Source organism: Paramacrobiotus metropolitanus, unplaced genomic scaffold (assembly GCF_019649055.1).
Source record: "Paramacrobiotus metropolitanus isolate TYO unplaced genomic scaffold, Prichtersi_v1.0 Parri_scaffold0000019, whole genome shotgun sequence".
NCBI classification, from domain to species: Eukaryota; Metazoa; Tardigrada; class Eutardigrada; order Parachela; family Macrobiotidae; genus Paramacrobiotus; species Paramacrobiotus metropolitanus.
In genome coordinates, this window is record NW_026570239.1 from 355317 (window position 1) to 496156 (window position 140840).

Consider the following 140840-nt stretch of genomic DNA (forward strand, 5'->3'; position numbering starts at 1 on the left):
AGATCGTGGTGGCATCATGTTGCCCTTTGCTCTGTTTATCATAATGTGTGTACTAACGTTTTTTTTGTCTGGATGTATCGTAATGCATACTTTCGGGGCATTTCTGCAAATTCTGTAAACATTTTTTTAGGGTAAGACTTTGCCGGGAAGTGTTATTTGCACGTGGTGACATTTACACGGATGGTTTTGTGGATAGCGCTGTTCGGAATTTATCTGATTATATATATGTTCGTTCCTTCTACATTATATGCAACGGAGAATACCGGCGAATTCTAACAATGATCTTTACTGTAGCCGCGCACGATAGATAATGAATCGCTCAATCACAACTTCAGAATAGCGCTGAGAAATCAGCAAAGAAAACAGATGTCTTTAGACACGCACAACTACGTGAACATAAATCACAACAGTTGCATAAACACCGGTTTACGACAACGAGCATCACTGTAGACATCACAGGTAAGGCTTCGTCGTCAGCTTATATGCTGCACTAGCATTGGATAATCGGAGCTCCAGGCCATCGAGTCTGCGGTAGATGCTGGCGGCGTAAGGAAGTCTGGCATCCACGCCGAGCGATAAATCTGTTGCCGGTATCTTTGCGTGGCGCAACACCACGAAAAAGTTGACAATCCAACCATTCGAATCAAAGTCCCACAGACGCACTTCCGCTCGCCCATCAGGATCTGGAAAAACTTACGTTTGGCTAGCGGTCAGGGTACGCAGTAAAAATCAAAATTAGTGCATTTTGAAAATGTCACCTATGTCAGTATTTAAACGGGTCATCATCAGAGCCTCCAGTAACGGTAGCCCCTGCACATTCAAAGGTCGATTCAGGTACATCCGGAACGAGAAGTCCGGATTTACTGGCGGCAGTTCGACTAGACGAACTCCGGGGATTTTTAGTTCCGTGGCGTTTACGTCTTCCAGGCGGTAGTACCGATCGGAATGGTTTGCCAGTGCCATTAAGTCGGTACCGTAATGGACGAATGTCTTCTGCTGCACGGTTACGAGAAAAGGCATGGGCATTACCGTCACACTGCGAAAAAAAATCCAGTGTTTCAGCACCACATCTTGCAAACGTGGCGTGCAAAGTGAATGAACTTCTTGACTCTTATTTCATAAAGTCAAACAAAAAGAAATGTGAAGTTCTTCAATTAAGGTAAGAAGATCTTTCTCCAGTCTTACCCAGCTACTGGAAAAGGTTAGTATAGCAACTGCACTGAAAAACCATCCTTACTCAGTAAACGTGCCGTTTATCCTCATTGGCAGGATGTGCGGCTTGAACAGGCCAAAATGAACGTCCACATCGCTCATGCCCGCTTCGCAACAGCCTTCTTTTACGCGCATCTGTCGAGCGACTCCCATCAAATCTGTCTTCAACTGGTCAGTATCAAAATAGCCGTTGGCACCCGTAGAATTTGCCCGCAAGTAGAGAGTTTCCAGTACGCTTGTGGTAGGAAAAAGCGGGCCTTCATATACAGGCACACCCTTCTGCTGCAATCGCTGGATAAAATCGTTAGGTGGAAGAATCTGGATTAACTCGTGGCGAGAGAAATTGCGAGAGTACAACCAAGGATACCACGACAGATTGCGGGAGAAATTCGCCGGCGAGAAAACATCGGACACCGGTAGTGTGTAGCTTATAAACATTAACGGCGATCTGCGAAATTTTTAATCATTGCAGAACCACATACTAAGCGATAATGTCCAGTTACCCATTCGCTGAAAAATACCCCGTTCCGTTATTAATCTGCAGAATTTCGACACGGGTTTCCGTCCAGTTGCTCTTTTCTGAATGGTACACGAAAACCTTATAGTGTATCTGGGAAAACCGGTGCCGTGGCACTCTTACCGAGACTCGGTAACCACGCATACGTGAGAGCATCCTCTAACTCGGCAATTGTCCGATTATTGATGTGCAGCGTAATCAGGTGCTGGCCCATAAATTCTTTGGATCCGAGAAACGGTTGGAGAAGCTGATAGAGAACGGAAGGCTGAACATAAAAGCGTGTACTGTTTATTCCCCGTAATAAAGGACGGTCGGAGGGATCGGCTTGACCCGCCCTGAGCCCGTCCGGGTCTGACACATTGGGGCAAAGGCTGAACGTTCCTGGCACGGTTTCGTTTACTCCTAGTGACACAGGAAATAGTTTGCAAAAGCGCTGCATCTTGACGAAAACTGATCTTCCGAAATCCGGACCAGAACTTAATACAACTAAAAGTCAAAGTACTGACAGTCACTGCGGTACGATTTCATGAGGCAACTGCAGCGACATCGGTCATGAAGGTTGACCTTTAATTTATTTGCGCAGGAATCAGCCCAATGCAGTAATTGAGAAAAAAATAGTACAGCTAAGGAATAAATTAAGGTGAAGGCTCCTCATACCACCTTTTACCACCTTTGGCTCCTAATACCACCTTTCGTACCCCCTTTGGCTCCTAGTACCACCTTTTGCACACCACTTTTGACTCCGCATACCACCATTTATTTAGTACTTAACAGTTAACAGGTCTGCCAGATTTTAATATCTGGAATAACTGAATGATTAGCTTGCGCAGCCACATCCATATCTACACGCTTCGCTTCGTACAATGCCGCATCTATAGCGGATATGAAATCAAATCCCGGATTGGCAATTCTTTCGGCCTGTCGTCCGGCCCGTCTTTTTAGTGGAACCAGTTCTTTCTTCTCAAAGCATTCTGAAATCCATTTTCGGATACCTTTGCCGGTGTACGATGTCTTTGCCGGTGTACGACTTTTGTGGAAAAGGTCATATGCGAATGCGGCAGCAAATGGTCCACAATCGACACCATTTGTTTGATTTTGTACGTTTTCGTACCGTACCCGCAACTGCTCTTCCGGCTCATCACGGACTTTTACCGGTAAAATGATCTTGTGACATTGTAACCTTGAACTTTTACAAAAAAACATCAGAGCAACAAATATTTTAACTTATTCTTTTATTAAAAGCTTGAAAAAACTTATGGTGGTATGGGGAGTCAAACGTGGTGTGCAAAAGTGGTATAAGGAGTCAAAGGTGGTATGAAAGGTGGTATTAGGAGCCAAAGGTGGTATAAAGGTGGTATGCGGAGCCTTCACCATGGTGGTATGGGGAGTCAAACGTGGTGTGCAAAAGGTGGTATAAGGAGTCAAAGGTGGTATGAAAGGTGGTATTAGGAGCCAAAGGTGGTATAAAGGTGGTATGCGGAGCCTTCACCATAAATTAAGGGACAAAGAATTTCCTGGCTAAACAGGGCCAAATCATGGAAATGTTCGCGACCTTTCGTTTTAATTTTCGCGGGCTTTCAAGTAATACTTACCAAATGACCTACAGTTTTCAGTTGAAGCGGCGCTCTTCATTGCACCCAGTAATGAACAAAAAAACTGTAACTAAAATACTTAAAAAAACTGATGAAAAAAATCGTAACTTTTTCGGAATGTCAAAAAGGTTGCTTAGTGCATAGCTCATCCAGTGCATGCACCATCCCAACAATTTTTTCTCGACTGAAAGACGAAATCTTACTCCAGACAAAACAATTTAAAAACGTGAAATATTACACAACTTGACAATAATTGAGGCGAAATTTTGAACTTTGCGAGCTGGGACACTAAAAATCTCGATACGATTTCACGTGGCGCCGTTGTTAACGAGGGGTCTCAATTTTTCAAAAGAATGTTATATTGGGTTTGGTAGCTTAAGAAATTGTCTATCGAAAGATTTGATTTGGTTTAAATTACGTTAAGTAGTTCGCACGCGGCGAAACAAACGCGGGGGGTGACATTTTTTTCGGCCACCCGGTATGTGTGGTGGCTATTGACAAATAAAAATATGTACGATAAGTTACGACGTGGAAGTGAATTCTCGTTGTTTGCACTGGGGCTGAAATACTTTGATGGGTGTACTTGCCTAACTCTTTCATCCAGCCATACATCCTGATTCTATGCACGGATGAGCTTGTAGTCACATTGGCTTGGACGTCGGTCGAGGTTATTTCCGGAATAACAATCAGCACAGAGAAAAGAAACAGTATCGTGGACTGCGGTACGCCACGGAATCGGTCTCGGTGCTCCAGCAAATTATCCATGTCGTGAAAAGTCATTGTGATCTTCAGATTACCAGTGTATAAGCAAGCTGAACACGAGTATACAATGTATTGATCGGAGCTTCTGTAAGTTTTCTTAGTGTCTGCCATTTGCGCCGGAAGAAATTTTGCGGTGTCTTGAAAAATCCGGTTGTCCGAGTGCCAAATGATTTAAACGTTAGTGATTATGCGATGTTCTTTAATCTGCGCATATCTGAATCACTCAAGTGCTGACAAGCAACTCAGCACTATTATAAGAAACACTGATTGAGGTATCCGGAATCGCTTCGAGCAATTGCCTAAATATGCCGCAACCAGTCTGGAATTCTAATCTGTGGCTGGTGTCACTTTATATTGCGGGAATCGGTCTTTCTTCAGGTTGAGAAAACGAATAACAGATATAGGTAAGATAATAGAAATATATAATGCCAGCGTTTGTAATTCATTGTACTTGTCTTTTTGGATTCGGCAGATTTTATGCTCGCAGCTTATACATAGTTGAATGACAACGGCAGCCAGAACCGAGAAGCAAAAATGGCACATTTAAGAGCTTGAAGATTTCGCTGTTTCGACTGTCGAATTTAGAGAGAATGCCATAACCAAAAGGTGCTAAAGATCATCGTTACCAAAAGCTGTGCTAGATAAAGGTCATCATAATGCATCATAACCAATAGGATCTACATTAACCGAATTTTCACCTTATTCAGTAAGATTCAAAGATTTCATAGCGAAATTCAACGGGAACAGGTAACCAGGGCTGATAGGTGAAATTCAGTCAATGTAATTGTAAGCGGGCATCAGAACTGTCCAAGTGTGGGCAATTACAGTGTTTGCAACGCTAAACAAGAAACCGTTCATTTCGTCAAGTGATGGATAGCGCCACAGTTTCCAGTAAATTTCTTCCTCCATTTTTGGATAGGACAGAGCAAACGTAAACTTGAAAGCGTCACGCCTACGGAAAAAGAGGACTGATGATTTCGAAAAGTTAACTAGCGCGATATTGTGCACAATGAAGTAGTTCTGGGAGAAAAGAAAATTCTCACAGTTGTTCAAATGATTTCACTAACCCGGCGGTTGTCATCAGGGTGTCATTGCGTTCCATCAAAGCAATGGTTAGCGTGAGACGGTCCACTGTCACGGGATTCGCGACGGCAAACGCTTGCTGTACTGCATCCAAAACTTTATCTGAATTCTGTGGAAAAGAACAGTTTGCAACCTAAAGTTTTTGACTGACCCTGTGATTAATGGACGGAATCTCGGCAGCTTATAACGATACCTATGGAACAAGTTTTTTCCCAGTTTGGGATTGATTGGTTCGTTACTGTTGGTTTTTCTAAAAAAGCTGTCGCTGCGATTTTAATACTTTACGTCGTGGAGTAATAAAATTAACGTAACAAAATCTTCCAGCAGAATGCAACGGTTAAGGCCTTAAACCGTGGTTTTTCAGGATGAAGAAGAAGTAAACACCCTGCGTAAGGACGAGCTTAGCGTGGGACGGCTCCGTCATCGAAATTTCGTTCTTATGGTATGGGTTTCTAGTGGGAAAGCCTCATGCCATTATTTGTTCATGACTTCATGGTAAAATTTACAACGGTCGGCGTCGTTAATGTTGGCTGTTCTCCGGCATTTTTTCTTGTGCTTGCGTGTTTCTTGCACGAGGTAAATTCCAAAGCAAACCTACACAAATAATTGCTGAAACTTACCGGCAGCCATTTGGTATTTGATATTAGATCCTCCAGTCCAAGGTTAGAGTATCGTTCCACATACAACGTAAACGTTTTCTTTAGAGGGCACAGCTGTTCTTCAACCGGTAAGGACCAAATGCTTTCTCCTTCACATTGTGCAAGAGTCGATGCTTTAATCGTATCCAGCCAGTAAGCGGGATAAGAGTCCTTCATCAACTTATACGCTGTACTGGCATTTGATAATCGGAGCTCGAAGCCATCGAGTTTGCGGTAGATGTTAGCAGCGTAAAGCAGCCTGGCATCCACGACGAAGGATGCGTATGGCACTGGTACTTTAGTGTGGCGCAGCACCACGAAAAATTTAACAATCCAACCATTCGGATCAAAGTCCCATAGACGCACTTCCACTCTCCCATCAGGGTCTGGAAAAATTATACGTTTATCAACGAATAATCGAACATACGTTTGTTTACATCAGAATATACGTTTGTCAACGCATAATAGTAGTACATTCCGATAAGGTCACCTCTGTCAGTATTTAAGTGGCTCATCATCAGAACCTCGAGTAACGGTAAGTACTGCACATTCAATGGTCGATTTAGATACATCCGAAACGAGAAGGCTGGATCTACTGGTGGTAGCTCCACTAGCCCAAATCCAGGGATTTTCGTTTCCGTGGCGTTACTCATGTCCTGTTTGTAGTAACGATCGGAATGGTTCGCGAGTCCCACCGCCAGATCGGCAGCATATTGGACATATTTCTTCTGCTGGACGGTGATGACGAAAGGCATGGGCATCAACTTCAAACTATGCAACAATGTTTCAACATCACATATCGCAAACGTGGCGCGAAAAGCGAATTATGAACCGAATGGTAACAAATGCACTGCAAAAGTGCCCCTTACTCAGAAAAGGCACGGTTTCTCCTCACAGCCATGACGTGCGGCTTGAGTAAGCCAAAATGAACGTCCACATCGCTCATGTTCGCATCCCCACAGCCCTCTTTAACACGCAGCTGTTGAGTGAATCCCATCACATCCGCCTTTAACTGGTCAGTATCAAAATAGCCGGATGTAAAATTGGCCCGTAGATAAAGATTTTCCAGCACGTTTGTCTTAGAAAAAACTGGGCCTTCATAGACCGGCAAACCTTTCTGCTGCAGTCGCTGGATAAAATCGCCGATTACAGGAGGATCGATTCGGGTCAACTCGTGGAGGGTGGAGTTGCGAGCGTACAACCAGGGATAACGGGGTAGATTGCGGGAGAAATTCGAGAAGATATCGGGCACCGGTAGCGTGTAGACGATAACCATCAACGGCATGCTGCGAATTCGCAAAGTATTTTCGCGGAAAACATACTGTATATGATGCTCTAATGCGCACTTACCCGTTCTGTGAAAAATACCCGGTTCCATTAAAAGTCTGAATGATTTCGGTGCGTGTTGCTGTCCAGTTGCTCTTCTCTAAAATGTTTACTGAAAGCTTGCAGAAGAAGTACACCGGTTTCGAAGCACCCTTACCGAGACTCGGTAGCCATGCATAAGTAAGAGCATCCTGCAGCTCGGCAATTTTTAGGTTATTTATTTGTAGAGAAACCAAGTACGGACCCATGAATTCCTTCAATCCAAGGAACGACTGGAAAAGCGGCAGCAGAAAGGGAGACTGAAGATAAAATTGTATGTTCTTAATTCCCCATAAATTACGACGGTCAATGTAGCGCTCCACTCCTTGAGCTACACTGAGTCCGTTGGGATCCGACACATTGGGGCACAGGCTGTATGTTCCCGGCAAGGTTTCGTTTTCTCCTAGCAACACCAGAAAAAGTTTGTAACGTCATAAAAGTTGAATTTCCGGTCCAGGTTTTACGAAATCAAAAATTAAAACACGGGAGTAAATGCATTGCGATTAGGCTAATCATCATCAACTTCCGCACATCCAAATGTAGACGGATAATTTATTTGCGCCGAACTGAGCGAGGTGTTACAGTAACTACAGTTAAATGAAAACAGCAGGATTAATGGTACCAAGTGCTAGTACAGGTATGCGAATTATGGTAATGTTAAACCTGGGACTAAGAACCAGGAGTTTGACATTTGACATTGGTGACTGATTATGGGACTGCACATCATTTATGGGAATGGGAAAGTGCGCAAAAGGTTACGCACTGACTGAGCGATAGTGCAAAGGTTTGTGGAGAAGGTGTAAGGTAACGGAAGATTGTACACGGTTTGGTCCCAAAGGCAGCATTCCCCGACACATTTAATTCTCTTGAAATCCGCTATCAGGATTTTTTACAACTAGTTAACATCGCTTCAGGACGATGTTAATTATACGACATTATTTTGGTACTATGTATCCAGTCAGGTTTCCATTAGACAGTGACGTTTAGAGCCCAGAACTTAACTACCGCCACCAATTTTATCTGTCCTTGGATGCAGAAATCCAACGCTATTTATTACTCAGCAGGTTACTAAAACGCTCTGGTTATCGTCACTAGTACAATCATTCATGGGTTACAGCGTCATTCAGTTCCCGAGCTTTGCACTATGCCAGACATACTTACCGAACCCTTTGAACCAGGAGTATCTCTTGGTATTGTTAAAGGGTGGGCTTGTGATCATATTGACCGCTTGGATGTTGGAAGATACTGTGACCGGAATAACAACCAACAAAGAGAAAATAAACAGTGCCATGTGCTGTGGTACACCACGGAACCGGCCTCGGAGTTCCATCAGATCATCCATATTGTGAAAGATATCAATAAAGTCTTGATATTACCGGTGTATTAGCAAGCTAAAATTAATAAGAGTGATTTTATACTGGTCTGTGCTTCCAGTTACTGTCAGTCATTTGTGCCGGGAGAAATATACGTTGTCTGGTGAATTCCGGTAGTCCGGGTGCCGAATGATTAGCGTGCTCACGTTATATTTTTGTAATTATTCTTTACTCAGTGCACATACAATGTATTTTCATTCATGTACTGACAATCAACTACGCACAATTATAAGAAACGCTGGCCAATGTACCCGGAATCGTGTTTAAATATGCAGCAACCAGTTTTGGAATTCTGATCTGTAGCGGGTATCAGTGTATGTTGCAGGAATCGGTCTTTCTTCAAGTACAGAAAAACGCATAATAAAATCGCTGGTGAATACGCTATATGGTGGATACTTGAAAACCCCTGCGGAAGACTGGTATAATGACACCGCTTATTTTCAGTTGTGATTTGGCATAATGTATGATACTCTATGGTTGAATGACAAACGGCAACTAGAAAGAGTGACGCGCTTAAAAACAGCTTATACCGATTTCGATTGTTAGCTGGTAATCAAGGTATCGCGCCATTTTCACATCTCTTCCTGCTTTAGTTAACCGGCAGTTTTACACACCACACTCAAAAAATTTCGAAACAAAGTAAAAGTATCATTTAATCCAAAATCAGAAGGTGAAACAGTCGAGGTCACGGGGAAAGCATACCGTCGCTGCATTTAACCAAAAAGACGCTTTGCCCGTGAACAACTACGAGTGGGACTTTGCGACGCGGAACACAAGGACGCTGGGAAATTTCGGCTTACGACACATTGCTTTGAGACTTTTTCACTTTGCAACATTTTGCCGCAAGAAACCAGGTTGAAATTCTGTCTCGGAACTCTCGAGTCATGTACAAATTTGCGCGAAACAAATTCCAGCGGCGGAATGTCGTTGCGGCGATATGTTTGCTACCAATCCTTGCGAATATGGCCTCGGCGAAATGTTGCGGTGTCAATAATGTTGGAGTTGAGATAGTACATCCGCAATGACCCGCAAACGCCCCACCCGCCCCGCCATATTCGGCACCAAGTTGGGCACGAGGAATCCGTATTCTTGAACACGCTCGAGCGCAAAGCTTGGTGGTCCGATCCACGTTCGCTAACCTCTCACAGATTCTCCGTCGGAATAAAGGGGCTGACAAAGAAGAGCGGTTTATCTCAAGAGTCTGTGTCGTCGCGAACAAGAGCGGTTCCGTCCATTTGCTTGGAACGAAAGGGAGAAAGGCAAACGGAAGATGCCGTCCGTTTGCGTTTTTCGAAATTACTTGCTTCCCAAATTTAATTCTTTCCGAAGAATAATGCGACTTGTTTTAACCCGCCCTGCTATTATATATAGCAAGGTTAATTTTCTTAAAAGTGAACGGGAATGAAATTCTTTTAATTTTTTTTAAATTAGATTTTTTTACTAATAAGTTCAGAATAAAAGATAATAATATGGTTCTGAAGGTCGATGCATGACTTTGTGATACTGAAACTATGCGCACCGGAAGGTGTAATGATTAACGTCTAATCTGGACAACAGTGCTCCAGCGCAATCAGTCGAAATTTTATGCTCATTGACAACCGGCATCCAAGCCGGTTGCGCGATGCCTGGGGGCTGGAGACGATAATATTGTTGTTGTTATCAAACAGCCGGTGCATGTTGCTCAAAGCACGCATACACCGCCTCCGGTTATCAGCATATTAAATTAACAGCCCGAAGCCAGAAAACAGCAACAGTAGTTTCATAAACCATCAACTTACAAGCTGCTGTTGTAATATCGTCTTAAAATGAGCTCACCGAAGAAACACGTGCTCGTTCTGCTCTTCCCGGCGTACGGTCACTTGATCCCCATCCTAGAATTGGCTCGCCGCATCAGCCGGCACCATCGTGTCACCATCGCCTTATCGAAAGAACGTGCGCTGCTTCTACCCACCAAGAACAGTTTTCGACCTCGTGCGGACGAAGACATCCACGTCTTCGGGATCGAGGACGACGTCCCGTCGGATGTCTTCCCGGCGAATTTCGGGAAGGTTATCCGGGAGCAGGTGGAACCTAGTGTACGGCAGTTGATCCTGGATGTGGATTACACCGGGGATGGAAAAGGAACAGGGAAAGTGGGTATTCCGGCCGTGGATTGTATCGTGGCCGATAATTTCTTCGCGCCGGTATTGGGTGCGTGTGGGGAACGGGGCATTCCCTATTACGGATTCCACACCACGGCGGTGCGGTTGTTGCGCTACATGATGCTGGTCGATGAAACTGCTCAGGTATTAACAAATAACAGAAAAATAGAATTGCACAATTTCAAACTAGAAAATTGCCATGCACCAAGTACAGTAATGCAGTGCAGTGCAATAAACAATGGTAGGATAAAGAATGCGTATTTAGGCTTTTGGCTTCGAATGACCGTAACACTGAATTTGTGTTGTAATTGATGTCCGTAACGCAGAATAAATGTAGTAGGCTGGCTCAATTCGGCCTCTTGTAACACGACGTTCAAGTGCTCGTACAGAAAGAGCCTTATGCAGCTGAAGTACTGGAGCAGTTTTCCTGTAAAATTTGTATTTTTAACGAGTACAACTTTCACACTCTTTTATCATTACTGGCTTAACTAGCGAAGTTTCCATTTTGAATTTCCGTTAACGGTTTCATTTTCAAAATTCGGGCGGCGAAATTTTATAGAATCTTTTAGGCTGTTTAACTGTTTTATTCTTTTGAAATCGGTACCGGGAGTCGCAGTGAAAATTATCGTTTAAAATAATTTAAACTTTCGCTTTTGGTATTTAACCTAAAAATGTTATAGAATCGTATGAAATGGGCGTCATGAAGAAACTTGCTTTGAAATCAGCCTGAGGTGGGATCTTACCGGCACACACATTTAGCGTCAAACGAATGTAGTGCACTGGCTTAAATCAAAGAAGGGGAACCTAGAGAGAGAGTCAAAAACTGGGTTAAAATTCAATAAAACCAACGTTCGTTTTCTGTTGCTATTTTTTTCACTTTTACTTAATGGCAGAAAACACTTAAACGGACTTACGAAAATTGTTCGAAAGATCGGGCACAGTTTTTCGCTAGTCAGCCAGTAAGTATGCTTGGACTTAACAAAAATTAAGCATACTTACTGGCTGACTAGCGAAAAAATGTGCCCGATCTTTCGAACATTCAGAAACCATGAAAAAATCAGTAGAAAACGTTGGACCCGAATAATGCATCCGATTAATAAAATAAATGATTAATAAAAATTTTGTCAGCCGTTATTTTATGTGGTTAAACAGTTTTAATAACTGAACAGAAAAATTCGTCCTGAAATTTCTTTTCATCGCCTCAGTAACATTTTTAGATAATTAGAACCGCCGGTCCGCCGCTCTTCCCCAGCATCCCGCTGCGTGGCCAGCGCGTGGCCTCCATCGCCGAGGGCACCTACCACATCTTCCGCAACATGAACGCAGTCATCACCGGAGCTGCAGGCACCATCCAGAACGGTTTCCGCTCCATGCAGACGGACGACATCGCGCTCCTTCGCGAGGACACCGACTTCCGGGATAAACCGCTCTTCTGCGTCGGTCCGCTTCTTCCCACGGCGGAAGTCCTGGCGGCGGACGAGCCGATTCTGCGGTGGCTGGACCGACAAGCCCCACGCTCCGTGGTGTATGTGTCCTTCGGGTCCAGCGTCGGTCCGAACGATGAGCAGCTTGTGGAGATCGCTAAAGCGTTGAGGGAATTGGGACGGCCGTTTGTGTGGTCGCTTCGGGATGGGCTGCATCGGCTGCTTCCAGCGGAGATGCAGACCGCGGTGGGGCGGCAGTTTGAGAGAGAAGGGTGCAGGTTCGTTGTCGCGAACTGGGTGCCGCAAATGGCGGTGCTGCAGCATCGGGCGACCGGGGTGTTTGTCAGTCATTGCGGATGGAATAGCTCCATGGAAGCACTGTCATCCGGTAAACATTTTTTGCAAAGTTAACACAGTTTGCCACGTGGAACTTAGAGTGTAGAGAGAAGCAGTTCTATATATAGCCACAACACAAGATTTTCACCGCACAAACCTTTATTTGGAGTACTTTTTGCTCTTCAAAAATTTACCGGTCAATGTCGGCGAAAATGCAGTCTGTATGCAGACGAAAATGCAATGCAGTCGGCGAAACAGTATGAGCGTTGCACAAATACCTGATTGTGTTTAATGAAAAGTTTATATTTGCATTTTGCAATTCGATTAAGTGTAATTTAACTTCAGAATTTGAGAAGTTACAGACATTTTACGTAAAAGTAGTAGATGAGGATTTTAAAAAAATTATTCTAATACGAGAACTGAACGAGAATTAAAAACAAATTAGGTATACCTAAATGTACTTCTCCAACAATTTTTCGGTACTGATTGCAGAAAGTGTTTAATAGTTTTCTGTACAACTGGTGTTAATAAATATAGGTTTCTTAAAGAATTGGCGTTATCGTAACATGAAAGTAAATTAACCAGACTTTAAACGAAGAAATAAAATTTAGAAATCGAATTATGAACTCTAGGAAAATTTCATATTCGTGTTTTCATTTGCATCGTCATACTTTCAACACAAAAAAATTGTTGTACCGGTGAAATTCCTGTTGTGCTGTAAAATTCCTTCCCCCGTCATTTTTTGCAGTTGATAAAAGTGTTGGAATTCAGTTGATTCATTCAAGTAATTCATTCTGCTGGCCTGAACCAAAATGCTCGTATGGATAGACACACGCTTTCCTGTATAATTTACAATTAATACACTCGTAACTTACCATGCGAATATTTTTTGTGGTAAAGGATGCTTAAATTTTTTGTAATATTTCTGATGTTGTTTGACTTGCTTCTATAAATACCATGGTACTCACTGTTGTTAGAAACATACCTTATTAATTAACAAATTAACAAGAAACCTTATTAAATAATTAATAAAGCATCTAATTTAATTGCTGTCTTAATTTTGTAAGGAACTACTCTGTACAGATATTAGATATATGCAGATGCAACTGTTAGTAAATGAAGTTGAATACTGTCTACAATAACTATTTTCACTGATGTTTTCTTACAGGGGTTCCGTTGGTTGCTTGGCCGATGTTTGCTGACCAGAAGTCCACATCGCAGTGGCTGGTGGAGCACGGTGTGGCCGTGATGATTTCGGAAGAGGGAAAAATGGGGCGCACTGTGCCGGCGCAAGATATTCGCTTAGCCATCGCCACCGTCGCCGGTTGGAACGCAACAGCGGAAGTTGACGACAACAAGTTTCAACGGGCCGCGCAGAAATGGAAGGACGAAATCATGACGGCACTCGGTCCAAACGGGAGCTCCACACAGGAGTTTCTTAAGCTGATGGAGTTAAGCTAATTTAAATTGCGTATATTCTATTCGATCGCAAATATTTTATAAACCGTATCTTCTTGAATGACTGTGATTGTGATGAATTACTTACGTCTGGTGTACTCTGTAATTTGTTTTCTGGTACGCATTGTCACCACAGTGCGTATATGTTACATTCAGATTAAAGGTCACAATTTTAAAATAATATGAAGCACATTGCCTAATTATCGTAAACCGTAGCTCAATCGACTGTACAGACAGATATTGCATGAGTTGTATCTTCTGCCGAGCGGTTCTCAAATTCATTTTGAGACTAGTGTTGGGTCGGCCCGGGCCGGGCCGTTGTTTAAACGGCCCGGGCCGCGGACTGTCCCGGGCTGCGGGCCTGCGGCCCGACATGTCACCGGGCCGCGGCCCGGGCCGTCTTGCTGCACAATAATATTTCATTCCCGGATGTCATTATGCAAGCGGCTACAGAGAGTACGTCAACAGAAAAACAGGCGGATATTCGCCTAGAAAGCATTTAATTTGCAAAAATTAAGCAAAACTCCTCGAAAAATACTGAATTTCAGTAAATCCTTATGAAATTTTTCGTTTTTCTACGTCTTTTTCCATATTTAACTTCCATAGCGGGCCATGGCCCTTCTCCCCGGGCCGAGGGCCGCGGCCCGGCGCGGCCCTCCCAAAAGGGCCGGGCCGGCCCAACAGTATTTGAGACTGCGATCTAACTACTGTACGAGTATAAAAGGAGAAAGGCTCAGAATGCGCGTTCTACTGCTTTTATCAATCAACGTTTTAGTAGCTGTCATTAAGAGAAATGCTACTGCTATGTTAAGTAATGAAATTTTGATCAGCGGGTGAATACAGATTTTGGCTGTTTTTTATGTTCAAATCAATTTTTAGTTATGAAGCGGTGTACCGGCGCTTGCATTTTTTGGTTGTTTGATGGCTTTAAAGAAGTTTAAGTTTCAAAAAGATTCGGTTAAGATAGATAAAAAACCCTAAACAATTTGAATCAAAATTTGTTTATAGCAGTTTTGTGACTACACTAAACACAGCAATTTAATGGTTGCTTGGCCGATGCTTGCCGATGGGACATCTGCCTGGTCGAACACGGTGCGGGCCGCACGGTGCCGGGCGGCACACAAAACCAGCCCAGCCATCGCCACCGTCGCCGAGTGTAACGAGAAGACCGAATCTTACGCCGACAACGGCGCCGACAAGTACCATAGAAGAATAAGAAAGGGAAGGATGAAGAAAGGAAAGTGGCACGCAGGAGTTCTCGCAGATAATGGAGTCCAGTTACGGGTAATTTGCAGGCGCAGTTAGTTACGGCGCGCCGAATCTTACGCCGACAAGTACCATAGAAGAATAAGAAATGGAAGGATGAAGAAAGGAAAGTGGCACGCAGGAGTTCTCGCAGATAATGCAGTCCAGTTACGGGTAATTTGCCAACCAATGCAGTCATCCGAACTACAATTCAAATATTGTTGATAAGATGACCGCTCGTGAATGAGTGCAAACCATCGATGAGCGTTCATCTTTTAAGGAGAATTTATACTATGGTAGCGAGACTGAAAATGAGATTTTCAAAATTCTACAGTGTAATAAGAATAGTTACATCTATTACTGGGCGAAAGTTGAGTAGATTCAGGTAGCAACGAAAAACCTTATTCAAGTTTTTTCATTGCCGACCAGGAGCGATTTGGAGGCTAGCGTATCTTTCTACAGTACTGCCACCTGTGATCAAAATTAGTGAAAGAAAGATTGCACCGAGATGGGCTTTCTTTCATTCTGGAATATGCCTTGTGGCTGTTATATTCCATGCCAGATTGCAAGTGTAATAGGACCAGACAAGGCTCATGTTTACACAGTGAGGACGAATACAGCATAACAAAGACGCTAGACAATGGAAACACGTAGCGCTATCCTGATAGTGCACATGAAAGAGTGGCCAAAGTCTACTCTTCGCTGTGCACGCATTCAGTGTGGCGGCACTGCAAGCGCAGAATCGGTAAGACCAAAGGAAAGCGCAGAACAAAAGAAGGTTCTTCGCCACTTTCTGAAAAATTTTCCAAAATTCACTTCTAAACTCAATAACAATTTTCAAAGATGTCAGAAAATTCTGACATTTGATTAGATTCAAGAAAATTCATTTTCAAGAAGAATTGTGGAGCGTTTTTGTGAAAAATGTTTGCGTATTCTGTAAAAAATAAAAGAAAGTAACTTTGAGTGTAAGAAAGTTTGTTTTTTCAAGAATGGTTGAGTTTTTTGGAAAAAACGCTCCACAGAACTTTAGTCATTTTAGCGGAACACATCGCTGCGCTTGAAAGAAAAATTTCAAAAATCTGCTTGAATTGTTATTGCTTCCGGAAAATAACGGCTTTTGATCTGTGACTTTTACATTTTAAAATTGTCTAACCAATTTCAGACTTTCAATGTATGTAGCAAAAATATCATAGTGTTAGGTCAGATGAGTAGTCATGATGCAGCACAAGTGCACGCATTGCGCCAGCGAGAACAGTCAAAAGAGGTGGAAATCGGTATAATCTCTTCTTAACTGTTTACCAACTCTGTAATGTTTGCTGGCTCGATCATAGGACGGCATGAAAAAAATCAACAACTACTGTAGATACGGAAACCACACCTGTTTCCAGGAAGTACTGGGGTACAACCGGTGTGATCCGTGTGCCTCTTGGAAACAGATATCGGTACCGATACCAACCGACTGGATTTTCAGCAGCAGACCTAGGAATTTTTTTGGCAGTATCAGCACGCAGTCAAATATATTTAACAGTTTTACTTATTGCGGTTGGTATGTGCCGTCAGTTCTCTTATCCTTGTTTCATAACGATAGGCCTCAGCTTGGTGATCGTTTTCCGATTGTTCAAGTTCGGCCCACAGCTTCCGTAATGCCCGATCGAACTGTCACGGTGGTGCAGAATCTGTAGACACCATTAAAAAATATAGTAAAAAAATTTAGTACAATGTAATTAGATGGCGGCCTAAAGGGAATCAACAACCATGCTACTGCTTTACTGTTGTCATATTTTATTCACAGAATAGCGCCGATTATACCTTATTTAATCACCGTTGCAGTTAACAGAGTCGTGTACAGGTGTATACGGATTTACAGAAGCCCTGCATTATGCAGGACTTCTCATGAGACAAATCAGTTGGCACTCCTAAGTTTTAGTTACGGTTATCTGCAGGTCTGTTGACACTAGTCACTGCATGATAACATTCGCAAAGCACTGATTAGAGGGAACTGTCGGAAACCATATTAATTTATGTTTTGTTTGCTGCAGATAAAACTGGGTTCGGCTACAGCTGAACAATAATGATGGGGCACATTCGTCATGTGGGAATCTTTCTCTACCGCATTATTAAGATTACTACAATAAATAATGCTGTTGTTAAGAGCCAACGCCATTTCGTTATGTCTCACAGTAACGGATCCTTGTGAGTATAAAATCATACGGTCGCACTACTGGCCGCTGATCACTCGATCAGCAATGAGCGGTGGTGTTCAGGGCGGGGAAGAAAGGTCGATTTTCATTTCCGGTCTGCCTCCTTAAGATGGTCGAATTAAATACTATCACCTGACATTACGACATGCGGAAGCCGGCAACGATCAAGCTGACATGGGCAAAGAAAGTGATCGGATAGGAAATGCGGTTCATTCCCATATACAGTGCTAGTACTTGCTAACATTTCTACTGTTTAACTAAAACCATTTCTATAAATTTCTACTATAATCTGTTAATTTGTTCTAAAAAAGCATGTGCTAGCTTCAAATTAATTTTTTCGACAGTTAAACTATCTTTTGTTGTTCGATAAGATAAGCACTGGGTAGAGTGAATGTAGTAGGCATGTACTGTATTTTCCGGGTATCACGAATGTCAACTCCACTTTATAACATGCAGTAGCTGAAAACAATCATTTCCTAGTAATATTTAGGATGACACTATGGTCCCCATTAAAACCTAATTTACAGACACTCAATAATTATAAATTGGCTTTTTGATACCCACATTTGGCAGTCACTGTTTTGGATGCTGTGTTTTCGCGCAACATACGGCCGCGGCGGTGGTTTTAGCAAAACAACCTGGCTGCGGGAAAGAGCGCTGTAGATCGGGATAGATCGAGGTTAAAAGAGAATGCCTTGTCAGATTTCCAGATACTTATTTATAAAGCAGTTTCGCCATGGTACGGACTACGGCGCCTGGGGACACGCATGGTTCCATTAATGGGTTCAACCTAACTCGGCCAGTTCAGTTTTACTTTGGTACAATGAAGTGAACAGTTTGATTATTTCGAGTGCATTCACTCTTAAAACCGATGCCATAGTTACTCTGCAAAAAATCAGGCACGAAATAAATCTGAACTGTAGATAAAAAAAAAACTCAATAGTGATTTAACTGAAGGTTAAAAGATCGATTCAACCGTATCATACAACAGCACACAGGAGCAGCTGCGTTGTTGTGTGCTACCGCATCTGTACAACTGCGGCGTGCGATTCCATAGGTTTTCGTTAACTATCGCAGAACCTTCGAAACACTGAAAATAGGGGAGCGGGTGTATAAATTATCATTTATCGCGTTGTCACCCCTATTTTTCGTGGTTGCGGGTGGAGATCGTAGCGTTCGTGTTCTTACGAACGAGAATAAGCGGCTATTAAAACTGACGCATCCTGATAAGATGTTGCGCAGAATAGAATTAAGTCACTGACTAAGCTTAACTTGATAGGTGCGCCACAAGATATGAGCTACATGGAATTGTTAACATGACTGGTTACCATCTAGATGGTACACGGTATATAAAGCCCAACTCTTCGAAAGCCGTGTGTGTTAGTATCAGTGCAATCAAGCATAATATTTTACCACGGTTCACATATCGCATTTTCGTTCTGTATTGTTAACAACCCTGTAATGGGCGCAGTAGCATCGGTAATCGCGCCCCTAGCAGTCACTGCGCTCGGCGCTTTGGCAGGAATCCTAACGAGAAATTCGGGGTCGGTTGCCTCTGCAGCGCCGATTGATGTAGATTCCATAAAAAAGACTGCTATGGACGCCAAAGAGCAAGAGCATCAGAAACAGCGTGAGAAAGAACGTGAGGAGTACGAAAAGCAATTACGAAGTGCCAGAGCAGATAGTGAAGCCCTATCCAAACTTCGGGCCGAGCATCAGCAAGCGGAAAAAGATCGCAAAGCGGAACTTGCATACTACAAGGAGCGCATAAACGATTTGACGAGCAACATTAAAAAGACAGAAGCTGAAATGAGATCGATGAAGGAGCAGCTGGAAAAACCGGTGCGTGACCTCGCAGCGAAAATGGACTTTGTCAACGGGCTCAACTTGAAAATTCGCCAAACCGATTCGCTACTGCTGTTGGGACCAAAAGGCACCGGTAAGTCCACATTTCTGTGGCTGCTCAAGAAAGGTGCCAAGCCAACAAAGACATATAGCGACGGAACAGCGCAGCTTCTTCATTATAACGGCTTCACCGACACCATTGGTCTGCGCGGATGGACACCGGAAGAGGTGCTGAAGTTATTTGTTCTCATGATCTACGATGGGATTCCGAAAGACTTGATCATTTTTGGAAACGATCGCGTACAACAGGCCTTTACTGCGCTGGCGTCTTGGGGAGTAATGGTTCCCATGATCGCCATTATGTCCGGTGAGTTTTGGAAAAAAGTCGAGCCTCCCCAAGGTGGAAAGGTGATAATTACCCTTACCGATACTGGTAGAATTCGGAAAATTACCCCAGAGAGCGATTTGCACGAAGCTTATGACTTGACGGCCTACAAGGTAATTAGGGATATCAAACTTGGAGAGCCAGTTACCCATCACGATGATATTGACCATTTGGTTAGAAAACGTCACGCCGGAGGTGTTCTGCCCTTTAAAGTCTTGATGAACGCCTTCAGAAATCAAAATCAGTTCCTGGTTACTCCAGAAAATCGGTCATCTGTTGTCGATGGTTTGTTTCGCCTGATCTACGTTTACGAGAAGAAGTACGCACGCGACAGACTGAAATTCATGAATGAAGCCACGTTGCAAGACTTCTCTTGAGTCAAGAATACATTTAACTTAAATTGCGGTGCTCTTCACTGTGTTCCTTCCAGGACTATCGATTAGTACTCGTATTATTTGCCGATATTTGCTATGCAACAGCGGTCGTTTGAACTTGTTTGCAATTGTAAGCAGCAGTAGCAACTTTAATTTTCATAAGCAGTTGCATGCATGACACAGTTCACAGTTCAAGATAACGAATAGCAATAAGTACATCTGTGGTAGTATTTTTACCGGTTAGTGCAGATGCGTCTTTATGCAATAAAGTATTACGCGGAGGCATGTTTATTATAAACATGGTCGCCGAGTAACCCAAAACCTTAACGCCATTGCCACGATTTGACATTAATTATTGCATATAGGTGCCGTACACACCAAGCTTTAACACAGATGACCACAAAGCTGCAACAACCGTTTCGTTTCTACTCGGTATATTCCGTAAAGAACAAAAACACTATTACCGGCTGGCATGCAGTACTTGGATGCACCTAGTCCATCTGCAATTGACAACCGCACAATCAGGCGTGCCGCGCGTATACGAGGCGTAGCGTGCCTAGCCATTGTCATTTGAAATGAGGCAGTAGCGCGAGACATAATATGGGACTGTTTTACAAACATACCTATATGCAAAACACCATTCGGAATCAGATCAAACAACTTCGTTTAATGTCGTTTTCCTTTTAATGTCGTTTACTATAACAACACCCAAATACAGTTATACTTCCATATATATGGAAGTAATCTAACCATGCTTTTGCACTGACATTGTGCAAATCTGTTTAGGAGTTCAATGTCGAAGTTATATCTGCAGTTGTGCGATGCTATACAGAAAATGATACTGAAAAGTGCATCTTTTTGAATTGTGCTTACAGTAAGTATGTCCCAGTAATTTTCTTAACAGTCTGTGAATTCACGACAGTTGTTTTAGCTGTTTCTTCTGGAATGCTGGTATCAGCTAATCTGATTATAACTGAAATTATCTGAAAACGTGCGCTAAAAAATTTACTTCTTTGGATTTCATAGTTGTCCGGCATGCATTGTCTAGGATATCTTCAGGATGTAGTACAAATAATTCAGATAATGTTGCAGATTATTGTTTCCGGTGCGACACAACAACTAAAAAGGGCATACTTATTTCTCATTGAACACAACCGCAAGGGGAAAACAACCTCCAAAACCCCAGAAAAAGTAAACACGGGGGAGACAAAAAACCGCCCTTAAGGTTTACTGAAGTGCGTCGTGGATGGCGTGGCAGAACTCCAGCCGGCATTGGCGTTCCCGTTGAATGTACCGCTGGTAGCAATCGCTGCGCCAATGTCCCTGGGCTTTCAGCGATTGAGTGGAATCCCCACGGATGCTGCATATGTTGCGGCGCCGCTGCGTAACGAATGGGCGGATATGCGGGAGGAAGAAATGCCGGCATCGGAGGCGGCGGCGGATAATAACGTGTTGTAAAGGCAAGAACACATCGGTATCAAACGGTCGGAATCAATATTCGAAAACAGCGCGTCTTGCGGCTGTCTGTCAGCTGACTTTAACAGCTTTCCAAGCGCCCTTACAGGGCGCATAGAGTTTTTCTTATCAAATTTAAAGACTGATAAAGTTATTGTTTTCTGTTGAAATCAATATTCAAAACCCAGTCAGTATTCAAAACCCGAACCGACAGCAGGGCGCTATCCTGCGTAAACTGCACATCGCCTGCGAGAAGGTGACAACCCGCATCGCTTATAAACAAATTCGAGAATTTGAGCTGCGCAGTAGGGAGAAAAACCCAACTACCGTAGCTGTCCAGAAACCGCGTCGTTATTTTTTCTCCTCCGAACTGAAGTTACCGTAGATTTTTTATAAATCCGCCGGCATAAGCGGATCCCGCTTATTCGGTAGCTCAGTTCGAATGCGTTGCAAGTCGGTCAGAGCTTGCTTTACTAAAAAGTGATTTAAATCCGGAGGAGGAAAATTATTTAGCGTATGGAATGAACCAAAACTAGAAACTATAGCAACTGTAGCAGACGCTAATTTTCTGGATAACTCAGCAACGTGAAGTGCAACAGTCTCCTCCTTAGCAGGAAGAGCGCGGAACTTATACCGCTCGCAAAGGGCCACGAACGCTCTCCATTGGGAAGAACAGCTCGGACAGCTTACGGCGCAGTTGAGAGAATGCAACAAGCACAAGACGGTAAACTGGGGCCTGGAAAACTAATTTTAAAATATTCAAAGAAACGCGAGGCGTGTTGCGGGGTCTCGGTTAATCTGCTCATTGCATCCGCCAATACGTTCTTAACGCCCAACGATTGCGTAGCGGCCACTCGGAAGCTGTGACCGTTGCTTGCGGCAAATATGAGCTTAAGCCATTTTCAGCGCCTCTATATTTTTTGTTGTACCTTTGTTCAGAAATGTCACGGTTTGCGTATTATCTGAAAAAACGACAACTTTGGCGCCGTCAAAATATGAAGCGAAAACCAAGAGCGGAATACAGGCGGCTATCAGCTCTAAAAAGTTGATATATCGTTCGAGCGATGCGTGCACGTACGGCGGTAGCAGCCAGTTTTGTTCAAAGCCAATAGGCTTATTCGAACTTGTTGACCGCCAAGTGCCGGCAAGGCAGGTGCTCCCCACTACCGCAGCGAATCCCGAAAAGGATGCATCGGTGCAGACAGTAATAACTGTCCGAGGGACACCCAGCGGGCGCGGACAGAGACCGCTAAAGCCGGCAGCAAAACTAATCCACGAAGACTGCTCGCAGCGCATAAACCTTTATTTTATGCCACGGCTTATCAATAATGCACAAGAAATCAACGAAAATTCTGGTGAAGTGCGGGCGCCGACTGCCTTGGAGGCAAACGACATATGCCCGACAAGCACCCGAAGATCCTTTTTACTTATATACTTTGCGGTTGCATGACTTTTCTCGACTTGCTCCGACTACTTTCTCCCATTTTGCGCAGTAACCGAGTCTTGTAAATAAATTCAAGAAAAAAAGAAGGGTAGCGTTACACACACAGCTCATAGGTTTTTCCTATAAGAAGAAAATCTTCAAGGTAGTAAATTACAAGGAATTCGCGATTTCGCATTATTGTCGCCAGTGCTCGCAATATTTTCTGAAATATCGCGGTGCATTGGCCAAGCCAAAGCCTAGACAACGGTCGACATTAAAATTTTCAGGTTTGCCTTTAAAGGGCCAGCGAAACCCTTGTAACTGCCACTGTGTCGGATGAACCGGTACGGAGCGCTAAGCTGCTTTGATGTCGACCGCTGCGAAATAGCAGCAATGTGATGCTAATTGCAACGCATCATTAAGAAACTCAAAACAAAAAGGCTCTGCTTGGATGAACGAATTCAACGAATTATTATGATTTCGGCTGCAGATAGTTATAGGCCGAACGGATCCTGTTTGTTTTTTAGGGACAGCACCTATCGCATGAATACGAAGCATAGATTAAAATATTGTGTGTTATTACACAGTTTGTGTATTATTAAATGTGTTCTGTGTATTAATAACTTCTCGAATGTGCAAGATTAAAAAAGTTGAAATCCGTTGAAAAAACGTTAGTGGGGTCTGTCGAATATAAAATTTGAATTAAAATTTGTATTTTTAATAGAATTTCTTAATTTTTTAGGGCAAAATCTGCCGTCGGCTTCGCGCTTCGCGCGAAATTGGTATTATTAAACGTCATTTAACGGATACAGTGGTAATCGTGCACTAAATATTCCTTAAAAATTCCTCTCTCCGGTAATAATTCGCGACGGTCCTACTTGAAATTTAGAACATGGGTCAGGTTTTCTGTACCTTAAGCAGAAATCTGATTTAAAACAACCTTCATTATTAACAGCAATAACCGGTTCATTTTACGAGAATCGGTATTTACCTGCAAATTCATGTATGTGTGTTAGACGCATGTTGAAGATATGTACTCGTTGTTTTATTACCGTTAGTAAATGAAACTGGGCACAAACTAAAACTCCAGCAAAATAGTTTTTCATACGTCTTTCATGAAAACAGCTCGTCGGCTTCGCGCGAAAATATTCTTTATCCACAGCTGCTTAATTAGAAGTTCAACTTAACCCACCCAGCGCCCCGAGGTCCCAGGGGCAGCCCCCCTGGGGGTGTGGGGGGAGTGTGTATTATTAAATTTCTACTATTTTAATCTCTGATACGAAGGGGTTTGTCTCTCTGCAGCTTATTGCGACCCACTTCCAACTCCTCACAAAAGAGCTGGTCGAGCGCAAGTTTTGCTTCCTCACTGAGAGCGCTAGGGTAATTTTTGCAGTCGGCTGGTCCGATTGCATTCACATCAGAAACAACGCAAAATCATTCCCGGATACCACTAAGAATAAAATCAGCGTCTTTAACGCCTTGTGAGGAGAGATTCAAGGCCCAGATTCAAGCACGGTCGCCACCACCGGAGCCGGCGTTGCCGGTGTCTCGGTGTTCTCGAAAACTGTGTACGCGCTTACCAAACTCCCCACAAACATGGTTGAATGAGCAGGCAGTGTAGGATCGGGGACAATTGCCTTCTTGGAAGGCATAACAGCAGGCAAATTTAAAAAAGTTCGTGTCCGAACCGCTGCGTCCGCGAAAAACTGTTGACTTACGCCTTATTTTGGTGTCGACGGTTGCCGGCATGAAAATGCTGGGCGCTGTAAATATTACGTTGTTGAAAATCATTTAACGAAAATTCCTCTTCTTTTGCATCATGACGGAAATCAAAATGCTGAAACTACTGAGCGCCAAATGCGCTGACCACTCACCAATTCATCGCTTATATACGGTCGGCTGCCCGATGGGCATTCTAGTTACATCATCCACGAATCAGGTCATATTGTTACTAGAGAGAGCTCTAACCGCTAGATACTAGACATCATTTAATACTACAGACATACAAACAATAAGACACACTGCAATACACGTCAGCACGTGTGCACAATAATACTAGGATTATTGCCATAATCTATCCCTGTACCGTAATGATTAGTAACTAGTTACTGCTATTAGTTATATACTTTTCATCATTTAAAACGAAACATCTAGCAGCGAAATTGCTGATAAGATGTCGCGGTGTGAACAATTCAGAATACTACATATACTGTAATGGCACAATTGTTTTGTTGAAAGAGATCGGTAAGAAACTGTTTATGAGAACAGGCGAGAGTCGTTCCACGTGTTTTTTGTTTCAACGTTTAAGTTTGGAGATTATGCGAGGTAACGCTATGAGCATATTATGCACAGTCCCTTCTCATGTTAACTGGGACAAGTTCTTCATTTGATTGTATTATACTGAGTGGTGCTCGTTACTGTACATATTGAGAAATAAAAGATTATAACATATACTGTATGATAATACGAGTTAAAGTTTTACAAAATCGACCACGTTATTGTTTTTGCTTGCGAAATGCGACACTCTAGCGATCTGCTTGAACGTCTCCAAACTAGTTCATTTTTATATAAAATTCAAGAAATGATTAACAAATCGAGAAAAAGTGCTAATATATGTCGTAAATTGTAACTTTGTAAAGGTAACATACGATGCAAGTCGTTGCTGAAAGCTTGTGATAAATCGTTTTTTCAGAATTGTTGCAACGGCAAGCTAATGACGCTCACTTTTGACAAGTTCAGTACAAGAGCAGCTCGAAAGCCATTTAAGTACAGCGAAGTCGCCGCCCTGGTTACGTGGGTCTTTCGCGGTGTTTGCAAACACACGTCCTTGAAAAACAGACGGATGTACAACATTAGCGCTCGGGGATAATGGAAAGGATTTTATTTTCTTTGCTCGCTAGTATCTTACCGAAAACAGCCTGTGATTCCATGGCCTTCATTAATGGAAGACGAAAAATCATCTATGTGTCCATTCAATGTATTACTTAAGTCTTAGCCATGTGGAAACAAACGGTCACCACGTCCTATCGTGTTCCAGCAGCAGAGGCAGATGGTCAAGGCATGTCGATTGTCGAGCTTAACGCTGTAACAAAGCAGGCTCTGGAACATGCGGGGTATCCATGTCAAAGGGAGCCGTTGGGACTATCAGGCAAAGATAACACGCGGCCAGATGGGATGACTCTCCTGCCTGTACGTGACGGTAAAGCGCTCGTATGGGATGCTACATGTTGGGACACGGTAGCTGCATCGCATGTGCGGGCAAGCGCAAGAGCCTCCGGTAGTGTTGCACATCTGGCCGAAGACAGCAAACACCGTAAAAGTGGCTTTGTGGAGGGAATGGGTTACCTGCTTTACCCCCTGGCAGTCGAGACATTTGGCGCATTTGGTTCGGCATTCGCGGAGCTTATTCGTTTCGCTGGCAGAAAGATTCGCGACATGACAGAACCCCGCTCTACTGCATTTTTAAAGCAGAGATTTAGTCTGGCAGTTGTTAAAGGAAATGCTGCTGCTGTTCTGGGCACTATGAATATGCGACCTAAACGGCCAGACGGCGCTAACGATTTTGGTTGTTTCTTTAACGTTTAAATTCAAATCATTTTACGTAGTATTACGCGAATGCATATTTTGTAATGTTGATGGCCTTTTGCCCAATAAAGAACATACAGTGTTAATCTGAATTCCAAGCAACGGTACCCGTGTCGCATGTCAGGCATAGTTGGACACCATTACATTTTATACTGAAGCAACATGTTTGCATTTCTGTTTGCACGAAAACCTACTATATTAGGCCTGAAAGAAATTTGGTTGCATCGTAACCGAGTTAGCGATGAGCCGACATGAGTGACACGTAAGCAAATACACAACACCGACATCAATGTCCCAGTCCCTCTTACGATTGTACGTGCTTTAAGAAGAAGAGGTGTATCGATGTCTGTATATCTGTAGTGCGGATATGTGTAAACTCTTTATTAATAACCAATGGACAAATCAGGTGGAAGAAAACTAAACAAATTACAATTTTCACAACAGCAAAACTTCGTTTAAGCTATCCTCTCCGTCTATAGTGCCAAGGATAGATGCTGCATTTCCGCGCTGAATTTCCAGCGATAGCCGTTGACGCAGAAATTCATGCGATCGACGCTCTCCGGTATGCTGCTGCAGTCTTTTGCCCAACTTGTTGACAATGGCGATAGCCGACGGGCCCCAAGGACCCATCGTCTCAAAGGCGATCGGAGAAAAAATGTAGCGCCCTTGCAGATAGGCATACAGTTGGGACTTCCTTTCTTCCGCTTGAGCAGCAGCAGCACCTGCCGTAACCGACGTAAACTGAAGATGGGAAAGGGCCATTGTGTCGACGCACGTTACATCCCAGGCCAGGCACATCCCTCTTTTCCAAGCAAACGTGCGGATATGTACATAATAAAAGACAATATGAACAACGTTGCGTTATTACGTACGAGCGCTTACAACATATTCTGAATTAATCGCCGGCATTCTCCGTTATTAAATGTGGATAGACTGCAATTACATAAATATCAATCCACTGATTCAGGATTGTCAACATAGTGACGGTATTTCTTATCCTGATTTTAGCGTCCCTGTTGCATTGACTCCATGGAAAGTTTATTCATTACACGTTTCACAAGGACGTGAAGAAATTCTTAATACGCTAATAATAATTTCCCCGACAAGCAGCAGATAACAATAATGCAGACAAGTGTCGTTGCTTTTCTCTTTCGGAAGGTATTTCCTGTCAAACAGCGTTCGTGATTAGCGGTGAAAAAATTTCATACATTTCGACCGATCCGATGAAATTTCTTGGTGTGCACGTATGACGTATTTAATAAAAATGAGTCGACCGATCCGATGAAATTTCTTGGTGTGCACGTATGACGTATTTAATAAAAATGAGTCGACCGATCCGATGAAATTTCTTGGTGTGCACGTATTTAATAAAAATCAGTCGGCTGGCAGTGGAAATTTGGTGTACGTGAGCCTGGAATCTTTGTTACAACGAGTAGATCACCTTAAACTGCGTGCCGTGAATAAATTCAGAATTTATAACGATTACATTGTATCGTGCATGCGGTTTGTGTTTACTATGCACGACTTGTCTGAATCGGTAGTTAACTCATTGGAAGCGCTGGTTAATAAGCATTTGAAGAAATGGTTAAATATTAATGTGTCTGCCAACTGTGATTTCTTTTATGTAACGGGGGGATGAGCGTAAAATCTCTGAAGTCTGTGTATCAACAAGCACACGCCTCCTTTGCGGCAGACGCGCTGTGCTCTAACGATGTTGTTGTTACACAGATTGCAAGTGATTGCTTAGCTTCGGCGTGCTCTAATTATGAGGCTGTTGTGGACATAGTCCAATCTTCTATTGAAGCCGGTAGGCAGCGGGGGGTAAACAAATCAGCAATCAGAAAGTTGGTTAACAAGAAAGTGAAGCAGCATATATCGGCATCGAGAGAGACTCGGATAGAGGGGTTGATACAGCAGGGAGCGTGGCAGGAGATTGTGAAAGCCGAGATTGTAGATGCACCGTGGAAATCAGTGCTTCACGATTTGTCTGAGAATGTTGTAACTTTTATGATTTAATCGGCTCTTAACATTTCACCTTCCTTTACTAATTTACTTAAATGGGGCAAAATTGTCTCAGCGAAGTGTGACTTGTGTGGGACTGATAAAGGAACTCTCTGTCATATCCTCAATAACTGTTCCGTGTCTCTAAACAGCCATCGCTACACCTGGCGCCATAATAGCATTGTCCAGGCAATCTTTCGATTTCTCACCCGTGTGGCTGATAAAAATAAATGGGAAATTCTGTCTGACCTAAATTCGGGGAACTACGATAGTCATAATAATACAGTCCCTTTTGATGTTCTTCCTACCTCTCTGTGCCCTGACCTGTGTTGTGTTAACCGCGGGGAGAAGCGTATCATTTTTGCTGAGGTAACCATTCCCTTTGAAACGGTACAAGGGTTTGCCAAAGCGGAGTCCAGAAAGCGCAGCCGTTACGCCTCCCTGGTAGAACAACTAACCAGTGCCGGATGGCAGACCGACTACTGGTTCAAGGGGAATGGTTGCCCGTACTGCCTTGGCAAGCACCAACAAAATAGCCACCACTATCCGGCAAACAGCGAAGATGTACCAAACGGATCAGCTGTTTAAAAATTTAAAAATTATTTCTCTGCTTTGCTCTTATGTTATTTTCCTAAACAAATCTAATAAAGACTGGAGTCTACCACGCCCGAATAACTTGTTTTCTGTCAGTGCACGTTAGTCGTTCTTGCTTGCCGGTCGATCTCAGCACGATCGTCAATGATGCTGTTATTTTCCTCCGTTCTGTGTCCCCGATGGTTGTTGTTATGACATGATGTTCCGTTACAATTTACCTTGTTGCGATATAGGAAAGTAAGCTATGTAAAGTTGCAGAAAGAACATGACATTTTCCTTCAAAGTTTAGTCTCTCCATGCTTTCCCATTTACTCCATTTTCTTTTGGAAAACTTAATCAAAATTTTGTTTAAAAATTTATTTCTATGTTAACTGTACTTCGGAGGTTTTGGGTTTTAATGCCGGGAGACTAGACGCATGTAAGTAAAGACAACTACATAAGTAAATCGGTAATGAGTTTCTACTTTTATAGGGATAATACCCTGTCCTGTTCTTTTGTGCTGCTATAGGTTCCTCGTTATGTAAGTATGGCAGGTGTTTATTTATACGGAGGCAGTTATTCTAAAGACTAAGTAGTATACCGGTCTATATGAACCAGTTTTTTTTATCCGGGGGGTCCAAATTTTAGGCCCTAGGGGATAATTAACGGTCTGTGTGTTTCTGCCCTAGGGGATAATTAACGGCGTGTTTTTTGACCGGGAGGAATTTTAACGAGTGGAATGTTTTTTTAATATGTGATTTTGTTAAAATACGTCATGAAATAACAGACTAAATATCGTTTCGTTAGATGGCACTGTGAAAATGACATACTGATTAGTGCATTACTTTTAATTTTTGAGTGACAAAAACAAAAAAGGAAAAAAAGGAAGCTTGATCTGTGGTCGGGTAAGTATGCTATTGCGGTGACACATGTTCCGAACGACCACGACCACTGTTCGATCTTGGCTTCCCTATTTTTTTCACTTGTACGACATGGATCACTGAAATCAGTGATCCCTTGTAAAATCAGTGATCCCTTGTATGACATGGATCACCGAGTTCAGTGATCCCTTGTACAACACGGATCACTGAGTTCAGTGATCCCTTGTACAACACGGATCACTGAGTTCAGTGATCCCATGTACGACACGGATCACCGTTATTGGTAATCTTTCCTGGTTTTGATGACCCTTGCAAGTACGAGATTATCGGAATCGGTGATCCATGTAAGTGCAGCGGTCAATCACGTACGTAAAACACCGTAGCAACAGTACACTGTTAAGTAATCTTTAGATAAATGAATGTGGTTTTTTGCTACGTATTTGATCTGAACGGACAATACGCATAATGGAAGTTTTATTTCATTTTGAAATTGCTGTTAAATCAATAAAAAGTTGCATTATTGTCTGTGGCGCCATCGTCAAGAAAGAACAGCTTCGTTCCGGAAAGTGGTTGCCGCTTATTGTTTTTCCGTATATGGGTCGATTCAAGAGGTATGACCGGAGTTGATGGCTTAAAGACACTCCCAATCTTACACTGCTCCATGAAATCCGACCGTTGCGTTTTTGCTGTAATAAAAACGATGACATACGTAAGTTTCCGGTAAAATTTTCATTCAGTCAGAACCACGTATTCATCCCAGTCGTTTAACGAAATGCTGTAAAGGTCTTACCTAATATTTGAAAGGTCATATTGTTCTATTGTTAGCATAGGCGTCTACGAGAAAATCCAATCAAAGCTGAACCTTTTGGTTTGGTTTTCGTCGTTCGAACAACTGATTCGTTCTGGTAGATAGAAAAAGTTTGGGCGGTCAGGACTGTATGGGTATGGGTGGTTATATCTGACCCGCCGTTGAGATAAACAAAAAAGAGAAAAGCCCAGCGGAAATGGGCGTCCTACGTGGTTACCGCCAGAATATGTGGGCAACCACATATTCTGGCGGTAACAATACAGGAGTTCACGCGACGCGCATAGTTAGCAATGTATGTCCCCGTATTCAAGGCTCGATTTAAAGTACCGTAATAAGTAATAACATTAATAAGTAATTACATCACGTAATAAGTAAATACATTGAGAGCGCAGCGCGAGCGCATGAGAGCGCAGCTGATCCCGACGAATGAAGTTTATAATAATTAGTAATCACAGCGCAAAAATGTTCGGAAATATTGTGCCAGTGCACTGAAATGCATTTATTTCAGTCGGTCGTGGTTGTTCATATAGCTACCACCCGCCAAAAAGGCTGTTAATTTGTCAGGTGTTTATTTATACGGAGGCAGTTATTCTAAAGACTAAGTAGTATACCGGTCTATATGAACCAGTTTTTTTTATCCGGGGGGTCCAAATTTTAGGCCCTAGGGGATAATTAACGGTCTGTGTGTTTCTGCCCTAGGGGATAATTAACGGCGTGTTTTTTGACCGGGAGGAATTTTAACGAGTGGAATGTTTTTTTAATATGTGATTTTGTTAAAATACGTCATGAAATTGCAGACTAAATATCGTTTCGTTAGATGGCACTGTGAAAATGACATACTGATTAGTGCATTACTTTTAATTTTTGAGTGACAAAAACAAAAAAGGAAAAAAAGGAAGCTTGATCTGTGGTCGGGTAAGTATGCTATTGCGGTGACACATGTTCCAAACGACCACGACCACTGTTCGATCTTGGCTTCCCTATTTTTTTCACCTGTACGACATGGATCACTGATTTCAGTGATCCCTTGTATGACATGGATTACCAAGTTCAGTGATCCCTTGTACAACACGGATCACCGTTATTGGTAATCTTTCCTGGTTTTGATGACCCTTGCAAGTACGAGATTATCGGAATCGGTGATCCATGTAAGTGCAGCGGTCAATCACGTACGTACAACACCGTAGCAACAGTATGAAGGATCACCGGAATCGGTGATCCCTGCGGGATCATTGAACTTTGGATGGATCATCGAGTTCGGTGATTCCTCTGGCATAACACATAACCGTGTACGTACGACGCCGTAGCAACAGTACATACGTAAGATGATCGAGATCGGTGATCCCTCTAAGTATATAAAGCAGGTAGATTTTCATACTGAATTTCAGTCTAAACTTATTTCGCCACATTCTAAGTAAATTTTTTGGCTCATCAATCGCACAGGTTAAATTTGTGCAAATCGGTTCGCTGTTATCGTATTATGGATTTCTGGAGGAAGCGACAACGGCAGGAAGAAGAACCAGAAACCTCGAAGCGACAACGGGAAGAGACTGAAGCAGCAACATCAAATGACCAAGCGAATACGGAAACAGGTAAATTTCTGAAAAATAATCTCAAGTACCTGATTATTTTTAAAAAATATTTATTTTTAAAATCCGTGCATTTGCGTTTTGATAATGTTGTTGAACACATAAAACACTGAGTTAAAGATAACAAAAAAAAAGAATTTACGCAGATTCATTGGATGCCGCCTTCGAAAATATTATTGATCATATCCACATCGAAGGAGCCGGCTCAAAAATTTAGAAAAAATTTGGTTTGCATTCGAAATGTTCTTCAATCAAGGTAAACCGCAGCTACGTTTTTCAAATCTTTAGAACAAGTCTGAAATTATTTGCGAATGGTAAGATAATATTTTCAGGCTTTCGATTTGGAAACCCTTCCTTTTGCAATAGTTCCGATGGCTCTGACGTTGATATTGCAACATGTATTGGACTATGTGTTAGAAGGTGTGCATCCTGAAGAGATGGTGCGAGTGCGAATCGATTCAAAGTCTCTGAACTACCCAATTTGGACACCACCGATACAAAGATCACAACTTACGGTGCGCCGATGGATGGCGGAAGTAGCAAGGGTGCTCAACTCTTACGAAGAATTCAGCATGGACAAACACTTTGAAGTACTGGTGCAACACACTGAAATTCCTAGAGGCAGCTGTGTCCGTGACGTTCCTATATTACTGAAAAAGAGGCTCCAAAGAATGAGATCCGTCATAACGATAACGAATTCCGATTCGATTTGTCTTGCTAGAGCTTTAGTTGTTGGAAAGGCTTATGCTGACGGTGACAAACTGCTGTGCCGAAAAATACGACGCGGAGGAAAGCTTCAAACGAAAGAAGCAAAGGACTTGATACAAAATGCTGGACTGGACGAAAGAGAGTACACAATAACGGATGTTCCATTTTTCCAGCAAGCGCTTGCAACGTACCAAATTATCATTGTGAGTGTTGACCATGCCAACAGGATAGTTTAAAGTGGACCTCAGCAGAATAAACGCATAGTTTTGCTGCATCACAATCATCACTTTGACTTACTCAATTCGTTGCCAGCATTTTTTCAAAACAGCTATTGGTGTTACGCTTGCAACAAAGGCTTCAATGAAAGAGCTGATCATCGTTGTGAATCAATTTGCCACTCATGCTTGCGTTCCGAATGTGAGGTGGATAGAAGAAACATCATCCAGTGCCCAGACTGCCATCGCAAATTTTTTGATTCCGGTTGTTTCGCCGAGCATAAGGTTGCCTCTACCCCCACACAGAAGCAACGGAAAAGCATTTGCCAGACAATTTTTATTTGCCAGCAGTGCCTTCGTGTGGTATCAAACAGGAATCGCAAAGGTACCGATCAACATCAATACGGAGAAGTATATTGTCAAACGTGCAAGGTCCACGAACTACCCGAGTCTCATAAATGTTTTATGAAGCCTCACAAAGTAACCGAAGAGGAACTAGAAGAGCACAAGAGTGCTAGCTTTCTGTATTTTGATTTGGAGACATATGTGTCAGAAAACAGCGAACTGGTGCCTAACCTTGCGGTAAGTGCAGCTAAATTTAAAAAACATTCACAATTCGTTACAATTCACAATTCAATTTTAACACAGTTCATTTGTATTTTTTCTATTAGGTTGTGCAGGACGACGAAGGACACGAATGGATTTTTCCGGAAGAAGGTAGTCCTTTAGGCGGTAACGTTACTGACCAACTGTGTACGTTTTTATTCAATGAGCGACACAGAGATCACTACATCATCGCCCATAATTTCAAGGTAACATCATTTCCGAAAGATTACGGTTGAGTTAACACATTCGGTTTTAGGGATTTGATGGCTATTTTATTTTGCGTTGGTTACTGGAAAACGGAATAGTCCCAAAAGTTATTATGAACGGTGGAAAGATTCTGCAAATGGATGTGTCGGAATTCAGTATTCGCTTCCGGGACAGCTTCAACTACAATCCGCAAAGCCTTGCAAAATGGCCAGCAACCTTCGGCATTCGGGATATTGGAAAAGGCACATTTCCGCACCGATTCAATCGTAGAGAAAACTGGGACAAGATTCTTCCTTTTCCGCAGCCAGAAGAGTACGGATTTTCATGTATGAACAGAAAGGCGAAGGAGTCATTTATGTCTTGGTATGCTACGGAAGCGAAAGAAAAAGGTTACCTTTTCGACTTCCGGAAAGAGATTGAAGAGTATTGTCGCATGGATGTGACAGTATTACGCACGTGCTGCCAACAGTTCCGCCGTCTATTCCAAGAAATCAGCAACGGATTGTGCCCTTTTGTTTCAGCTATGACGATTGCTGGTGTATGTAATCGGTATTGGAAGTCTTTTATTCTTAAACCAGAACAGATTGGCCTTCTTCCACAACGTTTACATGCAAGAAATCGGAATCAGTCAGAAATCGCAAAGAAATGGTTAGCGTGGATAGAAAAAGAAGAGGAGTGCATTTTGGAATCGGCACTGACTGGATCTGAACACCAGATTGGACCGTTTTTCGTTGACGGATACCGCGCCGATATCAATCATGTTTACGAATTTTACGGCTGTTGGTACCACGGGTGCCCTCAGTGTGAAGCTCCTGAAACCATACATCCTTTCCGGAACATTCCAATGTCGGAAATATACAACGAAACTCTGGAACGGGAGAAGTATATTCGCAGCCAGGGATACGGTGTGACCACAATATGGGAACATGAATTTGCAGATCAGGTAAAGTCGGATCCCGAACTGCGATCGTTTGTTCAGAAACTTTCGTTTATTGCTCCTCTGGATCCACGAGATGCATTCTACGGTGGTCGTACAAATGCCGTCAAGCTTTTCCACCAGATATCCGGTGACGAAACAATAAGTTATTATGACGTCAACAGCGAATACCCGTACGTCAACAAAAACAAACGATACCCCATTGGTCACCCCACAATAATTACCAAAGATTTTGAAGATATTGGAAATTATTTTGGTATTGCCTTGTGTCAAGTGCTTCCACCTGGGGACTTGAAATTGCCAGTACTACCATATCGCTCGGGTGGTAAGTTAACGTTTCCTTTGTGCCGGACATGTGTGGACAAGTACCAAAACATCAAGTGTCAGCACACCGATGAAGAGCGCGCTTTAACGGGAGCCTGGTGTACACCGGAAATAAACAAAGCTGTGAAGCGCGGATATGTAGTTCAAAAGATTCACGAAGTCTGGCATTTTGAGCAGTACGAGGACCGTCTTTTTGAAAAGTATATCAACCAGTTTTTGAAGATCAAAACGGAAGCAAGCGGTTGGCCTGCTCACGTCCACACCGAAGATGAAAAACAGCAATACATTCAGGATTTTAAACAGCATGAGAAGGTTGAACTGGATTATGATAAAATTACTCCAAATGCTGGACTGCGTTCACTGTCGAAACTGTGTTTAAACAGGTTAGTTTATACAAAATACACAGGCATCAAATTATGAAAATTCACAAGTATTACATTATCTTTCCTTTTTATAGTTTCTGGGGACGTCTGGGAATGCAAGAAAACAAACTCAGCACTGCCTATATTACCGAACCGGAAAAGTTTTACGACATGTTGTTGTCTGGAAAGTATCACGTGCATTCTTGGGACATGTTCTCGGAGGATGTTGTGCAGTTGACATACACCAAATAAAGCGGTTTCGTGGATCGTAATCCGAACACCAATGTCATCTTAGCGGCGTAAGAATTATTACTTTCATTTGTTTCGGTTTTACCATTGGGTGCAATTTACAGGTTTACAACTTGCTGGGCACGACTCCATTTGTACAAATTTATGGACATGGTCGGGGATCAGTTGTTGTACTTTGATACAGGTACAATATAACTATGGTTTTGTTATCCGCTTTTTTTATTCTGCTTTTCAAAAAACAGATTCAATTTTCTTTGTGACGAAACCCGGATTGGTTGACCCCCCAACGGGCTGCTTCCTTGGCGAACTTACCAATGAATTAAAACCAGGACAGCATATTGTGCAGTTCATCAGTTTGGGAGCCAAGACTTACGCGTACGTTACTAATTATGGTGATACTGTGGTGAAAGTAAAAGGATTCACTTTGAATGGCCAAACTAGTGAGCAAATTAATTTTAGTAAAATGCTGGAAATGTTGGAGAACCGTGATAAAGTTGATATACAGTATCCCGACATTCTGAAGCGCGTAAAGAAGGATTTAACAATTTGTAGCGCAAGCATGCAAAAACGGTTTCAAGTGACGTATGACAAACGTCGTATTGTGGATAATGAGTACAATACACTTCCGTACGGTTTCAAGTTGTTATGAATTTATTAAACTTTTTGATCATGGTTTCAATCTGTTCCACAGCAGCTGACAAATCAGTATAAGACTTCAAACCTAGAAAGTTACATTTACCAGATGGAAACAAAACAGCACGACCAACACAAAGTTTAACGGCAAGACCGCTAAACAATTCCGGTGTATACTCAAGTTTAAAGTACTCGCTAAATTTCTCAATATGAACACGTTCAGGAAATGTGTGGTTAGCTACAATATTAACAATTCGGTACCCGGTAATAACGCATGGAAATCCGAACCTCCTTAGCATTCCAACAAACAACTCCAGTATTTCCTTCGCTTGTTCTTCGGATCGCTCTCCATTTACAGTGATTTTGCCATTGCGATATAATTGGCAGTGTGCTTTGACTGGTTGGAGAACACGAATCAGTAGTCCAGAAAACCGTTGAGGAATATACTGCGCCATTGGTAGAAGTTTTTCAGTTTTCCAAAGATCCAGGGTAGTGTTTAAGTCCGCAACGGCAACAACATTGGTGATTCTGGGCATCACAGTGATACCACAATGCGAACCGAACAGCTTTGCGGATGGTCAACACAGGGAGCGAGGTGAGTTTATGATATGGTGGACAGCCCAGAGATTCGAGGTTTCTCACTTCCGGTAGAAACTGCTCAAGCAGTCGGCACTTCTCAAGGCCTTTGGCAAAAAATCGCACTTGGCTGAGTCGTCCGATTCTTTGAAAAATGTCCTCCAAGGCACACGTTACCTGATTGTGTCGGTACTTTCCTTCTGTATGCCACAAGAGACCGTGCGAGTGTCGAGCTTGACTTTTCAGCGCGGGGATGTGCTTGCTGGCGAATCGTGGAAGGGAGAAGGTGTACAGGTTTTGTTCATCTTTGTCCCGACAGTAGAAAGCCAGCTGTTTGATGTACTTGGTGTCATTGATAACGAACCAATCGGTATCCAGTATGCATGGTACTGCCATTTCCTCTACCGCAATACTGGTCTAAATTCCAGTTAACTGATAACGTACAATACTGTGGTTAGAGTCAAGTACGCGAATGTACTGAAAACCGCGTATTTGTACTAAGAAGAGGATCACTGAAGTCGGTGATCCATATCGTACAAGGGATCACCGAGTTCAGTGATCCCAATCGTACAAGGGATCACCGAGTTCAGTGATCCCTATCGTACATGGGATCACCGAGTTCAGTGATCCCTATCGTACATGGGATCACTGAGTTCAGTGATGCCTATCGTACAAGGGATCACCGAGTTCAGTAATCCCTACCGTACAAGAGATCATCGAGTTCAGTGATCCCTATCGTACAAGGGATCACCGAGTTCAGTGATCCATATCGTACAAGGGATCACCGAGTTCAGTGATCCCTATCATACAAGCGATCACTCAATTCGGTGATCCAGTGCACGGATCACCGATATCGATAATCCACTAGGTGAGCACTGAAGAGCGCTATAAAAAGCGATGTAACCGGTAGTTTCTTAGCAAGTTGTTCTGTTTACCTCTTGTTAAAATATAATCTACATCAACATGGAATTTATGGACCTGTTTGCATCCAAACGACCGCAGACCCCTGCGACCAAGCCCAAACGAAAAGGTCAAGAGGAGGGTGGAAAGCCGGAAGCTAAGAAGAGCAAGCCCCACAGTTTACCAGCAACGATATCTGCGCATCCGCGATTTGTTTTTGCACAATTGGGAAAGCCGGTCTACCGCTTGGGAAACGACAAGTTCGTGTATGTGGGACCTAGCACCGACGGAAAGATCAGTACGATTCATGTGGTTTTCGGTGAATGGAAAGAGCAGCCGAACAATTCCTGGAAAGCCAGCTACGGGAAGAACGTTTCGCTGTCCAAGATCGGTTTTCTCCGTTTGGCCGCGCTCATGCTGACTGAGAAAGCTGACATGGATGAAACGGCCCGTGCCAGTGCCGCTGAAACCGGTCGGCTGACCCCGTTGTACCTTTTGGACAGGAACATGTATTTTGGTTGGAGTCGTTTCAATGGCACCAACGTGGCGACCATTCGACGTTTTGAAGTAAAGGGAGGGGATATGATCCCCACCCGCTACGGTGTTTCTTTTGGTGAACGCTACTATGACGGGTTGAAGGACCTCATGAAAGACCTGCAGCTGTTCAAAGACATGGTGAAAATCCAGAATGAACAGGGGGTCCACGAGCCGGTCAAAGAAGGACTAGAATACCCTATGCTGTGCGAGAACGTTGCTGAGGCTTTAGCGCCATTAGTCAAGCAGCTGGATGATGGTACTATTAATCAGTGCCACGAAGAAAACTATCGACCATCCGACGGTGAATGGAACGGTGCTGTGGAGCGGTTCTTAGAATTGCGTATGGTGCATGGTATACTGTTCGGACTGGATAAGCTCAGTGTTGAGCAGGCTCTGGACCTGGACGTGGCTGGATTTTTGAAGAAACACGAAGATCAGCTTCGTGAGAATGTGGGTGGAATTATTACCGCTAATAATTGCTGATTTCCTACTGTTTTATCTAATTGTACGACAAACGAAAAAAACCGGATATTGTTTTAGTTTTCATTTTAATAAACGTTTGCACATCTGTCGGAGCAAAGCTCCGTCCACCATGGTAGTATGGATGTCAAAAAAAGAATTAACATACTGACACACCATTTTGTCGTTGCTTATTCGGCTATCCGTAAACAAATGCACAATATTAGTGTACGATTCACCACTACAACGTCGTAGAATAAAAAACAAACAGTATTGTCCACAAACAGTGCTAAATTCAGACTGAAACTGTTCATTTTGTAGAGTGATTTCATTGGCTGCCACCAGTGGTTGGAAATACTGTGAATAGCTTTCCAATGCTTTTCCGTAAGAGTCAAATACCTCCATTTTACCGGGTTGTTCCTGGTACAGGGCGATCCAGTGCTCACCTTCCTGGTCAGCTGGGTCCGTATTCACCACACACGCTCCTGGAAAAGGTGTCAGGCTCGTTGGAACTTGATTGCTGGCGTAGACCCCACGAAATACCGCAGTGGTGTGAGAATTTCCATGGAGTGCCTAGGTAATTGCTTGCGTATTCATGTTGTAAAGTCCGCGATCAGTTGACGGTGCTGGTTGATTTCAATAATGCTGTCGTAGACCAGCATACACACCATCATAATGGTGCTTTTCAGTGGTTTCCCGAAAGACACGGAGACACTAAGGTTTCCTTGCTTTATCAGGGTCAATGGTCCACGGCCGGTATGTCCTGGAGTCAGGTCAAAACCGAAAATGGTATAGCCGTCGTTATATTGGGTCCGGTTAAACGGTAAGCCGCCTTGCAAGCTGGGACGAAGTCCCAAAGTGTCCAACAACCCGTCGTAGCACTCCAGAGACAACTTGCGGTCGAAATCGGCAGTGTACGGTTTGGTTGGATAACTCTGGCCGTCCACTTCGACGCTGATTTGCGTAACGTTGAAGTGTTGAAAGTTGAAAGGATTTTTCTTTTGCGCTTCGTGAAAGTCTTCGCTGTCCACAAAGCCAATGAAGACTACCTTAGGGATTTGTCCAATCTGCAAATTGCTGATTACGGTGCTTTGGGTTCGTTGGGGAATGTCCGACACACGCATCACCACGCGTTCGATATGGTACTTGACTGTTTTTTTTAAGAGTTCTCCGGCTACGGCGGTCAGAAAGTCCGGAGACGGAATGTATCGGCGAATTGATAGGCGCGCGTTACGGATAAACGGTTTAACTGCCTTGGTGGTATCCGTGTCCCATACACGTAAGGCAAACTCCGGTCGACTCACCACTAGGCGAATGTTGACGGGTACACCAGTGCACAGCGGCTTGCTTTGGTCAAATAGGTCGGAAAACAGTTTGCCGGATAGCTGTACGTACTGTCCAGTATTAAATAACGCCGTTCGATTTTTTTCACCATTGTTTGCGGTTTTACTGTTGAAGGAGCCCGGGGAGTCGTAATAGAAACCGGCAGATGTCAGTTGGCTTTGTTGAGCGTCAAGGGAGTGGGATAGCAGAGATTCCAGGTAAGCGCGGTACGGATAAAAGGTGGCGGCGTCCGAGATCAACCGGTTGGCCACCGTCACATGGCATGAAGAGAACAATGAGTGCAGAATGTTGTTGACCGGTGCCACACCATCAGCCGTTGTAATCAGTTCCCATTCCCCAGTGCTTTTGCGGACTTTAATACCCACTTCAAGTTCCAGGATCATATCCGCTAAACTTAGTAGTCCGGCCGTGCTGGGCGGAATGAAGAAATTGATATCGCCGGCGGATCCGTTGTCTGTCAAGACAGTAGTGGGGTTCAGCTTTTCATGTTCCGTGCGCCATCGATCCGTTAAAGTGGCCGGTAATGCAAAGAGCTGGTTCTCCAGTTGCATGGCCGGCTCAGAATTTTCCATGGCCATTTTTAGAAGAAATCGGGGATGTTGGTAGGAGGAATACGTTTCACTCGAACAACTTTGCGTTGAACTCGTCGCTTCTTTCGAACACCTTCTCCTTCCTGGGAAGCAAAACGTTTTTCTATGGCTGTTCCCGCACGTGCGGCTACCTCTTTAATAGCCCCGGTAGCAGCTTCTTGCAGGTGAGGTGTAGCCGCTTCCAGAGCAGCTTTGGCATGCGGTGCTGCTTTTCGTAATATTGGTTGAACAAATCCTGATAATTTGGCAAACAGATTTTTCAAAATCTGTGGGAAGCCAGACCCATTTTGAAGAGTGCCTCGGTACCGAATCAGTGCGCTACCACCGGTCTGACTCAAAAAGACGTTCTCGTATCGCTGGGGATCCGGCACGTACTCCACCAGAGGCATTTTAGTGTAGTCGTTGTGGTCGGAAATGCAGTTTCACAAGAGACTTTCCCGTTTGGAACTTGGCGTCGTCTCCCAGATCGTTGGCAATGGTCAGTTTTATCGTTTCGAAATGTTAACGTAGTACTGGGACGTAGTGCGGAATGTCGATTCTGGCCTCGACAATTTGATTGACTTCTCCTCTAATAGGCACGGAACGTAAAAACTGCGCTGCGGTATCCCCAATCAAGCTGTAGTCGGCCACATCACTGTAGACAAACAGGCTTTGATTTCCCACAAGGGTATTGACCGGTCGCTCCGAAATGAAGCTGGTCAGCTTTGGATTCGGAGGTTTTGCCAGAAATGACAGGTACTGGATACTGACGTTCTTGGTTTCCATAGGAAAAGGACCGATGAATGCATTGCTGTTACTTTCCATCGGCAGATCAGGTTTCAGTACGCTGTGCTCAAATCCCAGCATTTTTTGTAGGACTATCGACGACGGAGGAAAGATAACAGAAACCCGATCGTTACCAATATTCAGTCGAACTCGATGATTGGTGGCGGTCAGCAATTGAACGGTAAAGGCTCTGTCGGCAGTCAAGGCGCTCTTGTCAGCGTGTACTGTATCGTCCACCATGTACGATCCAACTTTGGGTACTAATGAATTGATGGTTTTTAATAGCAAATCGGCATCTTTGTAATTTCCAGGAGGGATGGTAATCTCGTCGGTATGGACAACTTGGTCCGCAGACTCCAAAAAGTTTGCTTCGTCTTTCTTTAGTCTGAATTCTTTAACGATGTGCACTTCAATCTTCTGCTCGACGGGAAGAGTGAAAAAGGAATTGAGGTATTGTAGTTCGACAAGGGCCATTTCCCATTTTCCCTTCAGGGTAATGGGATGTTTCAATTTGGTCGTCCAGTTTGAAGGTGTGTTGCTCGGGTCCGTCGCCACATCGCTCGGTAGCGTCACGTAGAATGGTGCTCCTTCGTACATGATGATGCCTTTATCCAGGAATCGTGCTCAGGTCCGTAACCTAACCAGCGAACTAGTACTCTGTCACCACGGCGTCTAATGATATGGTCGATGGTATATTCCTTCTGTTCCGGGCGCGATACTTTGGAGAGCTCGTGTTCATAAAAGGTTCCTTGGATAGGTTGGTCTTGATAGTCCTTTAGTCGGTATACCGGTACGGTATGTGAAATGACTTTAATGATGTAGAACACTTCCTCCTTAAATCGAAACGTATAGCCTTTTTCCACCTTGGTTTTGTGCACGGCTATCCGGACTGCATCACCGACCTTGAATCGAGGTGGTCGAACTTCTCTGGTTGGATACAATTTGTTGAATACCGCCAAAGAATTGTTCTGGGTGACGTCTATCGGTCGCAATCCATGTGCTCGATGTTTGGAGTGGTTATACGAGTACACCAAATCTTGCAGTTTATCAATGTACCGGGTCGAAACCCGCGCACGAAACAAACGAAACATTCGTGTTTTGATGGTACGGATAACGCGTTCTGCCATGGCACATTTGATGTCTTCGTTTTCCGATGTGAAAAACTGAATCTTTCTCCCTTTCAAAAAGGTCTTGACCGTTGCGTTAACGACTTCAGTGCCTTTATCGTACTGTAGCTTTTCCGGCTCGCCGAGTTCTTCGAAAGCCTTGGACAAGGCATTCTTGGTTTCGTTGGCCGTTTTGGACTTCATTGGTTGAATGCTCAGCTTTTTGGAGAAGCAATCAATTACAAACAGCAGGTGTTTGTACCCATCATTTTCCTTGGAATATTTTGATAAATCAGCCAGATCCGCTTGGTACTGCTGACGAAGGTTGGTCACTACGATCCGGTTGCGTGCAAAGCGACGTCGATTTTCCTTGGTCACAGTGTACGCATCGATCTCTTGCAGAATCTCCTGAGCTTTCCGTCTGTTGGCTCTGGTCTTTAGACTTCTTCGGAACCTTTCCACGCCTCCAAGACCGCCGGGATCGCGCGGGTTGAGGTATCGCTTCATTAGTTTCTCCATCGGCTTTGTTGCAGCAGGAGAGACACAGTTGATCTTAAATATACGGCATAACCGTAATACGCTGGGGATAAGACCAGCCATTACGTCAAAGTGATCCACTGAATTCTGGTTCGGCCCGCCCCTTTTTGGATGGTACGCGAGCGCAGTTTTCTAACACTGCTTTCAATCTGGTCCGCCTTTCTTTTTTTCCCACGTAGAAGAGTCGTGACCGGAAACAAAGGTCTACGAGGTTGCTTACGGGAAGACCCTTGGTTGTCGATGCTTTCAGTCGATCGTTTTTGACCCTTCCTCGGTGCGGTCGGGGGAAACAACGCTATGCGCGCTGCTTTTGTTGGTCGCGATTCGACACTTTCGTCTTGATGACGTTTGGAACCTTTCTTCGGTAGCGACGCCGGAAACAAAGCAATGCGTGCGGTCTTTGGTTTGTTGCTGTCTTCAGGATCGCTTTCACGGTCGCGTTTCTGTCCTTTAGTGGGTAAATCGGATGGGAATAAAGCTTGTCGAGGTTGCTTCGTAGGAACAGCTTCCTCAAATTCTTCTGGTATCTTTCGTTTTTGAGAAGTTGGCTGTTCTGACTCTTGTGTTTCAACAATCATAGCTTGCGGTGGCAGTCGGGAATACGGACGGAATACCGAGGGCTGTGGATTCCTTTCCGCAGCTATTGGAAGCGGTTGTGTGACTACGTCCGTGGGTAATTCTAACGGATTTTCATCAGGAATGGCTTTCTGTTTCAAGGCAAGGAACCGTTCTAGGATACTACTCAGCTGGCTGGCTTTTTCATACTCGCTTATATCAGTACGTTGGAGCGTTTGAATTACGAGAGCGTCCAGCGATAAAACACTTTGTGCTTCCGGGGGTTCTCTGTTTATCTGGAGCTGTTCATGGAGCCGGCTTTCCATTACTCGGCGTGGAACAATAAAGTATTCATCCATTTCCGATAAGAGAAGTTAGAACACCGGCAATGACTGGCAAGATGGCTCCAATAAATCCTCCTTGCTGAATCAGTTTGCGTTTTTCTTTCAAATGGTAGCGACGTAAGGCAATCAGCTTTAATGCTTTCCGATACCGTTTGCACTTATCTGTTTCGGCGGGAGATAAGTTAACTGTATTTTTCACAATATTGACAGCCACTTCTTCCAGCGCTTTAAGTTGCGATTTGGTTAGGTAGCTCACAAGGACTTTTCGCTGCTTTGGCTTCAAGTGCTGCAGCGTGATGATGAAGGGCGCTAAGGCCTTTACCCTTTCCGACATTTTGGTAAAGTGTTTGCTGAGTTCTTTTTCAGATAAATCCGCATTCGTTCACCTGGTAAAACATGGGATCGTATCCTTAAATAATCTGGGCACGTTGGGCGTAAGTCCAATACCAAAGGTTGATAAGGCTCCGATGTTACTTTGTTGTATGCGTCGACCAAATGTTTCAGTCCGGTTTGACGTGCCAGTAATGCGATTTGATTGACATCCCGGACGATGTTAAATAGTATCAGGTACTGCGAATTGAGTGTGATGTCACGCATGGATTTTCCTTGTTTGTACAGGTTTTGCAGAAGCAAGATGACGGAAACGTTCTTGTGATGAATTCCACGGTTAAACAGGTCCGAACATCGAGAATCTTTGCACAGATCGGTAGCCAAATCGTCAATAATAACCAAGGTATGAGTCTTACTGTCAACTGACTGCAAAACTGAGAATAGGTCGTCCAGACCCTGCAGGAATTCAACTGGAGTAGCCTGTTTACGTAAGGTTTCGAAACCCTTCTGCCATTGACCGTAACAGTATAATATCCTCGTTGGTTGTTGATCCAGAACAAAGTTGCTGTTTTTCAGGAGCGTAAATACGAAGTTTGTTTTGCCCGACATTGTGGGCCCACAAACGCACATTCCAAACGGAGCGCAAAAGCGCGGATAATCGTTTATCACGCTAAACATTTTCAGCAAACACATAATGTTTGTGCACCAAACATGTTCCGCTTAAATAGGCTTTGTTACGAACGGGTATTTTTAAATAACAGGTATTGTTTCAGTGACCAATAATGCGAAATAATTCATAAAGCGTTTGAAAGATTTAATTACTCGTGGAAAATAAACAACGCTAGCCTATTTAAGGGATGTTAATGTGTTTCAATAATAACTGACAATTTACAATGGCTAACCTCCAGCACATGTTGTGCCATGCACGAAACCTAGAGCAAAAATGTGAGAAGGTGTTGTTAATTATTCTGTACGTTGTGTTTTTCGTAGTTTTTGCTGCGTTTGTTGTCGCCGAAAACGTTGGAAAAATTATGCAGACCGACTACTGGAACAGCACCCTACGAAACCAAACAATCGAACAATATGACCTTTCAAATATTAGGTAAGACCTTTACAGCATTTCGTTAAACGACTGGGATGAATACGTGGTTCTGACTGAATGAAAATTTTACCGGAAACTTATGTCATCGTTTTTGTTACAGCAAAAACGCAACGGTCGGATTTCATGGAGCAGTGTAAGATTGGGAGTGTCTTTAAGCCATCAACTCCGGTCATACCTCTTGAATCGACCCATATACGGAAAAACAATAAGCGGCAACCACTTTCCGGAACGAAGCTGTTCTTTCTTGACGATGGCGCCACAGACAATAATGCAACTTTTTATTGATTTAACAGCAATTTCAAAATGAAATAAAACTTCCATTATGCGTATTGTCCGTTCAGATCAAATACGTAGCAAAAACCACATTCATTTATCTAAAGATTACTTAACAGTGTACTGTTGCTACGGTGTTTACGTACGTGATTGACCGCTGCACTTACATGGATCACCGATTCCGATAATCTCGTACTTGCAAGGGTCATCAAAACCAGGAAAGATTACCAATAACGGTGATCCGTGTCGTACATGGGATCACTGAACTCAGTGATCCGTGTTGTACAAGGGATCACTGAACTCAGTGATCCGTGTTGTACAAGGGATCACTGAACTCGGTGATCCATGTCATACAAGGGATCACTGATTTTACAAGGATCACTGATTTCAGTGATCCATGTCGTACAAGTGAAAAAATAGGAAGCCAAGATCGAACAGTGGTCGTGGTCGTTCGGAACATGTGTCACCGCAATAGCATACTTACCCGACCACAGATCAAGCTTCCTTTTTTTCCTTTTTTGTTTTTGTCACTCAAAAATTAAAAGTAATGCACTAATCAGTATGTCATTTTCACAATGCCATCTAACGAAACGATATTTATTCTGCAATTTCATGACGTATTTTAACAAAATCACATATTAAAAAACATTCCACTCGTTAAAATTCCTCCCGGTCAAAAAACACGCCGTTAATTATCCCCTAGGGCAGAAACACACAGACCGTTAATTATCCCCTAGGGCCTAAAATTTGGACCCCCCGGATAAAAAAAACTGGTTCATATAGACCGGTATACTACTTAGTCTTTAGAATAACTGCCTCCGTATAAATAAACACCTGACAAATTAACAGCCTTTTTGGCGGGTGGTAGCTATATGAACAACCACGACTGACTGAAATAAATGCATTTCAGTGCACTGGCACAATATTTCCGAACATTTTTGCGCTGTGATTACTAATTATTATAAACTTCATTCGTCGGGATCAGCTGCGCTCTCATGCGCTCGCGCTGCGCTCTCAATGTATTTACTTATTACGTGATGTAATTACTTATTAATGTTATTACTTATTACGGTACTTTAAATCGAGCCTTGAATACGGGGACATACATTGCTAACTATGCGCGTCGCGTGAACTCCTGTATTGTTACCGCCAGAATATGTGGTTGCCCACATATTCTGGCGGTAACCACGTAGGACGCCCATTTCCGCTGGGCTTTTCTCTTTTTTGTTTATCTCAACGGCGGGTCAGATATAACCACCCATACCCATACAGTCCTGACCGCCCAAACTTTTTCTATCTACCAGAACGAATCAGTTGTTCGAACGACGAAAACCAAACCAAAAGGTTCAGCTTTGATTGGATTTTCTCGTAGACGCCTATGCTATTTTCCGGATCAACTTAGCTCCGCCCCTAGAAGTTTTATGTGACTACTTCGGCCTTGTAAGAGAGGAATGTTCATTCATTCCTCTCGTACACCTACCCGTATGGTCGTTTGAGTGGGCCACTATGGTAAGTCAATGAGGGATGGTCGTTTGAGTGGGCCACCTTAAATATTTTCTTCCCGAAACCGATTTTCTTCCGGTTTTCTTCTTTATCTGACCATGCAAGACTTACCTTCACAGAGTACTTGAAATTTAAAAAAAAGGTTGAACCGTTCTTTTGCAACTGCGACGTAAAAAAATCAGTGACGAAAGCGCTTTAGCCACGCCACCGCAGCCACTGCACTACACCAAGAAAAATGTAGCCACTGCCACACATGTGCGGCTGTTGTGAACGACACATGTGCACAATGTCGTAGCGCTTTAGTTCAACTTACAAAGGTCAATTTTGAAGAAGTAAAGGTATAAATTTAAATAAAATCAAATAAATCTAAACTGAATTGCTCAGCAGCACATCAGCACTGCACTAAGAAAAATGCAATCACGATCGCTGTGTAGTGCAGTGGCTTCGGTGGCGTGGCTAAAGCGCTTTTGTCACTGATTTTTTTACGTCGCAGTTGCAAAGAACGGTTCCACCTTTTTTTTAAATTTCAAGTACTCTGTGAAGGGTAAGTCTTGCATGGTCAGATAAAGAAGAAAACCGGAAGAAAATCGGTTTCGGGAAAAAAATATTTAAGGTGGCCCACTCAAACGACCATCTCTCATTGACTTACCATAGTGGCCCACTCAAACGACCATACGGGTAGAGCAACGGCAATGGGCAGCTTGTTTGCACAGCCTGGAACAGCATTCAGTGGTATTCTAACAACAGCCTATCTGACAGCTGTGCATCTGTAGCGGGATGGTAATCAGCCTGAGAGCCTCTACCATGATTAAAACATTCGGGTGTTGAATGAAATTGGGATGAATCCGATGAAATAGCAAAAAAAAGGTGCACAATCAACTCTTGTGCAGTCACTGTGTACGCTAGATCACCCACAATTATTTCCACGTATTATCATTTAGCAAGAACAAAATGCCCGTTAAAATTTCCCCGAAAATATCAAAAAGTTTAATCATTCAATGACAGAAAATCTTCCAACAGGCGGCAAATGACAGTCACTGGAAACGGCACACGAGTAAAGTGTTGGCCATGGCAGCGTCATGAATCATGATGGTCTTTAAATACTAGTACCACCATGACAGCACCATGGCTAACATCCAACCACGGAGCGGTCAGCTAATCAATCGGCTTTGTTGGAATGAGGAAGTGATTTTCGGTGATTTCGAAGTGGACTTTTCATGGAGTGGACTTTTGATTTCTCTGTTTCTGGAAAAAATCGGGTAATAATGCACTTTCATGGAGCCCATGGTACTGCATCATGACCCGATTCCCTACAACCAGACAATGATAAGAGTATAATACAATAATAGCTAAAACCGCTTAACCAAATGCAGCCATCCGATATAATTTCGAATTCGGTAAGAACAGTATTCACGACAAATATAAAAAACATCGTCAAAGTGCGCGATCGATACTTGGGATATCCCCAGCGAACATCTCAGAGGAAGTAAAATTAATATCTCATCTAATCTCAGATGGAAGTACGACATCAGCTTTCGGGGATAACGGAAAGGGGTTGGTTTCCATCGCTCGTCGTTAGCTAACCCAAAACAGACCGTGATCCCATAGCTTTCATTCATGGAAGACCAAAAAGCAAGGGAAAACACTCAGCAGACTTAGCAAAATGAATTAGTGCTGCAACTGGACAAAGACCTACCACTCCTGCGCGAGCAGGAGTGGTTTGCCACAAAACCTGCGGCAAGATTGCCACGCTGATTTACATTTGGCAAGGAATGCGATTTGCAACGGTGTGCCGAATGTGTTGGATTGACAAGGGTGCTGAGTCAATATTTGCTTGGTCACTCCTGTCACACGAGTGAAAAGGAAAAAGGAAAACAGCCATACCAAAATTTAATATCGAAACTGTTTTACACTGATCAGTACTAACAAGGAGTTACCGGGTAAAATTTGCCAACACTTTTAAAAGTCAATATCCAGTGGCGCAGTTTTATAAAACACAAATAAAGTGATATTTCCGGTTATCATGGTGTCCAAATTAGAAGTGAAACTGGAGAGTTTTACCAGTCATGCTAGGAGACTTTCGAGTGTCGAGATAAACGGTTTCATATGACGCGCCGGTTCATGTTCACTCTAAGTGAATCTACAGTTTGTGCCATATAAAACCGTGTTTTAGCGATACCGGGATGGATGTGCATGCTACAATTGCACGGCAGCTCATCCGCCCGTCTTAATCTTATTGGAAGTGTAATCTTGGACCGTTACAGTTTTCTAAAAGAAAATAATGTGTGTAGGCGCGTAGAGAATCCGCGCTGACATACGGCATAGGCCCATAACATTCCTCTGTTCTTCCATACTAGTGGTGGTCGCGAACCACATCATTGCTCGAGCGCGAGTGCCAGTACCACTGGGAAAGGTATTGTGGAATTGGAAACGCGTGACGTACGCTCTTCGTGGCGTCAGACATACTCTGCTGTGGAGAGTGTATACTCTGGTCTCTGCTATGGAGCATGTAGTCTTGACGAAGGCTTAATTGCAGCATTTGTTCCTTCATGAAGAGCCGCTTTCGTATGGTGTAGATGGCACATCGCTCACTCGGTAATTGTGAGTGGTTACTGAATTTTCCCTTCCCGCAGAATACAGAGTAACGGTTACCCTGTGTTCAGGAAAGAAAAATACGGCACTATGGAGTATGGACTGAATACGCTCTGTTTTGCATTCTGTATAAATAATTGTTTGTCTTAATTAAGTGTCTTTTGTATTCTGCGGCGGTCGGTGAATCGCACATATTTTTTGTAAACGGCATCAAGCGCCTACCAGTTTTTCGCTCCAACCGGCGACGCCGATAGCGATGTGCCTGCCAATTTTGTTAACGGTTAATACAGGTTTATTAACAGACTACGCATGCTGTATGTCCACCCAAAAATGGGAAGAAAAAATTAGGGTGGCGCTTTGGCCAACTGGAAGCTCCACACTAGAGTTTCTGCATTTATGCCTTTATAACTATGCTTCACGCTAGAGTTTCTGCTGCGAAATTAGAATACTTATTTTACTGGAACGTTTCACTCATCACCGTCATATGTTATACAGTTACAGTACTACGATTTTTCATTCATTTTTGGTAGCGATAACATTTTTACTATGCATTTCTGTTATTATTTCAGTGCCGTATAAATTTTTATTTGAGATGAAAGGTCACGATGCCGGATATGAGGGGCCGTTTAAATTTTCTTTATTGTTTTAACCTCCAGCTAAACAGAGGTTACTAGTTGCTGTTGGCAGAAAAGTATGACTGCGGGAAGTGCAAATTAGCGTCTCGATTGCGCTAGGATGATACTGGCGCAGAGTCAACACCGGCATTGTCACTCTTGTGACAATGGTGATAATGACAAGAGTATGCAAACAGAAAATAGCGATACCGATATTGAAAACCTCTTGTGCACGGATCAGCATTAACAAGATGTTAACTGGTGAAATGTGTTTAGCGCCTCATAAAGTCAACATCCGGTAACGCGCAGTGCACGCCGCTGATGAAAGCGCTCCAAATGGATAATCCCACGGGTTTGCGCTCTGCCTTGTGCGCATGCGTTAACATCTGCAAACTTTAAATATAAAAATACAGTAGTGCCGTTTCGCTATCATGCATGTAGTCCGATTAGAATCGCCCGTTGCAATTTTATCAGTCATTCTCCACACTGGTAACTGTCGAGAAATCCAGTTGTATTAGCTGTATATCCCATTATTACACCATTTCGAATGGCATCGCGATATTTGTTGGATAGGTGCGTTAGCGTACTGTATATCATGAGATATTGGCTTTATATGTACGTCCTTATACATCTTCTTCGGATTTCTCGTACTGACTTCTGCTTGTGAGCTTTTTCGACTCGTGCACTTTTACAGAGAACTGAGAGAAGGGTCATTACGCAGCCAACTCTCATGTAAACCGCATAATTTATGATTTGATGTAATTTATTTATTCCTGGGATTCTTATCAAATCGGTATCGGATGCGCTGTATGCCACCAAAACGACCATAAACACGGGCAAGTCAGCCAGTCCTTCCATATAGTCTGCACTGTACAACTTGATTGGAAGTTTGGCACAAGGGCTAATTAAGATATTTTATCGACCTTTGGTTGGCCAACGGTCAATGTAGTACTTTTATAAGGCCATGTTATTTCTCGTCCACATATCGTTGGCGTACGGTTTGGGTGATTTCTCATACAACGGCATGATCTGTATGTTTGTGAGCTCGTATTGGCAATAAAAGCAAACACATCTGAAATTAGGCTGCTGAATGATGAACAACTCCCAAAGAAGATTGGCGATGTTATTAATCGTTATAAGAAAAGGATAACAAGCTGTAAAACTTGTAAACCAATAAACCGCTGGCTAATCAAGCATCAACTACAGCATCATTCCGTAGAACTACATTTTCGGGGCTGCACTCCCGTTTGGTTTATCTGGAATCTAGGTGTTCCTGATTATTTCGGATCTCCTGGTAAAGCCAGTGCGTCATCTGGTAAGCGGCGTCACCGGCGTGCTGTGAGCTGCGCAGTCATTATCATTTGAGTGAAGAGTCTTTCAAAACGAATAATTTCGTCAATAGCCCTTTTTCAATAGGCCAACGCTAATGTCACTACAGACACATTTCACAATAAAAAACTTTTGTCAATGTAGCCCGCCACAAAAAAAGTCTAATGGCGCTACATGCCAGTCGTAGGCCTCTTTTTGTGGTTTCATTTGCCTCTTTTTTGTGGTGCTAACGTCTTAAGCCGGGACGGTGCGGCCCACCTTTCTCTCCACCGATTACCGGCTTCATCACGCCGTATTCCACTAACTAACAACTGTGACGTCGACTTCAGATCGGCAAACAAGCCGGCCCAGGGGATCTCGATCTCTCGGGTTTTATGAGCACACGTTTCATTAAAGGACAGAAGGGAAGTGTGGCATCGCGCTCGGGAATAAGGAAAAAAAGAGCCCGCCTAGAGCTGATGCTGTTGCGTTGTACTTGTTTCTCCATCCCACCGTCTTGCCCCTGGATGACTTAAACAGCGCAGGACTAATTCAGTAGCCAATGGCGAAGTTGTGACACCGCATGGTTGCTGCATCTTTTTTTAGAAAAATCACTCCTTCGCAAGCAGATATGGAAACCGGAAGACTTAAAAAGCAAAATAAGTCGCTTGGAGAAATTTCAATTCCAGGCATTCTATGTTATTCTTATGACCTGAAAATGTGAATATAAAATATAATTTCTCTGATTACGCAGATCATAAGAACTTCTGCAAACGCCGCTGGCATTATGCAGCTACTTATTTTCCGCTCCAACCGGCGACGATAGCGGAATATGTGCCGATTTAATGCGACGGCTGATCCCACCAATTTGACAAACAATACGCACCGTCTGGTAACCCAAAAATGAAGTAGGAAATTGCAGTGGCGCTTAGGGCCAACCGGCAACTCCACGCTAACTGCTCATGGAGTTTAGGTAATTAAAACCGTATAATAATGCTGTATTTTATTTGTCATTACCCTACAGTATATTCCTCAGATGCTGTGATTTTGATGGCGCTCTGCTTTTTTACAGTTTAAATTTTGCTATTAATTTGATATTACAGGTCACGATGCCGAATGTGAAGAACGTTTTGAATTCGTATTACCTTTTTTCACCCTTCAACGGGAATAACTGTCGCTGTTTTCTAGGATTGTGTGAACAGTGCAAATTAGCGCGTTGATCGCGCAGGGAAGATACCGGTGCTGAGTCAACATCGACGTTGTCACTCTTGTGACATGGGTGACCGGTATTTAAAGTGTAAACAGAAAACAGCGATACCAGTATTGAAAAGCTCTTGTAGACCTAGTGCAGATTAAAGAAAATCGTAATGTCAGCATCCGCTGAAATATAGCGCTCTTGGTATGTCGCACGGCGTTGATAGAAGCGCTCCCAAATGGATCATTCCGCGGGTTTTGCTCCCCTGCATTGTGCGTTAGCGTTTGCAAAGTGCGACTCTTTAACACAAAAATAAAGCGATATTTTAGCTCGTTTTAATCATGGAGTCCAAGTGGGAACCACCCTTTTCAATTTCCCCATCTCCTACATTGCCGACTGTCGAAATTTTCACTTTTACAAAGGAAACATCCTTACGGAAAAATTCTGCGAAGAGCATTATGCAGGCTGCGGTGACTCCAACGGTCCAACCATATAATTTATAACTGAATGGTGGATATGTATGTGGTAAGTGAATGGCCAAAAAAACACCCATCCAGTCCTTCCATTTATGGGGCATTATGCACTATGTTTGGCACATGGGCAGATAAATATATTCCATGGATCTTTGGTCGGCTGACGGTCAAACGAAGTACGACCAGCTGCGATCGATGAAGTACAGTCATAAAGCCATGGTGTTTCTCGCGCAATTACCGTTGGCGTTTGGCGGTCAGTTTGGATATGTCTTCTCATGCATCGACAGCATCGTCATGATTTGTATGCTTGGGAGCTCATATTGCCTCAAAAGCAAACTGAATGACACTACATTTCACAACAAAACAACAAAACTGACTCAGTGCCCTTCATTTCCATGCTACTCCCGGGTGCAAGTAACATTTCTTGCAGACACGAAATGCAGTAAAAGTGTTAAGAAAACGGGGGACAGAAATTGTCAGTCACAAGAAACACCGTGTCAACTCTGGCGAAATAAAACATACATGCTCCGCCTAAACGGCATAATAGTATGAATGAATTGCGCCTGCCATTGCTTATTGAAAATGATAGTACTATAAAGTACACCGTAAACCTGTAACTCTATAATATAATTGCCGATGGCCTGTGAATACTGGCAGCAGAACAGATTAAGTATTTTTATGTAAATTTCATAAGCTGCAGAAGCTCTTGCGTGGGACTTCCGTTCGGCCGTCATGACTTCGGTTTTCTTTCTGTGCTTCTCGGTGGTACTAATAGACATCGGCTGGTTCGTGGCTCCAACCGGCGACGGTGGCAATGGCTGTGCTAACGTCTGAAGCCGGTACCGTGCGGGACTGTGTCCTCCACCGATTACCACTGTGATGGCGACTTCAGATTAACAAACAGGTTGGCCCAGGAGATTGATTTCACGACACTATTATTGAACGTATTGGTTTCCCAGTATAATCTGGTTACAAAGAGTTAACCCGGCAATGCCCGAGGTATCAAGGAATTTTTTGCCGAAGTTGAAATTCGTACCATAGAATAACAATAATATAATGAACTTAAACTAATTTTTTCAAAATTGTTGCTGCAGTAGTTTAAAATTTGAAGGGTAGGTGGAAATTCCACCGCTTGGGCATTGAGGATATACAATACGTACGGTGTGGGCAAGGCGGTTGCCGGTGCGACACCACACAAACCCCGTTCTACACAACGTCGTGGCCATTTGATTTACTCGAATCGACCTGGCTTTGGTAGCTGTTTACAAGAGTTAGTTTATGCAAATTAATTCTTCTTGAAAAGATTCACGGTTGAATTTAGAACCCAAAAAATTTGCGATTTCCGGTCAGTGTGTTACAGGGTCATGATGGGCTGCGCCAGATTACACGTGCACAAAACTGATCACGGTCAGCCATATTTATGACTGGCTGCTTCGATCATAACGTCGTTTTGTTGTTCTTGCTCCCATTACGGCCGAAGAAAACATTGTAATACAATCAAAAGATGTTTTGTTATTATTTTAGCTACTATAGAAGCATTCAGATGTCCTCCTTGGCTTTGTAATCTTGATCAGTTAGCTGTTAGTGATGTGGCTTGGCTGCTCACCCAGCGTGCAACGGCTGAATCATATGAAGTGTGCGGCGCTGGTCACTCTGCCTGTTCAGGCAGCATGGCACTGTCCTATGCCAATGCCCAAGCGGTGGAATTTCCACCAGCTGTTTTTGAAAATGCACAGTTTTTTACAGAAGTGCTGCAGAATTTTGTATGATACTGAAATTGTGAGATATTTACAGGAAGTTATCACTAATTTAATCTAAATTTTTACCATAACATCCGATTTAGATACACTTCGTAGAACTTTACGTTATTTTTTCAGTGTTTTTTAAGCAATGTAGCTTTGTTATGGTGTGTTTGATCAAAAACCAAAAATTGACTGTACAAAGAGTTATCCCTGCTCTATCGAATGCATTTGTTATTCCGGCAAAAACGATAGTCTGGGCGTTGTAAAAATTGGCGAACTTTACTGGTGGTTTTTCCACCTAGCAGACGTTGCCGGGTTAATGAAATCGCTAAGCGAACTCTTGGCTCTTCAGCACCGTGACACGGCCGGGCCGGTAAAAATTATCGATCCGGTAGATCAGTTTCTGCCAGTTATTGCTGCCAGCGATATCCAAACGGTGCCAAAAACATTTCCAAACGGTGCCAAACCGCACTGTTAACCGTACAACCAGAGTTCAAAAAAGTGGAATTCTAGAGCTGTAACAATGCAACCCTCCAATGTAAAAATCCAACATTTTATAAACGTGAGGTCGTATGTCCAAGTTGCAGTTGTTCTTCTGGAAATATGTATGTGCAGACAAGACGGCAGATTCTTAAGATAGCTCAGATATGGATTGCAGTATCCTCATTCTCTCCGGCTCGATGATCCACTTTACCGGTACTTCTTATTAAAGTGTGATTACTGACTCTCGTGGCTATGGCTAGATGGGCAATATTGCAAATAAAAGTAACGGCTTTAAGGGATTTGGCCCGGTACATAGCACCAAATTCGTGTACACCCACGGGACCTTTTGCTGTCGCGCAGTCCCAATCACTTTTTTGCATTGCTTTATGGTATTTGGTAGCCAAAAGAACTGTATACGTAGTTGTGAAATCCGTTTGCGCGCGCAACATCGGGTTGTGGAGTTATGAGGTTAACAAAATTCCAAAAAGTTTAAATGCATTCAGGTGTACCAAAAGTCTCATTATGGACCGATGCCTTTCAAATTTTGCACGATTGTTTTGGTACGGATCCAGACTTCTACGATTTTTTTCGAATTTTAAAATGAAATTTATTGAAATTCATTTTAAAATTTGAAAAAAATCATGAAACTGTGAATCCGTACCAAAACCATCTTCATGGTTATGTGCATTTACGTGCAAAATTTGAAAGGCATCGGTCCATAATGAGACTTTTGGTACACCTGAATGCATTTAAACTTTTTGGGATTTTGTTAACCTCATAACTCCACAACCCGATGTTGCGCGCGCAAACGGATTTCACAACTACGTATACAATTCTTTTGGCTACAAAATACCATAAAGCAATGCAAAAAAGTGATTGGGAGTGCGCGACAGCGAAAGTTCCCGTCAATGTACACGAATTTAGTGCTATATACCGGGCCAAATCCCTTAAAAAAACCAATTCCGTACAGATACAGGTACCGCCGGTACTGGGCCATGGCAAACAGTCAGCCACGGAGCGGTCAGCTAATCCGCTTTGTTTTGACGGATCCGCCCAAATCCCGAGTACGGACCCGTTCGGACGTACCCGTCCGCCGACTTCGAAATCACTGGGAACTGCTCCGGAGCAATTTCCGGTTATTTCGAAGTCGGCGGACCGTGGTGACTTCATTATGCCCGATTTCCTACAAAAAAGGCGAAAGTGTTATGTGACGTGCAGTCACGTGCGTATACAGTTGCTTTCACTAGTAGACAAGTGTTTATGCAATTGTTGTGAACTATCTTCACGTAGTTAATCGTGTCTAAAGACGTCTGTTTTCTATGCTGATTTCTTAGCGTTCGGCTGAAGTTGTGTTTGAGCGATTGAGTATCTGTCATGAGCGTGTACAGTAAAGATCATTAATGGGATTCAGCAGTATTCTCCGTTGTGTATAATGTAGGAGAAACGTTCATTTATCAAAAGTAAGAGCATAATAACAGCGAAAACCGATGTAGTGCATGCGGCCATCCGACTTAATATCGGATCTCTGCATTCATTAGGCCGTTGGAATTACCAAGGTGCACCAGATTATAACGCCTCGTGAATGTTTGCACCAACTCGTTGATGTTTTCCGCTGCAGAAAAATCATTGATAAAATCACTACAATCTGTGCTGATTTCCCATGTTGTTGTAGGCAGCGGTCCCCAAACACCGAACTTGCTTCCCGGAAAGTAATGCAGTCGAACGCACAGCCTTTCAGGCAGTAGTATTAATTGCATCAACAACCTAAAGCCCAAGTTATACTTCCATCATGCGAGCCAAATGATCATCATTTTGCGTCATTTCACTGATGCGCATTCATACTCGACTGAAGGAATGTGGTCAATCGTTGTCATTTAAGTATAAACACACCTTCCTGAAAACTGATACCTGACGCCGATCATGCAAAAATGACACTGAATGATCACGAAATTGACGAAATAGTCGTGTTCATTCTGTCATGTATCATGTGTCAGGTTTACAACGGTTTTTCAAAGAACTCTAGCAAGAAAACTGCTGTAACTGTATTTGAAGATGTTCGCTGAGACACTGCAACTCTGAAATGAGTCTAGAACGGCAAAGTCTTTATGCAAATGCAATGACTGAACTCAAGAAATTCTAATTGATGTAACTAAGGATAGAAAAGCATATTTAACCATACAGTATTTTGTGATATCAAAATTAATATCAAAGCATATTAGTGTTTTGTGAAAAGGATACATTTTTGTAGAGGGCGACCGCCCTGAGTAGTAGTTGCTGTCAACCGCCCACGGTAGCGGCAGACGGCGATAGAGGCACCCGCCCACGTTACGGCTGTGTACTGCCGCCCACGGGGCGGGCTACTCAACTATGGCGTGCCGACATTAGACGTATGGCAAGCCGGGAAATAACAAATACCGAAATACGGCTCGGGGGTGAAAATAGGGCATGTTTTGCTATGCGCCGCTATCTATCAAGTTTTACAACGTATAAGAATCAATCACTCTAAGTAATTAAACATATTTCTTGTGATTTTACATATTATTTTCTAATGAAATCTTGATAAGATTGCATACTCGGTGTCACAGTAAGTTCTAACTGTAAGAACAGAAAACCTTATGCTTTTGCCATAGGTTGTTGCAGCTCTTTTCTTCCTAAATTATTATGAGTGCCGTTTATTAATTATACTTTCTTCTCATTCCCACTACGAAAGGCAATGGTAAAATCCTACAACTCACAAAAACTTCGCATTCAAGCAATTTTTAATTTAAAAATATCGAGGAAAAATATTCTGGATTAATGGATAATACGAGCAACCTGATTAGCGGCATGAGACGGTTAGTTCATACTCTTCGCGTCAAGCGTGTCATGTATTCATGCAACATTTGCCATCATGTTTCCGGCATCATTTTCATGTTTCCACCTTCATTTAAACGATGCCACATGTTAAATGAAAATGAAAGCGCATGATCGTCAGTTTCATTTCTCATCAGGTGGAAGTATAACTTTGGCTTAAGGCAATTTAGAGCCTTTCCAGCACGACCAGCAGAACAAAATTTAACAATTTTATTCTGTGCGGTTGACTTATTTCATTCCCATTCCAGCTGGCATACCTCTCACTTTAAGAAGACTGCTGTTCATACAGCATTCAAGGGATATGCAAATAACAGCACTATGCCATAATGGCAGAAAATAGCTGGGAAGTACCCCTGACAGTTCGCTGTTAGCAACTTTGGTGAGGAGTCAGGCAAACAGCTGCAGCACAAAAGCGATGGATCTCGATCTCTCGGATTTTATGAGCATACTTTACCTTGAGAACGGAGGAAACGGGCGGCATCAGCGCTAGAGGATAATGGAAAGATATCCCACCGTGCGGTGTTGTATTGTTAGTTTTCATCGCTTCCTGTTAGCTTACCGGAACAAACCTTCATCCAATCGTCGGCTTTCATAGAAAAACGAAAACGCACATGACAATTCTGAGTCGGTTTAAACGAAGCGACGATATTGAATTTTTGCTGCTACTAACCGGTAAGGCCATATTCCTGCTCGAGCCGATGGAACCGGAAAGGGCTAGCTAGCAAGCTAGATAAATGCCTCGTGCATGTACTTCTAGATTTTAAGCTTCTCTCAAGTTATTATGATGATTTGAAGATATGAATACAAAATAAAGTACAAGGTATCCGAATAACTTCAACTTGCTTATGTTAAAAAATTAGCTAAACTAAGACAGCTTATAATAACGTTTTGCTAACTTTCTTGGCATCATGCAGCTACAGATGCCTGCTTTTTGCTCCAATGGGCGAGGATAGCTTTTGATCTGCCGATTTGGTGTGCTGACAGTGCCGGTAAATTTATTTTGGATCACCACGCATTTCTGCCAGAATAGGGGGCCGTATAAATTTATTTGACTCCTGCGGCAATGATCCCAAATGTGAGGAACAATTGAAGTTTGATTATCAATTCTTTTAAGAGTTTAGAACAATTTTAGTTTTGATTTGAAATGGCAGTTGGTGTTGAAAAGGAACTGTGAATACAGGAACAGTCCAAGTTAGCGTGCCGATAGAAAAACCCTAGCGGGGCGTCCCCCCCCCGTGGGGACTGTTCCGAAGGACGGGTTTTATTACATAATAACTGCAAAAAGCTTCTGTTGTGGAGTTGTTTACTGGGAACTGGGAAGATTGCCTGAGTCATGAGTGCAAGCTGGACGGCTATTTTAGCGAAATAGTCTGCGGCAAGTGCAACCACCTCGCGTACGCGCATACGTGTATTAGTCTCGACTTTGGGTACCTGATTCCGACTGCCACTATCTCCAAAACTTGCAGCATCAGTTTTTCGTTGTCACTTTAACGAACCTTCCCAGTTAATGTTTCAGAATAGAGAATAAAATTTTAGAATTTTTTGATATTTTGAAAGTAGGTTTTTATGGAGAACCAAGAAAGTTAGTTTTGTTTTGGTTTCTCGTAGACTTAGCATAGGTCCGTACGATGGAGGCGTTGCTTGCACCCTATGCTATGTCTACGAGAAACCAAAACAAGCATAACTTTCTTGGTTCCCCACAAAAAAACACTTATCAGAGATCAAAAAGCGTCAAATTTTTCTTTCTATCTTCTGAGATGTTGGTTAGGAAGTTTTATGGAAAGGTAAACGAAAAACTAGTGCTTGAAACTTTGGATTAACTGACGATGACATTCAGTGCGTTCTTTCACTGTTCACATACATTCTCCACCTCTGCCTCTGCATCTCTGCCCATCCTGAGTTACAGCATTTCTGTCTCTCTTGAGTTTACAGTAAATTTCTCTCTATTGTCAGTAAACGTGGGTATTGCTAAAGTCTGTGACTGTGAATGGGTGGGACTGGGTGGGAGTGGGAGTTTATGTGACTGGGACTTTCTGGGACTGTGACCGTCTGTGATTGTGCCAGACTGGGCACGGGAGCGATTGGGACCATTTGGGACTGGGACTAGTGTTAGCTACTTAACCCCAAATCGACTGAAAGCGCACTTCCGGTCAATTGTCTAACTCCGTGACCCAGCACGAAAAATCCAAATTTTACAACAAATTTGTTACCGCTTACTTATAAGCACAAGTGGCACTAAATAATAAAATTAAAATTCTGGTAACTAATAACCAAGCGGTAAAGGTGACACGGGCCACCGCACGCAGGCTTTAGTTACATCGGTACTCGACAAATGGGAAGATTGAGCTATTCTGATTCCAACGAAAATCTACAAATACAACCACGGAAGACCTGTGTTGGCGCTGCAATACACAGTACTGCATTTAGCATTAGTACGTACTACGTACCAAAATTATGTAGTACGGCGTAAACCGCGTAGCCAATTAATTTTCGTTTAGCCACTCCCAATTAAACTCAGCAGCAGATGAAAAAGTATTTTTAAGTGTTCTAGGATAGTATTTTACTTTTTACAAAATATATGATTTTTCTGAATTTGGAGCCGGAAACAGTGCCCTGATTAGATCGCCTATTTAAAGAGCACAACAGTTCAGTGTTGTTTACGAGTATTTTAACTGAAAATGTGTGATGTCAACGTGTTTATTTACCAAAGGTGCCTTCACTTGGCGATGAGGTAGTGTGCCTGCGCTTGCACTTCTTCTTACTTCGATGGCTGTTGCCTATTAAACTACTCTCATGTTAGAATATGTAAATAATATGCGGTCACATAATATTATATACCATATCAGTTCGAAATGGGTGCCTATATTAAACTGGGTGCGAAAAGGGGTGCCTATAATAAACGGGGGTTTTAGAGCGGGCCTTTAACGTCTTCCTTCATTTTATCACTAAACATCCCACACAAATCAATATAACTCAAGACTCCATCTATCAAATGATTGTGGCCAAAGATATTGCTTCGGTCAGCTAGTAGTGGTAATAAAATGGAAAATTTACCATTTGCACTTTGCATATAATTGTTCTTCAATTTTAAGAGGACCTGATCGAGTAGATTATAAAATTAGAACTTTTGGCTCTTACTAAATTTCTTAAATCGTTTGTTCTGAATTTCTACGCCAACAGGGACAGAAGAGTGGGCTTATAACTTAAGAGCTTCCGGTTCTTAATTTTTAAGAACTTGCCAACAAGTAAAGATTGTAACTCTCTGGTATCTCTTTGCTGCATTGTTTTACGTGTGCATAACGTCTATGCAAGATTCACATAATCATACTCTTAAATCACAGAAAAAACTTAATTCATAAGAATAGTCCTAAACGTAATTCATAACTTTTTTTAATAGTTAACTCATACTCGCATTAGTTTGTTATACCCTCATTAATCTCCGGTCTGCCAATGCCTTTTTCTAGTTAGAAATAATTCTAAAGTGTTATTATTTTGAACAAATTTAGTTAAATTTACGCTACACAACCGTTGCCCCAGTCAGTCTCGCGCGTTGCGCTATTACATTTCAGGGTTCATGAAGTTTTTGAATTGCTTTTCATTGAAAAAACCATTGCAATGTAGTGCGTGGCTACGCCCTTGCGCGTAGCAACATTTTCATATTTGTGACCTATAGGGGACGGGATACTCTGTAGTATTCTTTTGATTATTATTTAGTATGTAGCCGGCATGCAGAAGCCCAATAAATCTGGTACTTACTTCACGACGTGATAACCTTGTTTCTGGAGACCAAGTCTGTGTATCATAATAATTTATTTTTAAATTTTGTTGTGTAAAATTTTTTACGAAATGGCTACGCGCGAGAGTATCGCGCGCGTAGAGGTTTGACTACGCGCGAGAGTTTCTCGCGCAAAGTCAAATGACTACGCGCGAGAGTTAGCGAAATTATATTAGAAAATAAAAAAATATAATATAATCGATTTGTGAATTAGCATTAATGTGGCAGGCATAAACCAGTACCATAACAACCAAGGTCAAATATTCTGTCAAGGCTCCATTAATTTCTAGGACGTAAAACTGTATTTTACCGGTACTATTTTACCGGCACAATTAAGCTACCTACCGGTATCCGTAACGGTTATAGTTGTAAATTTGTACTATTTACTCCTCTGGAAATGGACTCTGCACTGCTTAAAACCGGAGACCGCTTTATGTCCTATGAAGCAGCTGTAAAAGCTGTCCAGGACTGGGGAAAGGTGACCAATCAGGTCTTTGTAAACCCAGGAGGAAACGCACGGACATCGAAAACACATCCGCACCATGCAAGTTTCCCATACAGCTCCGCCCGGCTAATCTGCAAAAAGGGAGGCGAATATCGTCCTCACCGGAAGGACGAGCAGATAACCCACAAGTCCATCACAACGACGCTGAAGAGCGGTTGCAAAGCATACGTTCACCTCAAGCTTCTCAACGGCATGATGGAAATTGTACATCTGCCAGCCCCGGAGGATCATAACCATGAGCTCACAAGCATCGTTGCCCAGCACATCCCGGAAAACAGAAGACTGTCCGCGACGGAAGTTGATACCGTAGAACAACTTCTTACCAATCGCGTACCTCCCCGGATCATCGCGGGCACCATCAACGCGACGCGTCGGTCGACGGGACTGTTCGGGACAGTCATAACGAAGGACATTTTCAACCAGGGGACAAGAATTCGTAAGGAAAAACGACAGGGACGTCGGGAGGACGAGATTCTTACCCAGTTTCTGGTTCAACTTCGTGAGAACGATCAAACCGGTACCTACGATGTTTCCGTATCAGAGGATGAAAGCAATTCCCTACGTCTGGTTTTCTTACAAACAACAACCATGAAGGAAACCTTCGCTCGTAACCCACAGGTCTGTTTGAATAACATGATTTTGTTATCATCTTTGTGAAATTTTACATAGGTGTGTGTTTGCAGGTACTGTTTCTTGACAGTACTTATCGGATTAACATCGAGCACTACACCTTGTACGCCATGCTTGCGCAGGACGAAAACGGGTTTGGCCAACCGGTTGCTGTTGGATTTGTGGAAAATGAGAAGGCAGATACTCTTGGTCTGTTTTTTGACATGGTTCGGAGATCATCGGCCGCCGCTGCAGCAGCTGTTGAGGCAATTTTCGTCGACCGCGATTTTACTCAGATTGCCGTGTTACAAACACAATTTCCTAATGTCCCGGTGCTGATTTGTGCATTTCATGCGATAAAGACGTGGAAGTTTCGAATCGCTAAAGAGCAAATGACCGTTGCAGCGAAACAGGAACTGCTGTCCAGTTTCCGCCGACTTTTGTATGCCCATGATGCAGAGCTGTTCAAAGTGCGAGAGACAAATTTCCTGCAGAACTGTTCAGAAAGGCTGAAGGCGTATTATGAAGGTAACTGGAAAAATGATGCTGAAGCATGGTCAATGGCAAGCCGGCGAGAATTGCGCACGTTTGGCAACAATACAACAAACCGGATAGAAAGATTTTTTCTTACCATCAAAACTGCACTGCGCGGCTCCGGCCGTTCTATAGCAAAACGATTTCACCTAACGGAGTGCCTGGAAATAGTGATGTCAGTCATTGATTACAAGGCAAACCTCGCTAAATATCAGGACTACGTCAACAGTGCAAAGTCAATGGTTATGCATAACTTTCCGATTCCGGAAGTCGGCCGAGCACTGGGTACCGCAGTGACTGAGTTTGCCGCCAGAATCATTAGAGGTCAGTGTGTGCTGTTCCTCAAGGAGACGTACGATGTGGTCAGGAACGACAATTTGAACTGGGACGTCACTAACACTAAAGGTGGAAGATCGTATGAGGTATACAACCATCTGGGAGACCGCCCAGCTACACGAAATAAAACCGGTGCTGTTTTAGGTGACAGAGAACCGAAATACGACTGAACGAAGCTTTGTTTGCAACTGCTATGTCAACTGCGCGTTCGGGCTGCTGTGTAGGCACATAATACACGTGAGACGGGAGGAAGACTTGGATTTGTTTTCGGTTGCCGATATTCTTCCACGATGGCTGCGAAATGACCCCGCTGCCGGTACACCGGTGGACGTTTTCCCACGCGTCCTTCAAGCAGCGCTACAGGGCGAGCCGGACGAAGACGTAACAGAAGAAGATTCTTCAGACCAAACAGCACGGTATAACAGTCTCGGAGTTCGTTACAAGACAGCCCTGGACTTGAGCAAAGAAATCGCAAGCGAAATTTCTAAATTTGGTGCGGTGGAGTTTCGGCAACACCTAGCGGCATTGCAACTTTATGCGGAGATCATCCGCAGCGGCGTAATCCCCGTTGTATCCCACCCTGACCAGGTCGAAGCTGCGAGACCATCAACAGCGGATGCTGAAGCGCCGCAGGAAATTATGGAAACCCCAAACGCTATTGAAGCAGCCGAACTAGCGATGCCAGAAAACACAGTTGCAGGCAATGATCTAAACGTCCTGAATATCCCTCCATTTACTGTGAGGCCCGCAGGGCAAGTGCAGCCGCGCGGTCGACCTTCTGAGGGACGGAGGCATACGAAATTCAACCAAACAGCCATTACGCTGCTAACGCTAGCAGATGCTACTCCAGAAGCAAAAGAAACGCATAACCAAGGAAAAAAGCGGAAAGTCTCCGTTCAACCGCGTAGAAAATCGGCCCGTATCGAGCGAAGCCCAGTGCGTCCGGGCGAAACGGCCTCCATGCGCGCGAGGCGAATAATGGAGCCGATGCCTCCTGGCCAAAACGAAATCGTGCGCGAATACGGCATCACGCCCGTTCTCACAGAAGACATTGCAAACCTAAACCGTTATGGTTCTGACCTGGCGCTTCGGCTGTTAGTCGCTGGAACTTACCTCTTGCGAGAAGCTTTTCCACAGCGGGGAGGGTTGGAATCACCAGCGGAAATTGCTCTTTGCCAGCCAATTGACCAATGTTTTGCGCGGATACGCTTCCAGCGAAACATGGACAAAGATATTGTGCAGCCACTTTTCAACGGCGTAAATCACTATGTCTGCGCGCTATACGATTGTATGAAACCTGGCGTCGTACGGGTCTACTGCTCGACGGGACAACAGCCGACAGATCTGCTGAAGTTACAGCTGTTTCGATTGTTTTGTTTTCCGGACTCAAATGGACAGGTCGAAATCGAATACGCCCCTGTTTATGGACAGTCGCCGACAAGCAACAATTGCTTAATTTATGCATTTGCATTTGCTTATGATTTACTGCTTCGGAAAACCATCCAGACTGCGAATTACATCCCTGACCGGGAATTTCGGGTATGGTTTCGCGAAATTATCGTCACGGGAGTGTTAAAGCAACCCCCAAGAGCTCAGGGACGAAATGCCCGCACTAAGACGGTGATCACGTTTCAAAGCATTCGTGTTTCCGCAAAAGATGCCGAAGCGTTGGAGAAAGCAGTAAAGCTGCCGGCTAAGCGAAGGGACACTGTTATTTAAATTTGAATTGTGCCAGAGAATTAAAAACCCTAATGCTGATGCATCCAATTGTATTTAGTATTGCTTCGTCGATCACTGCTTCGTCTATCAGCATAAAAAAACAAAATCTATCGCGCGTAGCTGATTCAGTACTGTTTTTACTACCGGCGAGAGCTCTCGCGCGTAGTCAAACTACTACGCGCAGGAGCTCTCGCGCGTAGACTAAGTGCTACGCGCGTGAGAAACTCTCGCGCGTAGACCTGACCAATTTTTTATTGACAACAACCATCAATGTGTTGAAGATGTAGAAATTTTAAAGTTTTTTTTAAAATTTCGGTTTAAAACTGACCGGAAGTGCGCTTTCAGTCGATTTAGCGTTAAGTAATGTCATGCTGTGTGCTTGATGTATCAAGCAGCCGCCATCGGTGGCTGTTGGTGTAGATTTCCAGCATTTCCTATGAAAGTGCTCAGTTTATGGCATCCTTTTTCCCCTATTTCTGTATTTTTCCCTATTTGGGCAATACACTCTTCTTTTGTGAGAGACCCGTGTTCTCTCACACCCAGATTTATTTGTATTTGGAAAGGGGTGTCAGACCTGCCTTCTGACAGTAGCGAACACTAGTTCCAGTCCCAACTGGTCACAGTCCCAATCGCTCCCATGCCCAGTCTGGCACAGTCACAGACGGTCACAGTCCCAGAAGGTCCCAGTCCCATAAACTCCCACTCCCACCCAGTCCCACCCATTCACAGTCACAGACTTTAGCAATACCCGTGCTTTGGGTGCAAATGCAACGGCACAACGTGCGCGTCGGTTAGGCCAATTCTGATTGGCGATCGCACGGGGCGGGTGCACTATCACGTGTCCGTATACATACTTAACTGCATGAAAACAGACTTTGCCACCATGGTGCCGCCCAAGAACGGGTGCGGATGCGTTTTAAGTGAACGGATTTGCAGAACGCCGTAATTAGAGCAAGATACGGAATATACATGTATATACGAGTATCGTGATTTATGAGTATCGTATTATCGTGATTTATCCCTTTATCACGGAATAATTATACATGTATTATATCCTGAATTATCCATATTATCGTGAGCAAAGTATAGTACTTTGATAGTTTGATTATAGCAACCCATAAAAGGCGGCTGTTATTATCTTATATTCATAAAGGAAAACCTTTACGCTTAACTGCGACAGACTGGTGAGTTATATGGTTGAGTGCAATTGTGCAAACGACTGACACGATTCACATGTATATCAGTACTTTATCGATCGCACAGCATAAAAACGCTCCACACCGTATTATCGCCATTATTACAGTAGAACAAAAGACAAGATCGGTGGAATTGCTAAGTATTTCTTCTGTAAGATTTGCCGTTCATTATAAGGCAAGTGCGCGTTTCAATGGATTACAATAGTGGATTTGCGGTGACAAACTGCATCTATACACGAAATCGATACATACAAACAAGTGACGTCACGGTGACGTTGTGAGCCATACATTCAAAGCTCAATTCTAGCGATCTCTACGTCACTTGTTTGTATGCATAGATTTGGTGTATATATACAAGTTGTCAGCGCAAATCAACTAATGAGAGCCGAAAGGATCGAGACATTACCCAACCTAAGAGCAGAGCGTTCGTTTTTTTGCCTCAGCCAGCTCAATTCCACAAACAGAGGGAAAGTGCTGCATCAGCGCTCAGGGATAATGGAAATAGCGATTGCTATTGGGCGGTGTTTGTTTTCATCGTTCAATTTTACGTTAATACAAACAGACCGCGAGCCCCATTCACTTTCCATTCATAAAGGTGAAAAAGCAGTAATGACAGCAGTCAGTCGGCGGTAGCCGAGTTATTATCCCGTACTGAATTGTTCCTGTTACTGACGTATTCTTTACTGCTACTGCTCGTAACATCGCTCTTGCTCGAACATGCATATGGAATCAAAAAGTGTAGTGTGAGGAAGCGAACTACAGTAAATGGCTTGTGCAATTAGGAACGCCTTTGGTACTACATATGACTATGGCAAGAAAATCCCGCTGCTCACCGGGTATTGCTGAAGTCTGTGACTGTGACTGGGTGGGAGTGGGAGTTTATGTGACTGGGAGTTTCTGTGACTGTGACCGTCTGTAACTGTGCTAGACTGGGTCTGGGAACGATTGGGACTGTGACCATCTGGGACTTGGAACAGTGTTCGCTACTTAACGCCAAATCGACAGAAAGCGCACTTCCGGTCAATTTAAACTGAAGTTAGAAGTGTGTGCGTTAAACTATAATCAAAATTCATCTGGCCAGTCAGATAGCTCTGAACATTGAAAGTGTCCGTATGTTTGAGGCCACCTGAACGCAGTTGCTTACCAGGGCACATTTTCCGGGTCCATATCCAGAAAATTCCAATCTTTTGCCGAAACGTAGTAAATATCTATAGTACAATTAAAAAACAATTTCATGCGCTGAGGCTCAAAGGGCGTGGCAAAAAAAATTAAATGAAAACCATAATACAACATAGTAGTGAACATACTACGAAAATACTTTGTACTTGTACCACAGTGCGCTACTGCAGTACTCGTACAGGCTGTTTACGTACTTTAATAATAATAATTCAGAAACATTTCCTATTTTGCCGGAAGGTACTGAATGATTGCGAAATGTTTAAAAAAGTAATAATACCTGCAAAGGCCGATAAGGTGCCGCAAATAATAGCAAATTTACGAAAGTAGAGTGCAGTGCCGCAGCTATTTAACCAGATTTTCAGGCATACCTCGTTTTAATAACTGATATCTATATTGTTTTAGGCTTACTGTATGGCGCGTACCCGTGTTTGGAGAGAAAAATAACAGACAAAAATTTGGTCGCTAAAAAATTAATAACGAAATTTTACAAACACAATGCGATCCATATAAGTTTGCCGTCCCGTACCTTTCAGCTGCAATACTATCATACTCGTACCTGTAATCCAGAAAATACCCATCTTTTGCAGAAACGTAGTAAATACAAATAGTACAATTAAAAAAATAACTTCATATGCTGCGGCTCAAAGGGCGTTGCCAAAAAACTTTAAATGAAATCCATAATAACATACTATCACAATGCAGACTGCAGTACTTGTACAGGCTATTAATTACGTAATATTAAGCCCGATCTTTTGCAAAAGGGAAGGATAGAAATGCGAAATGCTTAAAAAATATCATGTGCAAAAGTCAATAGGGCGTCGCCCAAAATAATAGTTTTCACAAAACATTTGGACCCGGAAAATAAGCCCTGGTTCGATCGCCTAATTTAGCAGTACAACATTTCAGTGCTACTTATTTAATTGTACTATAGATATTTACTTCGTTTCGGCAAAAGATTGGAATTTTCTGGATATGGACCCGGAAAATGTGCCCTGGTAAGCAACTGCGTTCAGGTGGCCTCAAACATACGGACACTTTCAATGTTCAGAGCTATCTGACTGGCCAGATGAATTTTGATTATAGTTTAACGCACACACTTCTAACTTCAGTTTAAATTGACCGGAAGTGCGCTTTCTGTCGATTTGGCGTTAAGTAGCGAACACTGTTCCCAGTCCCAGATGGTCACAGTCCCAATCGTTCCCAGACCCAGTCTAGCATAGTCACAGACGGTCACAGTCACAGAAACTCCCAGTCACATAAACTCCCACTCCCACCCAGTCCCACCCAGTCACAGTCACAGACTTTAGCAATACCCCCCAAAGCACTCGTGTTGTGCTGCGATTGACAGCTGATATGAGAATCAAGTTGCAAGTCCATATCGATAAACATGCTGATTTTTAGTCTGGTGTTCGCAGTTGATTACATTTTTTTAGATTCGTCGATAAAATTCTAGTTCTGTACTAGTAAACTGTGTTCCATTATTTTCCTGAGATGGACTGAATCTGACTTTATTATTGCTCTAAAAAATCTCTCTAGAAGGAATCTCTGTCATACGATACAGTATTTTAAGGATTAAACTGGATAAACATGGGGAAAAAGCATCTATTGGTTATTGCGCTCCCCGCATACGGCCACTTGATCCCCACTCTGGAGCTGGCCCGAAGCCTGAGCACCTTCCACACCGTTACCTTCGCGGCGTCCGCCCAGCGCACCACCCAGCTCTCCACCAAACACCACTTCCATCCGACACCCTCCGAGGATATCACCGTCCGGGGGATCGATGACGGGATCCCTGAGGATGTCCCAGATCCCCAGGAATTCGCAAACCGGATCATGCATAGTTTCTTTCCGGCGGTGGAACGCCTGCTCCGCAGCGTCCCCACGGGAACGGAGCCCGGGGCGGTGGACGCCGTCATCACCGACAACTTTTGCGGGAAACCCATGGAGGTGTGCACCGAGAGGGGGATTCCTTATTATCTTTTCCACACACTGGCCACCCGCGGGCTGCGATTTTTTATGCGGATGGATGACAAGACGAAAATTGTCCCGGTGACGGATTGTCGGTTGTTCGACATCCTCCCACCGCCCGGGAAGAGTGTCCCGGAGGTGTCGGCCATGTATGCCGAAATCATGCTGAACATCCGGCCGGCGACGATGGGTTCCCACGGGGTCCTGACGAATTCCTTCCGGGTGATGGACCAACCGGACCTGGATGCCCTACGCTCGGAGTCGGATTTCGGAGACCTCCCGATGTTCTACGTCGGACCGATCTTCCCGCGGGAGCCGAAGACCTCCCCTGACGATCGGGTGCTGAAGTTTCTGGAAAAGCAACCTCCCAAGTCCACGGTGTACGTCTCTTTTGGGACCGGAAGTGGCCCATCGGAAGAGCAGACCGTGGAGTTGGCCAACGCTCTATTGGTGACCGGTCGGCCGTTCGTCTGGGCTCTTCGGGAACAGATGCACAGGGTCCTTCCGGAGGCTATCCAGAAGAAAATGCAGGACGACAACGCCGGGTTCGTCATCACCAACTGGGCGCCGCAAAAAGCGGTGTTGGCCAGCGACCGCCTGCGGGTGTTCGTCTGCCACTGCGGCTGGGGCGGCCTGATGGAGGGCCTCTACGCAGGGGTGGCCATGGTGGCCTGGCCGATGTTCGGGGATCAGTGGCTGAATGCGGAGTGGCTTGCGGAGCACGGGGTGGCCTTCCGGATCCCGGACACGAAGGCCCGGGGTGGGAGGCTGGTCCCGGCCTCGGAGATCGCCGAGGCGATCCGGACGGTGGCGGGGGTGGACGGCAAGGTGTCGGCGTACCAGCGGGCGGCCGAACGCTGGCAGGCGGAGGTCCAAGCCGCGCTAGGTCCACAAGGGACCTCCAGTAAAGAGTTGGAGGGGTTCGCCATGTTGACATTGAATATGGAACCACCAGACCCGATTTCCGATTGATTTAGCTTAAACAGATTTTCTTCGTTCAGTGATTTTGCCACATTTTCAGCTCGCTTACTCGTAGAGAACCACGGAAACAGCGTAATAATGTACAATTCGTAATCTCTTGAGCCATAAATCTCATGAAAGTTTATTATGGTTTCGTGGCTGCACTTGCGATAAACGGACAACCCGTGTTACCCATTTATTTCCGGAAATACGTGCTGTAGTTCTGATCTCTGAACCTTACCCGATAAGAAATATTTACTGAATGCGCGCGGCATTTCTGCGAATTACGTGTAAAATGTTTTTTTTTATTTTGGCGTTGAAGAAAATCAAGTGTTGTGGAGTGGACGATTTAGCTCGGCAAACTGATTTATTCATCATGGTACAAAAGCCAGCGTCGCACAGAATAAATTTTCAAACAAAGATTTGCCTCAGTTCGCCCAAAAAGAGACAGTCGCCACTCGCCACCACGAAATGTCCAATAATTCTTGAAACGAAACAGTTATTTGACGCCCAACAGACATGATATAGGTAAGTAATTTTTCAGCGCGTATGATACTGCTATTACACAGTTCTTGCTTATAGATCATTATCCAAACATAAAGTCGAAAGAAGTCCCGCTCAGCAGTCGGTCGCCGGATAAAGTACAGGTCGCACATGAAATCGTCGCTTGTCCCGCTGCACTCGCGACATCATGGCCGCGTTCAGCACCCATAGGGTCAGTGTAGATAGCGACGTCATGTCTAAGCGGCACAGCTCGGCTCCCGTCCAGCTCGGCTTCCCACGGTAACGGTTTGTTAGCCGGGGATCGTGGCACTGATAGGTCACCAAGATCTAGAAAAAAACCATCGAAATTTCGAATTCAGTCGGGCGCAGCCGCTGAGCAGTGTGAACTAGCTAAGTCACTTGCTAGAAGCGAAGGTATCGTCCGATTACGGATCGCAGTTATTTTGTCCCTGTGCATGCAAAACATGTGGCACTTGGTGTAATGTCAGTTGCCTGACTACGTACAAGGATATCGGTAAGAACCTGTTTATTATAACAGGAGAGATTCGATCCATGTGTGACATGACTTCGTCTTTTAGACTTTCGCTATTTTCGTTTGCCATGTTTCAGGATTGGTAGATTTGCTGCTGTACGGATTCTTCGTTCGAAATCAACATTCCATCATTTTCCATGTGGTTAAGAATTAAACTTACCGTTAGTTTCAATGCAGTCGCTTCCAATGCTAATCGGGATAAATTCTTCATTTGATTGTACGAGCTCGTATTATTGAGCTGAATGCTCTTCGTCTTTGCACTTATTGTGAAGAAAATTCAGCACGAAACTAAACGTTCAGGTTCTTGAATGCTTTTTTTCAGGAGAGAAAATGTGAATCCACCTACCCGTTTAATGGTGGCGCAGGTTTGTGACAGTTCGTTGACCTGCACTTTCTTCACAATCCAACTGGATAGCCGGAGAACATCGAGCTGAATCTCCATCCAGTGCAACTGCCGCTCCAGTAGTTCATACAAATCCGATTGCACATCGGGCAGGGTGCCGCTGAGGACGGTGACGTCGTTGGTGAAAATCGTGGCGTCGCTGCTCAGCATCCTGTCATTCTGCTCGTCGCCGATGCCACAAAACTGGCAGTTGCGCCAGATGAGGCACTCCACGGCCGCCGCCGCCCCGATACATGTCTTGGCAAGCAGTTGCACTTCCGTCGAGAGCCGATCTTCACCGAGATCCCAACGGCAGCGGTTGGCTATAACCTGCGAAGCAATGAGATAAATTTTCAGTAGCCCACCTTCGCCCGGTGGACTGGAGCGGGTGGCAAACTGATTAATTTGAATTCACCATCATTCAGTAGATCGGCATTCTGACTTTTGAGCTCAGCTTCGCAGATATATTCGAGTATTGTTAAAATACTCGAGAGAAAGCTGCCCGAGAGAAAGGATTTGGTTCTATAGATTATGGACAATCGCTGGCGTTAATTGCAGAATTTTAACCAAAAAACAGGAGTTGCACAAGCTATCTGCAGGAAGCGGATAAAAATACTTATGTAAATGTAAGACGGCGCGAGAAATCGGGTGCCGCAGAATCCAGGGACAAAAGTTACCCGCAATTCTATTATCATTAATTTACGATTAAAATTCGAACTTTCGGCGCCAGCTACCGGCATCTGATAACTGACCTGCAATTTTTTTGTTTTGTTACCGCGCTGATCGTATAGAGCACTGATCAGACGCAGACAGTCGCTAAGCTCTTGCTGCCTCGAGCGCTGCGTGGCGTTGGTAATGGCGACCATTTCCGTGGTGGCGGTTAAATACCGAATGACGCATACCCAACCGAGGCGGCGGTCGTGCCGGCGTCGCCAAAGTTGAGCGCCAAGCGCTGGCTGGTGTTATCCTGTTGGATGATGGAGTTCCACAGCGGGCACACGCGGCGATAGGACGGTCGCTCATTCGTACCGAAGCAGGAGAGAACCTCTCGCAGGAGTTCCGGTGGGAATGCGGCGAACATGTAAGGGGACGGCTGAACAGCTGCTGCATGGAGAGGAACCTTAATTCTGGGTAGTGTCCAGTAACCATCGGCGAAAGTCCAACCGGCCTGTAGACGGTTTGCCATCTCCGTTTCGGCCAGTTCATTCATCCGGTTCTATTAAGTGATTATACGAGTATACACAAAAATGTCTCATCCCGGCAAAGCAAACAGCCTAACGGTTTTTTTTATCATATGGTACGTAATACCATACCAGCTCTTCTTTTGATATTGGCTTTAGCTTCGCGGGTGTCCAGCTGTCCTGAAGATACAGCAGGCTCTCGTTGAACCTGCTGATGGGGAATGCCGTATAGTTATGGTTGGTTGCCATCAGCCCTTCCTGCCACAGACACCACAATGCCAGCTCCATCGGCTGCCCCGTTCGATACTCCTGCGGCAGTTTACACGCTCGCGTAATGTAATCATCGGCCCCGACAACGCGCACTACCCGCTCCCGGCGTCTTAACGGAAGCACGGGGGCGCTGACGAATTTCACCACGACGCTATCACCCATTTCGATTCGGATATAAACGAATTTATTCCACAGAACCCGGCGCACCAGGAACACCGCCGGATACCATGTCCACGGATGGTCGGAGGCCGTCCGCGCCAGAACCTGGAAGGTCCCAGAGAACGCGGGATTGTTCAGTGCATTGTTGTACTCTTCTGCCCAGCCGTTTGAGGAAGAGAAGCGCCCCTGCTGTGAGCTGAGACAGTGTAGCGCCCTTTCAAATTCGACAAACTGGGAGCGTCCCTCAGGCACGCCGAAATCTGCGATCAAGCCGCCGTGGACGGTGTTGACGACCAGACCACGCTGGAGGAGTCCTTTGGAATTTTCCACATCCACGGCGTTCCATTGGTAGATGTCGGTGCCAGGATAAATCTCGCAGGGAGGCAATGAGTCTGAACAATCGAACGATCGGGTTCCGTTGCTCAACATTGTCGTATTACTCCAGATAAATCGTAATGCTTAGTAAGTCTCATAAAGTTGTATAAGCAACTCCGCATACAAATATTATTTTATCCGCGTGGGTTCGCTTGTATCTCAGAACAGCCTATGAAACAAATCAATGCCTGAACGTTCTGAATTGGTAGCTGCTGTAAAGCCGACCTGAATTTTAAGGCAGCACTCAAGAAGCTGTCTGCTGCTCTATCCTCGTCCTCCGCTGTGTTCAACGTTCAACTGACCCGAGGACAGCGAGAAAAGGGGCGGATATGATTGCATAATTCCAGCTAACTACACTCCGTAGTCAAGACAGCCAGGTCGCCCTTGCATCTAAACGAAGACTGTCCAGAGATAAAGCACTGTGGGCCCGTGGCTTTACTCTTATGAAAGGGAAGAAAGCCTGCAGTTAAACCATAATCTGTATCTTTCATTATCTGTCATTATGGTTTAGCTGTGCAAGCTGAAGATTGAAAGGGAAAGACCGTACCTGAGATATGGCGAATGCTCGGATACTTGTTGGTAATGGATACGGATTCATGCTTGCTTAGATACATGCTCCAGGAACTAAATAATCGTTTGCCGGGCCCGTGGCCGGTTGAATACGTAATACTAATGCCGATTGGAAAGTCACTTTGTAGTGTAACTAATTGTTCAACATAAATTGGTACCAGGTTTTCGTAATTATACGGAATCTACTTGATTTTTTCCCCGTAATAAGAAACTAAAAACATCCGCAGTTTCGTTTTCTTTATGATTGCAAGAATAATACGGAATCGTATACGGAAAAATTTTCCATAACGAGCGGTAATTGTATCGGATCGTACATTCGTCTTTTTCAACTGACACTGGCGTTATCCGAACTTTGGTAGATGGATCTAAGGTCACCAGGGATGTCCGTGCTAGCCTCCTATGGCGCTGTTGTTAACATGCGACGTGTCACATATACCAGTAGGAACATATCTGCTGTCGTGAACTAAAACAGAGGGAAAGTGCGGCATCGGCACTCAGCGATAATGAAAGACGAGAAACTACCGAGAGCGATTGCTGTTAGGCGGTATTTGTTTTCATCGTTCGATTTTACCTTAATACAAACAGACCGCGATCGATCTCCACTCTCTCCACTTTCCATTCAATGAAGATGAAAAGCACTAATGGCAGCATTCAGTCATCGGTAGCGGTGTTATCATCCCGTACTGAATTGTTCGGAAATAATAGGGGAGAGCCCATCCGGAGCCGGTGCTGTGTTTATTTTTATAGCTCGCGGTTACCTTAATAAAAATAGGCCGTGATCATTCTCTCCGCTTTCCATATATGAAAGATTGAAAAGCAGTTGATATACACTCAGTCGTTGGTGGCGGAGTTACTATCTCCGTCTCGTAGTAAATTTTTGCTGCTGACTGACGAAACACTCCTGCGCCTGCGCGAACAGATACAATCAGAAAGTATGAGGGACCGAATCGAGATCAGTCAGTATCACTCTATTAGGCTATTAGCAATGCTTCATGAACTGACAGTATATTAGCCACCTCATCATTAGTTTTGAACGCCTCTGTACCCAGAGCGGTGTGAAGGGAACGGGTGTATTTCTGCCATGCCTCGTTAAGCCCCGATTTACCGAGCCGACCTCTGCTGTTGATGACTTTACCTATGAAAATCTGGCGACTTATCATAAACGAATCACGGAAATTCGCTTGAGGTACGTTGCCAGATATTTTTCGGGACAATTACCTTCGTCTTATTGGAGGGAATTTGGATTATAATGCAGCTGCCACGGTCTGTAGTCGTTGGAGTCATTGGAAATTACTTTCTCTTTCCGACAAAGCCGGTCTGCCAACGTAACGGCTCCCTGGATAACTGTTGACCATGGCACAAACAAAACCGAAGATGGTTGGTTGAAGAAAACCAATTCCGTACTGGTATTAGTTTTCTACCAGTACGGCATCGGTATTCTTCAAACACTTACCTTTGCTGGCGTTGTTGCCCATGTGGTTATAGCCATGAGACTTATTAATAGCAAATAAGTCAATGAAAGGTACCGATAAAGTGGACCATCGAACTGTACCGATGGAGAAATGCAATTTTTTTTCCTGTAAACAGTGCGATTTTTCTTGCTCCCTGGGCTCGTTTTGTATATACATTGTATTGCGAAATAAATTGATCTGTTGACTGTTTGCAACCAGAGTGACCTGACCGCACGACAGACCATACGCTTGAAGGACAATATGTATTGCTGACCAATCGCAACACCTGGGGCGAAGGATAGTACGCCTAAAATCTAACGCAACACCTTGTTGAGCTATTAATGCAGCCATAAAATTTAATTTTGAGTGTTCTCAGTCAGAGATTTGGATCGGCCTACAAATAATGCAAGTGGACACTTTGAAAAACGCTCAAGTTCGAACATGGACTCCAGATGCGCCTTAGATGCCAATTTTGCAGTGGATAACTCGCCTGGCTCGCACGGCTTTTGCATTTTGCACGATCATTTACGTGCTAAGAGAAGTGAGCCGGTATTGGTGGAGGTCAATTACATTTGGGTAACCGTTGCGCGACGGGTAATGGGAAAACGCGTAAAAAAGTATCCATGACTCAGCAAAAAAATTATCGCCCAATCGTAAGTCGAGTACGCTTCCGTGCCAAGAGAGAAATTGAACACCGAAGTGGAACTGAAAAACTCATTTTTAATGCTGTAATGTGCTAAATGTGGTATTACGTCAAAAAAGTTAATTATGAGTTTTGGAGTGCGACCCTGGGTCGCTGGATTTACTTTTGGTCCAAACACAAACAAATTTTGTTAATCTGTGCAAGAGAGTTAGGAGTTACTCGTAATTTGGGTAATGGTTGCGCTTCGACGTCGAAGCGCAACGCTTACGCGGACAAGTAAGCGGAAAACCCATCCCAGATTTTGGGATTACCAATCAGAATGTTTGCTTGCTTACGCGCTGTTACGTCACATTTTTTACGCGTTTCCCCGTTACCCGTCGCGCAACGGTTACCCAAATGTAATTGACCTCCACCATTGCACATCATGCATTTACAAATGCAAACTTTTACCGTACTTTCGCGCACTCTAGAGCACTTTTCTGCGTTGTTTTAAGACAATTTCTACAGCCAATGAATTTTTATACATATGATTTGTATAAATTGACCTGAAACCGCTTATACGCCATCATCCTGTTGCGGAGATATCGCTGAAATAATATTCCAAAAGTTTGAAAAGCACAGAGGCGCAACAGAAGCCAAATGGCACAGAAAGAGTCATCCCCATCATCCGATGATGATACTATCGCTTTTGTTCTAACAGAAAGGTAATTGAACAGGACTGAATCCAACTCAGTAGTAGTCCATCGGCGGATAGGCGGCAGGTTGCGGAGGAAAGGGTTGCCCAGATGGTGGTTGATTGCGGTGAGCTCGCGACAGCATGGCCGCGTTCAGGACCCACAACGTCAGTCTGGACAGCGTCGTCATGTCTAAATAACACAGCTCGACCGCACTCCAGGCCGGCTTCATGCGGTAAGGGTTCGTCAGGCGGGGATCGTTGCACTGATAGACTATCAAAATCTGGAGAAAACAGCAGCAAAACGTACAACAAGAATTCTGGCTTGGCTAAAAAATTTTATTCCGACGGTTTATGTAAGTTTTGTTTTACGATTTACTTGCACACACAGGTCATAAACCAACTGAGAAAGTGCACGTACGTAACGCTCTCAGCCACTAAAACACCGAAGCGAACCGGAAAACAAATTGAATAAACTGTTTACCGAGGTTTATTTTAAACCTTTTTATAACCTAAACTTTAGGTGCGGCTGTTGTAACACCCCCGCACCCCCTTTTACTTAACTAGGGAAGTGCACCGCTGCAGGCTAGCACTAAAAGACCGAAGCGAAGCCCGAAATTTCCGTAAGATGGTCCATTTTGAACAAAATCTTATCCTGCATTACGAATTTTCGCCATAAATTATATTTACATATTTCTTTCAACATTAAAACCTGCTGCCTGTATTATGCAGTCAGGATGGTTTGTCAACAGGCTCAGAACGAAATTTTACAGTAGAGGTACTCAGGAAAGAAGACTGACAAAAATTTCGCAGGTAAAACAGGTACGCGTATAGAGCACAAGCAGAGAAAAACTAACAAGTTGTTTTAGTTAAATACAATAATTATTGTACTTCCTCTTAATTAAAGAATATACAGAAAAGTATAGGAATTACTTAACTATGGAGTACAACGTGTACTTTTTACAATTATAAATCTTATTCCGCCCGTAAAAATGCATATTCACCCATTTGAGGGAAGTATGTCGGTCCCTGGTACCAATTAATTTCGGACACAAAACATTTCGTTTCTTACTCCTAAACACTTTTTCTGGCACCAAACTTTTCTCCTTTCAACTTTTATCCCGACACTCATTCATCATTGTCGCCACACGCTTTCATCAGATTTCATCACTCAACTAACTAATTTAATATCTGACTGCTAACTTCGGCAACATGTGATTACACGGAAAAAATTTGCAAAATTATAGCTGTGTATAGGTCAACAGCACTTTGCCCAGCCAAACAGAAATTATGCTCATTAATGATTAAGGTACATTAGTAGCCTAATGTGGGCCCCAAGAAACACGTTTCTACAGATACTACAGATATGTATACTATGTGCTGAGATAAATTTCCTCATTAATGCTCATATTATTGGGTGTTTTGGTCATCTTATAAGGCGAAAGCTTCCTGCTCAGGTAATTTTTGCATGAAAACGAGGTTGCCCAAAATAAATAGCTCTCGTAGTAAAAGCTTCGCTCATGCAGTTCTAAGCATAAAAGATACTGAATTAAATCATTACAGTAAAATAATCATTCAGCAAAATCAATAAATCACTACGATTTTCATAAAAGAAAAACACGAAGAACTGGAAACGGACCGTCTGCAATGTAAAAGAAACCGGTTTTTCACTTTGACAAAATTCAACAATTCCAGATTTTTACAATCCCGATTTCTTTTAGTAATTACGGAGCAGTGAAAAACACATATATTTTCACATAATACATATATGGGGCAAAACCAGTCTAGCCGAATCGTCTCCCCGCATTGCTGCCGTCACCCGGCTGGAGTTTTACGTTGTGGCTAAAGTCGCTAAACATGGTGCTATGTACCGCTCCTGATTTAACCATAATTATTTACTGCCGTAACGTCACATTCCAGCCGGATGACGGCAGCAGTGCCGTGAACCGGCTCCACTAAAACGGTTTTCATCCCTATATAGGTAGTAGGCTCACACTAATATATGCTCTCTGCTACTACTAAGTGCGTGAGCAGCGTGACCGACGGACAGATTACTGCGTGACCGACATGACCGACAAAAACTCCTGTTATCTTGAACATAGAGGACCTTCGCTTCGCTTCGGTCGATTAAATTAAACACACCCTTAGGATATAGCCACAGACTTCTCAATCCCTTTGACTATTGCCACTCTTTGGTCATTTTTTATACGACAATGCTGCTAGGCTGACCTTTCCTTCAACTTAAATGAGATCATCTTAGTCCCCAGCTACGACAGATTCCTCGTGATGCTACACTGGTTGACATTAACCGGTGCCGGCGACTACGGGCTCCTGTTTTTGCGGAAAGAGGGGCGCAGCCGTTTGTTTATGACTCGGCGATGCCGGCGAAACGTCGGTACCACCTCTGTCGGCATCACTCATTAAGAAAGTGTTGAGATCGAACGGAAGCGTGAACACCGAAATTTCCTTTCCGCGCGTTCAGCAGCAAAGGCCAAAGGGAGGGTCATAATTGTGGACTTTTCGCGGTCGCATTCTGTACGGAACTCATTTGCAAAAAATCCTGAGAATGTCAAGTTTAATGTCAGAACAATGAGGCCGTATCTTAGCGATGCATTAAGTGTCAATCAGCTTCGCTTTGGTGCCTTTCCCTACCGGTGGTGGCAGGTGTACTAAGGAGGACAAATCCACGAACGAACGAACAACTACGAACAAAATAACTATGAACAAAAAACCCTTTTAATTAACTTAAGCTGTTTATTTACTCCGAATTCGTCATTAGAAACTTAATTTAAACCTCCTAACAAATTAAAGAAGCACGAACTTGCAACTGCATATCATAAACCAAGGCAGACTGGCAGTAATTTGCTGCTGTAGCATAGTACCGGTACGGATACTGACGGTCATGCATACGCAAGTACAAGAAAGCGAAAAGCCACACATAAAAACACGAAAATTCAACACGAAACTCAACACACACACGAACATTTCAACAAACTGTAGATTATTAGCTTCTGAGCACCGCCACCCTTATACCACCCATGCGGCGCTATGCGAATGCCAGCTTCCTGACATATTGGGCAATGCAAAATAAATAAAGTAAAAACGGTAACGTGGGCGGCTACTATACTGGCGACACGCTACTTTAAATAAATCGTTTGAGACCGGAAGACGGGATAACTACTGCATAAATTTTTAGCTACCTATCAAAAAGCACTAAAAATTTGTTGTTTTTATTGTTTTTCTATGACTTTTCTGTGAGCTTGGAATTCCAGATACAGGGAATCTGGAATTCCAAGCAAAAATTGGAATTCCACGGATTTCCTAAATTCCAATTTCCAAATCCGAGCCGCCCGCGTGGAGCGCGGATTTGGAAATTGGATTCCATCCGTGGAATTCCATTTTCCTTGGACGGTCGTTCCTTAAGGTGTACATATGAACTGAAAGGTGGTGGCAGTAGCCAAAAGGGTGTGTGTGGCAAGGTGTGACATTAGTCAAAGGGAGTGTTTATTTCTTTTAATAAAAACAGAGGGGTGACAATACTCAAAAGTGGGGGTGCAAGGGGGTTTTTTATCTATTTACCAAACTTTATATATTTACCAAAATTTCTTAATATCTTTGTGTGCTGAAATAACTAAAATCTTCAGTAGTAATTTACATGTTTTATCTAAAATTGTTATTGCGTTACGGACGTGACCGACGAAAGTCCCATTTTCTTGACGTAAAGGACCTTCGCTTCGGTCGATTGTCTTCCCACCCGAAAGCCAAAGAATTCAAATATACTAGTGGATTTTCTCCGAATTTTACCCGTCTAATGGCGGCGCAGTTGTCGGAGTGCTCATTAAACCGCGCTTCCGCTGTAATCCACCGGGCCAATCCGAACACGTCCAACGGAATCTCCACCCACAGCCGCTCAAGCAGCTCATACAGACCCGTCTGCATTTCGAGCATCGTGCCGCGAATGGCGGTGACGTCGGTAGCCACAGTGCTCTCGTTCTGTTCACCACCGATCCCGCAGAACCGGCAGTTGCGCCAGAGGATGCGCTCCACGGCGGCTGCCGCATCGACACACGTCTTGGCCAGCAGCTGTACATCCGCGGGGAGACGATAATCACCCAGGTCCCAACAGCAACGATTAGCTACCACCTGAAGAACGCATTAGAGGACGCGCGGCCTAAAGTTTTACCCTGAATTCTGCACAAATTCCACCGCACTATGCGTATTTACCTGCAACTTTCTCGGTCGATTCCCGTGCAATTCGCTAACGGCGCTGATCAGGCGCAAGCAGTCACTGAGCTCCTGCAGCCTGAAACGCTGCTTGGCGTTGGTAATGACGACTATCTCCGTGGCGGGGGTTAAGTACCGGATGACGCAGACCCCCACCGAGGCGGCTGTCGTGCCAACGTTGTCAAAGTGGAGCATCAGGCTTTTTCTGGTGTCATCCTGCTGGATGATCGTATTCCACAGCGGACAGACGCGGCGATATGTCGGCAGCTCGTTGGTGTCGAAATAGGAGAGAATCTCGCGCAAGAGTTCCGGGGGGAGCGCGCTGAACTTGAGGCGGGAGCTATGTACCGTGGCGGCACGTAGAGGAACGTTCATATCGGGCTGTGTCCAGTGACCATCGGTGAAAGTCCACCCGGTCTGTAGACGCTTTGGCATCTCCGTTTTGGCCCATTCATTCGCCCGCTTCTGTTAATAATATACATGGAAAATCAGATCCGGTGCAGGTCACCGGTATCTCGATGCGTCGGATGGGCAATCGTTGCAGAATGTATAATTTTTATTAAGAAATAACCAGCTGCATTGCCAGCCTCCTTAGCGCGTGGCTTCGTGGACAATGGCAGGTGATGGAAGTCAGCTGTGTTTTTCGAAATTTTACTTTTAAATTATCAATACATAATAATAATTACAATATTCGCCTTCGCAGGAAAACCGATTTTTGCGGTGTGGAAGTGTGAAGCCTACCAGTTTGTACCACTAATGTTACATTTGTTTTTTTATTCGTTGTTCTTGTGAAAAAAGAAAAGAAATTTAAAAATCTTCCGAACCATTACTAATCATTATAAAAATAACCCAGTTTTGAACCGACAAATCTTCCAGATAACCTACAATTTTTATCGAATAATTACTGTTACTGAACGTTCTAAGCATGACAGAATAGGGCGACATATATATGTTGGAACAGGTGATTCGTATTATAAGGCCATACCAGTTCTTCCTTCGTAACTGGCATCAGCTTCGTTGGAGTCCAACCCATATTTTGGAGGTACAACAAGCTCTCGTTGAGTATACTGATGGGGAACGCCGTATAGTTGTGGTTGGTGTCCATCAGCCATTCCCACCACAGACGCCACAACGCCGGTTCCATCACCCGCCCAGTTCGATACTCGCGCGGCAGGATACACGCCCGCGTGACAAAATCATCCGCCCCGACAACCTTCACGGCCCGCTCCCACCGCCCCAACCGCACCACCAGGGGGTTGACATATTTCGTCACGACATTCCCATCTATCTCGATGCGGATATAAACGAATTTGTTCCACAGAACCCGGCGCACCAGGAACACCGCCGGATACCAGGTCCACGGATGGTCGGCGGCCGTCCGCGCCAGGACCTGGAAGGTGGCCGGGGACGCGGGGTTGTTCAGCACATTGTTGTACTCCGCGTCCCAGTTGTGGGCCGGGGCGAAACGCTCCTGCTGCGAAGTGAGACAGTGCAGTGCCTTTTTAAACTGCACAAACTGTGAGCGCCGTCCGGGTACGCCAAAGTCCACGATCAGACCGCCATGGACGGTGTTGATGACCAGACCGCGCTGGAGAAGTCCTTTGGAATTCACCACATCCACCGCATTCCACTGGTAGATGTCGGTGCCAGGATAAATCTCACAGGAAGGCGATGAGTCCGCACAATCAAACGATCGTATTCGGTTTGTGTACATTGTCGTATTGAATTCTGTAAATTGTGAGGCTTCCTTATAAAGTGCGTATTAATTTCATAATAATCCAAGCTGTATTGCAGACAAAAATGTGTATCCACAAATGCACGACCGCGCTTTGGGCTTACTTTTTCATCTCAGAGGTGCTAATTTAACAATAAATCAATGTGTAAAGTTCCTAAACATTCTTGAGTTGGTGGCTAATATTTACGTGCATCCATAATATATTCTCTCCAAGTTGCACAGAGCGTGCTAAATGCGGGCTGAAATTATGTTAGCAATCAGCAGGCTGTCTGCTACTCTGTCCTTATCCAGACTTGCCACTCCGCTGCGTTCAGCTGACCAGAGGACAGCGAGAAAATGGGCGGAGCTGATACCGATTCAAAGTAGGCTAAGCGAGACAGACAAAGACGCCGGCAATACGAAGCGCTGTCGTTAAGATAAACGCCGGGGCTATGCTTTGTCTTTGCTCTCCTTTTTGTGAAACGGAAGAAAGCCCGCAGGTGTGTACTGTGCGAAATGAAGACTGAGGTGGATAGAAGAGAGGGAGAGAAAGAGAGTAGGAAAAATGAATGACTTCGTGCAATAACTGCACTGACAGTACGAGCATAGAAAAGGATAATACTGTGGTACTGGGGTACACAAGGCGGAAGCAGAAAATTGTTCATTTCGCCCTCGTACCATAGAAAAGAATAATACTGGGGCGAAATGAACAATTTTCTGCTTCCGCCTTGTGTACCATGTAACGGCGATTATATACAGATACACACATTTTTAATCGAACAATCTGTTGATCAACCTGTTTTGTTATCACTTCAGTGATTATCGTCAACGAGAGACTGCAAATTTAATACCCAACAAAACGCGTAATACTGTAATACTCCAGCAGTATTTCACGCCTTATTATTAATTTTACGTAGCTTGTTGCAGTATGAGATACTGCAATGAGTGCAAACCCGGCATACCGTGTGATGTGGGCGCTATTTAATATTGCAGCATTTTCAGATTTTTTTAATACTGTATTACTTACTGCGTACAAGGACGTTTTTTTCACAGAGGGGGAATTAATTTTTATTCAGTACAAAAGTACATCATGCACAAGTCGTAGCCGCAAGTCGATCGATTTCGATCGTTATATAGATATATAGCGATCAAAATCGATCGATTTGCGCTTTCATTTAAAAGCGCAATATAAATCAAAATTTACAAAAAAGAAAAAAATTAGGATGTCCAGTCGTCATTGCCCGGACGCTACTCACACTGATGTTTCTTGGATACAGAGCAATTATTATTATTTTAACCAAAAAAAAATGAACCATATCCCCCTCAACAGTCCAGCGGCGGATCAAACGCCCAGTGAAATCGTCGCGGATGGCCGAATGCTCGTGCCTGCCAGGCCAGATTGAGTACCCACAACGTCAGTGTGGACAGCCTCGTCAATTCGAAACAGCGCAGCTCGGCCGCCGTCCAGCTGTATGTCCGACAGTAGCGGTTCGTCAAGCGGGGATCTTCGCACTGATTGCTTCGTAAAATCTGGAAGATTTAAGTAATATTTCGACATTTGGAGTTTTCGACTCACTTCATTCCCAGTTCATTGAAAAGCCTACCCTTTTAATGGCGGCGCATGTAGCCGGCAGGAAGGTTGACGGGTTGATGGTTGACGTTCAATGAAGGTCATCAACCTTTCTGCCAGAGGTCATCAACCTTCCTGCCAGACGTCATCAACCTTTCTCAAAAGGTCATCAACCTTTCTGCCAGAAGTCATCAACCTTTCTCAAAAGGTTTGGTTTGATCAATAAAAACCGAAATCAGCTTATGTTAAGCAGCTTTCGCACGAACATGAATTCAGCCTAATTCTGGGCACCTGACACCTTCTACGAGCATAGACACCAGTACAGTCGTCTCCCTCCGTCATTTCCCACTACCAATCCAAACCATCTCGCTCATTGCATTCCAATCATTGCAAAATCCAAAGTCCACGTTTTTGCCAATGTTTGTTTTGCACTTTTGCTTGCACTTTTGTATCACTTCCCATTACATTTGTTCTTATATGCGTATTTGCTGTACTACTGTCCACTGCTGTAAAGGGGCACGACCCTCGCACGAAGACAATAAATTTCGTATTCCAAAGCCTTGCGAAAAACACCTTTAAAATCAAAGCAGCAGACTTCACAGACAATCAGAGATTGCAGACATTGGCAGATCGCTTGAGTTTGCATATACGGGACCAAGTTCAGAGTCTGAACGTCATACAGTTCTTTGCAGATATGCAGACAGTCCTTTGCAGATGGTCCGCCTTTGCAGTTAACTTAATATTTACGCATGCCCCGGGATAGGACCATCGCGAACACTACCTCAAATTTTCTGATTCGTACTATCTAAAAATTTAATTCTTAGCCAACTGCAAGGCTGCCGAGTAGGAGCTCTACAGAAATACGCCTGTAAGGGCGCATTTGCAGATGTTATTCTGCAACAAAATAACCCCTCACTATTTTTGAGCTCACACGCATTTGCGCTTACGCTCATTACAGCCTGTTAACATTAAAACTGTGCTTGGCAATGGGCAAACGTTTGATTGTGGCAGTGCACCCTGTCGCCAATAGTCAATCAACCTTTCTGTGGCGGCCCTCAACCTTTCTGTAACGTTATCAAACTTTTTGTAAAAGTCATCCGCCTTTCTTAAAGGTAATCAGCCTTTTTTGAAGGTCATCAACCTTTTTATAAAGGTCATCAACCTTTCTCTAAAGGTCATCAACCTTTCTTTAAAGGTCATCAACCTTTCTTTAAAGGTCATCAACCTTTCTCTAAAGGTCATCAACCTTTCTCTGAGGGTCATCAACCTTTTTCTAAAGGTCATCAATCTATCTGCTTGACATCGTCAGCCTTTTTGCCGAACGTATACATTATCGCTATGCTTGCTATTCGTCTGTATAAGCTTTCTTGTACAGCTCTGTATAAGCTTTCTTGAACAGCTTTCCTGTACAGTCATTGCTAGTGACGGAGAGATCAGTACGATAGGAGTAATTAACGTAATAATCTATCCTACCGACCTACTCAACGGCAGAGTATGAGCTGATAATCTCAATGTGGCATAGCTAAGCCTACGAATCTACGCGAAGCGAGAACTGCATCTCCGACGATAATTTAATTAATAACTCCGAACACTGCCAAACTCGTAATAAGAGAGCTGACGACGTAAAATACTGCCACTCAAGGACTTATATAGACACGGCGCATCCGTGTAGAAACCAAACCAAAAGTAGATGGTAAATGCTCAACTACACTTACTAGGAAGGTTCAGACTGTCATTGGCACTCTAGAGCGCAGCACTTTACAAGTTAGTGAAAGAAACGCGGCAGTGTCTTCGCTTTGGTTGCCGGGCTTGCGGCGCTACTCGTTAACTTTACCAGAAACAATTTTGGAAACCTTTCGGAATTCAAGATTACTGTAGCTGGTTTGATTAAGTGGCACCACAGTTTTTTGTACACCGGAAGCCAACACTTGCAAAGCGATAAATGCTCTAGTTTGATGCTCTTTCAAATGGCAGCCACTTTTCTCTTCACTGGGCATACTGCTATTGTCAACAATGTTTGTGCTTTGATTATCCAAGGTGCTGCATTACTGATAGTAAAATATATTGAATAAGTTTAAAATGATTAGCTTTTGCCATGTTTTAGAAAGGTTTATTCGACAAAACATTTTACACGCAATTCTTCACAAAAATTTAGACAAGATTAGGTGATGGAACAGGACGATTATTTAAATGCCGGAACAAAATAAGATAAGAGCAAGAACAAAAAACGAATTGGCAGTTGTCAGTCTTTGAACATTAAATTCAGATCGGAGAACATCATTACTTTCCAGCTTTGCAGAGATCGCATGCGAACGCCCCCGCTTTTGTGCGCTGCTTGGTCACACAAGCGCGATGAAATTGTTTGACAGGACATCCAGGGTAGCGACATTTTACGATGTCCTTTGCCGAAGTCGGAGCCGGAAGTCAACAGATGCAAATAATGGGGAAGCGGTGAACAAACCTTTCTGGGTTAACACATGGTTCCAAGGCGTTGTTACATGAGGATGAACTCGGAAATGGAAGGATGTGCTTTTTAATGACGCAACCATGTAGGTGCTCTCGCATCTATGTAAAAAGCGAAATATTCGCATGAAAGCATTGCGTGATCAGCTTGGTTGCTTGCAGTTGGACCTTGTTAAATTTCAATTTTGAGGAATATTTTTATTTATCTGACGTAACATAGCGGAACCAAAAAATTTTACAGCGTAAAGCGAAACAGAAAATACTATTATACTTCTTCCTGGCAGTTATCACCTATTTACATATATACTGCAGCAACTGCTAAGAACTGTTTAGCATTGTACGAATATCTGCGCTCCTACCTGACAGCAGTATGTATTTCACAATTATAAGCTAAATAAGTTTTATTAAAATAAATGGGTATTTATCAAGTCACTAACCAGGATACTCACATCAGATCGCACGAATGTAAGCGAGCGTAACTCTTGACCGTAGCAGACTGCTGCAGCAAACGCCGAAACGTAGATTCCGCAGTCCATCCCATTGGGTTGCTGATCGCAAGGTTGCAGGCGAATCTCGATCTCTGACGATGTTGCGTTAGCGAGTGCAGCACATAGAGCAATTAGATCAGGATCCTTTGCCTGGCCCATCTCTACCGCGAGACTATCGAAAACATTTACGATGAAAGGCGATCTCGTACCCTCTTCACATCCTACTCCTTGCAGCAGAACAAAGTGATTATGGTGAATGTATACGATCTGGAGGAAGCGACGGTCCCGAAAAAACAGAGACTTCCGTGTAGCGGATAATGCGTCCTTTTCGTTCAGAGATTCAAGGGATTCCAGTCCATCAATACTGGGAAACTGGGCTTTTAAAATTTCCAGTACCGCCGAAATAATAAACGTTGTCAATTGCCCTCTTGGGTTACGAATAATAGCTAAGTCGTTTTCAGTTAAATTCAATTCCTTTAAATTGGAACGCACACGAGAAGGGGAACAGTGCTCGGTCTCTGGTGATCCGTCTTCGGACTTCTCGCCAAGCATCACATCGATCTCCTATAAAAAACGAGTGCTATCTCAACGTGAATAGAGAATTTCTGCGCACTAAAATATAGTTAGCGCGATTGTTCTCGTAGTTCGTTTTCTTAAAAAATTACGTAGTAACGATGTCCACAGGTGGAAACGCTATTTTCGGCGATTTTGCCAGCTGCACTTATCTTTTGGTGTTTCTCAAACCAGTGAACATGTCGTACTTCGTTTCGTCTCAACAACTAGTCACTTCTATTATAAATTTTAAGCAACCGATCACCGACACCTCGTAGACTACTCGATGGTGAACTGCTGATAAGGTGACAATTTTAATAATGTTTGCAATGGAAGTAAATAGTGATTTTAAAGTTATAACGGTTTCATAGCTATATCGTTGAGTAACTTAAGGGCGGAGCAAACTTAGAGACCAACATCGTGTTGACTATCGCTAAAAACGAATATTTAAAATTACCGGGTGGTGAGACGAACCTAGGTACAGTGGAACCTCCCGATCTTGAACACCCACTATATGTAATCTATTTTTCAAGGTTGAAAAGTGTTCAAGGCTAAGAGGTTTCTGCCAGTGTTTTTCATTGCGCCGGTACGGAAAAGTCTTTTCAAAATTCGGAGATGTTCAAACTCTAAGGTTCAACCGCAGCTTTTCGGCAGCAGTTTTGTGAGCTAACGCGGCATACTCAAATCGGTAACAAATTTCAGTGAAATAATACGCGATTTCTTACCTTCTGCTTTTGGTAAAAAGCCTTTTGAATAGCCATTTGCTGGTTATAAAGGTTTGTGGTAGCAGTTTCCAACCTTTCTTTATCGACAATAATTGTGATCTTTTTTGACATAACGGCAGGTTTTCGTGCCGCATGGACATAAGGAGGCAAAGAAAAATGGCCGGCTTCCGCGCATTTTTTAAACCAGGTCATTAATGCATCCTTGGAAGCGTACTGAGAAGCCGCAATGGGAGCGGCAGCTAAACATTCAGCGGCAAACAATACGCTGTACAGTCCCGTACAATCGGGTGCAAGAGGTACGCTTTGGAACTGTATTTCCAGATTGGTCTCTTCGGATCCAAACAGCTCCCAATATCGTTCAACCATTTCATCACTTAACTGGGAATTGGAAGAATCGTAAACGGTAATTTTTCCCAAATTTGAACACACTGCTAGCAGGAACAACTCGTCATCAAAACGAATCAGTTGCACCCATCGTCTTCCATTTTCAAGCTCTTTCCTTGCATACTTGAACACTTGTCGGCTTAAGCCTCGGACGTCAGGATACAAAAATCCGCATACATTTCTGGGTGTGTTATTTGTCATGCAGTGGTAGAACGCCAACACCAGTTCCATTGAATCTTTCATCGTCAAGCTAGTTAGCTTTTCTGCGGCCACACGCACTGGCTGCTTTCTTGTAGCTCTTGCGTCAGTAACCAATTCAAAAAAGTCAGAATCCACTTCCTTTTTTTTCTTCGGGATTTCGGGAAAGTCTTCGTGGTGAGAGTTATGTTTCGCGGAATATACCCGTGCCAGATCAATCACTTCCACATGGCTCGCTACCGATGCAACTGCTGTTTTCGCTTTTCTTGTCATTTGCCCGTACGGCGGCAAAAGCAGCTGCTTGTCCCGGATGCACTTTTCAAACCATTTCAACAGCTGATGCTCACTGGCATACCGCTGTTCAGCTATTGGTGATCGCGCTAAAGCTTCCAAAGCGAACGCTATACTTGTCAGAGCTGTATTATTGGAGGGAAAGGGAACGGTATGAAACTCCACTTCCAAACTGCCTGCATCTGGTCCAAACATCTGCCAGTAAGTGTCCACCATACTATGCGACATTTTAGCGGAATTTGTACAGTCATATACAGTGACCTTTCCAAGCCGATCACAAACTGCCGCAACGTAACGCCGATCATCACCAAGCAGGATTTGGACCCAGCGTCTACCGTTCATAACGGATTGTCGCAAGTCATAGAATGAGCTACGAGGAAGTCCGATGACATCAGAGCGACAAAATGTGCACGCACCCTTCGGAAGAACGTTCTTTAACAGGCGATGTAACCAATCCACAAGGCTGGGTTCCTCCGATTTACTAAGAGAAACGGCTTCGCCTTCTGACGAGTGTGGAGAATTTGCAACTTGCTTCGAGACGTGAGGAGACGAAACCGCCATTTTTTTGCTTGTCATCGGTGTTGTGGTTTCGTTGCCGCGCTTGACAGCAACCCTTCCACGATTGCTCAACAGCGATGAAAGTTTTGGGAGCATCGTGGTCAGTTTTTGCTGAACCTAAAGATGAAGAGAACCAAATCAGGGTATTTATTGCAAATCTGTCACACTGCCAAAAAGACCGCCGGTAGCTATTTTGTCTCGGTTTCAGACTACGCGACGGGAACGAGTTCGGTCATTTCAGTGATTCAATTTTACCCCTACTTGCGTTCTAGTTAAATTGAAATTTAATGGCTACTCAGTTTCAAGATTTCGTAAAATATTGAAACCCTAAATGCGTTTGCGCAGTTAGCAGCTGCAACGTTTTTAAAAGTTCGGCTGTGAGAAATAACTGCAGAGTGGTTCAAGTAAACATAATTAACTTTAGCACTCTCAAACACTTATCTGCCTCGGTTTATTGCATTCTACGAGTATAGCCAACTGATTGTGTAAGCCGTTTGTGTGCGCGTTTGCGTCGTTTGTGTACGCTGGTGTGAAACCGTCTGTGCGTGCAACATCGGGTTATGAAAAAAGATGATTACGAAAAGTTTAAACCCAACCAGGTGTGCCAAAAGTTCCATTAATGACCGGCGTCCTCCAGCGTTTGCTAAAGTCGTACGTAAGGATAGAGGTTGTTGTGACACGAAACAATTTTTCAACTATGTTTTCAAACCAAAGAAAACCATACAGCACGTATGCAAGATAACGCGCTGCACAGCTCAGTTTTTTAACTTGTCCGTACTTACCTCAACAAATCATAACACAGGCACCCTACTGCACTGCACTAGCTGTATACCAGTCAGATGAAAAAGTTGTCTGATTTTGCGTAATGGCGCCGCAGACTGTTGCAAAACACAGCTACAGATATATAGCATCAAGTAAATACACTTTTTCTCTAAAATCACTATAGGTCAGTCGTCTACACATTTATAATTATTCGATTTTGATATGGATGCTGCATGTGTCCGGCATGTTTTGCATATTGGTTTGCCCTGCTAAAAGCGTGTTTCAGTATACAGCGACATATAAATCTAAGCTCAATGTTACCGCATAGGCTTCGGAAACTACCCATTTAAAATTTTTTGAATTAATTTAATAAATCGTAAGATATCATGGCATACCTTCACAGGTCCTCTTGAATCCGATTCTTCCGCATCCGTAGCATTTTTGTTAAGCTGCGCTGATTTCTGTTGTGTTAATAAAACATTTGTTGTTAATTACTGATCAAATACACACGTTTTTGTTTCATTTTTCTTGTGCATTCACATAATCTTCGCATTAGAACAGTGCTCACTTCTTTTTCGATTGCTTCTCCAATGTCATCGGCTGCTTCCTTTGTTATTGTAACTGGTGGAATCGAATTCTTTATCCGTCTCACGTGCAGGTCATCGTAACTTTCCAGACATTCCAGCTTGGACGACAGCAAGATATTCTCCACCCACTTCCGCAAGCCTTTAGGGTTGTAGTGCCGCTTGCAAGGATCTTCGGCAAACACTATCACATCCGCAGCGAATGCCATTGTAAAGAATCCACAGCTAACACCGTCCGACTGTTTCTGAACTGGCATGTAACGAACTCGAATTTCTTTGCAACCGTGACCGTAACACCTCCACAGCTGATATTTAAGCCCATCCGTCAACTCCGCACCAAGAGAATCGTAAAGTTGAACTTCATCCTCTTCAGCATCCCATTTGGAAAAACAGAAATGATTGACGTCGTTGAAATGTATCTGACAGCAAAGGCGTGCTGTTTTATCAAGTCCTGGAAACCTTGGTGAAAGCGTTTCCCATGTGTCCAACATTCCCGACACATCTTTGGCATTTTCTTTTATTACAGAGGAAATAAGATTAACGACATCTGGAGAAATGCTACCATTATTCTTGATTTGGTCGATTTCGCTTTTTAGCACAAACTGTCCACAGCAAGGAATAGCGCGGTCACCATCGATTACCATTTTCGCAGAATCCGTGCTGACCTTCGTCTGACCTTTGGAAGTTAAAGCGTCGCTAACTGGCGCAGCGCATCTGTTTCCCTGTCGTAATAATCGATTGTGTAATGCAGAATAAGTTTTGCAGTTTATATACTGTCTTGGTAAAAGTCGCTTAACGGCCTTCATAAACTAGACCAGAGATAGGGTACGAGAGATTAACACTTGCAGGGGTGTTTTGTTGAATCCTGGCATCAATATACGATCTTAAAAGTGCCACCTTTGCGTACGCTAACTAATGCACGATTACCGTATAAGCAATTCAGATTTCGAACTCAGTTATTAACCACGCCTGGCAAGTCCCTGACAAGGTAATATTATTTCCCTGGGGATATTCGTGTGAATACATGACGCATATCGTCATTTAGAAAAACATTTGCTCTTTATATTCGAAATTTTAATTGGGATATTTGTTGTAGCTATCATTTAACAAATTCGTACACATACATGTTTCAGAACTTAATGTTGTGTGTCTGTTCGCACTTCAAAGAAGCCGCAGATCGAGCATTTGAGATACCGATCTCCTGCAGCGCTGATTGCGGATATGCTTGTATATATTTTTTCTGATCCTACAAGCTTGCAGATGTATAGTTTTAGGATCTTAGAATTTAGAAGTACGCGAAAATTTTAACAATCCGTATGTGATTCTTGTGAACGCAGAACTGAATGTCAAAGTTTCTTTTTCGCTCAAGTACATGTCGCAGGCCGGCTAGAGTTCACACTTCAATACAGGTCAGCATCTCGGGTGCGCGATGAGCGGCACCTTTGAACGACGCGCGGAAACATCATGGGACGTTTTGCAGTACTAACTTTATGAACTACGCCCTTGTTATGTTTGCACAAAGTTGCGCATAGAACGTTTGTCTGCTTATGGGTTTGTGACTCGGTTCACAAAGAAAAACTGAGCCAGTAAGTCTTCTCCAAATGTCACGGCAAGTTGGTAGATATCCGGTAATCGGTTCTGTGACACCCTCTAGGCGCCGTCTGAAATTTGATTCTACAATTACATCGTGCCCACAATCGGTGCGGAACAATGAAGCTACGATCCTCACTGTGGTGCCTAGGATTTTGCTATGTATAGTGAATGTTTACAGTGTTATGCCGGTACCTTCAGCGCTAGTACCTAGCAAAAATTTCAAAGACCAACCATGTCCACCAAGCGTCACGCCGATGATTACCGGCTTCGCTTCCGCTCCATCGCGGTTTTTTCCCTAATATCAGTTGTTCACAATTCTTGGGTTTGTGTTTAAAAATTTCCAGTAAGTTAGTGAGAGCCGAACTGCTTACTCAGAGCCGAACTGCGTTCGTTCGTTCTGCCGGTTTTATCAATAATAGTTGCTATTAAGAAAATTCAGTACCTACAGTAAAACGCACCATGTCTTCGCTTCGCTTGTTTGGCTCCAATTTCGGTTCGCGTTTTGCGTTTTTTGGTACTCTGATATCATCGTTTGGTACAAACTTCAGCGTCGCGCCGTAACGAATTTGGGCATCACTTGCTCTTGTCGATACAACTGTCGCAGGGCCTTTCAATTTTCAACGACTTTTACCTTGGATTTTATTTCGTTTCACTTTGTCGTAGAAGTACACCCTGTCACCTGTAAATGCAGAATACGGATTGTAAAATTTTATTAACCTGAAACGTTTAGCAACGTTCTCAACTTTTCGAAAACTTTCTGCTGCAAATCGGAGTTTTAGCGTTAGTGCAGTTAATGTTCCATCACCTGGCTTTAGAATTTCACCCTTCCCGAGATTTCTTTTATCGAAGGCTTTCTTCTGGCGTTGCTGCTCTTTCTTAATGCCTGCCATTGTATCCGCCTCGACAGCCGCTCTCATTCCATCTAACCGGTCCATGATTGCTTCGCATTCATCGTTTATGACTTGCTCAACTGCACTCGGTGGACCTTTCGCAAACAGCTCTATAAAATCGTCTTCTTCTCGTGAGAATTCTTCTCCTGGGTCAAACCGTAGCGCAAAAGTGTGGAACAACTCGTGCGGTGAATACTGGGTCGTGGTATGCTTGCTTTGTCGAATCACGAAAAGCCCTTCGTTAATACACTGGTCCCATTCAACTGATCGCTGTTTCGCAGCCATCTCAATATGCCTAAAAAATTAAAATAACGTGAGCCAAGCTTCAATAGTTGTTCATGCTTGTTCAGTATGTACATGCATCTTCACCAGTAATTTCACACTTTAAGTTACCGTTTTATTTCCCTATTGGTGCGTTCAATAATTCCGTTCGAGCGCGGTCGATACGGCCGAATTAAAGAATGTTTAATCCGCAGAGCCTTGTTTATCGCATCAATATCCTGAAAAAAAGGTGCAAGGTCGAACTTTGTTTCTGCGTATTGTGCTCATAAAAATTCTCTTGTATTTTGTTATATTTTAGTAGTTTTTTTAATTAGGCTTGATATTTGGTTACGGCCTTTGTGAAATGTACCGTATACCCATGAATGCATTTTACCGAGCTTCTTCCTGTGCGAACCACGAGTTTGTTGGTTTCCTTAAGTAATAATGTGTTTTCTTAGGTACAACAATACGCTTCTTTAAGTAAAACACAATGTTCTCTAATGTTCTCTAATACTGTCAAATTACGTCGAATATTTTGCAAATACTTTACGCTAAGCCTGCACTTGAAAAGGACTGTACAACGTTACAAGTGTAGCGTGCAATTCTCTTCAAGTGCATTCTTGGAGTACCGTATTTACAGAGTATTTGACGATGCCGGTATGCAAGCGCAACAGTTTCAAAATTATTCGACAAAGGCCACACCTGCTGTTACATTATCCAGAAGACCAGTTTTTCCGGCTACTGCATTAGGCAGATACTGAGCGCAGCAGAGAGAACTTTCCGTGAACGTAGACAAATACGGTACGGCGCGGTATGACCTAGTATAGTGAAACTGTTTAAGAAGGGCTGGTTTCTTCATGCGATAAGAAGACGCGGTACAGCTACAGCGCTTTGGGTGGAAAAAAATACGGGACGCTGCTTTAATCGCCTATGGCTCGTTTCGTACCACTCCAAAAATTCGACCCATCATTTTTCGCTTCGTGTTCGGTATTCCTAGTATTCAGTATTCCCGCGTATTCCACCGGTATTCACTCGTGTGTGCCTTTATTCCGTCGTATCTGCTTCTATCCATTAAGTATCTCTTTACAACCTGCAACGTATTTCGCCAGTATTCCTTCATGTTCTGCCTGTATGCCGACTTATCCGCTTCGTATCCCTTAAGTGTTACTCTGCATCGGGCGCTATATTACACGTATTCCACTGGTATTCGTTCGTGTTTTGCTTGTATTTTCCCGCATTCCCTGGTGTTTTAGTTTTTCTTATGCTTTCTTATGCTTTCTTAAGTTTCCTGGGTTTTCTTATGTTTTTCTTAGTTATTCATAGAATGCCGGTGGAATGCACGGAATGAGGGGCCGCTGCAGAGAGATACATACCGGATACGGGGCGGATAAGTCGGAATACTGGCAAAACACGAACGATTACTGGGCGGGTACGCGGGAATACTAAGAACACGTATCGAAAATAATGGGTCGTTTTTTGGAGTGATACGAAATCGTCTATTTATCGCTTTAATTCGCCATAGACGACGATTAGCGACAACGTCCTGTGCAGAACGCGGGACAAAACGATCAGCAATGCACTATGACGACTTTAGAGCGGAACCCAGCGGTAGGAAAAATACAAAGCAATGCCGCAGCAGTGTACCGTTTATGGGATCTGGTATGCCAGTCAAATTATTGAACGCATGTGCGTACCGGCTTGTCGATTTCACTCCGGCTCGTGAAACCCCATTTATTTGGCGTCAGACAGATAACATAGAAACTAAGTCGGGTGTGGCAGGTGGAGAATAAATTATGCATGTAACAGCTAGCTTTGCAAAACAGAAATAAGCACCGATGAATCTGAAGTAAGTTAAAGGCCGTGCTGGCGCTCTATAACCATGGAGCGGCCGGTACAAACCAGATACGCTACATTAACAACATTGAACGTTTTCAACTGGACAATAACTAACCTTATTGCGGAACTCTCCTCCATTATCTGTAATTATCCTTTCAGGAGCCCCATAGCGGCAGTATACATTTTCGAATAACGCTGCGGCTACGGTTGCTGCCGACTTATTGGAAATTGCTATGGCTTCGGGATATTTTGTGTAGCAGTCAACAAGCGTTAAGAGGTACCGATTTCCCTTTGACGTTACACATTCCATATCAACCAAATCCATTGCTACAAGCCACCAGGCCTTAGCCTTGAGACCAATATGGCGATAAGAGTCGCGTACTTTAGTTACTCCCTTGCCCTCCATGTGGCAAAGAGAACAAGAATTGATCTGCGACAATACGTAAACTCGTTGAAACATGAACAGACAAAATACCGAATCAAACACCACGTAGCGTTGTACAATAGCCCTGAAATTTAATTTTTGATTAGTGTAAATTTTAGATTGCATTTTCTTACGTAGTTCGTGACATCATCTCTCATTGTCTTCCAGTAGAATTTTGAGGACAATCGCTCTAACATTCGCTCCCGGCGGAGATGATTGAACCTCCTCAAAAAAGTACCAAATATTTACTGAATTCCGGGCTATAGCAAATTGGTTCTCTACAGTATTATGACGAACTTTCAAACCGATTTCATCTGTTAAAAGATTCGTTCAAATTTTAAAGGTTTCATGTTGAATTTTCTGCCAAAAATGTAAAAAAACTTGCACATACTCGTGGCATTCCTTGATAGTTTCCAAACGCTGAGCCACGGTTTCAACGCACAGGCGTTCTTCCTTCTTCCGTGTTACAAAATAAAGTTTTTCGTTCTTTAACCGGTAATGAACAGCCTGTTTTTTGATAACCGTTTTTTCGCTGTTTGTTAGTCCTGGATAATGGCTCCGGTGCCTCGGATCAGAACGTAGATAATGTCGCAGAGCCCGAAAGTCTGGGTCAGCATGGTACATGCGATCTGGCAAATCTTCATCGAATTTTGATTGCTCCACCCGATGACACATTTCTGTGGCTGCTGAATCACTCCCATCTTCTTCAATGTCTTTCGAATCATCGGTACTAGCTACATCGCTGTCAGCAGCTCGCGCATCTCCAGTTCATTTTGCCAGCTACCAAAAGACATTTCGTGCATACTGTTAGACATTTAAAATGCTTGCATTAATTCACATCGTGTCTTTGATGTCGCAATAAGGATACTGGTTCTTCTATATTTTACAATGCTTTATATGAACTCCGACGCAGTTTTACAGTAAAGTTTAGTGCTTATAATGTTTGCCATAATAAAAGCCTTAATCATGGGAATTGGCGATGTTACCCAGCTTTGCATGTTTACTAATGTTACGTTACAGCCGCGTTGCTTTTAGTAGCCAAAAGCGTAGCAAAAGTCCTTTATGTCACCGCTAATGCGAAATGCGATGTCCTTTCGTCGGTCACCGCCACGAAATGCACATATGTCCTGCAGCCATAAATATGCATGCCCATGTCATTCGTGGTATCCGTTCGTTGGTCACCACAACCAAACCGCACCAAATGCACATGCTTACGGTGGCCGCTATTCCTAACGACATCTATTGGCTACGTACGATCCTAAAGCGGTAAGATACTGTAGAAAACAGTAGCACAAAAGTGAATTATGCCACCTGGGAAAACTTTCAGGATAGAGACAGAATACGAGTAGAATACGTAACAAAAGGGCAGATTCCATGCGGGTTGCATCAACCATGCTTGTATTTTTTTTATTTTTAGTATTCTGCCTACACCGGAACCAGACCAGTACAAGGTACACAGCCTGAAAAATAATATTTTATTATGTCTTTCGCATACCTTATACGCTCTCCGATAAGAAAAAGTTAAAAACCTTCTCATAGGTGTGTGGGATAGGTACTAGCCTTAGCTTGAATTTTTTTGTCGTTCACCATCAGTTGCCAGTCTCCATAAGGAAGCGCAGTTTTTTGGACAAACAGCCAAAATTCTTTGTACGAGACTGATTTAAAAAAGGCTGCGTCGTTAAATGGTGTCATAGTCCTGACAAAACGGGGATACAAGCAATAAATACTGTAGCCATGGAGAACTGTTTACAGTAAAACAGGTCAAAAGGGGATACAAAAATCCATTTGTAAAATTATTATTATCCAGCTAATCCTGCAACGCATCGGTCATACAGTTCCCGCAACAAGCGAGTGCACTTTCCTAGTGTATATGGTAACTTGTCTTTATTTTGCAATTTAGAAGCAGAACGTGTATATGGTAACTTGTCTTTATTTTGCAATTTAGAAGCAGAAACACGCACGCAAAAGGCCGAGATCTGAACGTAAGTGCGCAGAGGACCACCTGGCTTACCTGTGCAGCTGTTTCATGTGTAGATTTCGGACCATCGTCATTTTTGCGCGGTAGATTTTTCGCATCTGGCTCCTGTTTCAGAAAATGTTTGGCAATATCCAGTTGAAATGGGTTTGGCACCGGATTGTATCCAACATTCGGCGGAACGGGACCGTATGGAAAATTCTGAACACCATGCAAATTGACTGGGTTGTTTACTGACGGAAAATAAAAGGGATAAGGATGGTTCTGCATCGGCAATGGGTACTGAGCAGGGGGACCTGTTAATGAAGGAATCATAAACGAACCAGCATTCGCAGAGAAAATATTGGGGTATCCGGAACCAAACGGATACATGGTGTTGAGAGATGCCCAAATCGCGCAGACGGATAAGCAAAAGAAATGCTCGCTGGCTTGGAAAGCAGTTACTCAAAGTCTCAAAATTCCACTTTCGCAGCACTCTACCGTTTTCGAAGACAGAATTGTGCGTTCAGTTTTCCTAACACAAGTCAAGGATGATTGCTGCGGCGTTAATATAGCTACCTACTCATTTGTGCTAACTACCACAAAATAGGCTGGTGCCTCAAAATGGAAATAATTAGTGCAGACCGCTAGGAATTAGATCGGACTTAAGCCTCGCAACACTATGCCACTATTCACATGCTAAAGTAAACTACAACGGTCATTTCGAGATTTGTAATCCCTTTAAGCCTGCAGTCGCATTTGTATGTCGTTGCACATCAAAAGAGACTCACTTAGAGTATGAATATGTAATAGCTTCGTTGTGGCTGTAATGATCGGTATCCCATTTTACTAATGACTGACATAATAATTTTTTAACAACATATTTTCACTGCATGCACTGTTGTCTCACAACTGACAATTTCAAATCTTTTCTGCCAGAATTGCATCCACACTTCTGCTGAAGTCCGGCAAACCGTGGACGGCTCATCCGCCAATCTGCCGAGCCAACCCGCTAGTGTCGATTTATCTAACAATGACACCATTGAGTTCACACAGGCCCACTATGAGAGTCAATGAACGCCGTCACTGCTTCGGCAAAAACGTGGGTGCAGTTATACTGGTATTTGCTTGCTTACATGTCATCCAACTCTTTACACCTTGCTAATAAAATTTTCCTTCTAAAAATTCTGATTAAGCCCTTCAGGTAGACAATGAACGCGTCAAATCAATTTGCCAATCAGTTAGCCAGCTGGCTATCTCTACAGATTCGTGCGTCAAACTCCAGCCTATTTCTCTCGTTCACACCTCGTTTAAACCTCCCGATGCACATACGAAAAAATGTTAAATGCTTCTAGAAGTTTTTTGGCGCCCAACAAGTTACTGTTCTTAGCGGATGACGTAAATTAGAATGCTTTAAGCACCAGAAAACACAATTGGGGTGCTACGCAGAGAACTTACATGCCTGAAGTCTATCAAAACGTAAATGACTCTCAATAATTTTAAGTTATTTGCCACAAGCACCAATTTGTTTGGTATAAAAAAGCTTCAAAACGGTTTCTCTGCTTTTTGCACTGCAGTCGTGAGGTTTTGCCAAGACGTGTACAAAAAAACTGCTGGATCTGAATACTTAAGTCAACCAAGCTGATTGAGAACGTGGCTTGACGCGTTTCTCGTCTACCTGTAAGCTCTAATCAAAGTTTTATAATCAATTTGATGGGAAAATGAAAAGTGGAGGATGACATGTAGGTAGAGTAATAAACATGTATATACGCCTTACTGCATCCAGTTTTTGGATGGGGTGAGACAAAAAGAAAGGTGTTCACTACGTAATGTAAATAGGGATCACTTTTGCCGGAACGGTGGATAACCTTTGTCGAACGGTTGGCGACAATCAACAAAAAGGTTTATGACCTTTTGAGAAAGGTTGATTACCTCTGGCAGAAAGGTTGATGACCTTTGCAAAAAGGTTGATGACCTTTGCAAAAAGGTTGATGACCTTCAGAGAAAGGTTGATGATTTTTACAAAAAGCTTTATGGCGTTACAGAAATGTTCAGGGCCGCCACAGAAAGGTTGATTGACTATTGGCAACAAGGCGGCCTGAAACAATCAGACGTTTGCCCTTTGACAAGCAGTTTTAATGTTAACAGGCTCTGCGATCTCTGATTATCTGTGACGTCTGCTGCTTTAATTGTAAAGGTGTTTTTCGCACGGCTTTAGAATAAGAAATTTATTGTCTTCGTGCCCCTTTACAGCAGTGTACAGTGCAGCAAATATGCATATAAGAACAAACGTGATGGGAAGTGACGCAAAAGTGCAAGCAAAAGTGCAAAACAAAACATTGACAAAAACGTGGACATGGGATTGTGCAATGATTGGAATGCAGTGAGCGAGATGGCTTGGATTGGTAGTGGGAAATGACGGAGGGAGACGATTGTGCTGGTGTCCACGCTCGTAGAAGGTGCCCAGAATAAGGCTGAATTCATTTTCGTGCGAAAGCTGCTTAACATAAGCTGATTTCGGTTTTTATTGATCAAACCAAACCTTTTGAGAAAGGTTGATGACCTCTGGCAGAAAGGTTGACGACCTTTTGAGAAAGGTTGATGACCTTTGGAGAAAGGTTGATGACTTCTGGCAGAAAGGTTGATGACCTTTTGAGAAAGGTTGATGACCTCTGGCAGAAAGGTTGATGACCTTCATTGAACGTCAACCATCAACCCGTCAACCTTCCTGCCGGCTACAGGCGCACACGTCTGACTTTTCGTTAATTTGTACTTCCTCCGCAATCCACCGTCCCAATTCCGGGCCGGCAAATCCAGCGGAGTCCCAAGCAAATGATGCTCCAGCACGACATACAATTTCGTCTGCATCTCCAACAGCGTACCGTGGATGACGGTGACATCATTCGTTGCAATTTTCTGAATGTATTCGCCGCCGATACCGCAGAGGCGGCAGTTGCGCCAGACAATCCGATCCACGGCGGCTGCCACGTCCACACACGCCTGGGCCATCAGTTGCACCTCCAAGGGGAGGCGGTTATCACCCAGATCCCAGCGACAGCGGTTAGCCACCACCTGCGAGAAACGGAAAGCGGCACGTAACGCGACTGAATTTCTGATAGATTCTTTACTTTATGTATGACTGTGGAAACCACGTTTTTTAAATTAGGACGACAACAATTAGTAACGCGTAACGGGCATGCAGTGCCCACGCTGGTACGGCCTAATATCTTCATATCTAATCTGTAATATATGCCACTATTGTAAAAAAATATTCATATTACAGTAATTTTTGTTGGTCATTTTAATTAATGCACTTTTTTTAAACCTGAATCCGTAAGCTTAATGTTTACTATGAAAGCTCGGAAAATTTACGTTTTTCGTAAAAATCTGTCACCTATCGTTTGCTCCCGACTGTTTCCTGTGTAAAATGTACGAGAGCGTCTCCTTCAATGGGGAACAGGAAAAGTTCGAGATAGCTTTGAACTCTCTGCCTAAGCGAGACATCAGTAATTTTGTTTATAACTATCAGGATCAACTGAATCAAAAAGCCAAAGGAAAGATGAAACAGCGTCTTCAAAGCGGATGGTTTTACGCCGATGGCCACTGGACACCGCCTACAATCCGACTGGCACCCAATCTCCTGCGTGTCACACTGGAGCAACAATCTAACCACTTGGCTGCGGCGCTCCCGCAGGAACTCCTGCGAGAAACTCTGTCGTATTTGGGCCTAAATGAGCGGCAGCTGTACCGCCGTGTCAGTCCGCTGTGGAATACGTTGATTATCCAAGATCAAACTAGAGAGCGTCTGGCGCTCAGCTTCGACAACGCCGCTACGAACGCGGGCTCTGTGGGCATGGGCATCATCTGGCACTTAACCGCCGCCACGGAGATTGTCGTCCTGATCAACGCTAAACAAAGCGTGACGTCGCAGTTACTTTGCGATGCCCTGCGCCTGATCAGCGCCGTATATGAGCAGCGCGGTAACCGTCAACGAAAGCTGCAGGTATATGTGCCGCTAACGCTGTGCGTCAATATATAAAATGTGTCCAGCGTTAATATCTAACGCTGTGCGTAGTACAACATTCAGTCGCACGACTTCCGCCCTTTTCGTTGCCCAGGTAGTGGCTAAACATTGTCTCTGGGATTTGGGGGATGACCGCCTTCCCGAGGAGGTACGGTTGCTGGCTACTACGTGTGTCAACGCATCAGCCTCCGTGGAACGCATCATCTGGCGTAACTGCAGTTTCTGCAGTATCGGCGGCGAACAGAACGAGTTAATAGTGACTAGTGATGTCACCGTCGTCCGTGGCACGCCGATAGAGATGCAGACGGATCTGTACGAACTGCTGGAGCGGCAGTTGCTGCCGATTCCGCTGGATGTCGGCGGAGTGCAGCGTTGGATTGCGAAAGAAGCAGGGACTGACGGAAAACCAGACAACTGCGCCATTATTAAGAGGGTAGAATAGTTATTAAATAAATTTGGAATAAACACAAATATGCCGAATATTTGGTGAGGATTCCGTTAATAGTTTTTACAGCTTTTGATGACCTACCAGAGCCAGGATCCCCGTGTGACGAACCTCCACCATAGAAGGTCCTTCCGGACAAAGGGTGACCTGTGCCGATTAGATGTACGGACGTTGTCTCCGCTAACATTGTGGGTGTTGAATCTAACCATGCTGTCGGGTCCACAGTGGATTCGCAACCATGCCGGATGGCCTGCCCGCACCATCCCAGCCGGCAGCAACCGCCAAATCGTTGAACACGATTTGAATGGACTATCTGTATGGTAGAATAGCACGCTCAACAACATATCAAATCTCTATCAAACCCACATTTGGCAATGGTTTGATTTTTATATTAACTGTTTTGAATAAATGTGGGGAGGGTAAAAATGTCAAGTACTGAGGATTTACTAATTTCCAAATTAAAATTGCTAACTCGGTTAATGATTTGATTAATTTCTGAATCTGACATACGATGCAGGTTACCACCGGCTGCTGTGGTTGTAAATGTTACAACGGTCAGCCGTTCATATTATCCTTTTCTGCAGTCCATTTCACTGCGAACGACATGCTACAAAATTTAAAAGGCAAAATTGATCGATACATTTACGGAGCTCTTTGGTACGGTTATATATATTATGCCAAGAGAGTTTACTTATATATTTTTCATTTCTGTCATTTTAAACCTAGGAACAAGGGGAGAAGATGAAAGGGATTGCGCGAAAGCAAAGGGACTTACTCACTTTTGGTGCTAGGTACCGGAAAATCCCCTTGAGCGGTGAGTTGCCACACAGAAAGCTCTCTGTATTAAAATATTTTCTGCTGCACCTGTGCCAAGGGTGTGAAGCAACATGGTGCCCAGTCCCACTTAAGAGTTCGCACACGCTACCCTGAAATAAACTGTCAATTCCGTTCTGTATATGTCACAAAATTATCGACATTCGACATGTAAGCTCTACATAGCCAATATTCCACAGATGTCAGGAAACCTGAGCCTCAAACGGATTAACGAAACGATGTCCGTTACTTACGTACGCACTTTTGACACACAAACAGGATTTTCAAAGCGCCTGACATCCGGCAACCGTAAAAGACATCTGCGCTAGAATTAGTTGATATCAGTCTATATTCAACCACCCTGGCGCTCTGATTTCCTGACCAATGAAGCCATTATGAAGGTAGTCCAAAGGATGAAAACAAAGCGTAGCGGGAACAGTGCCATTTTTTCATGCTACTCAGGAAGGTAGCTCATTTAATTTAAAGAACGCGCCGCGATTCGTTCGTGCCGTGATTATTATATGAGTCGCTTGGTCCAGAAGTACAACCATTAATAATTTTAACATCTCCCTTTGACGAAGAGTTTGTTTTGCCATCTCTTGACCGGTTTGCAGCAGTTATGTGTGCTCTAGCAATCAACAGCACATCAGCTAATTACTCTAGCAATACCTGCAGTGATAATCCGATGTCCTGGTCGTCAAATTCAATGATATCACTGACAATGTCCGCTTTGATCTTTGCACTGAATGGAACTGTGCTGGCATTTTATCTCACCCACTGGCGCTTGCTTAGGGATTTCCATGTATACGTCTTCGCGCTTTTAGTCGCGAATTTCTTGTATCCAGTATGTTATGGCCCGCTGGATGTGATCAACAACATTTTCGCTGTCTGGTGTTGGGGTTCGCGCTGGTGCACTTTCTTCAATTATGTCGGCAATGCCATTCCCCTCGTGGAAATACTCCTCCACACAGCCATCGCCATCAGCCGCTTCTGCGCCGTGATATTCCCCATTCGATACCGCCAAATCCACAGTACGCGGATCGCTAGTGTGGTGTGCGGCATATGTTGGACTGCTTCTCATGTCATTGTCGTCCCGGTTGTTGTTGTGGATGCACTACTTTACCGGCAACCGGAGGCTGCAGCAGGATGCGTAATCAACTTTACACTGGCGCCGGCTCAGCAAGCTTGGCTATACTTTGCTCAGGCTATCAGTCTTGCTGCGCTGGTCGTTGTGCTGGGACAGTATCCAGTTGTTTTTCACATACGACGGCAGCGTATGCGGAAACTGGGAGAACTGCGGCATGATGGCTCTCGCCCGACTGGTAAGTGGTTTCTTAGATTATTCATAATATTAGTCATTATCAACATTACTTCGGGATTTCGCAAAGATCGATCCCATTTATCAACCATTTCAAGCAACCTACTATTTTGATGCATCAAACTGTGCTGTACTCCATTCGCTTTTCCTGTTTTGGTGTAAAATAAAAAAAGGTAAGTACTTCCTGTTTCAACGTTTTTGCAGTTTGGAACTGGAATCAGCGGTTCATCACAGTTCATCATGTTATGCCAAATGAAATCCCAGTTGTTAAAAAATGAAACCAGACGTTTCATTTGAAAGAGCAAACAAATTGAATAAAAACAATAAATTTACTACAAAAACAAAATTAAGAAGACCGGTTGACCGTTGTTAAGAAGCGACGTAGAAATTCGACATTTCGAAACATTAATTCGACTTGCAGAATAACAGCGGGTCTGATTTTTCGCTTGGTAGGTTCATGTTACTGTTGCTGTTGGCTTTGTAGGCGTCCCCTCACAATCCATGGATACGTCAGCGGCTTATCCAAACAAGCAGCAGAGAAAATCGGAAAGTAGCGCCTTTTTGCTACTAACGATACTGACGGTTAGCGTTGCGGTTTGCTGGACGCCCTCCGCCATAGTGTTTCCCATCTATACCACTTCGCAAGATCAACTTCTCATGTTCTGGGTTTATGCTGTATTTGAATTCCAGTCGGTGATTGATCCGGTGATTTTCGCCTTATCACTGCCGGATGTCCGTCGGATAATGTTTCAGCGACATCGCTGAAAGGGATGGACAAAGTCTAAACCACGTATCCACCCGTTATCTCCTGGATAATAACAGCAGCATGCATTCAGTGGAAAAAAAGCCTATCAGCCAAAGCGCCGGCACTGCTTTTTTAAAAGTTATCTAGTTGTTCCGGTTATTCACGTTTTGCTGCTGACGTTTTCAATTTGCCGTTTTGTGTAAAATCCAAAAGGATGAATAATGATATTGTTAAGTTCCCGCAACGTTCGGATTCCCTTTTTACAAGCGTGGCGTTTACACCCGTAGGTATTCTCAAGTGTTCTGATTATTACTTAGATGTCTTATCATGATTTTTTAATCGTGTAAAAAACGTTATGTATATCACAAAGTTGCCATAGCGCTGGCAGAAAAAGGAAATTAGTAGTTGGTACGAACACAAAGGAATTAAGTACGCACTGTAACCCACTGGCACTTTTATTATACGCTGACGGCCGAATAATATAGAATAATTAACGAGCATAATTGAAACGAGTAGTTCCCACGCTGGCAACGCGTGGGAATTGCTTGTCAGTATGACTGTCCGGACATGAACAGCTGTTGCAAACAATACCGTGGAGAATTACTGCATCGAACTGATCACACGTTCGACTGGCCCCATTCCCAGGCAACAATGCGAGAAAGTGGAGGACCGTACAGTGCTTGCGCCAATTGCTGGCTTAAAAAGCCTCGCCCGTTAAATTTTATTACACAACTATTTATATTATTTTGCGAAGTTACCTTTTGCCTAGCAATCTTCGCCCTACTGGCTTGACATAAAACTTTTCTTGTAAAACTATTCTTGTAAAGAATGATCTTAACCGTTTTTGTTTCGGGTTTTCATTTATACGATGATCCGATCCGATTACTCTGAATGCTGAGGCAGTAATTGAAATGCGAAAGGAGAGCTATTCAGGAGTGCTATTGCACTGATCATTGAATATAACCAATTACTAGTGCAATTGTACTTCGGAATACCACCTGCATAATATCCCATAAGGATTCCTACGCAGTATTCTACGCATCACACCATACCTGTGCTTATTCCATCAAAGCCTACAAACGAGAAATCGGTATGCGCTTTAAGCTTTAGTTAGTTAGTTATGCTCTTGCCTTCAGTTTGTAGTATTGCTCACCGTTAGTACTTCAGCGCAAACTGCGCTCTGACTGGTGTACTCAAACATTTTTTACGAACGGCTCTATAAGTTATAGATGCGATTTCTTTAAATTGGTTAATGATAAAACAGGTTTGAATGGGTGTTTACGCATCCAACTTCACAGAAGGACAGATAGTCTAAAACCATTGAGAACAAATTTCAGTACGTAGTCCGCAAAAGATATCTGCACATTAGATGTCAGAATCCGTTTCCGTTTGCACTAGCGATTTCCAACTCAGCGGGCCCTATACCGAAAAGTAACGATTTTGGTACTTTAAGTTAAAGGACTTTAAGTTAAAGAGAAGAAAATTATAGAGCCTTTCGTCCAATGGTAGTGCAGAGGCGGAGCCAAAAGTTAAAGGATCTGGCCCCTTTAAGTTATAGAGCCACTCGTAAAGGATGTTTGAGGATTGTATAACATTTCACAACCCGACATTTCATGACGTAACGTTTCATGGCGTAACAATTCACAACCTGGACTTTTCACAACCGTAACATTTCGCAACTCAGACTTTTCACAACCATAACAATTCACAACCCAGACTTTTCACAACCGTAACATTTCGTAACCAGGACATTTCACAACCGTGACATTTAGATCCGCTTTCCAAATCACGGATGTAAAGCCGAATATCTTTATGGAAAGTGCCTCGGCTTGAACACTGTAATTAGTTGGCATGGCTTGCGGTTGATGCCGCACATAATTTTTATTCACATTCAGTATAATATTATTGCTTCTTGTGGTACATTCGGTTATCTAGTTTTTTTGTCCTGTCCTGACCTCGCCCGTTCTGACGTTTGGATTGCAGATGGCACCTTCAAAACCTCACCAAAACATTTTCGACAAATTTATACTATTCACGGTTCCGTATGCGGCAAAATGTTTCCGTTGGTCTATGTGTTAATTGGCGGGAAGTGTATGGATTTATACCGGAAAGTGTTCCAGGCCTTGTACGATTCCTTAGCAAAACTGTGTGAAGACGGTCAAGACCCATCGGAACCGGCTTATATGCTCATCGATTTTGAACAAGCGGCATGGACAGCCTTTAGGAGAATCTTTCGCAAAACAACTGTTCAAGGTGAGCGTAAAAACAAAAATAAATTTGCAGTGAAAAACAGCGTACATTGTTTTGTTTAGATTAAGATTTTGAATGAAAATTTTGGCCTTACTTTACGCAGTGTAAGCACATTTCGGTATAAAATTATGAACGTTTTTACAGCCAACCAAAAATAACCGCATGGTATTTCATTTAGGTTGCCTTTTCCATTTTGGTCAAAACGTGTACAAGCGTATCTTGAAGTACGGATTCAGCGAACGATACATTTCGGATTTGCAGTTTAATACGCAATGCAAAATGTTGTTGGCATTGGCATTTGTTCCTGTGGACGACGTGGTCAAGGTTTACGAAACTTTCATCCAGCATCCGGAATGCGTTCTTGAAAAGGATAGGAAATTAATCATGTATTTCGAGAGAGTTTATATCGGTCAGACAGTGAAAACCAGAAAAGGACAGGGGCGGAGGCCACCGTGTTTTTCGATCGCATTTTGGAACTGTCATAACCGTCTGCTTGGTGGAGTACAAAGGACCACCAACAACGCCAAAGGATGGCACAACGGTTATGCAACATCAAGCGGATCTGTCATACCGGATATCTACACATTTTTCGGCAAATTGCAATTGGAGCAGAATTTACAAGAAGGTCGTATTGGCAAGCTGAAAAAAGGTGAAAAACCGGAGCCACAGAGACGAGAGTTCAAAGAGCTGACTGAGCGGTTGATGGCGGTTGCTGTTATGTACAACGATATGGATCCATTGGAGTATTTGGAAAACATCAGCAGGAACGTGGAGATGTCTTGGAAAGATGGTGAGGACGAATCGGATTCGGATGGTTCGGAAGATTGGCGTTGTGGGAAAGCATGCTGTATAGGGCCTGTGGATTTTGCACTGTAATGATGGGTTTAACTAACAAACTGCCGGCTTATAAATATATCACTACTATATATTATTTATTCTTGTTGAAAAATTTAAATAATTCAAATTTTTTTGTAAATGCAAATTATTTGAGTAATTTGCGGTGTTACCGTAACCGCCAAGTCGTAGCTACAAGTCATCGATCAATGATGATAAAATCTATTTCACTGTTGACTTTCACTAATTCGAAATGAGAAATAGATGGCTAAAATTATTTGTGGAACGCTGTGGTCATGAAATGTTACGGTTGTGAAATGTTGCGGACATGAAATGTTACGGTTGTGAAAAGTTGCGGTCATGAAATGTTACAGTTGTGAAACGTTGCGGTCATGAAACGTTACGGTCATGAAATATACGTTGTGAAACGTTACGTTGTGAAATGTCGAGTTATGAAATGTCGTGTAACGTGTTTGAGTACCCTTACTGCAATTCGGATGGCCGCGTGTCGCCTGAGCTCAGTATCTGTCCATTCTCGCACCCAGTGTTAAGGTGAATTTCCACTCAAATTAGACCATATTAAACTATACAGGAATCGATAGAGAATTCATTTTTCTATCTACTGATGTGAATTACGTCTTTGTGAAAAAATTGTACACAAGCAGTTATTTTAAAAACCGTCATAGGGTAGAAATCTTTAACAAGGTTTTAATACTGCGCAGTAGAGGAGAATATCTCTGTTCGGGATAGCGGCAAGTTTGCTGACCACAAGCCACAAGAAGCTAACAAGCGGCAGCCGTGTTTATATAAGAATCAGAATACGCGCACTCTGTCATAAATGATCAGGTAGAACAATGAGATTTATTGCCCTGTTAGCATGTGCATCACCATTCCATGCTTGCGCTTGACTCACAAGTCATTGCCAGAAAGCCATTCCTGCTCAGCGGAACAATACGTGACCTGATGAGACCAGGACACAACAGGATACGCAGCAGTCGCACCAAGAATAAGTCTGCTCTCCGGCCTATCTGGCCCAACACAAAAAGTTGAATTCCTCAAAGTTACAAATACGGATCAAATAACTCAGCGTTTTCTCCGATTTTAAGTTTGACAACTCCATCTTATGGAGTATATTCCTGTACACATTCTGAACCAAAATAAAGGTTATCCGAAGTAGATTCACCGAGTTATACGAGTTTAAAGTATTTGAAAATTCGCTGCACCTTTGTTTTTTAAGATTACATCACGATATTGGTTCAGAATGTCCTTCATATGTGGTTTTATCATATGGGAAAGTTTCATAAAGTTCGGGTGGATAGCTGAGTTATTTGACGCGTTTGATTTTTTAAACGTTTTCCGGTGATAGCACAACACCCGGTTATTGCGCGCACATTTTGAGTTTAAATCAGTGTAGTTCAATGTTCTGAGCATTGAAAGCAGTAACGTACACTATGGAACTGTTTACGAGCCCTTCATGGCTTTTTTTCTAGCAAAAGGGGTGCAAACGAGTAGTAACTCCGCTTAAAGGAAACGTGAGTTAAGGAGATTTTTTTTCGCATAAAACCCATTACACGCGATTACGCCGGGTTCGTGCAAAAGGAAAAATATATTATCATTATCAAAACAGAAAACGATGACTAACGAGTGTGTGATCTGCTGTACGGATGTCGTCGCCAACGCTGCAGCATGTTTTACGTAACGTATGCGATGCCCGGCAGGGGTGAGGCGGCGGCCGGAGCTGAAAGTGGTCCAATCTCCTCGCACGGCTTTAGTAACAGGAATAGCCGAAAGGCGATTGCAAAAGTTATAGCAACAGCCAACAAATATAATTATACCGTGCTGCATCTATGCCCAGGTGAAGAAACTGTCATACAGCCACATAACGTTTCTGTGCGTTTCCACGCGCTGCCGAGCAAGCTTCCTCTCATAAAGCAATGAAATTATTCTAAACTACAATCAACTGGATTCTGCTCTACAGTTCATCGGGGCGCCAAACGCCACGCTGCACACTAGGTTGCTGATCCAACTGCCGCCGCGACAGCATGGTCATGTTGACTACCCACAACGTTAGTGAGGACACCGTCGTCAGATCTAAACCGCGCAGCTCCTCCACCGTCCAGAGATACTTTCCACGGTAGCGGTTCGTCGGACGGGGATCGCTGCACTGATACGTTAACAAAATCTAGTCATGAGAGAATCATGAGAGAACACGAAACGTAACTCTGGCTTAACACGAAACGTAACTCTGGTATTGCCAAATTAATATCACAAACTTACCGCGTTGATGGTGGCGAAGCTGTCTGACGTTTCGTTTCTCCACGCTGCGCCCGCAATCCATTGCACTAACCCGAAAGCATCCAGTGGAAACCACTGCTCCAGCCACCACAAGTTCCGTTCCAGTAGTTCGTACAAATTCGTCTGCATCTCCATCATCGTATTCCGCACGGCGGTGAAATCACTGGCCACAGTCAGCTCGTAATATTCGCCGCCAATACCGCCGAAGCGGCAGTTACGCCAGCCGATCCAGTTCATAGCGGATGCTGCGTCAGATAACGTTCTAGCCAATAGCTGCATCTCCGTCGGGAAGCGATCACCCAGGTCCCATCGACAGCGGTTGATTAGCACCTGGAAAAGAGTCTGTAGGATGCTGGGCACTTATCCATGTACATGTGCGTCAAAAACAGCCTTTAATTTGTTTAAATTCCGCAAAAAATGCTGGTATGCTGGTTCTCGGCCAAAGTGACCTTTAAATTTACGTATAAAAAAAATATAAAAAAATAAAAAAAATAAAAAAATAAAAAAATATGGAAAAGCTCATTTCGGGACATTAGTTTGACCGGTTATCAGATAAGAAATATAAAACGCTTCATAGTGCGGGAGAAAGATGGATTTAGTAAAGGCAAACATGCCCACAAAGTAACTGGTGCTATGTAACGGGGCGACTTTCTTTAATTCAACGAAGAAACTAACGCACAACCCTACCTTCCGGCGCAATTACCTGTAACTTTTTCCGACGATTACCACGCTGTTCGTAAACGAAGCTGAGTAAGCGCAAGCAGTCGCTGAGTTCCGGCAGCGAAGAGGACTGTCTAGCGTCGCTAATGACGATTTCCTCCGTTAAGGTGGTAACATACTGGATGATGCACATACCAACGGAGCGGTTAGCCGTGCCGGCGTTGCCGAAGGTGAGCGTCAGGCGTCGACGGACGGCATCCTGCTTAATGACTGCGTCCCACAAGGGACTGACGCGGCAGTAAAAAGCCCGCTCATTCGTAGCGCAGCAGGAGAGAATTTCCCGCCAGAGTTCCGGTGGGAGTGCAGCGGCCAGCTGACTGGATATCTGTGCCGGTGCAGCACGCAAAGAAGCGCTAATACTGAAATTAGTTTTAGGTCGTGTCCACTGGCCATCGGTATAGGTCCAGCCAGTCTGCAGACGCCACGCCATTTCCGCTTTGGCCATGCCGTTCAGTTGGTTCTGTATTTTTGCAAACAAATAATTACTTGAATATATGTATACAGTATATCGATATTGAAATCAATTTAGCGCTCCTGAGAACTGTAGTGCAACAGCAGAAAATAACGGTATTACAGCAGCTCATTTGCCGGAAAGTTTGCCTATGCAGAGTTTATCGAACACTATTTTTAGGCTCTGAGATGGGTATAGTAGGTCTTATTTGATAAAATCAACTAAAAAATTCCAATTTATCTAAACTAACTAGAAACAGCTGTTCGTAGTGGGATAAAATGCCTGCACATAAATCCTACTATCACAGTATGGCCGTACCAGGGCATCCTCTGATACTGGTGCCAAATTCGCAGACCTACAGCGATCCTGGAGATACAGCAGGTTCCCGTTCGTTACGCAGACGGGATACGCGGTGCAGTCAGGCGCCGACATCAGCCCTTCCACCCACAGACTCCACAACGCCGGCTCCAACGGCCACCCAGCCCGGTACTCCCACGGGAGAGCGCACGCCTGTGTAACGTAATCTCCCTCCAAGACAGCGCGCGCTCCACCAAACGGCTCCGCCAGACGGACGACCAAGATGCTAACGAGTTTGAGTATGATGCCATTATCCAGATGAATTGCAACACAGGCATACTGGTCCCAGAGGACTCGATGCAACAGGTGCACCGCCGGGTTCCACGTCCACGGGCGATCAGCAGCGGTCCGCGATAAGACCTGAATGCCTATCGGCGCCCTGCTGTGCTCTGCCTTCCAGTCTGCGGAGAAAGGAATGCAAGACTCCTGAGAACGCAGATAGTGCTGCGCCTTTTTATATTCGACAAACTGCGAGCGTCGGCCGGGGACGCCGAAATCCACGAGCAGACCGCGGGGGACCGTGTTGATAACCTGGCCACGCTCCAGAAGTCCGTGGGCATTTTCCACATCCACCGCGTTCCATCGGTAGACATCGGTACAGGGAAAGATTTCACAAAAAGGCGATGAGTCAGAACAATCTGGCGACCGAATACCGTCGCTGCACATCGTCGTATTAAAAGCGAACCATGCTTCACAATGTGATACTAAAGAAGGCGGTTCAAGATTATAAATAAAAAAAAAACAATTCGGACTTGGCTCCAACAAAAAACAGTGTGCATTAAACATTAAAAAAGCGTCAACCTTTTAAATTATACATTTTACTTTATCAAATGCATTGCAATCATCCCGCGGAAAAATGCAGTACAATACCGATAATGTACGAGTTGTACAATTACTGTGCGAGGTACTAAAAATGCAGTCGCACTTTTGCGATTGCTTTATTCGGCTTGCCCTTTCGATCAACCTAACAATATCCAGAGCCAATCGTTTCAGTCTAGCTGAACTTTCTGCCTGTTTTCTGTTCAGTTGGGCTACGGTCTGACTTATGGTATTACCATAGAAAAGGAAAATACTGTACTTTCCTTTTATATGGTACAACAGTATACTGTCCAATGATATTATTACGTGTTCAAACTGCCTGGTAATCCTAATTGTAACGCATACTCGCATATACCCAGGATATTCACTACAGGCTGGCCAGAGGGCAACGCGAAAAGAAGCAGATAACGGTGAATGATTTCCTTCAGCCAGTACCCACAGGCAATAAAGCCGATCAATTCTTGAAAGTTGATGTATTATGAAAGCAGCGCACTGCTGGAAGTAAAGAAACGCACTGCGGGAATCCATTGAATGTCGGCGATGAAAAGGGACAGGAGACTGCGAGCAGCCGATGCCACTACGTAGAGCGTATTGCATGGGGAGAGAAGCACAGCAGGATGCCATGTAGGTTTGCATCTGCACCTATGGGCACGCGACGGGAACACCCGATGTCTTGCCCGCCTCGGTAATCCCACAGTATATCAAGCTCTTTCATCATGGGTTCCGTAATAAGAATAACGTAGTATGCGAAGCGGTAACAATATCTATTACGACTTTTATTATTCTGATTTTGGCGTGAACTGTCGCGGTAATAAACAAGCACACCAACTTGTAGAATTGTATTCATTTGACAAAAGGGGAAGCGAAGCTGTGTCCCGGATATAAAAACTAAATAGCATAGGTATTGCCGACGATTGGTGCACAGAAACTCAACAGGTGCCAAAGATGTCCATACTACCTTATTACCTTAAATATGCAATAATGCATGTAATAAAAGACTGGGAGAATAAATATCTTCATAGACGAACGCATGTGCAGTAGCCGAGCACAACCATTACCACTAGATGCTTCAAGATCGCTTTTGTATGAAATAAAGAAATTATTTAAAATTAGAATAAATGTTTATCGAAACAATTTCAAGCGAAGTAAATGAAAGGTTTAACAAAGGACAATAAACTCGCAAGTTAAACTAGTCAATAAACTAGTTAGGAACTCGTTTGTTCTAATTACTAATATCTCAAAATTTAGGTGTTTTGAAAAAGTATATGTAAAATTATTTTCTTTAAGTTTCGAATCTCTTTGAATCCAATTTCCATCTACATACGATAAAGGACTACGATAAATTTTGTTTCTCGAAGACACTCTAATTGTAGTGTTATACAGTTGTGCAGTATTTGCAGTCCACTGAATTTATTTGTGGTTACTGAAGGATGGAAAATATTTAAACGCATTTCATTTCGTTAGATCTTGCCCCAGCCCCCAAGTTAAGAATAATATCGCTCTTGTTAATTACGTACGACTACGGTATGAGTGCACAAACAATCCGGCTGGTTTGGCCGGTCCCTGTCCGGATCAGACAGGGAAAATAGCACAGGCATGCCGATTTATAGTCTCCAGGAAATTATCACCGCAGTACCGCACTGGATGTTGCGCCTATTGAAGGCTGAATGGGTGGAATTGATTACTGCGGATTTCCTTCTTCTCCCGTCCTCTCACTGCCGACTAATAAGCTGCAGTTGTGCCCTCCGGGGATTAATAATCGCTCAGTGGGCAACCAACTGCGCTGTTTTTGTTCTGTGTGTAACCGTACTCGATCGTATCGAATATACTGTAGCCAGCCCGAGCCAGAGCGACGTCGCCGCAGGCGTATAATCTGAAAACTATATCATTCTAATATACGATCCTACAGAAAATCTCAGCGTTGAAGAGAAACGGATGCCGCACAGTATGTATATAATCAGCAGCCGGCGATTGCGAGCGTCAGGCATGGGCTTCTAGTTGACAGTGGCTTGACAGTACACAGTAAGCTGAATTCAGCAATCGCAAAGTACTGTTATTCCGTGCCAGTGGTTAGTAATGGTTGCAGCATAACTTCATAAGCAGTCAAATAAACCCTATTTTTGGCATTTAATTCGACGATGTTCACCAAGAGAATCCGATCTTTTAATTGTTCAGACGCGTTGCCATCCTGTGAGATTTATCCCGGTCCCGACATCTACCAGTGGAACGCGGTGGATGTGCAGAATGCTAACGGGCTGCTCGAGCGTGGTCTCGTCATCAATACCGCTAATCACGGCCTGATCGTGGATTTCGGCGTGCCCGGGCGACGCTCGGAGCGTGTTCCGTTCAAAAGGGCGCTGTACTGTCGCACCTCGCCAGAACACGATTTCGCTCCCATTCAAGACTGGGACGCAGAGCACAGCGCGGCGCTGGGCTTTCATGTCCTCGCTCGGATGGCTGCCGACCGCCCGTGGACGTGGTACCCTGCGGTGTGCCTCGTACGTCGGTTCCTGTGGAACAAACACGCCTATGTCCGCATCCAACTGGGTGAGAGCGCCGTCACCATGTTCCTCAGCGCTCTCGTGGTGCGTGTCGCGCGCAGTGACTGGAGGGGGTCCGCAGTCGGTGCAGGTGATTTCGTCTCCCAGACCAGCGCCCTGCCGGGTGAATATCGAGCTGGACAGCTGGTGGAGCCGGCATTGTGGAGCTTGTGGGTGGAAACGATGGTATCGCAGCATGACGCGTATCCCGTCTGCGCCATGAATGGAAGGCTGGTGTATCTCCAGAAGGGGTGCAATAACGCGAAGCCGGCAAGAGCATCTGGTAATCCTTACCTATCGCCCGGATCCAATACTGCGAAACTGTCAGCAATATCACAGGACGAGTTGGTACGGACGTATAGCAATAGTTCTTGTTCGAAATGAAAAATATTATTTGACCGTTCTGTTTTCAAATGCTATAGAAAATCTTTACATATTTACATTTAGTCGTATGAGATGGAAGAAACCCAGCCTAAGAATCAATACGTATACTGTGCTAAAGCTTCGGACTCAGTTCGGAGCACTCGAATAACTTATAACTGCTTGGTTCACATAAACTTCCAAATTAAATTAAGTTCGAGTTAAAGTAAGTGACCTGGTAAATGGAAGCAAGTTCTGGATTGCACGAAACTGAAGGTTTTGTGAAGTTGTCTATACGAAACAGAAATTGGTACACGTAGTGCTGCAATTCCCTGACCATTAGCATGACACGGTAATAATCAAATAACGCATTAATTTTTACATAGAAACTTTAGGCCGTCTGTAATTACCAGTTTGTTTAGCTTTGGACCATGCGTAATTACGTAGGTATAGAAAAAAATATTATAAATATCCAGGATCGGATGAACGGAAGGGCCAAAGCGTGTTTGGCACGGCGCCTGCAGGCCGGTTGGAACTACACCGAAGGCCGCTGGAAAAGGGCGGCGCCCAAAATTCAATCCGATATTAATGCTGAACTGGCACACCAGTCTCCTGAAATGGGAGCATTATTATCACTGGAGCTACAGCGCGAGGTTCTCTCCTGCTTTGCTGCGAATGAGGGACCGTTCTTCCGTCGTGTTGGTCCCGTGTGGAACGCGATCTTCCAGCAGGATGACACCAACCAACACCTGATTCTTAACTGCGACAACGCCGGCACTGCAACCGGCTCAGTGGGCATGTGCATCATCCGGCAGTTAACCGCTGCCACCAGGATGATCATCCTTGCCAATGTCAAACAGCGCTGGATGTTTCAGGAATTTACTGACTGTATGCGTCTGATCAGCTACGTTTATAAGCAGCGCGGCAACCGTTTACGAAAGTTGCAGGTAGATATACGCCATCAACTGCTTTGCGTCAAAATATAGGGTAGATAGTTTAGGGGAATAGCCTGGTATTCTGTGCATTTTTTGAAATCACTACTGCAGTATTGTTCCCGTATTATCACGTTATACAGATACGTACAAACCCAGCTCGAAATTTTTAGACCGCTGTAAGCGCGACGCAGTGAACAGCGCACAGTAAGGCTAGATTTTATCTACTCTTCACTGGACGCACTGGCGTAGAGCACTTTGTATGGCTCAAGCCCACGTTTCTCAAATATCCCGCTTACAGCGGTCTAAAAATTTCGAGCCGGGCTTGTACATGTAGACATCAGTGGCATACTACGCGAAAATCGCACCGCGAAAATGCACTCGTACCAACTGCACAAATTTGGTAGATTGGAAACCACCTGGAGCCGGTGAATGGGACATTTAAGTAAACCAACAAAAATTTAAAAAATTACTTTAATATTTTAAATTTTAAAATTTCTAAAGTGCACTTTAAAAATTCAAAAAAAAGTGTTAGAAAAATGGTAGTTTGCATACCGCACCATTTTTTTCCATAATAAAGCAGTTGGTGCAAGACTGCGAGTCACATGTTATAACTTATTATCACTGGTGTACAGATAGGTAGACAGATAGTACAGACTTTAGTCTATTGGTGTCAGCGTACTGCAGCGTGGCGTGTGTAGAATTACATAAAAAAACATTAGTAGTAAATTCACTGAACATTCAGTCACGCGGCGGCGCGTTTTTTGGATAGGTAGTGGCCAGCGGCTGTCGTTGGGACTTCGGTAATCACCGTTTTCTCACGGAGGTGCACATGCTGGCCAGGACGTGTGTCACCGGTGCCGCCGCCGTGGAGTGCATCGTGTGGCACAACTGCCGCTTTCGTGGTATTGGCGACCAACAGTACGATTGTATCGTAGTGCGCGACGTCATCGCTGTCCACGACTCGCTTTTGGGGATGCAAACGGAATTATATGCACTGGTGGAACGGAATTTATTTTGGAAGCCAGAGTGGATTCCGCTTAATGTCTTCGGCCTGATGCAGTGGATTGCAAACGAAGCGCGAACTGATGCGATATCATTCACCAGCGCCAAAATCAAAGGGGTAGGGAACTGCCATTTAAATTCGGAATACGATCACCAAAGAAAACGTCTGTGTTTCGTGATCGAATCATTATTCCTACAGATCTTAGGGACCTACCAGTGCGCGGATCCTCGTCCGGCGAATCAGTACCGTAGGAAGCCGGACTGGACAGTCGAAGACCTGTGTCAGTTAGATATGACGACGTTGTCCACATTGACGCTGTGGGTACTGAACTTGGCCATGCTGTACCGAGCGAAGGGGAATCGGTGACCATTTCATCTGCACTCGTTGTGGGATACGCGGAACTACTACTTTGGTGCAAGAACAAAGCTACAAGCAGCAATATAAAGTCGAAATCCATAAATATGGGACTATGTCCTTTCCAATCAGTTATAGTGCTGTCCGTAGTGTTGTGCTAGTTGCCAGGGGCTTAGGGAGGTATGGGGCCAAGGGGCCGTGGCCCCCCCAAAAGGCCAGGCAGTGTGTTACTGGCCCCCCCCAAAAGAAATGCATTGGCCCCGGGCGGCTTCGCCGCCCGGGGCCAGTGCATTTTTTTGGGAAAACGTAAAACTAATATTAACGCTGACATTTAATTTAAACCTGACATTCTATGATAAAATTCTGATTCACTGTAAATAAATTAAAACACTGTGGCATCTTCTGTTAAAACTTAAAAGGTAGAAGTAGTCAACAATTGAACGTCGGACGCCCAAATCAGCGGCGAATTTCAAGGGGGTAGGTACGGAACACGTGCCCCCTCCAGAATTTTTTCAAAAGTGGGTTTTTCAGAAAACTAAACGGTAATGTTGATTGGTAACTAATTGGTAACTAATTGGTAACTAATTTGGTAACTAATTGGTAACTAATTTTGCATAAAATCGTTTAAATTCTTTTTTTTTCGTGGATTTCTAGAGATTTTGCAGTTAAATCGATTGCTAGCTTCGCGCTCCGCGCAAAAATAGCTCTTTATTGTACTTTCATACATTAATTTAGTCTCCGGCGCGAAACCAAAAAGTGTTTTACATTAAATTCGTAATATTCCGCTATTTTTTATAGAATTTCTAGGAATTTTCCCAGTAAAAACGTGCGTCACCTTCGCGCTTCGCGCGAAATTCACCTTTCTGAAGACCAAACATGATACAATATTACTTCATGCCCCTCTAACTTTCATTTCGCTTCAAAAAAATAAAGCTATTTCTACTATTTTTAATAAAATTTCTAGCAATTTGGGCAGCAAAATCGCTCGTTGGCTTCGCGCGAAAATTAATTTTGATATAATTTTTGACCCTGCATCTTGCTTTACACACAAAGGTCACCAATTTACGCACAAAGGTCACGCACAGGCGTGCTGATACTCTGGACGCTCCCTCGCGTGTAGCAGAGGTGCACCCCCAGGTCTGTACACTTGGGGTGCTCCCCAGTGGTACGCCCCTTGGGTGACCCCCAGGTGTGCACCCCTGGAGTACACCCTTGGGGGCACCCTTAATATGTAGGTTCGGCTCGCCTTGGCCCCCTCCAAAAACGAAAGCTCCCTACGCCGCTGCTAGCTGCTACTAAATGAAATTAAATAACGGCTATTTACGTGTTTGTTAGTAAAATCCGCCTATTCTTAAAAGTCTTGTGAATAGTATCGGTCCTTGTACTAGTAAAAGCTGAGTTTTTAGTAGCATAATCTACGTATTAATGTAGTAATATTAGAGCTGCCTCATTTGACTTCGTCGAATACGCATCGAGAAGCGAAGCTTCGCACTTGAAAAAATTTCGGCCGGTGATCTACACCGACGTCAATTGTGTTTGTGCCGAACGACCAGGTGCGCGGTAGTGAATATTATGTTGGACTTGCGCCTGAATCAGCAGTTGTCTTTTGCAAACAAATTTCTTAAAACTATGGGATTCTACTTTCTAGTCGAGCACAAATAAAAAAGTTAAATTCGGCAGCATGTTAGTTAAAAATACTGGCGCTAAAGCGTCTAGCCGTACAACAGAGATGTGTAAAGAAGATGTGCAGTCCATTGCTGCTAGTTGAACAGGAAGCATCGGAATGGTAAGTTGGTCAAAATGTTCAGTTCTAGCATTTAGTTTGTGGGTTTTTGAAAATATATTCCGAATGCCCGGAAATCAATTTTGCTTTTGTTCTTACCCATCCCTAGTTATTTCGGAGCAAAATAAAGATGCGCGTACGCGTTGAAGTTCATGCCGGTATTGGTTAATATGCTCGTAAGCACGACTGATTTATCTGGCAACTGGTTAGCATCATCGGCCCCATTGACGGACCATCCAACCTCCTGTTTTTTTGGCACGGGTAAGTAACCCGCTCGTACGGTATAGTGGCAGCTTGCAAATTACCGTGGCAGTACCATATCCGGTAACGACAGGCGGTAGGCCAGCCGTCATCGAAGGAAACAATGCCGTCCACGTTTCTTGAAATTCGTTCAGGAAATAGCCGTTAATGCCGGAACCCTCTCAATGCAATGAAAACGTAATAAATGGTCACCCGGAAGCGCCATGACAAATTTAAAAAATAAAAGACAACCTATTCACTAAGTAAAGCGAAAGCAAATGGTTATTTTAGGCTTGCTTTTCTCTCACGGTCGAAGGGAGCCTTTTAGTCTGGCCTTTGCTGATTGCTGCCCAGTGTCAGCTTTACGGCATAAGAAACATCCATGTTTGGGTCCATATCAATATCTTCCATATCTGCCAGTGGGAAGCTCATCCACGATTCGTCCTTCGGTTGGTACGTTTCCATCGTTAGTGCGAGATCATCTCTACCTTCCACCCGTCCCCCAAACACATATATCTGATCTTCGGACACGAATGCGCAGTGACCTGATCTTGCCTGCAACAGGTCACATACCTTTTTCCATTCCCGAAGGGTGCGATCGAATCGAACACACGATTTCAACATTTGAGCGTCAGCACCGGAGCCACTGCGACCGCCCAGTAAATAGAGCTCTCCTTTGAAGACAACTGCAGCGAAGTTACGCCGATCTTCTGGCAGCTCCGCCACGAATGCCCACTTCTCGGAGTTCGTATCGAATCGCTCTACGACTCGACTATTCCCGTTGAACGGTGTACCGACGCAGAATAGGTGCTTCTTGTAACTAATTAAGCAATCCAATTGTCGAACCCTAAATAAAACACGTACCGATAATTAGCGAAATAAAAGCCGTCGAACTAAATATGAGCATTTATATCGCAACCATCGTTATTAAACGTGTAATTACGTTGCAACGCGTCAGTTCAAGCTCAGTGCATATATTTCTAATATTACCTGACTCAGCGCTTAAATTTTCGTTTGTTTCAAACGTTTCCTGCTTACCATTTTGTCATAGGCAGTAGAGAAACGGATTTCTTGCTCCCTTTGAACAATCTAAAAGCTTTTTCGGGTTCTCGGTCGTCCCAGAAGTACACTTCATCATCTACCGTGACCGCATGTTTTGCAAATTGGCCCAGTTCTGGTTCGCCGATATAGTTCCATTTTGGCTCGCGTACATTTATTGCCACTGTTTGCAGACTGTGGCCGTCAGCATCGCTCTGGTTGTAAACCTGGCATATAACAACATCCTGAAGTGGGGTAAGACAGTGCTTGAAAAGCTTTTTGTGGAAATTATCACGAAACAAAAGCGGCCGAATTAAGCCAGTTAGTGGTTCAAAAACCTGTAACGACACCGGTGACATTTCGCGATCTTTACAGCCATGAAACAACACAACGATCTCTTTAGGGGCCTGTTTGTAAGCTTCGGCAAGACCGGTTAAAAGCTCGTCTGCTGTGGGTCTATCTTCGCTAACTTGGCGTAAACACGGCTTGATGCAGCTTGAGAGATACGAAGGGATCGCGTCGAGAACCAACGGAACATAGCCGCTTTTTAACTTGTTGCCGAATTCATCGTCGGTAATACTTTTTCCGGCAAGTATTCTCTCCGATCGGTTTTTTTCTGTCTTTTCCAGCCATTTTTCTTCTATGTTGACGACGCACTCAGCCAGATCCAAAATAACGCAACCCAAACTCCAGATATCCATTTTCCTTCCGGTTCTGATCATTTCTCCATGTGACGGCTTAGCGCTATCTTTAAATCTTTTAAACATTTCTGGAGGAATGTAGCGAATAGTTCCATGGATGTTTGTGACGTCTTTTGGGCTTGTAATAGTTTCGCACATTTGAATATGCTCATCTAAATCACCGATAAGCATCCTCTTCTGTGTGACACCGAGTTGTTTGACAAGAATGTTCTTTGGTTTGATGTCTCCATGAATAATTCTGTTTTGATGCAGAAAACTTATTCCTTGGGCAATTTCTGTGGCATACTGAATAGCAGTAGTCGGTTTAAGGCAGGCTCTTGATTGTGTCAACAATGTATCGAGGGTGCCTAAAATTATATTGGATCTATAACATTTTAATGAAAGTATGATGAATTTACTAATGGGGAACGTTGGTCGATACAAAATACACTCGAAGTGCTGTTATTCGCCGCACCTACCTTGACAAAAATCCATCATCAGTTCGTAGTAGGTCGTTCCGAGGTCGGCTTTTTTAACGCAAAACTTGTGATGCGGAAGTAAGGAGCCATGCCGAAAATTCACGACCGAAATTAATCGACTGCGCAGCTTTGGCCAGTTTTCTTTGGTGAACAGGTAACCTTTTGTGTCATCCAAATGCGTAACCTTAATAGCCACAGTGTCTTCACCCATGAAGTCTTCTCGCGACGTAATGGTTGCTTTATACACTTGGCCCATTGCGCCGCCCCCGATACGGTTTTGTATTTTGTAGTCGTATTCGCAGCAGCTTCCGAAATTTTCTTCTTTGATAACGGCTGATTGTTCGCCAACATGTGATGTGCCAATAACTGGTTGTGGAGTAGTTTCTGTCACACTCACCGAAGTCCCTTTGCAGTAATTTAGCAAGAGTAGTAGTTCGCTGGCAGAAATCCTTTGTTGGGGATCTGTGCACAGGCATTGCCTGATCCAGGCCGCCACATCTGGTTCGATAAAGTCTGCGACAAAAGGGACGTAGCCGTCCATTATCAAGCTGGCGTATTCCGTGTTTGTGTTTCTTTGGAGTGGTATTTTCAGTCCCCCTTTTTCAAGGAGTCGTTCCGAGTCAATGCAATATGAACACTCAGTTAGCTCAAGAATGATGCAACCCAGACTCCACATGTCCGTTTTTCTTCCAACCAATGCCCCTTCAAGTTGGGAAAACTTTTTCAGCATTTCCGGTGACATGTAACGAGCTGTTCCGCGCAGTTCGCTGATATCTCCGCTAACGGTAGCGTCCTCTTGCAGTTCCACAAGGTCGTCGCAGTCACTTATCAAAAGCCGTCTGTTATTGCTAATTACAATATTTTCCGGCTTTAAATCGCTATGTATAAAGCCGCAATCGTGCAAAAATTTGAGCCCCTCCGTAATATCGATGGTGAACGTGAGTGCTGTTGCCGAGTGGAGATGATTTTTTGCTTTTGCATGTTCTTTTAAAAATTTCGCTAGATCTCCACCTATGACAAGAAAACGCACAAATGCATTTCAAAAATTAGGTCGGGCGTCGTTAAAATATCTTTTCGTATGCCACTTACCGGCATGGTAGTCCATTAGGAATTCCAAGGTAGTGTTTGAAGCCAGCTTAATAACAGATACCTTATGGTATTCAACTAAACGAGGATGCTTCAACGTTAGCAAGCGATTTATTCTACGCAAAATAGTGTTTCCGAATGCTGTCCCTGATGTCTGCTCCATGTGTATCACTTTCACGGCAACAGCCTGGCTGCCAACAAAATCGCCGGGGTCTATAATTCTTGCTTGGTAAACTATTCCAAAAGTTCCTCGCGCTACATATGCTGCAACATTGTAGGTGTAAGTGCACGATTTCCCGAGCGTGTAATTCTCCTCCATGTCGTGCTGAGTTAAAGAAATCATATACGTTTTAAAAAAATTACGCTATGGACGTTTAAGGCGTAAAGGAATTCTGTGAGATGCGTACCCGGAGTTAGTTGCGAAACTTCGCGAGCGACAAGTAAGGCACACCGGTGTGTTAAACTGAACGGAACGTTCGTCAGAAATAAAGCGCGATAAATTATTCATAGCATCTCTAGTTACTTATCACTTATCTCATGTACTAAGTAAGTATGCTTTAGGAACAGCTGATAAGTCTTCAAACTAGTGTGACCGTAACTGAGGAATCGCCGAGACGCCGACTAATCCTGATTGACTTCAAAGGGCTGTATCATCCGTTATCTTCTCTCATATCAGTTCAAACAAGAGTCTTTTCTATACTGCAGTGGCTGACAGACCTGCGCTGTAAGCCTGTAACTGCCAGAATGTAGTGCGCAATGCACGCGTACAACAACATGAAAACGTGCAATGTTTGAAACTTGTGAAATGGTCGCACTAAGACAGCGCTACCTTGATACCTTGTACTGTGTCCAGGCTGCTACCATGTAACTTGAATAATATTTATACCAAACATAAAAGTCTCGAAGTGGCTGATTTGCCGCAGTGTTTGCGGCTAAACAGCCAGTTGGCTATTTTGACGCACTAGGGTGGGCGAAATACCTTGTTGGCTACTGCGTTAAAACCGCTGCTCGGCAATCTGACTGCACCATGGCCGGCAAAATAGCCAACTGGCTCTTTTGCCGCACCACTGTTATGTAAGGTAACAACGGTATGTATTTGACTCTGCTCAAGTTGATAAACTTCACAACATTGCTACTTGCCTACGTCCCAATTTGCATCACCGTTGGACGACGCGGCTAAACTAAGCGAAGTAACTGCAACACAGAGATAGTAAAACAAGATTAACGTTCTGGCTGTCTTCCTGTGGATGTCTCGCAATACGTTCGTTTTTTTGTGAGTCATTCCTCTGGTTTTTCGAGGAACAAAACATATTTAAAGTTTGAAATTTCACCCTCTTGCAGTACAACTTTAAAATATTGATGAGTTAGTATTTACTAAAAGAAACAGAACCGTTCGGGACCAGATATCAAAACGGTGTGTCCTGACAGTTCTAAAAAGTTGACCGACACTTTTTTAACATATTGTCATTATAGCGTGCTAGTGCTGCAAACAAAACGGTTTTCAGGCCGATATATATTTTTACTAAAATAATCTGGCTGCAGAATGTTGTAAACGATAGGAGAAGTAGCTACGTCCGGCAAATGTGTAAGTAAAATGTACGCAGTAACTCCAACAAGAGGCTTCGAAACCACCAGGGTTTTCGAAATCACCAGAGTTTGCGAACTCTGAAAGATGCTGTCGGTGTATCGATGCATTTACACTGGAGCATTTTGAATCAATCGGTGCATTTTCAGGCAACTCCGGTAAAATACATATATTTCTTCACGCAAAAGTTTTCACCTGCGGCACGTTTCGTACCAAAGAAAAAATTGAATCGTTTTCTCTCTTCCTGTAGGCACAGTAGACATCTGTATACAGGCTGTAGACACCCTGTAGACCTATCGGCAGACTGCAGTCACCTGGTTTGTTATGATGTACACAGCGTGTCTACAATGGTGTCTAGAGGCTGTCTACATATGTCTACCGCTGTGTACAGGGAGCCCTTCTTAGGTTCAGCTCGATGCTCTGCCTTTAGCCGTATACACCGGTAGTCATCCGTAGACAGCCCGTAGACACCACTGTAGACATGGCATAAGTAAACAATGCCGACCTTTCAGATTACTCTGGAAAAGACAGTCAGTGCATTCTCGCATCAACTGGACATTGTGCAGAACAAAGAGATCGTAGTCACAGCGGCAGGATCAGTTGTGCGTGAGCCAAAAGAAAAGACACCGGGTTGACATAAGGACGTTCACATCAAATAACAGCCAAAATGATTGTACAGTATGCTCTACAAATCCTGAAAAAGGAAAAAATTGTATGAATGCTGCAAAGGAAACTGAATAATCGCCACTACGAACTTTTAAAACGGAACAAAAATGCAACTGCATTATTGTAGAAAAGTTTCAAAATTCAAGCATAACAAATCGTACAAGAAAAGAAGTACCTACGAGAAGGGTTTTTTTTACCGGCAGTCACCACTATTTTTATTCACAAAGGTAAAGAGCACCCATCAATCTAAAAGCACCTACAAAATCGTTAACAAATAATTTCCCGAAAACTAATACAGCTGCACAGTGCGCATGTCATAGACTCTGAAATGCAATTAAAGACAAATGAGAATCTTTGTGCTTGTGTGCGCGTTTATCTATAACAGCTGCGATCGGCCTGATCTAGGAAAGGCACTCGTAACTTTAATTTACGAGGGTGCCTAATCAAGTAATGTCGTCCGTATATAAATTGTGAAATGAAAAATATGAAATCATTTTTAAAAAATAGGGCATTCATAACTGTATCAGTGGGCCGATGGCCGAGTCAATGCCCCCTCTCGGTGGCAGTCAGCATGAGTCAGAGCACCCCTAACTTACATAAACTTTAATTACCAATTAAAAACTGGCGCACATTATCGTAACATGGGTTTTGCACTATTTTACATAAAAAATTCCCATAGACGTGGGACGCAACCTATTGACTTTCTGACGCGCCGCTTGTGTTTGGGGATGAGCGTCGCTCTCTATAAACACATAAGCGTAGAGCTTCCCGTCTCCGTTCTGGAAATTTAACGAAGGACAACAGGAGATGGTCGGAACAGGCTACCTTTGGAGAAACCAAAACTTGAGCGCCATTGTAAAGCGTCCAGCTAAAAGCCATCCCCGCTAAAATATATCAGGTGGATAGCTCATCAAACACAGATTATTGGGGCAGCTTCGAAATCCTTTTTACTCATCTGTCTGATTTTTCGCAGTGTGGCGTACCTTGGGGTACCTCTTTTGCTGACTTTTGGTGGTACGCTTTCTCCAGTTTAACTCTCTAAAGCAAAGCCAAATTACTTTAAGGTAGCCATCGGCATAACATCTACACCCACGAAAGATTCTGGTTTTCTTACAGCGATGCATGATGGAAGCTGCAGAAGAGGACAGGGTTCTGATACTGATGTGCGAAGCCTCAATCGTGGAGCACTCCGAAGAACTTTTTTGCTTCTTTACAGCATAGCAACGATATTAGTAACAAAAATAATTTTGTGTCCTGAAACATTACAAATTAGGTATAACAATATGCAAACATTTTGAAAACTTTCTTTGAAAAAATTCAAAAAAAAGGAGACAAGAGGTGATTTACTGGTGTAATTTGGCATTACGACGGACCAAGACCATTGCCTCTAAATATTAGAAAAATTATGCTGATAAGCGCGGTGTAAAGATACTTCCGCAAATAAAATTATTAATTGCACTAGACTTTCGCAGTTTAAAAAAAGTTCCAGATCTAAACGATTCTCTGCAGGGTAATTAGTTAACGAACAAAGACAAACTCGAAGAAAATTCTGATGGTCCATAACTAAAATAATTTCGTAACTTTTTTGCATCAACATTTCCAATCGGGACGCAGATGCGATCGATGTGTAGAGAGTGTATAAATAGTATTTTGAAAATGTTGGATTAATTGTATGAATCTGGGAATAAATAAAAAATATACGACATGACTTGATTAGGTACCCTCGTATAACACAAGAGCAGAGAGAATCTGGCAACCCTGAAGCTGGACAGCAGAGATTGCAGTCAGCGTAAGCTAAAAAGAACCCGTGTCAGAAGTTTCTAGAGCTGATAGTGCCTTGATCTTCCACTTTTGCAAAAGTGCATACGTTAGCAACCTCGGTGGCGAAATTTAACAATGGCAGAAGAAAAATTCAGCTTTTTATTTCGGAAGTATAAATTTGGCCACGCATGTCGCATAAGTAACATGCACACCATTCATTTCTAAAAAAACAATAATTAGATGTCCTTTCAGAACGGTTCCGATGATTGCGATTCACGCCGCTTAAGTGGTTTTCTTTATTCTCATCAAATGACATAATTTTACTAGCTTTTCTGAAATATGAAGTCAGGTTATACAAACAGTTAGTCAGTTAGAGTGTCCCTTTACAGCAGCGGATAATAAACTACAACTGCAGGAAAGAAAAAGCATGGTGCGATTAATATAGAACTACAAACAAACGGACTGTATACGTACATTCGTTGAACGTATACGATAATTGTTCTATATAAATGAAAGAAGCAAATTTGTGTTTTTAGTATATTATCTTTATTCGGCGCAGTAGTGGCCGGCCTAAGACATGAAGTCCAGTTTTCCAACGAAAGCAGCCCAGGCATGTAGACAGTACTTGTTTAGCTTCCTCACATCCAAACTGTCCAAATTGGACAAGGACCAATATCGACGGAAATAGCGCCCAGATGTCCGCGGATCCGGCATTTGGAAAGCATTTAAAAGCGAAACAAGCAACGTAATTTGCTCTACTTTATTACGTACGATTATCATGAATTTTATTACTATCATGCCAGCAACGAGGTTAATAAAAAACGGAGCGCCTACCTGAACTGCCTCAGCTAGCTTCGATTCGACCTGCTTCACCTGCCTGGTAATTAATTCGTTAGTCCAGTACTCCAGCAGCTCCATGTCCAGTGGTTCGCGGCAAACCAGACGTTGTTCAAAAAAATCCCAAATGCGTGGCGCATCGACACTGCGCAGAACGAAGCTGGCATATGGAATACGGAGCTCCAGCGGTGCAGACTCAAAGCGTAACGAATGGTCCTTCCAAATCACACGGTTGCAGCAGATCGCCAGGCCGGAATATAACTCGGCGACGCTATCAAGATATCCCACGAAAGACCGATCATAGCGTTGGACGGATATCGACCGCTGGTAAATAATCAATTGGTCCAGACGGACACCGGTGTCTTTCAGTGCTTCTTTAACGGCGATCATCGCTTTGCCGACGGACAGACTGTGCTCCAGTTCCATCCCCTCGTTAAGGTTTAACGGAGGATCGCCCCTGGAGGTTTGCACAGTTTCCGCTTTTCTATTTATTTCAGGGGGGAGCAAGCAGATCGTTCGCGTGGCGGATGTTATGTTCAGGAAAATGCATGCGTACATTGCGTAATCCGCGCTCCGACAGCTCACCACACGGGCGCCAAAACCGGGCTGCTGGAGCGATATGTGGACATTTTTGGACATGGCGTCCGAAGTGAGAATTTCCTCCCACAGATAACAGGTGCGTCGGCAATGCTGCCGCTCGACTGTGTCCAGCGATTGAAAGGTTTCCGTCAACAATTCCGGCAGCGCTGGGAAACTGCAAAAGTCTGGTCCGTCTGCTAGATTTACCGAAACGTGGGCCCAGGGCGAATCCAGTCTTCTGGTATTACTGCGGAAGCCTACGCTCCTGGTCCTCAGTAAGCTTGCCTGCGTAAAACAACGGCCGGCTCTTTTCATGAGCTTTATTCGGCTTATAACTATGGAAATGGCTAGTGGGCTGTCGTTAATCATTAAACATTTAAGAACAGTCTTCAATTCTCATTATTAAAGAATTCTCTTTACCACAGATAGTCAGTTCTGCAATTCATACAAAGCCCGGCACTGTAGTGACTGTAGTGAGCTACTGCTAGTTTAATGTAGAATTCCAAACTGGATTTTAAGAGTTTGATTTGCAAAACACAATCCACGATTGCTGAAAGACTTTGAGAGACTAAGCAAGAGCTGGGCAAGGCAAGTTTGGCACGTAATTAAAATAAGAATACTTGTATATGTTTATATTAAGACAAATTAGGTTATTATATATATTAAGTTATTATAGCCACGTTCTGATATACTGAAACCACCACAGTACTCAGTACTGTATAATATCTGATGTCTCAGTAAGATTATCAACAGTGATTGAAGGCTGGAAATCTGTTGATTCTGATCTATGCACTTATTTTTACATCCAATTACATAACAGCTTGTTTCACGAATTTTGGGGTATACGGTTGAGGAGCGGCCAGCGCAGTCGAGAATACTGCCGTAAAATACGTTGCAAAAAATAGCATTCACTCAGCAAATGGAGACTTACTGCGTCTCTGTTTGATAAAGGCGGATCAGTGATCCGTTGAAGGTAAAACATTTTGCCACGGATATTTGACAGCAAACGAGAATGCGGCGACGGTGGTTTCCGCGGTAAATCCCCCCAGTTGCTACCGGGAAAAAGGAGTAATTGCCTGGAATGCCAGTCATTAACTGGGGACCTACACGTTCTGATCTGGAAATCACCGGGCTGGACAGTTCGCAACTGGAGCGCTTCGGCCGTCAGGCGCTGCCGAATCTGACTGGAGGGAAGCAGTACGCGGACGCAATGCCCCACTAGCATTGCATCCACCAAGGCGTATTCACCCTCCACAACACTGCACTTCGACTTCGACTTCGACCGGAAACCATTTCCACGGTTGATCGGGATGGGTACGCAGCAGTGCCTCCACGGCGACGTGACGCTTTTCGAGGATTTTATCGTCCCGCGGTTGCATGCAGCCGTAAACCTTTCCGTAATTAACCACTACCGCCCGTTGACCAGGACACCCAAAATCAACCATCAGACGCGACGGACCACCTTCGGTATTTGTTAGGCCAATTACCTGACCGTGCTGCAGCACTCCATCCACTTCGACATCAACCGCATTCCATGCGCACACCGAGCGCGTGGAATTTTCATACAGATACATTTTCCCCTATCCGCTCAAATTGTTAGAGCCCAAACCGTCTCTAATTTTTTGCATTCACAGCGCAATGTGTTAATGAAGACTGAGGTGCTGGAATAAGTGATTCCGCGCCTTTGCATTCAGGTTGAGGAAAACGTGCGAAAGCGTGAAAAACGTTAAGTGCGCTGTTAATGGTGGTATTCGAAACTGAATACGCTGAATATTTTCACCGCGATTATCAGCGGACGTGATTCTTGATGCATAAAAATATGAACCAGTAAACAAAAACTGATCATGCATCACACATTCCTTCACGCCGTCTTACTTCGAGAGCGCTAAACCCGACAGCTTTTCTTGCTTTTGCACTGAAGGACATCATTGTGGCAGCATGTGCTATACCGTCTACATCTACTTGTAAACTTATAATCAATAATTACGTGCGGTTATTTCAATATCGGGCCACCGCTTGCGATTGAATTTATTAATCTGTATTTAATAATTAAATTATAGTTTGCTAAAATGCCAAGGCGCAGTTTCCGTCAGTCAGCTGCCACATTACTTGAGCACATTATATTGCGGAAAAAATCACAGGAAATTTTAAATTATCAGCTGAACGTCGAAAGCAGTAGCAGTGAATCCGATTCATCTGAAGATGAAACCTGTACTGGATTGTTGGATGACCTAACCTCACCAATTATGTTGCGGTTGTATCTTGATCATGTAAAATATGTGGAGCGCCATTCTATCCCAAAATCCCACGCTTTCTATGACGAACTACTTTTTAATTTGGACGATAATCGTTTCCGGCAAGAAATGCGAATGTCCCGTACAACATTTGATCAGATTCTTAACCGGATTTCGAATCACAGAATTTTCACGAACAAATCTAACTATTCCCAAATGCCTGTTCGAAAGCAACTGGCAATTTCTTTATGCCGGTTGGGTTCACCCGGAAATGCTGCATCTGTGGGATGTGTTGCTCGAAAGTTCGGCGTATCAGAAGGAACAGTGGATTTAAGCACAAGACGTGTAATACTGGCTTTAATTTCTATCGAAAAAGATGTAGTGCGGTGGCCGACATCAGCCGAAAAAAAGGAAATTAAACGCCGGATTAAGTCCAGTCACCATTTCCCAAGCTGCATTGGATTTGTGGACGGAACTGGCATCGTCCTGGCTGTCAAGCCGGCACTGAATGGAGAAGATTATTTCAGCAGAAAGAAAAGCTACTCCCTTTCCGCAATGGTAGTATGCGATGACAACAAACGGATTACGTATACCTGTTGTGGTTTTACGGGAGCAACTCATGATAGTCGCGTTTACAAGAATACCGAGCTTTGGCGTAATCCGGGAAAGTACTTTAAAAAGGATGAATATATACTTGCCGACAGCGCTTATGCTGTAAGCACCACAGTTTTGCCACCACATCGGAAAGGCGAGAAAGAGAGAAGTATTGCCAACCGGCGATTTAATAAGCAGCATTCCCGTCTTAGAGTAAAAGTCGAACATTGCATCGGTATGTTAAAAAACCGGTTTCAGTGCTTAAAAGGTTTACGTGTATTAATTGCATGTAAAGCTGATCACGCCCGAGCAGTTATGTGGTTCCGTGCATGTACTGTATTACATAACATTTGTATCGATACAAGAGATCCTTATGATCCAACATGGGGTGAACTACCGAAACGGGCATCTGATGAACCCGGCAACGAAGCGGATGAAATCGTCCCTCTTGCGGAAGAAGGATCACAAAAGCGGGAACGAATGAAAAATGCTGTACTAACAAGCATGGCTGAGTAATTTTTAATGTGGCAAATCAATATGTGTATGAAGAAATAAAAACACCGCTGTCATTTTCGTTACGCTGTTAAGTACTGTAATATGTACCATTTTAACTGTAACTGTACGAGTATAAAAGCAGCGCAGATAAACAAAAATAAGAACTAATTATACAAGTACATAGCACAACGATTATAAAAAAACTGGTGCACAATAAGTCCACTCGTGTGCCGGAAATACAGACCTGCCACCTTGCGTTAAAACAGCATTTTATTCCATTCCTAATTCTCGCATCCTTATGCGAAGCACCATCCGGCGCAGCTCTTGCTCCGCTTCCTTAATTTTTCTGTCCTTGTCTTCTCCCTCCAACTGTTTCCGCTGTAGATCTATCCTATCTTGCTCCAGTTTAGCTTTCTGTTCAATGCGCATACGGGAAAGCTCCATTTGCTTCTCTATCTGGCTGGCATGAGTCTTGTCCAGTTGCAGTAAAGTCTCACTGAATGATAGCGGCGCCTTGGAAGCCGACTTGGTTTTGGCTTTCGATGTCTTCCCATTGATTTCTTTAGTATAGCGGCTTGGTCTATCAGTGTCAGAATCAGAATCCATAACGTCGCCGTCCAACCGCATGTCGTTGTAGCTCTTGAACTCTTCGTCGCCCTGTTGCGCCTCAGCAGCCACGCGCGGGTCAGTTGATTTTGAAGATTGTGATGCCGCAGACTCATCTGAGTTATCGTCACCCGGTGATCCAGAGTCGCCAAGCAACATTCGTTCATCGTCCAGCGGCTCAACATCTGTTTGGCTTAGATAGGGTGGTTCAATGGCCGGGCGGCAGCCAAAAACAGGATCCAGTTCATAGAAGTACTTGAACATTTTCTTCACCGCAACTAGAAGTCAAGATAACAGCTGACGCAAAGGCAACATGTATAAGTCTATAATAATGTCACACAATACTACTTGTTACAAAACGTTATGTTCCAAAAAATGAAAAAAAATATTTTTTAAAAAAATTGGGTTTTTGCTCATTTCCTATTTCCTCAGTAAAAGAAAACGATTTGCCATTGCAGATTTTAAAATCTGAAACTTCACATTTTAAAGTTTTTAAAATGGTCTTAGACCATTAAGAAACCTTTTAATATATGTAAAGAACTTTTTCTACAGTAAAATCAAGACTTTTAAAATTTTAAATTTTTTTAAAATTTGTTTTTTGTGAGTTTTTTCAGTTGAGTTGCAAATGCCAGCTTCCAGAAATCATTAAAGGCATGACACATACTGTTTTATATATAAGTACCTTCGATCGTCTGCTGTTTCAATCTGCCTTCGCGATCGAGGTTTGCATTAACAAGTCCCGCTCCGGTATTGTTCACCCAGTCGCTTGCTTTCTTGTACTTGTCTTCCCAGGTTCCGATTTTGTCCTTCACTTGCTTAGCCGTTCTTCGTTCAGTGTTGCATTCCTTTGCCACGTGCTCCCCAATGACTGCAGCAACACGGATTTTCTTCTCTCCTCCCTCTTTCTTTTTCCCAGATGATTTCCATCGGTCGTAGTTTGCCTTCTCGCTAAGCCAGTCAGCTAAGGTTCTGTCTTCGCTCTCACTCCATGTATTATAGCCGCGTGGGCTAGTATCCCGAGTGGCTCGCTTGCGTGGCTTTGTGGTAGTAACAACAGGAGATGGAATGTTGGACACAGATGGAGAAGGAACAATAGAGATACTGGGCAATGGAGCGATGGTAACTGGCTTTCCTCTGTCTGATTTCAGCTTCTTTTTAGAAGGCGCCGCAGTCGATGACATGATTAACCGAGTGTTTTGCAAATTAATTATTAATTATAATCCCGTAATTAAATATCCATACGATAATACGATTACGGAAAGGTGGACATATATATATGCATATACTACGCCGCAAAGAACCGATGTAAGTTGAGAAGAACTTGTTGAATTTATTCGGGGTTCTGTCAGATAAAGGAAATAAGCGCCTTTCGCGCCTAGAAAAGCTACTCGCGAGTAGCTTTTTCATTTTGACTTTTCGCGCGTTTTGAGGGCGTAACGCTTATGGCGTGATTGTGTGTCATCGATGAAATGATCCAGTTATGAATCGATTCCTTATCTCTGCAAATTTGTCACGTTTCGCGCTGTTGCACTTTCGCGGCTAATCTATGTCGCTTATTCAGTTTCGAATCGTCTTAATGTAAACATGCAACAGCTATTCTAGCAGACGAATGTTGCTTATCAGCCAAAGCGGCTGTTATTGCAGCACCTGTACGGCTGTACGTAAACAGTCTATAAATATTAAGATCTCTTCAACTCGGGACTGTAATAGCAGCGAACTGCTTGCAGGCGTGTGTCAGGTAGTGTGTGCATACCGGTGTTAAGGCAGTAGGCACTACAGCCGGCAGCGCGTTCTACTAACGATAAATATACGAGTATAAAAGTTTTATGATACGTATCTGTAGTATCATTGTTTATACATACATAGTATGCTTGTTTATTACTTAATACCATGACACTGTATAAACAAGCGCTCGTACCCTTTTTATGGCCAAAACAACACCCAGTAAAGAATTTAGCCGTGCAAAAAGATACGCGTTAGCTACAGAACCACCCACTACAGTCTGTTCTTGTTGAGGTTCTTCTTGTTGTGAGAACAGAGACGAGATTGTTATTTTTGTGACATCGACTAGGGAGATGGCCGTGATCGCGCATATTGGTACATGTAACCGGCATGAAGGTGGGTGGTGAATGGTGATGATGTATCTGTAACTCGCATTACACCTTCCTGTTGAAGCCAAGCAGAAGTGCTTTCGCTCTCGCGCATTTGCAAACAGTAATTTCTTTCGCATTGTTGTACATACGTCATTTTTGCAGTCCAGTAGTTTGTGTGCACTGGATTCTCCTGTGCAAGTGGTAAAATCATTATCGACAAAACTGATAAAAAAACAGTAAGGGGCACATGCAATTTGTCATTTCTTTACTTGGTTTAATGCGTTCTATGGCAATTAAATCGTTACACTAAGGCACGATAACAGTTTCGACAAAGTACTGAAGCGCTGGCTTCTTCCACAAGTACTGAACCGCTGCGTACATTGGTATTATAACACTACCAGTACCAAGCTTTAAGTACGTGTTGTAATGATGTTCTCAACGCGCTTCCAGCTGGTGCTTCGTAGTTCGTACTATGTAGCTTAATCCCGCATACTATTATACTGTATTAGAAGTAGAGCACTGTTATTATGCCCACAAAACATACAAACGTACGCTAATAAACAGTTAACAGCAGGATCAAACGCCGACTCACTGATCCCGCTGCTGTCGGGACATGACCAAGTGCAACACCCACCACGTCAGTGAGGACAGCCTTGTCACATCTAGACGGAACAGGTCTCACGTCTTCCAGCCAGTCTTCCCACGGTAGCGATTCGACAGGCGGGGGTCTTCAGACTGATAGGTCACCAGGATCTGGAAAAATTATTAACAGAAAAAGGAATAAATCCAGGCTTTCGGAGTTTTCAATCTAATTAATATTCATACCCGTTTAATGGTGGCGCAATTGTCGGACTTTTCGCCAGCTCCCGCTTCCTTCTAAATCCACCGCTGCAGCCCCAAGACATCCAGCGGAATCCAATGCTCCATCCACAATAAATGCCGCTCCAGCAGTGCATACAAATCCGTCAGCATCTCCAGCAGTGTGTCGCGAAGGGCGGTGACGTCGCTGGCCACATTACTCTCGTTCTGTTCGCCGCCGATGCCGCAGAAGCGGCAGTTGCGCCAGACGAAGCGCTCCACGGAGGCAGCAGTACCGGTAAAAGTTCTGGCCAGTACCTGCACTTCCGTGGGGAGTCGGTCATCACCCAAATCCCAACGCCAGCGGTGGATCGTGACCTGCAAAAGAAGGGCGAACCTCGATACATATTCGATCAATCTGCCCTACTTTAAATGGCCTAGGCCTAAGATAACTGGCACCGCACCTACGCTCTAGCTCAGACTTGGGTTACTATCACTTGGATTTGGACCACACATTAGCCGGACTTGGACCACTTTAACTTGGACTTCTTAAACTTGAGTTTCTTTACCTAGACTTCTGAACATTCAGTTACTTGACTTGGAGGTCTTAACTCGAACTATATAACTCGGAACTCGTAACTAGACTCAGTAGAATATTTATTTAGTTCCCTTACTTCAAGTAGGGAACTTCTTCTGGGTCTGTTCAAATCAGAAAACCCGAGTTTTAGTGGCAAGGTAGTAAAATACGTAGGTAGAAAGGTACCAAAACACGTGTTATAATAATTCCATCGGCAAAGGTTCAAAGGACCTAGCCAGATAAAAATAAATAAATTATAATCAAAACACACTATTATATGAAATAATGATTCATGTTACTCTGCAATGCAAAAAGGAAATGCATGCCTTTTTTAAGTAGATGTAATTCTATGTTGCGGACTGACCTGCAGTTTCCTGGAGCGATCACCGCGCTCTTCGTACACGGTGCTGATGAGGCGCAGGCAGTCACTAAGTTCCGGCTGCGAACAGCACTGTTCGGCGTTAGTTATGACGACCATCTCCGTCGCGGCGGTCAAGTATCGGATGATGCTCACGCCCACTGAGCAAGCAGTTGTGCCGGCGTTGTCGAATTTGAGCGTCAGGCGTTGGTTGTTCTCGTCACGTTTGATCAGCTCGTTCCAAAGCGGACTGACCCGACGGTGGAGCGGTGACTCGTTTGTAGCGAAGCAGGAGAGTAGCTCTCGCATAAGTTCCGGCGGGAACCTTGCGGCCATTTGGCGGGATCGCTGTGTCGTTGTAATACGCAGTGGAGAAACAGCGCCGGACTGGATTTCGGGCGGTATCCACTGGCCATCGATGTAGGCCCAGCCGGTCTGCAGGCGCCCGGCCATGTCCGCTTTGGCCTTTTCGTTCAGCCGATTCTGTACAATTATTAGCAAGACATAGTCGTATAATGTCACAGCTCCGTTAAAAATAATTAATTCAATAATGATAATCATTGAAATTAATCTGACACACCATCTTAAGAAAGGTATGCCTGTACTCAGTGCGAAATTCGTGTACAGAATATGTGCGCAACATTTCGCTTTCGTCCACTACCGAACACGTGTTTGATGCTGGGCTTGTTTTTACTCAGAAATTGATTAAAAAAATAAACATAAAATGATTTATGTTTAACGTTATTTCTCTTTGGTACATGTTTTGTACATTTACCTGAATGTGGCACATGTACATGTACATATACAAAATACGTACATGTACATGTACATGAATTTGCACATCTTATACGTACATGAATTATACATTTTATAAATGCAATGTACCGGCCAACTTCAATTGTGTGGGTCATAATCAGATGGTTGTTCCATTACGATATGGTCGTCGGAACTTTTTCCACAGATGAAACTGAATGTGAACTTTTTAGCAGTTTCTGCTAAAAAAGGCTTCTAGCTGTAATATGGCCTTACCAGCTGCTCTTCTGATACTAGAAAACGCTCCCCAGGCATACAGCTAGCCTGCAGACACACCAGGCTTTCATTCATAACGCAGACGGGATACGCAGGGCAGCTACGCACCGCCATCATGGCTTCCACCCACAGATTCCACAACGCCGGCTCCACCGGCCTCCCATTCCGATACTCCGCTGGAAGGGTATACGCTCGCGTGACGAAATCCTCGGCTTTGATCTCCCGCACCATAAACTCCTGGGGTGCCACACGAACCACGAGGGCGCTGACATACTTGATCACGGCGCTCTTACCCAGCCGGATGCGGATATAGGCATACTTATTCCACAAGATGTGGCTCACCAGGAACACCGCCGGATACCACGTCCACGGACGGTCGGAGGCCGTCCGCGCGAGAACTTGATAGCCATTAGAGTGCGCGGGCTGACTCAAGGGCATGTTTGACTTTCCGTCCCAGTCGATGAAGGGCGCGATTTGGTGATGCCGGTAACTACGGCAGTACAAGGCCTTTTTGCGTTCGACAAATTGCGAACGGCGGCCGACCACGCCGAAGTCCACAAGGACCCCGCGGTCGACAGTGTTGATGACCCGACCGCGCTCGAGGAGCCCATCGGGATTCTCCACATCCACGGCGTTGCAATGGTAGACGTCGGTGTCAGGATAGATCTCACAGGGGGGCGACGGGTCCGAGCAATTGAATGATCGGATTCCTTTGCTGCACATCGTCGTACTCGAGACCAAAATGAAGACCGATGGATGGCACACACTGCAAGCAAGATACCGTACTTTGCGATTGCTTCATTCGGTTTCCCTTTACCGTAACAACGAATCTAGAGAGAAGCCAATGGCAAACGTTTGGATCACTTACGGCTGTTTATGTGTTATACATAACAAGCTCTCGATGCTGAATTGTCATATAGGATTTCACAGGCCTAGCGCACATCATTACGCTGCGCTCTGTGTGGGTAGAAGCCACGTTAGGAAATAAATGCAGTGCAGTCGAAATAATGCATTCCGAAATCATCCTCAGGCGATAAGGAGCAACTGCAACTTACTGACCAAAGGACAGTGAGAAGAAGGGTGCTGCTACTCCATAGCAGTAAAGAATTCCACTCATTCAAATACGCGATATATGTACCCGCAGGCATGCACCGGCTAAAACAACTAACAAACTTTGCCCCGCTTTGTCTGTGCCCTGTTCCCTTACAGGCACCATTAGTGATAATACCGGCAGACAGGCGCTACTGTAATGCAGTGACGGGCTGGTGAGTGCAAACAAAGCTTACAGCTGAGTGCTTCATATGAGGATGAATGTCTTGGCCTGCACAGTCACCCAACGGGCAATAAATCTAGAACTTTTCTCGACCTTCTTTTCTCAC

General features: G+C 43.7%; 12 protein-coding genes and 1 long non-coding RNA gene across 24 annotated transcripts; 8 read left to right on the forward strand and 5 right to left on the reverse strand.

The window, feature by feature from the left end:
* Positions 1–289: 289 nt before the first annotated feature.
* On the reverse strand, positions 290–4138 carry LOC129586062 (uncharacterized). Its single transcript, XM_055479055.1, has 6 exons — positions 3909–4138; positions 1853–2131; positions 1716–1791; positions 1238–1660; positions 759–1036; positions 290–683 (listed from the first exon to the last, which is right to left on the reverse strand). Exons 1-6 carry the CDS (start codon positions 4099–4101, stop codon positions 454–456), a joined length of 1479 nt encoding a protein of 492 aa, XP_055335030.1. The 5' UTR covers positions 4102–4138; the 3' UTR covers positions 290–453.
* Positions 4139–4545: 407 nt separating this feature from the next.
* Positions 4546–17073, reverse strand: LOC129586005 (uncharacterized). 6 transcript variants are annotated; one of them, XM_055478981.1, is made up of 14 exons: positions 16956–17073; positions 16681–16822; positions 16525–16625; positions 13610–15350; positions 11985–12485; positions 11427–11487; positions 10358–11110; positions 7288–7572; positions 7155–7230; positions 6674–7090; positions 6295–6575; positions 5787–6190; positions 5151–5275; positions 4546–5035 (listed from the first exon to the last, which is right to left on the reverse strand). In XM_055478981.1, exons 8-14 carry the CDS (start codon positions 7376–7378, stop codon positions 4855–4857), a joined length of 1575 nt encoding a protein of 524 aa, XP_055334956.1. In that variant the 5' UTR covers positions 7379–7572; positions 10358–11110; positions 11427–11487; positions 11985–12485; positions 13610–15350; positions 16525–16625; positions 16681–16822; positions 16956–17073; the 3' UTR covers positions 4546–4854. The 6 variants fall into 6 exon arrangements, 5 of the variants coding, with proteins under 5 accessions (XP_055334956.1, XP_055334958.1, XP_055334957.1 ...); XM_055478983.1 differs by lacking the exon at positions 11427–11487; XM_055478982.1 differs by lacking the exon at positions 16956–17073 and having other exon boundaries at positions 16681–16949.
* A 1636-nt stretch (positions 17074–18709) lies between these two features.
* LOC129586038 (uncharacterized) lies at positions 18710–20234 on the forward strand. The gene has a single exon (XM_055479022.1). It carries the CDS (start codon positions 18809–18811, stop codon positions 19952–19954), a length of 1146 nt encoding a protein of 381 aa, XP_055334997.1. The 5' UTR covers positions 18710–18808; the 3' UTR covers positions 19955–20234.
* Positions 20235–32943: 12709 nt separating this feature from the next.
* On the forward strand, positions 32944–36429 carry LOC129586076 (uncharacterized). 2 transcript variants are annotated; one of them, XM_055479077.1, is made up of 7 exons: positions 32944–33771; positions 33861–34001; positions 34052–35646; positions 35721–35924; positions 35979–36058; positions 36117–36249; positions 36334–36429. In XM_055479077.1, the coding sequence occupies exons 1-4, from the start codon at positions 33655–33657 to the stop codon at positions 35875–35877; spliced, it is 2010 nt and encodes a 669-aa protein (XP_055335052.1). In that variant the 5' UTR covers positions 32944–33654; the 3' UTR covers positions 35878–35924; positions 35979–36058; positions 36117–36249; positions 36334–36429. The 2 variants fall into 2 exon arrangements, with proteins under 2 accessions (XP_055335052.1, XP_055335051.1); XM_055479076.1 differs by having other exon boundaries at positions 36117–36347.
* Positions 36430–38026: 1597 nt separating this feature from the next.
* On the forward strand, positions 38027–39806 carry LOC129586021 (uncharacterized). Its single transcript, XM_055478999.1, has 3 exons — positions 38027–38970; positions 39409–39531; positions 39717–39806. Exons 1-3 carry the CDS (start codon positions 38047–38049, stop codon positions 39804–39806), a joined length of 1137 nt encoding a protein of 378 aa, XP_055334974.1. The 5' UTR covers positions 38027–38046.
* Positions 39807–40437: 631 nt separating this feature from the next.
* On the forward strand, positions 40438–44090 carry LOC129586099 (uncharacterized). Its single transcript, XR_008690102.1, has 3 exons — positions 40438–40520; positions 43902–43994; positions 44056–44090. It is a non-coding gene; the product is annotated as an uncharacterized LOC129586099 (long non-coding RNA).
* A 378-nt stretch (positions 44091–44468) lies between these two features.
* LOC129586098 (uncharacterized) lies at positions 44469–45928 on the forward strand. The gene is made up of 4 exons (XM_055479106.1): positions 44469–44654; positions 44839–44953; positions 45541–45652; positions 45753–45928. Exons 1-4 carry the CDS (start codon positions 44517–44519, stop codon positions 45787–45789), a joined length of 402 nt encoding a protein of 133 aa, XP_055335081.1. The 5' UTR covers positions 44469–44516; the 3' UTR covers positions 45790–45928.
* Positions 45929–65668: 19740 nt separating this feature from the next.
* Positions 65669–71481, forward strand: LOC129586022 (uncharacterized). The gene is made up of 2 exons (XM_055479000.1): positions 65669–65683; positions 70141–71481. Exons 1-2 carry the CDS (start codon positions 65669–65671, stop codon positions 71479–71481), a joined length of 1356 nt encoding a protein of 451 aa, XP_055334975.1.
* Positions 71482–107779: 36298 nt separating this feature from the next.
* Positions 107780–110551, forward strand: LOC129586080 (uncharacterized). Of its 2 annotated transcripts, none has more exons than XM_055479082.1 (3): positions 107780–108115; positions 108961–109278; positions 109454–110551. In XM_055479082.1, exons 2-3 carry the CDS (start codon positions 109080–109082, stop codon positions 110149–110151), a joined length of 897 nt encoding a protein of 298 aa, XP_055335057.1. In that variant the 5' UTR covers positions 107780–108115; positions 108961–109079; the 3' UTR covers positions 110152–110551. The 2 variants fall into 2 exon arrangements, with proteins under 2 accessions (XP_055335057.1, XP_055335056.1); XM_055479081.1 differs by having other exon boundaries at positions 109009–109278.
* Positions 110552–111950: 1399 nt separating this feature from the next.
* LOC129586023 (uncharacterized) lies at positions 111951–114598 on the reverse strand. Its single transcript, XM_055479001.1, has 4 exons — positions 113894–114598; positions 113108–113584; positions 112387–112734; positions 111951–112291 (listed from the first exon to the last, which is right to left on the reverse strand). The coding sequence occupies exons 1-4, from the start codon at positions 114596–114598 to the stop codon at positions 112082–112084; spliced, it is 1740 nt and encodes a 579-aa protein (XP_055334976.1). The 3' UTR covers positions 111951–112081.
* Positions 114599–116687: 2089 nt separating this feature from the next.
* On the forward strand, positions 116688–120172 carry LOC129586056 (uncharacterized). Its single transcript, XM_055479048.1, has 4 exons — positions 116688–117639; positions 118128–118598; positions 119356–119706; positions 119788–120172. The coding sequence occupies exons 1-4, from the start codon at positions 116890–116892 to the stop codon at positions 119953–119955; spliced, it is 1740 nt and encodes a 579-aa protein (XP_055335023.1). The 5' UTR covers positions 116688–116889; the 3' UTR covers positions 119956–120172.
* Positions 119021–125705, reverse strand: LOC129586055 (uncharacterized). Of its 4 annotated transcripts, none has more exons than XM_055479047.1 (6): positions 125657–125705; positions 125253–125574; positions 124164–125174; positions 123005–124052; positions 119803–122813; positions 119021–119714 (listed from the first exon to the last, which is right to left on the reverse strand). In XM_055479047.1, the coding sequence occupies exons 2-5, from the start codon at positions 125566–125568 to the stop codon at positions 122291–122293; spliced, it is 2898 nt and encodes a 965-aa protein (XP_055335022.1). In that variant the 5' UTR covers positions 125569–125574; positions 125657–125705; the 3' UTR covers positions 119021–119714; positions 119803–122290. The 4 variants fall into 4 exon arrangements, with proteins under 4 accessions (XP_055335022.1, XP_055335020.1, XP_055335019.1 ...); XM_055479045.1 differs by having other exon boundaries at positions 119803–120015; positions 121826–122813; positions 125253–125690; XM_055479044.1 differs by having other exon boundaries at positions 125253–125690.
* Positions 125706–129592: 3887 nt separating this feature from the next.
* LOC129586082 (uncharacterized) lies at positions 129593–132285 on the reverse strand. Of its 2 annotated transcripts, XM_055479085.1 has the most exons (3): positions 131609–132285; positions 130096–130962; positions 129593–129910 (listed from the first exon to the last, which is right to left on the reverse strand). In XM_055479085.1, the coding sequence occupies exons 1-3, from the start codon at positions 131900–131902 to the stop codon at positions 129794–129796; spliced, it is 1278 nt and encodes a 425-aa protein (XP_055335060.1). In that variant the 5' UTR covers positions 131903–132285; the 3' UTR covers positions 129593–129793. The 2 variants fall into 2 exon arrangements, with proteins under 2 accessions (XP_055335060.1, XP_055335059.1); XM_055479084.1 differs by having other exon boundaries at positions 129593–130962.
* Between the last annotated feature and the right edge of the window lie 8555 nt (positions 132286–140840).

What these genes read in the sequence shown, in the direction of transcription:
- LOC129586098 (XM_055479106.1), top strand. Translation starts at nt 44,517, where the DNA reads ATGATGAAGGGCGCTAAGGCCTTTACCCTTTCCGACATTTTGGTAAAG. An exon ending in AATCGTCAATAATAACCAAG is followed by an intron (nt 44,954 to 45,540) that starts GTATGAGTCTTA and finishes TGTTTTTCGTAG; the next exon opens with TTTTTGCTGCGTTTGTTGTC. An exon ending in TATGACCTTTCAAATATTAG is followed by an intron (nt 45,653 to 45,752) that starts GTAAGACCTTTA and finishes TTTTTGTTACAG; the next exon opens with CAAAAACGCAACGGTCGGAT.
- LOC129586038 (XM_055479022.1), top strand. Translation starts at nt 18,809, where the DNA reads ATGGGCGCAGTAGCATCGGTAATCGCGCCCCTAGCAGTCACTGCGCTC.
- LOC129586080 (XM_055479082.1), top strand. Translation starts at nt 109,080, where the DNA reads ATGTTTCCGTTGGTCTATGTGTTAATTGGCGGGAAGTGTATGGATTTA. An exon ending in TCGCAAAACAACTGTTCAAG is followed by an intron (nt 109,279 to 109,453) that starts GTGAGCGTAAAA and finishes TATTTCATTTAG; the next exon opens with GTTGCCTTTTCCATTTTGGT.
- LOC129586062 (XM_055479055.1), bottom strand. Translation starts at nt 4,101, where the DNA reads ATGACTTTTCACGACATGGATAATTTGCTGGAGCACCGAGACCGATTC. An exon ending in GGGTATTTTTCAGCGAATGG is followed by an intron (nt 1,661 to 1,715) that starts GTAACTGGACAT and finishes AAAATTTCGCAG; the next exon opens with ATCGCCGTTAATGTTTATAA. An exon ending in CCGTTTAAATACTGACATAG is followed by an intron (nt 684 to 758) that starts GTGACATTTTCA and finishes AAGTTTTTCCAG; the next exon opens with ATCCTGATGGGCGAGCGGAA.
- LOC129586021 (XM_055478999.1), top strand. Translation starts at nt 38,047, where the DNA reads ATGGAATTTATGGACCTGTTTGCATCCAAACGACCGCAGACCCCTGCG. An exon ending in AAGATCAGCTTCGTGAGAAT is followed by an intron (nt 38,971 to 39,408) that starts GTGGGTGGAATT and finishes TTCCTGGTACAG; the next exon opens with GGCGATCCAGTGCTCACCTT. An exon ending in CCACGAAATACCGCAGTGGT is followed by an intron (nt 39,532 to 39,716) that starts GTGAGAATTTCC and finishes TTGCTTTATCAG; the next exon opens with GGTCAATGGTCCACGGCCGG.
- LOC129586082 (XM_055479084.1), bottom strand. Translation starts at nt 131,902, where the DNA reads ATGCTAGTGGGGCATTGCGTCCGCGTACTGCTTCCCTCCAGTCAGATT. An exon ending in CTTTATCAAACAGAGACGCA is followed by an intron (nt 130,963 to 131,608) that starts GTAAGTCTCCAT and finishes TGTTTTACGCAG; the next exon opens with GCAAGCTTACTGAGGACCAG.
- LOC129586055 (XM_055479045.1), bottom strand. Translation starts at nt 125,592, where the DNA reads ATGATTTCTTTAACTCAGCACGACATGGAGGAGAATTACACGCTCGGG. An exon ending in GATGATGGATTTTTGTCAAG is followed by an intron (nt 124,053 to 124,163) that starts GTAGGTGCGGCG and finishes ATATAATTTTAG; the next exon opens with GCACCCTCGATACATTGTTG. An exon ending in CTACTGCCTATGACAAAATG is followed by an intron (nt 122,814 to 123,004) that starts GTAAGCAGGAAA and finishes TGTTTTATTTAG; the next exon opens with GGTTCGACAATTGGATTGCT.
- LOC129586056 (XM_055479048.1), top strand. Translation starts at nt 116,890, where the DNA reads ATGTTCACCAAGAGAATCCGATCTTTTAATTGTTCAGACGCGTTGCCA. An exon ending in CAATATCACAGGACGAGTTG is followed by an intron (nt 117,640 to 118,127) that starts GTACGGACGTAT and finishes ATAAATATCCAG; the next exon opens with GATCGGATGAACGGAAGGGC. An exon ending in ACCGTTTACGAAAGTTGCAG is followed by an intron (nt 118,599 to 119,355) that starts GTAGATATACGC and finishes TTTTTTGGATAG; the next exon opens with GTAGTGGCCAGCGGCTGTCG.
- LOC129586005 (XM_055478980.1), bottom strand. Translation starts at nt 8,511, where the DNA reads ATGGATGATCTGATGGAACTCCGAGGCCGGTTCCGTGGTGTACCACAG. An exon ending in TGCATGGCTACCGAGTCTCG is followed by an intron (nt 7,231 to 7,287) that starts GTAAGGGTGCTT and finishes TAAACATTTTAG; the next exon opens with AGAAGAGCAACTGGACAGCA. An exon ending in ACCCTGATGACAACCGCCGG is followed by an intron (nt 5,036 to 5,150) that starts GTTAGTGAAATC and finishes CTTTTTCCGTAG; the next exon opens with GCGTGACGCTTTCAAGTTTA.
- LOC129586023 (XM_055479001.1), bottom strand. Translation starts at nt 114,598, where the DNA reads ATGTGCAGCGACGGTATTCGGTCGCCAGATTGTTCTGACTCATCGCCT. An exon ending in ATCGTCGGAAAAAGTTACAG is followed by an intron (nt 112,735 to 113,107) that starts GTAATTGCGCCG and finishes ACTCTTTTCCAG; the next exon opens with GTGCTAATCAACCGCTGTCG. An exon ending in GCTTCGCCACCATCAACGCG is followed by an intron (nt 112,292 to 112,386) that starts GTAAGTTTGTGA and finishes TCTCATGACTAG; the next exon opens with ATTTTGTTAACGTATCAGTG.
- LOC129586076 (XM_055479077.1), top strand. Translation starts at nt 33,655, where the DNA reads ATGAAGCCTCACAAAGTAACCGAAGAGGAACTAGAAGAGCACAAGAGT. An exon ending in TCATCGCCCATAATTTCAAG is followed by an intron (nt 34,002 to 34,051) that starts GTAACATCATTT and finishes ATTCGGTTTTAG; the next exon opens with GGATTTGATGGCTATTTTAT. An exon ending in TCGAAACTGTGTTTAAACAG is followed by an intron (nt 35,647 to 35,720) that starts GTTAGTTTATAC and finishes TCCTTTTTATAG; the next exon opens with TTTCTGGGGACGTCTGGGAA.